At 42.1% G+C, this 143455-nt stretch overlaps 5 protein-coding genes and 1 non-coding gene across 10 annotated transcripts; 2 read left to right on the top strand and 4 right to left on the bottom strand.

The window, feature by feature from the left end:
- Positions 1–679: 679 nt before the first annotated feature.
- MKS1 (MKS transition zone complex subunit 1) lies at positions 680–18031 on the bottom strand. Of its 2 annotated transcripts, XM_058164578.1 has the most exons (18): positions 17859–18030; positions 13721–13839; positions 13110–13177; positions 11900–12055; positions 11203–11300; positions 10903–11031; positions 9866–9970; positions 9640–9748; positions 9492–9548; positions 8317–8359; positions 7793–7855; positions 6657–6727; positions 5239–5308; positions 4239–4346; positions 3091–3224; positions 2759–2841; positions 2352–2449; positions 680–1259 (listed from the first exon to the last, which is right to left on the bottom strand). In XM_058164578.1, the coding sequence occupies exons 1-18, from the start codon at positions 17936–17938 to the stop codon at positions 1132–1134; spliced, it is 1719 nt and encodes a 572-aa protein (XP_058020561.1). In that variant the 5' UTR covers positions 17939–18030; the 3' UTR covers positions 680–1131. The 2 variants fall into 2 exon arrangements, with proteins under 2 accessions (XP_058020561.1, XP_058020562.1); XM_058164579.1 differs by lacking the exon at positions 10903–11031 and having other exon boundaries at positions 17859–18031.
- Positions 18032–24064: 6033 nt separating this feature from the next.
- BCL7B (BAF chromatin remodeling complex subunit BCL7B) lies at positions 24065–41433 on the bottom strand. 2 transcript variants are annotated; one of them, XM_058164576.1, is made up of 6 exons: positions 41246–41430; positions 35401–35476; positions 34381–34480; positions 32761–32931; positions 32469–32548; positions 24065–25049 (listed from the first exon to the last, which is right to left on the bottom strand). In XM_058164576.1, the coding sequence occupies exons 1-6, from the start codon at positions 41335–41337 to the stop codon at positions 24957–24959; spliced, it is 612 nt and encodes a 203-aa protein (XP_058020559.1). In that variant the 5' UTR covers positions 41338–41430; the 3' UTR covers positions 24065–24956. The 2 variants fall into 2 exon arrangements, with proteins under 2 accessions (XP_058020559.1, XP_058020560.1); XM_058164577.1 differs by lacking the exon at positions 24065–25049 and adding an exon at positions 30186–30573 and having other exon boundaries at positions 41246–41433.
- Positions 41434–44194: 2761 nt separating this feature from the next.
- TBL2 (transducin beta like 2) lies at positions 44195–58504 on the bottom strand. Its single transcript, XM_058164569.1, has 7 exons — positions 58277–58504; positions 54501–54625; positions 53368–53552; positions 52797–52948; positions 52513–52639; positions 46805–46957; positions 44195–45789 (listed from the first exon to the last, which is right to left on the bottom strand). The coding sequence occupies exons 1-7, from the start codon at positions 58425–58427 to the stop codon at positions 45336–45338; spliced, it is 1347 nt and encodes a 448-aa protein (XP_058020552.1). The 5' UTR covers positions 58428–58504; the 3' UTR covers positions 44195–45335.
- A 127-nt stretch (positions 58505–58631) lies between these two features.
- BUD23 (BUD23 rRNA methyltransferase and ribosome maturation factor) lies at positions 58632–69216 on the top strand. 3 transcript variants are annotated; one of them, XM_058164571.1, is made up of 13 exons: positions 58632–58737; positions 58835–58940; positions 60259–60296; positions 61360–61455; positions 62292–62374; positions 62462–62558; positions 62649–62745; positions 63586–63636; positions 64455–64540; positions 65159–65204; positions 65862–65920; positions 67743–67832; positions 68862–69216. In XM_058164571.1, the coding sequence occupies exons 2-13, from the start codon at positions 58893–58895 to the stop codon at positions 68914–68916; spliced, it is 846 nt and encodes a 281-aa protein (XP_058020554.1). In that variant the 5' UTR covers positions 58632–58737; positions 58835–58892; the 3' UTR covers positions 68917–69216. The 3 variants fall into 3 exon arrangements, with proteins under 3 accessions (XP_058020554.1, XP_058020553.1, XP_058020555.1); XM_058164570.1 differs by having other exon boundaries at positions 58635–58940; XM_058164572.1 differs by lacking the exon at positions 60259–60296 and having other exon boundaries at positions 58635–58940.
- On the top strand, positions 66273–66411 carry LOC131189403 (small Cajal body-specific RNA 20). The gene has a single exon (XR_009153017.1). It is a non-coding gene; the product is annotated as a small Cajal body-specific RNA 20 (non-coding RNA).
- Positions 69217–70339: 1123 nt separating the features above from the next.
- On the bottom strand, positions 70340–143235 carry STX1A (syntaxin 1A). Its single transcript, XM_058164575.1, has 10 exons — positions 143152–143235; positions 109140–109217; positions 107479–107578; positions 89581–89655; positions 88756–88829; positions 87672–87780; positions 84338–84411; positions 81956–82093; positions 76363–76473; positions 70340–73385 (listed from the first exon to the last, which is right to left on the bottom strand). The coding sequence occupies exons 1-10, from the start codon at positions 143179–143181 to the stop codon at positions 73308–73310; spliced, it is 867 nt and encodes a 288-aa protein (XP_058020558.1). The 5' UTR covers positions 143182–143235; the 3' UTR covers positions 70340–73307.
- Positions 143236–143455: the final 220 nt, after the last annotated feature.

Here is a 143455-nt window from a genome sequence, read left to right as displayed (position 1 = left end):
TCTTGATTTGTGCAGTATACAGGTCCTCAATGGAAGGCAGGTTGGTAGCAATTATTTTTTCTGCAGTTCTAATTATCCTCTGAAGTCTGTGTTTTTCTTGTTGGGTTGCAGAACCGAACCAGACAGTTATAGAGGTGCAAATGACAGACTCAATAATTCCTCCGTAGAACTGAATCAGCAGCTCCTTGGGCAGTTTGAGCTTACTGAGTTGGTGCAGAAAGAACATTCTTTGTTGTCCTTTTTTGATGATGTTTTTGATGTTAGCTGTCCATTTTAGATCTTGCGATATGATAGAACCTAGAAATTTGAAGGTTTCTACTGTTGATACTGTGTTGTCTAGTATTGTGAGAGGTGGAAGTATGGAAGGGTTTCTCCTAAAGTCTACCACCATTTCTACGGTTTTGAGTGTGTTCAGTTCCAGATTATTTTGGTTGCACCACAAGGCTAGCCGTTCGACCTCTCGTCTATATGTGGATTCGTCATTGTCTCGAATGAGACCAATCATTGTTGTGTGATTCAATTCAAGGCAATTTTGGTTTTGCATAGAAGATAAAGGGTGGAGACAAAGATGCAATGTACCAGTAGCCTCCTTGTTCTCTAGCTTACTGGAAGAAAATAGTTGTGTGGGGCAATTTACTATGTACTTGCTTTTCTAAGAAATAAACCTTTTTACAAATAGTAATATTGAAATATCATTGTTTTAATTGTTCCTTGTTCTTTGTTATAAACAGAGTACAATATATATATGTGTGTGTGTATGGATATATATATCCCTATGTATATATAAATATACACACACTTAGATACAAAAACACATCCATTGTAGACAAAATAAAATACTGTACAACATGGTTGCCTTCCTAAGACACAGAATATTTTTGTACTCTCATGTTCCTGTGTGAAGAGAGGGAGAAATACTGAGGTGTCTGTCGCATCCTTTGAAGAAACAGCACTCCAAGCACTTTTGTCCAGCATTACATGGCCCACCTCCAGATTCAAACTGAGGTGCAGGACTCCCCCATAAGTTGCAAAAGCGGAGGTGAGAACCCAAGGCATAGAGCTGGCTGGGGAATTCTGAGAGGTGAAGTCCACGTGTCTTCAAGTGGCTGAGAAACACCGGTGGAGAACATCTTAGAAGACAGCAGGCTGCTTGATGATGCTTTCATCATTGAGAGCTTCAGAGGCTGAAGTGCGAATCAAATCTTGAGGAAGACTTTCTCGGGCTTCCTGCATCCGGTGACGAGCCCGTTGGAACGCCTCTGCAATGAAGAGAACAGACATGGTAATTAGGTGGAGGTTCAACCTGAGCAGTCAGCTAGTTCCCCTGCCTGACCACTCCTTCCTTCTAGACTTTTTAACCGAAATCCCATGCTGAAATATTCAAAGCATGCAATGAGTTGAATACATTACGCAGGCTAGAAAGTATGTCTAACTTTTAGTAGCTCTGTGGAAGAGAGAAAGAAAATGTATTGGGCAAAAGCAAAATAATGATTTTGAATTCCCCTTACTCCCTTATTCTGACACACCATCCAGAATAACAAATATTTTATTCTATATTTTTTTAAAGACCTGGGGGGTTACAAAGTTATTTTAACTTTAAAAAAATATTTAGAATAGTATTCCTCTGGTAAATCTGAGTGTTGCAAGTAAGAAACAGATGCCATATGTTTTTCATTAAATAGATAAAAAAATACTATCCTCTTTAAATGATTCTAATGTTCAAGATAATTTAAAACAATATTTAATTAGAAGATATGTTCATATTTAATAAAAATGAATAACCACCTATTAATTTGGACTTTTTAAAGAAACTACCATACATTGAATTAAATGATGAAACAATTTAGAATTAAAATGCCTTGCTAGATTGGATCCCTGGTCCAGTCTCTTATCACAGTGCCAACTGTGTTTCCCAGCAGATGGCCTTTAAAGCAATTACACTGTCATCAAGGCTAATAATCATTAACCCCTTGGATTAGTCCCATGAATTGATCCAACCTGTTTCTGAAGCCACCTTAATTGATAGCCAACAACATATATCACAGTAGCAAATTCCAAAATTTAATTATGCATTAATATTTCCTTTTGTCTATCCTGATTCTTCCAGGATTCGATTTAATTGGATGACGTAGAATTTTGGGAAGGGGGAAAATAGCTTCTTGTCCACTTTAACTGCGCCATGCATAGTTGTGTGACATTTCAGTCACGTCCCCCTTTCATCTACCTTCTTTTTAGACTAAAAAAGCTCAAATATTGCAATCTTTCCTGATAGAGAAATTGTAATAACCAAGATCCAAATAATTCTGCTTTGTGCAAAAAAATCCTATCTGTTTCTGTGTCAAAAGCCTTACCTAAAACATTATAAAGGGAACTTTGCTGACTGAAGTTTCCTAGTCGATCCAGAACACTCTGCATGCGTTTCTTCATGGAGCTGGATTCCAGAAAAGCTCTGCCAAGAAATAAGTTTTAAACTTATAACTTTTAAACTTTGAGGACCAGTCATAAGTACTAGTGTTTGGTGTTGCAATTTCAAGTAAGTGATCAGTAAGCAAGGACTGTGTATGTGGTTCCTTATGTTTGCATCTGTATCAATGAGAATATCAAAATTAGGCATTTGAATCCAAAGGCAGATAATCAAGCTGATAATGGAAGCCACTTTTTGCTGAAATCTCTTTAAATACAGAGGGAAAAAGATTCTCTTCCTTATGCATGTTCAGAATATCCAGAAATTATTTCTCTAGTGAAGAGAAAATCTTACTTGGACTGCTGCAGGCAGTTCAGTCGGAAAGTGACACTCCCTGTTGTTTCAGAACGAAAACCCAAACGGCTGAGACGATCACCCTGCACAGAAGATAAGTGTCAGTTTAGAGCAGGGGTCTCCAACCTTGGCAATTTTAAGATTTGTGGACTTCAACTCCCAGAATTCTGGGAGTTGAAGTCCACAAGTCTTAAAGTTGCCAAGGTTGGAGACCCCTGGTTTAGAGGAAGTTTCATCTGAGTCTTCATTCTTCTTTCTCAATAAATGTGCCAAGCTCTAGACCAAAATGCTTTGCAGAAAATATGGGTGGGCATGGGGAGGCAGGCACTCACTGTGAAAGTACTTGGTACTTTGGTGTAGGTTATATCCTCAAGCTCTGGAGATCCTCCAATGAAAAACCTCCGTAGTTCTGAAATGGTGCCCAACTCTACAGGACGCCATGTAGAAACAGACAAAGTATGAACCCCTGAATCGTCAGATTGAACAGGATTGATGCCAGAGATATGGGGGGGAAAATCAAAAGGTTACTCAGAACATGCATGTCTACTTCCAGTATGTTAGCCACTGAGATCACAATATAATAGTTCCAGTGAAATACAACACCTGGAAACTGTGTACTGCAAGCAAAGGAAAATGTAGAGATACTCTACAATAGAAGAGAGAACCTGGATTTTCATGGCTTGTAAAAGATGCCACAGTACTCCATTCACACATGAAGTTTTATTTATATATTTGCTGGCTTATGTAACATTTCAGGTGCAGAGTGATTGTGGGTGGCTTATGGACTATAAATCATAGTTCATATAACACAATGACTATGTTGGTATCATACTAAGACAAACCCAAACAATCACATTACAGCTTAGCACAATGTACAAACTCAGTGAATTTGTCCATCTTTTGGCAGTGACCATAGGAGATTTTCACATCATGTGGTGCATTAATCTTTTATCAAGGATATACTATCCCATTTGAATGGAAGGAAGGCAATCCTTTCCTAACCTTAAATCATCTACCTTTCCCCTCAAAAATTGTTGCATGTTAATCTCCTAATGTGTTAAACTGAACAACAGCAAAGGACAAATGCCCAAAACCACCCAGGAAATTTCACCCATCAGTAGCAATGTGAGTCTGCTAGGAGAATGACAGAAAGGCATGATAAAGAGAGGATCTATTATAAGCATGTCATCTTAAATGTTAAGAGCATGCCATCTTAACAGGAGTTTCCAGAATTCCAGCAGTTAAATAAAATAAGGAAGTTTGCTCAAATACAGTTATCAGAAGAGCATCTAGTACTAAAATGTATGATGAACATACACTACTAGAGGCAAGTAAAAAAATTAAAACTATTTTGATTTTTGTTTTATGTAAATCACTCAAGAGTTAAGTGGTTATATACAAATAAATAAATAAAAATCAATAAAAAAATTTGCTTCATGAGTTGCACCAATGCAAGTTCAGTTCTAAAGCTGTCTTTTACCTGGCGTTGCTGGCAGCACTACAAAACCATAGCCTTCAACACGGTACCTATGCCAGAAATCCAAGGAAAGAACCTCAAAGTATAGGACAGGCCACTCAGGGAGGGAGCCTATAAGAGGAAGGAAGATAGTGAATAAGACACCAGCCAGTCTCGCAGTAATGTCATGTTTTATTCCAGGGTAAACAGTAGGGCAATTCTGCTGATGAAGGGATGTTTTTTAACAGATTAACAGAGTTGGAAGGGACCTTGTAGGTCAGGAGTGTCAAACTGGCAGCCCGTGACCACACCGACCCCAGCTCTGCAAAGGGGGTAAACGTCATCAGATGCCACATGACGGCAATGTGACATGGCGAGTTTAACACCCGTGTTGTAAGTCATCTAGTCCAATAGTTTTACACTAGAATCAGAATACACCATTGCTCAGAGGCACAATCCTCTGACATAGTTGAAAGCGTTCATTGAAATGAATACAAGCTACAGAACACATCCTGTTCTTCTGCAGGCATTGCCCATTACTGTACAGGTTTTTTTTCCAAAGCAGAAGTTTTCAATTGGAGGCTTCAAGGCTGTCTATAGTCCCCTGAAACCATGGCTTCAGTTCTGAGAAATCTCCAACAGTTGTAACCAATTTGTAATTTTTAATATTGGGAAAGGTGAGTGAATATATAAGTGGAAAGTGATCATATTAATTACATTTCATTGTAATTAAATTTTAATATAAGTTCAATTTTTAAATAGAATTTTGTGTTTGTCTCTTAACAATCTTAAGGGAGGTAATGATAGTGGTATACCTCCCAAAGGCTAAATACCAACTTCAGTCTAGAAAAAAATGTGCATTCATAACCTAGAGAATGTTCCAGAGAATTAAATCCCATAAATTAAACCCCTCTGTCTCCAATGTGACAAGCCAATCAATTTCCCAAAATGGACAAAATACTCCAAGCCCATTAGAGCAGAACCGTTTCTGAACTTCTCTCTCACACACAATGGCATGACTCACCTTCCAAGTCATCCTCTTGGGTGAAGAACATCTCCAGGGTAAATGGGAAGGAAAAAAAAGCCATCCTATCCTGGGAATGAAAAATAGCAGTATCAGCTTTTACATGGGTTAGCGGGGAACGGAACAACCGTGTATGTATGTGTGTATGTTTGTGTGTGTGTAATGGGATAAGAAAACTAGCAAATATCCCCTCAAGAGGGATATGCCACAGTAGCAATAGCAATAGTACTTAGACTTATATACCACTTCACAGTGCTTTACAGCCTCTTTAAGCAGTTTAAAGAGTCAGCATATTGTCCTCAACATATGGCCGCCAACAATCTGGGTGCTCATTTTACCAACCTCAGAAGGATGGAAGGCTGAATCAACCTTGAGCCGGTGAAACTCGAACTGCCAAACTGCTAGTAGCCAGCACTCAGCAGAAGTAGCCTGTAGTACTGCATTTTAATCACTGCACCACCATGGCTCTTAAGCTTGATTTAGAGTTTCCTGCAACTGTGCCTAGGTGTTGCTGCATATATATGCTGTGAAAACATTGATGGGTTAAGCGTAGGATTCGCAGATGTATAAGCTATGCAACTGTCTCCAAATGACAGAGGCATAAATTCCCTGATGATGGAGAAGCCTAATCCAGGCTTTAGACCAATAGAATCAACTCTACTTGCTTTGTGCCAACACTAAAGAATTCATGTAGACCCTAAAGCAAGGGAGGGTTTTCCCCCCCATATATTTGTCTACATGCTGAAGATCTTCTCCAATCTCTTCTCCAGATTTAATTTTTATTTTTATCTTTATAAAAATTATATTATTTTGTATAGTTGCCCATTTTGCAGTTGTGATTCTGGTGGCCATCCCAGACTAAAAGTCTCATAATTCTTATTCCCTGGGCATTCCTGTTGAATCTGTGAGAATGTATAAGCCAACTGAGGTGCAATAAAGCTTAATGTAAATCATTAAGAAATCTCAATAATTTGGCAGTACAATACATTTAAGACTTAAAGGAGTAAGTTGAAGAAGGCTCTACTAGAACTTAGTTTTGAAATATTAGGAGCAGTGGTGAAATTCAGCCGGATCCATCCGGATCGTGCAACCCGGTAGTGCCGGTGGCAGGAGGCTCTGCCTGGACATCATCATGTCCCATTTTTGACCCTCTGCGCATGCGCAGAAGGCTTTGCGCATGTGCAGAGGTGCGCACACTCTCCCATTTGCCAACTGGTAGCGAAGGTAAGTGAATTTCACCCCTGATTAGGAGTATCAGAAAACTAAAATCCATAGCAAGAACTATATTCCAGTCATATAAGGCTGCTATCTCTCAAAGTACAAAAGAAAAATGTGCCTCAAACCCCCAAAACTGGCATTAAACACTGCAACTCTGCAAATAGTCCCCCTCCCTCACAAAGGAACCACCTTAAACATACTTTGCCATGTACTTTGCTAGTGCAAGTCTGTGTCATTCCAGAGAGTAGTTGAGATGGGGGACATGACCAGCCTAGAAAGAAAATAGAAGCTTTTAGCACTGCAGAGAAGACAGCAAGATTAATGAGCAGCTAAAGCACAAAACCTCTGCTCCAAAACCAGATACCCTTTCATTGTATACCAGGTAATTCCTGACGAATAACTATGATTGAGCCTGGAATTATGGTCTTATGTCGTAGGGATTGCTAAGCTGGTCAAAATTAGGACCAGGCCTAATTTTATGTGATGGTCATTAAGCAAATGCCACAGTTGTTGGATGTGGTAGTTGTTAAGTGAATGCAACAGTGATTAAATGAATCCACAAAAAGTTATCATCAGAATCTAGCAAAAATGCTAAAAATCATGGTCATAAATGTGAGCCAGTAGCCTAGCTCCCAAATGAAATCAGGTGAGTGTGTGTATGTGCGTTGCAGTTGGAACTCTCCAATCAGGTCGCAAGTACCTTTTCAGGGATCTGTTGTAACTTTGGTTGTTAAGCAATTGGTCATTATGCAAGGACTATCTGTATGTCTTTCCCCCCCCAAAAACCATTAAAATTTCTCTCAGATATACTAATATGGAACAATATGGAAAAATATTGTAGACGGCTTAAAATTATTTGACCCTTTTTCTTTTCTTCACCTTGAATCATGCAGATTTAAGATTAAAATGATTCCAGCATTATTCCAGCATGCTACCTTATGTTATTAGCCATACTTCTGTTATGCTTGTGATCTTGAAGTGTGAAGTGTGCGATGCAACAGGTAGGTAAGTGATGAGGTTGAGAAGGGAGAGACAAGGATTTTTTTCTGGCTCTCATCATGAGATTGGACCTGGTACTGATTGTCCATCAGTATCTTAAGACTGGATTTTAGAGAAAGGGAGTTTTGGGGAATATATAGCCTCAAATAACAAGAGTGTAGGTTCAAGGATGTGCTTGATTTACTGTGGGAAGACTTATGAATCCCTATATTGTTTCAATTATTTCTTTGCTAGAAGCAACTCTCCAGGAAGATACACATTTCTACAAAAACTGTATGTGGTAGATGCCGTATCGTATCTTGCTCCCAATCCTAAGGGTCCAATTTGTACTACTCACAGCTGGGCAGTTCCAAGAAGAAATGTATGTATAGATTGTTGTATTCGTAACCCTGGGCTGAAACTAGGAAAGAAAAGGAAACACGGTAATAAAGCCTTATTCTCTGGACTTTTTCTCTTATTCTTAACCAAGCCACAATCCTATGAAGGTGCACACACTTTGCTAAAGAGACTTTGAGTTTATAACAAAACCTGAATGAGTTGGCTAATCAAACTTGTAGGATATTTTAGTTACAATCACAGCTCTAGATCGCTTACAAACTGAAAATTTAGTCATTTTTCCTAGTAGCAAAAAGGTACCTAAATCAATATAAGGGAAACCACAAAATTAATTACAGAACGATAAGGGGTATAAATCAGTTAGCAGGATCACAATTTCCTCTGTGCAGTTTCATAGGGCAGGCACAGGCTTCCAGTTACAGTTTTTGACCCTTAATATTGATTTAGGTGCCTGGGAATCAATCTTGGGTTGAATATGGAAAGAGGAGAAACAAAAACTCATCCAAGAATAAAAGTCTATCTTACCTATTTCACCATTAACAAAGAGTCGGAAAACACCAGGAGCAGTCTGCAAGAGGAAAGAAAGAATGTTACCCAGCAGAAAAACTGCAGTTGAAAAGTCCTCAAGTACCCAAGAGCTTCTGGCTCATCAGACTTAATAAATCTAGACTGGAGGAATCAAAGGGTTGATCTGATATAAAGCAACTATATTTTTATATTAGAAGGCAAACATCAGGTGCAAAACCCCAAGTCAGAGATATTTATTTAATTATATCTCACCTTTATTATTTTTATAAACAAGGCGGTGAGCAAATCTAAAATACCTTCCTCCTCCTATTTTCCCCACAACAAGAACCCTGTTAGTTGATTGGTCCAAAGTCACCCAGCCGGCTTTCATGCCTAAGGTAGAACTAGAACTCAGGGTCATTTCTAGCTTGGTGCCTGTTAATATGCATCTTGATGACTTTATTGCACAAAGAGCAATTTACATGTAGCAGTTCACCATTTTGTGAAAGGAAGTTCTCATTTTTACCTCTTCTATTACTTGATTTTACGAACACACGGATGGAAGGGTAATTTGATGGTCTATGAAACAGGAGACATACCTAAGGTTATGTGATGAATACATGACAAGGTGGTGGGTCAGGACAAATTCAGGACTTGAGATTCTATTGTCAGTGTGATCCAGATTCAAAGATTAAAAATATCTTTGGTTGAGCTTGGCTCCTGATGGCTTATCTATGTAATTTTTAACAATGTTACAGAAGTGGTTTGCCTTTATATTCCAGAATATTTTTTTTCTCAGTTTCTCAATGGCTCTGGAATTTCTATGTGGTTCTCCATCCAAGGTCTAGCCAGCATCAACTGTGCTAGCTTCCTTATATCATCTAAGGCATGCATAAGCACAATTTAATTTTCAGTATGGGTTTCTAAATTAAATAACTAATATGAGAAATCTAAAAATTGCAGGAACTTTACCTATCTGCACAAATCATATAAAAGTTTGTTTCCAAGAAACTAACCATGAATGTTGTGGTAATGCATTATAAAGCAGAACTCCAAATTCCACCAACCTGTCACTCTCCACTAAAAATAGAACCAGGTTGTGAGGTCCTGAGGGTTGTCTTAAGCAAGTTCAGATTAGAGTTAACAGTTACAAAGTAAAGCAGACGTGCCTAGCACAAAAAGAAGTCACTTACCATCTCAAAGTCAGATCCAACCAGTCCACTGAGGTACTCTTTATGTCGGCTGTACAACTAAAGAATGAAACATACAGTCAGAAAATAAGACATAGACCCCTTTTACAAATTTAGACCCCACTTAGGAGCAAAAGATAAGAGTTCTTACATCCTTGAAGACACGCTGTTCCCGTGCTTCTTCTTTCTCTTCCACTGTGGCCGAGGCATTCTCCAGAGTGAATTTCCACATTTCCCGCTTCTCCCCTTCCAGCTCAATCCTTCAGGGAGCCAAACAACATAGCCCAACTCAGAGAAAAGATCTGTACAATGGATAGGCAAATGCCCCTTGACTTCAACTCATTTGCAGAGATCAAAGGGCTCTAAATGCTGCTCACCTGTAAGGCCCCTTTGTGCCTGTAAAATCTGGCTTGACTGTGATGATTCCATTGCCATCTACCTTGATCATGCAGAGAACATACTCATACTCCTTGCAACCAAGCCTATGGAAAGATCATTATAAAAACATGATCTGCTCCTCAGGGCTTAAATACCGGTAGTACAAGATACATTCAGGTGTTTCTGAACATATTATAGAACAATGTTATGCAAACACGAGATCCAGGACCAAAGGAAAACCCTAAGACATAGAAGATGGTCTTGAAATATTGGAGAGCTTCTATGCCATTCTAGCATTAGCTCTAGCACTTAGACTTATATACCGCTTCATAATGCTTTATAGCCCTCTCTCCAGTGGTGAGATTCAGCCAGTTCGCACCACTTCGGGAGAACCGGCTGTTAACTTTCTGAGCAGTTTGGCAAACTGGTTGTTGGAAGAAATCATTAGGGCAGAGAACCCGGTTGTTAAGTTACTTGAATCCCACCACTGCCTCTCTCTAAGCAATTTACAGAGTCAGTATATTGCCCCCAACAATCTGGGTCCTCATTTTACCGACCTCGGAAGAATGGAAGGCTGAGTCCACTTTGAACCTGGTGATATTCAATCTGTCAAACTGCAGGCAGCTGGCAGGCAGCAGAAGTAGCCTACAGTACTGCATTCTAACTACTGCATCTTCATGGCTCTTCTGGACTGCAATGAATTTGATCCATGCCTGAATTCCAGGCCAGAAAGGATTTAATTCACCTTATAGTTTGTCTCCTGGTCAATATATAGCAGGGATTTCTATATCTCTTCAGCACAGTCTTTGTTTTTGCTACTCTCAACACAAATTTATACTAACCTTCGAGAGACAAATTTCCCAGAGATGGTAACATGTGGGACACTGTTCTCATGCAGCTGTCACCTTCAGTTCTATACCAAGGAGTGCTAGGGACTTTTGTTCGACTTCAAACACTCCTTGGAATCTGGGGGGAGGGGGGGCTGATAAAAAACAATGGGACTGGAAAGCTTTGGTGCATAGACACACAAACTTACTTGCCTTGGGGTCCTAGGTCCCCCATAATATACATGGTCTGCACAGGAGTATTAAGGACATGGTTGTTCTTGATGAATTCTTCTGAGGGCTGCCAAGTGATAATTCGGGATTTCAGGATGTTTCCTTCTCTGCCAAGAAGGGCAAAGGAGATTGTTGACTATAGTGAAGCAAATTTCCTTCTGCTTTGGCAAAATATATAGAAGAGCCACGGAATGCCAGGGTGGATCAAAATCATCTCTCTTCCCCCCTCAAGCTCAAGACATTTGTACAGCAAAAGCACTGTCCAGGGCTGCACTTACACTGGTCTGCGTTCTTGTCTTCTCCTCCTCACATTAGCCATCATTTCTGCCAAATACGAAGGCACTTCCTTGTCAGAAGTGGTCATTTTCTGACAACGCTGGAATGTAAGAAGAGAGCTATACTCATTTAAAAAGGAAAAATGTGAGCTAAGAGGTTCCATTCAACCCAGGGAAATTTTTTTTAGCAGTACTTTTGGTACAAAGAAGACAGCAAAGGCTCCAGTGACAGCCTATGAAGGGAAAGCATTTCAAAGTTTCCAAGGTTGAGAAACACTGCTCCAGAATTGAACACCTGCTAATTACATGCTTTCTTGACAGTAATATGAAAGTGATTTGGTATTACAATCTTTCAATATATTTTTCAACTTCCAACTCTAAACGACTGCTCTGGACTTTCCTGGTGGTCTTCCATCCAAACATCACAACGATCTAAGCCTATCTAGTTTTGGAGGAATCTGCCAAGATTACCAAGATGCTATTATCTGTCTGAACTTTACTCCGTAAGTCAGGAATTCTATTTGTAATTAACAATATCATTAATCATTACTTGAGGATTATAAACATATTTTTACATTACTTCATATTTGCTAGTAGGAACAATTCCTCTCTTCCTATCATTCATGTTGACATAAAGAATGGACTCTGGGTAAGCCATCCTATTTCCAACCCATTGCCATTTCTGTTAAAAAGCTGGTACCTCTTCTAGGTTGGTGAAGCGATCATGGTCTGTGTAGGTGAAAATCCGCTTATTCTTTCGACCACCCGACTCTTCCAATTTCAGGATATCCTGGTGGTATTGTCGATCAAGTGGGCTCTGGCAGGCAGACTGATTCTGGTAAAGATCAACCTCAAACTAAATAGAGTGGGGGGAAAATCATTGTTGCTTGTATAACAAAGCCCTCCCTACAAAATCTTCAACCTATGGAACTGCAGTATCAGCAAAGCAGAGGTCCCAGCAAAAAACAGACAAATAGTTGGAGTTGTTAGATGAGCAAATCACAAAAATAAGCCACTAACTTCTGTAGGACTCATATCTAACTGAATTTCTCATATTTGAATAGATGCACTGAAGGTGAAGAATGGGGGAGAAGCAAAGGGACACAGTTTGGACAGAATGTTCCACCAAGGTTACAATTCAGCAAAATAGGCCAAAAATAGTCCGAAACATTTCTACTTATTAGACTGAGTCATTAGTCTCTAAAAACCTGAATGAGAAAATGTACAAAGAAAGCCTGTCTTCATTTAACATGAAAAGGCAAAAGCCCTTGTGAGCATGATGTACAGCACTGTTAAACTGACTTCCTATTCAAGGGAGGTCAACTAGGCAAGAAAAATACCCGTGATATTCAAAGTGATAACCAAAATGTTTTCTTTTGAATTATTTTCAGTGTGAAAGATGTACAAAATACCTTCTGAAAATGAAATAATTGTTTTAAAAGCAGAATAGGCTCTTTCAAATATTTTAGAAGCATCCCAAGCTCCCAAATGTTCACAATAAGGGTTTGGTGCTTAAGAAGACTTGAAACAAAACATCTTTATTTGAGTGACTGAGAAAAAAAATGTAGGCCTACTGTTGAAATCCAGATGATTTGTGGCTTCATATTTTTCAACCTAGAAGCCTTTTAGAATGAAATTTGTACTTTTACACATTCCATAAGATATCCATGTTAAATTTGCAGGAAAAGCACATGATAAATTTGCAAGAACAGCACATGATAAATTTGCAGGAACAGCACATGACCAGCCTGAACAAGAGGCTAGAACATTATACTTGGATGAAGGAGATCTAGATTTCAATCACTGCTCAGCCAGATATCTGGCTTACGTAAGAATAAATTGAATGAGCACTGCCAGAAGCACTGAATACTGCTAGAATCATTAGTGGGACAATCATCCCAGCTACTTACTTGACTGAAGAGTTTTTCTTGCCAGCCAATAACAGCTTCCTCTTTCTCTTCTTCAGGACAATGCCCACCTGAAACATAGACAAGCCTCCAAAGTGTGCTTGGCAAGAATAACGACTTAAGATGCTCCAACTCTCCCAGAATTTATTTTCTCTCTTGATTACTAATACACATAACATCTGGGCAGGTCTAATGATTATTTTATTGCTTTGAATGTCTTTATATTCAGAATCAAAGCCAAAGACAAGAAAAACTTAGGAGTTAGCCACACTAAATCATTGCACAAATAATGGGGCATTTGATTTGGCAACTTAACAAGAAAAGCAATGCAGGAAATGAGAAACTTGCAGTGGGGGAAGAGCAGACAATCTCATTGACCAAGGTCATTAGTTTTGTTAAGATAAATGGTACCTCCTGACAACCAAAATAAAAGTAAGTTTAAAAATGAAACAAAATTGTACAGAAACATTTCTTGATTCCATGGTCATATTCTACAAAGCAAATATTTCAATTATTTGGTTTTATACTGATCAGACTCTGCAGCTTTAATAGTCTTAAGACCTGACCAGACTTCCAGAAATCATTGTTCTTAATGTCCAGCCAAGAGCACTCACTTGCTGAGTTGTAAGGCTCAAAAGTAGACAAGCCGATGAACTGCTGGCCTGCTTGGCGGAAAGATTGCTGTAGCTGCTGTAGTAGAAGGCTAGTGGAAGTAACCCGCTGAATTTTAACCCTGCAAGAAAGAAATATATTGTTTTTAGACATCTGGAATGTCAAAACCAATTGCTTGAAAAAAAAAATGAAAGCAGAGGAAGATTACTCCAAATAACTGTTTTACGTAGACTCTTGTCCCTACTAATCATTATCAGTTGGGAAGTATCTGAATTTTTAAAAAATAATTTGTTTTCTTTTAAAAGATATTTAAGAATAGAATATGGATGTATAACAAGAGCAACACAAAAATGGATTTACAAACCATAAAAATGATAAAATGTTAAGAAAAACCTCTAATATTCCACTAGTAACATTAAATTAAGAGAATACATGGAGATACGGTAATCACAAAACAATCGATTTAAACTTATCAATAGGGTGAAGTTAGAAATTAACAATGGCAACTATAATAATAAAAATTTTTAGTCAAAATCTAGTTAATCTGAGATAATCTGCCCTTAACTTTATAACCACTTAAAAAAGAACTCAGCATTTTAAGATCTTAAGAGAAATTCAAACTTCAGTTGCGGCCGAGGTCTATGTGCAGAATTATAATTCATAAATGTTTTCCAAGCTGAAGTCAATAAATATATATTTTAAAAATATGAAATCAGTTTTGACATTGGATGCATACTGGTACTTCCAGAGTTGGGTCTGCCAGTCTTCTAAAGAAAGAACTGAGTGTAATTTCCAATGAAAAGTATAAAGTATGTCAGGAGCAGTTATATACAATGTTACTTATACTTTGTAAAAAGATAAAGTTAGTGGTGCTTAACAGTAAAAACAGTTGCAAGAAAAGAAAAATCAGAATCTAAAATCCATTTCATTCTATTATGAGGCATCTTCCAGAATAGTTGAGCTTGCCACCAGATATGAATTATTACATTTCCAGCAGTACTGAATTTATTATCTATTTCTATTATCTGAAACTTTATTGGTGACAATAAGTAAATGTATGGTTTCTGAATTTAGTTTATGTTTCAATTTTCCTCTTAAATTATTATTTTTCTAGGACTGGATACGCATACGTTTTTGTAATTCTTTATATAGGTGTGATAGTAATTTTAAGGGGTGAGTTCTCTTTTAACCATTTGAGCACTTATACTTTAAATATACTTTTCCTGATTTTCAGATTACTTTTCCTGATTTTCAGATTATTTTTTAATTATCTTTGATTTTACAGTAACATCAACACTGTTGATTGTACCTACCGATAGTAATTGTGACTAAAAAATAAGGTATTATGTACCTTACGTTACAGCACGGAGACGGCTTTGGTCGCGTTGGTGGATGATCTCTGGAGGGCCAGGGATAGGGGTTGTTCCTCTGCCCTGGTCCTATTAGACCTCTCAGCGGCTTTCGATACCATCGACCATGGTATCCTGCTGCGCCGGTTGGAGGGATTGGGAGTGGGAGGCACCGTTTATCGGTGGTTCTCCTCCTATCTCTCCGACCGTCGCAGCCGGTGTTGCCGGGGGGGCAGAGGTCGGCCCCGAGGCCCCCCACTTGTGGGGTGCCGCAGGGGTCGATCCTCTCGCCCCTACTGTTTAACATCTACATGAAGCCGCTGGGTGAGATCATCAGTGGTTTCGGTGTGAAGTACCAGCTGTATGCGGATGACACCCAGCTGTACTTTTCTACACCGACCACCCCAACGGTTATCAAGTGCTGTCCCGGTGTCTGGAGGCCGACGGGTCTGGATGGGGAGAAACAGGCTCAAGCTCAATCCCGCCAAGACAGAGTGGCTGTGGATGCCGCATCCCGGTACAGTCAGCTAACCGCGGCTGACCATCGGTGGCGAGTCAGTGGCCCCGATGGAGAGGGTTCGCAACTTAGGCGCCCTCCTGGATGAACGGCTGTCTCTAGAAGATCATTTGACGGCCGCTCCAGGAGAGCGTTTACCAGGTTCGCCTGGTACGCCAGTTGCGCCTTTCTGGACCGGGATGCCCTATGCACGGTCACCCACGCACTCGTGACGTCTCGCCTGGATTACTGCAATGCTCTCTACATGGGGCTCCCCTTGAAGGGCATCCGGAGGCTACAGTTAGTCCAGAATGCGGCTGCGCGGGTGATAGACGGAGCCCCTCGTGGCTCCCGCATGACACCCATCCTGCGCAGACTGCACTGGCTACCTGTGGCCTTCCGGGTGCGCTTCAAGGTTCTGGTGACTACCTTTAAAGCGCTCCATGGCATTGGGCCGGGTTATTTACGGGACCGCCTACTGCTACCGAATACCTCTCACCGACCCGTGCGCTCTCATAGAGAGGGTCTCCTCAGGGTGCCGTCAGCGAGGCAATGTCGTCTGGCGACGCCCAGGGGAAGGGCCTTCTCTGTGGGGGCTCCCACCCTTTGGAACGAACTACCCCCCGGACTTCGTCAGCTTTCGGACCTTCGGACCTTCTGCTGCGGGCTTAAAACATACCTATTTAATTGTGCAGGACTGAGCTAGATTTTAAATTTATGGGTTTTAATTGGGTTTTGTTTTTATATTTTAATAACGGGCTTTAGAATAAGTTTTTTAATTGTTTTATATTGTATTTATGTATTATGTATTTTTAAGTGCCTGTAAACCGCTCTGAGTCCTTCGGGAGATAGGGCGGTATATAAATATGATTAATAAATAAATAAATAAATAAATAAATAAATAAATTCTTTATACACAGAAGTACAGTAGAGCCAGACTTTTGTTACATAATTAATTTTAGTTAGAGCTATTAAATCAGAACTGTAAAAGTCTAAAAATACACGCTAGCTAAGGAATACCAGTCACTCTTAACATTTACTGTTTTCTGGCAGTTGTCTAGATTTTTGCAGCACATAGTAGACATATTCTAGTATTAATTTTGCTCTAATTTTATTTATATTTTGCATCCATTAAGTGTTAGGCTCCTTGATTATATTAATTAGAACTGCAGGATATATTTAAAATCAAATGATTTCCCTAAGAGAAACTGATTATAGATCTCTGAATAAGAGTAACTATAATTGAAAGGCATCTCATACTTGTATTCATATTTATTTTTATCACATTACTACGTACTATTTCTGTATCATTGCAGCTATGTTTGTAATTAGTTTGCAGCACGTGTGAAATTATTTCTTTTTGATATTTTATAATGGGAACACTAACCCTCAGTTATTTGTGCATCTTATCTTATGCATTAATTTTATTCTTATTCCTGTTAACTGTCAGTTGATGTTGTGGTTGTTGACTGCTTATTTGGCACATTGTTATCAAGCCCTCAGATCTCAGCTTGCATTTCAGTCTTTTAATTCAACTTTTAACATGCAAGCTACTGCCAATTTAATGTGTGGGGGGGACACTTTCTGCATTCCTGAGGTGGATTATAAATCCCACCGAGTAGGACGTTTATTATCTAGTAGAATTTTTTTTTTTTGGTTTACATTTATATCCCGCCCTTCTCCGAAGATTCAGGGCGGCTTACAGTGTATAAGGCAATAGTCTCATTCTATTTGTATATTTTTACACAGTCAACTTATTGCCCCCCCAACAATCTGGGTCCTCATTTTACCTACCTTATAAAGGATGGAAGGCTGAGTCAACCTTGGGCCGGGCTTGAACCTGCAGTAATTGCAGGCTACTGTGTTCTAATAACAGGCTCTAACAGCCTGAGCTATTCCGGCCCATCAATAATGTACAATAATGGGCTTTAAACTGTCACACTCCTTTCAATAATATAGAACATTAGATTTTTCTAATGCGATTTTTCTCCCGGGGAGGGCGGGCTTTATTAGAGGATTTGCCGCCTATGCGCGTTTACGGGGCATTTGAGGTGTCATTTTGCGAGGGAGAGTTCAGTTTCTTGAAAGAAAACCGAGTAAAATATATTGGTTCCCCTTTTGGAAATTAATATATTAATGCCACAGGATGTTTTCCAGACTGATTTGCTTCACCCGATAGGCGAGCTGCAAATAAAAAGGGCGACTGGAGTAATGGACCGGCGGCGGCAGCAGCAATTTTGAGCCGCGGGAAGAGTTCGGGGCCTTTCACGACAGAGAAAGGAAAGGAGCACCAACCTGAGGCGCAGGTTACGGATGGGGTCTCGGGATCGGTAGACCGCCCCGCCCGTGTCTTCGTTCCAAGCCGCCTCCGCCATAGCTCCCGGGGCGGGGAGAGGAAGGCAACGGCGTCTAGACTAGGCCGCTTTTTCCATGGAAACGACATGACGGCGTTGAACATAAATATAGAAAAAAGAAGAGGCCTCTAAAGCAGGGGTCTTCAACCTTGACAACTTTAAGACTTGTGGACTTCAACTCCCAGAATTCCCCAGCCAGCAAAGCTGGCTGAGGAATTCTGGGAGTTGAAGTCCACAAGTCTTAAAGTTGTCAAGGTTGAAGACCCCTGCTCTAAAGCTTCTAGTGGTATCGTTACCGGGTTCCATGAGGAAAGTCAGGGTTTGACGTTCTCCGCGGGAGAATTAAATGATGCGATTTTGCAAGACACGTTTGTCACACGTCTATATATGTTTTCAATCATCCAGGTCATGGTTATCCCAAGGTGTTTTCCCCCCAAAAAGCAACTACACTTTTTTGAGATTTTTTTCCCCCCTTTGAAATCACCCATCAGTCAGTTAGAACTGAAGAAGCTTTTTGGATGAGAAGTGAAACGTTTTCAAAGGGGAAAAAAGCAACCACCAAAAGTTCAAAAAGCGCTTTTGGGACATATTTATCATAGAATCATTTTTACAGACCCCCTAGGCTTAGAAGAGACCATTTTAAGTTTTTGTTTGTAGAATATACAATATGGAATCATAGGGCTGAAAGGGACTTTGGAGGTCTTCTAGTATCTAGTCCAATCCCCTGCTCAAGGTGGAAGACCATATACATTCACATCAAATGGTTCTCCAGTCTATTTTTGGCAACCTCCAATGATGGACCATCCACAACACTGGGAGGAAAGCTATTCCATTAATTGTTCTGTAAGAAACACACAAAATCATCTATTGCAATATCCTTCCTGTAAAAGACTACTTCAGCTTCAATCGCAATATTACAAGAGCAAGCTTAATGTCAACCGCTTCAAACTTGATTGCAGAAAATATGACTTCTGTAACAGAGTTGTTAATGCTTGGAACTCATTACCTGACTCCATAGTCTCTACTCAAAATCCCAAAATCTTCAACCAAAAACTGTCTACTATTGACCTCACCCCATTCCTAAGAGGACTATAAGGGGCGTGCATAAGAGCACAAAAGTGCCTACCATTCCTGTCCTATTGTTCCCTTCATTATATCAAATTAATATAGCTGATGCATATTTTTTACTTATATATATATATATAGGTCTTTGGTTGTTCGGGTTTTCTCCCGTGTAAAATTGGAAATGTCTTGGCGACGTTTCGACGAAGTCTCATTCGTCATCTTCAGGCTTCAGCTTCGTGCTTCTGGGAGCAATGTGTGATCGCAGCTGTTTCTTCCTTTTAACTGCTAGTGGGGGTTTGAACTGATTGGGTGGGAGCTTGGCTGTGCTCTGATTGGATGGGGGTTTTTCTGTGCTCTGGTTGGCTGGGGGTGTGTCATGTGTTGGTGGGGGCTTGGTTGTGCTCAGTCTAGTCTGTGCTGCAGGGGGATTTGAGCTGGTGAGCTGCATAGCTGTTGTTTGGCTTTGTGGTCGTGCTACATCTTCATAGTGGGTGTCAGTCTGCTGCATGAATGGATTGGAGGGGTTTGAAATGGCTAATGTTGCAGTTGCGGTCTGGCTTCTGGTCCTTGGTCGTGCTTCCTGATCAGTGTGGGTTTGGGTCTGCTTTCTGGGTGGATGTGCGGTGGTGACATCCTGTGTGGACCTTGTGAGTGTGGGTCTGGTGTCATTCCTCGTGTTAGGGACTCGTTTGTCAATAAGGGCGGGTTTCCAAATGGCTGGTAGGCGGGAGGTGTCATCTCGTTTGTTCATGCTGTGTGGGCGTTTTTCTATCTCAATGGCTTCTCTGATTATTCTGTTGTTAAAGTGTTCAGTTTTGGCAATAGTTCTGGTCTTTTTAAAGTCAATATCATGTCCTGTGACTTTAAAGTGTTGGACCAGGGAAGAAGTTGGTTCCTCTTTTGAATGAGTTCTTGTGTTCTTCAATGCACTTATTCTTCTGTTGGTTTGTCCAATGTATGTGGTGGGGCAGGCGGTGCATGGGATTTCATATACTCCTTGATTTTCTAACTCAATTTTGTCTTTGGGGTTTCTTAGGATGGTGGATATTTTTCTGTTTGTGCAGAATGCTGTCTTGATGTTGTGTTTGTGGAGGATCTTGCTGATTCTGTCTGTGGTGCCTTTTATATATGGGAGGAGGGCTGTGCCGTTTTCTTGTTCTCTGTCTTGGATTTTAGTGGGGGGTTCTTTTTGGATTAGTTTGGTAATCTTATTTCTTTGGAATCCATTGGATGTTAGTACATTAGTGAGAGTGTCTAGTTCGGTTTTTAGGTGTTGTTCGTCAGCTAAGCATTTTGTTCTGGAGATGAGTGTCTTGGCTACGGAGTTGATCTGTGCTGGGTGGTGGTGTGAGAGTGCGTGCAGATAGCGGTTTGTGTGTGTTTTCTTCTGGTAGATGGTGTGTCCTAGGGAGCCATTGGGTTTCCTGTAGACTAAGACATCCAGGAAGGGAAGTTGGTTATTAACTTCTGTTTCCATGGTGAACTGTATTTTGGGGTGTAGGCTATTGAGGTGTGTGAGGAAGTTGTCAAGTTTTTCTTTCCCGTGTGGCCAGATTATGAAGGTGTCTTCTACATATCTGAGCCAGAGTTTGGGTTTGTGATCAGATTTTTCTAGAGCTTGGGTTTCAAAGTGTTCCATGTAGAGATTGGCAATGACAGGTGAGAGGGGTGATCCCATGGGTGCTCCTTCTACTTGTTTGTATTTTTGTCCATTATAGATGAAGTATGTGTTGGATAGGCAGTGGTTGGTCAGATCTAGGATGTGCTTGGGGGGGTTATATTTGTTTTGGATAGCTGTCAAGGCTTCTTTGATTGGCACTTGGGTGAAGAGGGATATGACATCAAAGCTCACGAGTAGGTCGCTGGGCTGTAAGTTTTGTTTCTTTATGATCTCTATGAACTGGAATGAGTTTTTTACGTGTGAGGTGATGGATTCTGCATAGGGCTGTAGTTGTTTGGCGAGAAATTTGGCTAGGTTTTGTAGAGGTGAGCCTATGGAGCTGACTATGGGTCTGAGTGGGGTTCCTTCTTTGTGTATCTTGGGGAGGCCATAGAGCTTAGGGCATCTGGATGATTTCTCTCTGGGAATGATTCTTTGTTGGATTTCTTCGCTGATGGGGGAGGCTTTTATTTTGGATCTAGTGGTTTTTTCTAGGTAGGTGGTGGGGCTTGTATGCAGGGTCTTGGAGTAGGTTGGTTAATTTGGTTTGGTAGTCAGATGTGTTCATAACCACCGTGGCGTTGCCCTTGTCTGCTGGTAGGATTATTATGCTGGTATCTTTTTTCAGGTTCATTAGTGCTGTCTGTTCCTCTTTGGGTAAGTTGCTTTTGGGTGGCTTGCTGGTGCAGAGGATGTTGGAGATCTCGAGTCTGATTTTGTTAGCGTCATCGGGGTTGATTTTGGTCAGGCTAGTTTCAACTCCGCATATAATGGTTTCGGTGGGGATGTATTTGGGAGTGACTGCAAAGTTGAATCCTTTGGAAAGGACATCGGTTTCAGCTTTGGTGAGGATCCTATCTGAGATGTTATGCACTGTTTGTTTCATGTGTTGCTGTGAGGGTGGAGGGGTTTGTTTCTGGCGTTCTTGTAGTCTTCGGAGTTTGTTGGTGTGCGTGTCTGTCTTGAGGGTGGTCTGTGTTTCGGCTCCCAGAAGCACGAAGCTGAAGCCTGAAGATGACGAATGAGACTTCGTCGAAACGTCGCCAAGACATTTCCAATTTTACACGGGAGAAAACCCGAACAACCAAAGACCTATATACAAACACCTGTGAAAACCTCAGAACACAAATATATATATATATATATATAAATATATATATATATATATATATATATATATATATATATATATATATATATATATATATATATATATATATATATATATTCTTGATATGTTTTTTTTACTTATGACAATGTTTGTGTATACTGTTGTGACAAAATGAAATTTAAAAAAAATCTCCTTATCACTCTTTAACGAGGTTCCACTTCTTATCCTGCCATCTGGTGCTTTGGAGAATGTGTCATCTTCTCTTCTTCCTTGGTCTTCATCAAATGCAATGGAGGCAACTTGTGACAGCCATTTTCCATCATACATCGCAGCAGGGGTCAAATGCTTCTGGTTCAGACTGGATTGCCCGATCTGGTAGCGATGGTGGTGGGTGGTTCGGAGAACCAGTAGCAAAAATCCCTGCACCCCCACCCCCCATGCCCAGCTGAGACGCGTGATCATCAGAGGTTGTTTTTTTTACTTTTAAAAGCATTTTTTCTTCGGCTGAAAAAATGCTTTTAAAAGTAAAAAAAAAATGATGATCATGGGGCTCAGCTGGGATTGTCAGAACCCTTTAAAAGCATTTTAACATGCTTTTAAAAGGCTTCTCTGGCGATCCCAGCTGTGTTGCCTGATCGCCAGAACCCTTTAAAAGCATTTTTTACAGCCTCTTCAGCCGAAGAGGTTGTAGAAAAAATTCTTTTTAAAGTAAAACAAAAACAAAAACGTCCACCCAGTCACATTACCCCACCACCAAGCCATGCCCACAGAACCGGTAGTAACAAATTTTACTCCTGCAGTGCAGTAATACTTTTAAATCTCTAAAAAGAGATCCAGAGGCCAAGTCTGCCAGAATACCCTTAAATAGCATTATCTGCATCAGGAGAAGCATAAGGGCACTTATTTAGCAAGCTGGTCACAGGCTGTCAGCAGAAGCTATTTAGAAATATAGATGGGACAATCTAGCCAGGCTCTAAGCAAACCAAAAGTTACAAATTCCATTACTTGATAATGGCAGTATCCTAAAAAGCCAAGAGATGGCATTTCAGTTCCTCAGAATGCCATCCTTGAGCAAGATAAGGTTAGTTCAGTTCAGAAACCAACCTTTTGTACCTACTAATAGTCAGAAGAGGGCCTATTAATTGTCTCTAAGGTAAAGGTTCCCCGGCACATGCATGCTAGTCGTTTCTGGCTCTAGGAGCGGTGCTCATCTCCATTTCTAAGCCGAAGAGCCAGCACTGTCTGAAGATGTCTCCGTGGTCATGTGGCCGGCATGACTAAACCCCGAATGCACATAGAGGGCTGTCACCTTCCCACCGAAGTGGTCCCTGTTTTTCTATTTGCATTTTTTACGTGCTTTCCAACTGCTAGGTTGGTAGAAGCTGGGACAAGTAACGGGAGCTCACTCTGTTACGCAGTGCTAGGGATTCGAACCACAGAACTGCCAACCTTCTGATTGACAAGCTCAGCATCTTAGCCACTGAGCCACCGTGTCCCTTAATTGTCTCTAGTAACATAAATTGTGCCTTTTGTCCTTTAAAAGCAAAAACTGCTATATGATGGCTGGGCTTAGTATCTGAATATCAAATTAATCTGGTTAGTATTCCAGAGAGGAATTTCTTTGAAGACCCTGACCTTTCAATGCTGTAACTCTGTCCACATCCTCCGTCTCCCCGCAACTTAGTACTATTCAGTACTTTCAAACATATTAATTTAAATAGGACATTTTCTTGACTTAATTGGATTAAGGTCTGTAGGTTACATTTGCCTCACATTCTTCTAGCTTTAGATGTGGCAGTGGCAATCCCTGAAGTTATGGACTGACTTTGTGTTCTCCTACTCTTACCCAAGGAAAGTATTCCATGAAACCCCCCTAACAAAATTCTTCAAGCTTTCTTCAATGCTAGGTTGAAATACATGTATTTGGGAAATGGCAGAAAATTAGACCTACATGAAATGTATTGTTCCCCTTGTTAATCAACCCCAATCCTGTTCTTAGTACAGTATATTCTTCCCCATTCACTATAGTCCCATTATACAAGGTAATGGGTGAGAAAACCTAATCATTTATCACTTTTATGGTATAGGAACAATGGTGGGGGGGGGGAAATTTTGTGCCAGCGCAACTAAGCACCACTTAATCCTGTTTCATGAATGGAGTGGGATTTAGATGAAGGCAACATCATGGGAAATGCATAAAAAAGGCTGCTGCCAAGATAAGTTTCTGTCATGACTCCCATGCAAATGGGAAGTCCTGTTTCTTGTTGTGAATCCTTCCCCCTGCCCCCAAATACACTTTCTCACACATATACTATTTCAAATAGTTTAATTTTAAAAATATTCTCTTCAGTGCTAAAATATCTCTTTTCTTCCCTGCGTGGCCAGCACTTTTCATGGCAGCAGGGCCCTGATCATGAAGTCAGTTCCACATGCAGATTGTGATGGGGAGGACAGGTCCGCAGAGACTAGAGAGGGCTGGGCGATTGGTGCTAGCTGTGCTAGGTGGCTATTCCACCCCTGAGAAGGGCTGCTCAGAGACAATGCCCCTTTGGTACCTGGGAAGGTATTTTTCACTCCGAGGTCCACGTTTGCCAGACTGCAAAGAAGAGCCCTTTAGCCACCTAGATGCAGCCCAGCCTTCACTTCCTAGAACACCTTCTTAGCTGCAGCACCATTATCCTTCCCTGGAGGGGAAAGTTTTTGCTCCCTCCAGCACTAATGGCTTAACCCCACAACTATTGCACAACATCCCAGGCAGACTTCCACCAGGTCCTGACTCACTTCCAGAGAGAATCCTTCACTGTCTGGAGGAGAAAGGATAAGAAAGGATTTGTGAGCTACCTGTTAAGTGCAGAGAACTCCTCTTTCTTACAGGAACCTTCTTAGCTGCAGTCCCCAAAGCCCACAAAGAGGATAAATAAAAAGTATACAAGAGAGGTTGCAACCACCTCATTCCTTAAGCGTGCAAGTCAAGAGGATGTGGCTGAGAGGAGATTGCACAAAAGGGACAAATCTTAACACAGGATGAACAAAGTTTCATCTGGAGAGGTTATGGAAAGAGCAGGTTGATTCTTGGAGGACACTGCACAGGAGAGAAACACGGAGGTGGAGAAGAATACCAACTTTCAAACAGATTGGTATTTTGAGAGGGAGGGGCAGGTGGAGTTTTCAAAACAACTGCATCACAGGATGAAGCAGACTGACTAGCTCTCAGAAGTTGCATGACATATGGAGTTCTGATCTGCACAAAATCTCTTAAGTGGAGGTGCACCAGAATCTTCTTCCCCTCCGTTCACCTGAAAGAAAGAAAATACATACATACATATATATTTGTTTTCTGAGGTTTTCACGGGTGTTTGTATGTAGGTCTTTGGTTGTTCGGGTTTTCTCCCGTGTAAAATTAGAAGTGTCTTGGCGACGTTTCGACGAAGTCTCATTCGTCATCTTCAGGCTTCAGCTTGAAGATGACACTCATCACCCAAGACACTCATCTCTAGAACAAAACGCTTAGCTGACGAACAACACCTAAAAACCGAACTACACACTCTCACAAACGTACTAACATCCAATGGATTCCAGAGAAATAAGATTACCAAACTAAACCAAAAAGAACCCCCCACTAAAATCCAAGACAGAGAACAAGAAAACGGCACAGCCCTCCTCCCATATATAAAAGGCACCACAGACAGAATCAGCAAGATCCTCCACAAACATAACATCAAGACAGCATTCTGCACAAACCAAAAAATATCCACCATCCTAAGAAACCCCAAAGACAAAATTGAGTTAGAAAATCAAGGAGTATATGAAATCACATGCACCGCCTGCCCCACCACATACATCGGACAAACCAACAGAAGAATAAGTGCACGCATTGAAGAACACAAGAACTCAGTCAAAAAAGAGGAACCAACTTCTTCCCTGGTCCAACACCTTAAAGCCACAGGACACGATATTGACTTTAAAAAGACCAGAACTATCGCCAAAACTGAACACTTCAACAACAGAATAATCAGAGAAGCCATCGAGATAGAAAAACGCCCACACAGCATGAACAAACGAGATGATACCTCCCGCCTACCAGCTATTTGGAAACCCGCCCTTATTGACAAACGAGTCCCTAACACGAGGAATGACACCAGACCCACACTCACGAGGTCCACACAGGATGTCACCACCACACATCCACCCAGAAAGCAGACCCAAACCCACACTGATCAGGAAGCACGACCAAGGACCAGAAGTCAGACCGCAGCTGCAACATTAGCCATTTCAAACCCCTCCAATCCATACATACAGCAGACGGACACCCACTATGAAGATGTAGCACGACCACAAACACGAAGCCAAACAACAGCAATGCAGCTCACCAGCTCAAATCCCCCTGCAACTCAGACTAATTTGAGCACAACCAAACCCCCACCCAAACAGGACACACCCCCAGCCAATCAGAGCACAAAAAAAACCTCCATCCAATCAGAGCACAGCCAAGCTCCCACCCAATCAGTTCAAACCCTCACTAGCAGTTAAAAAGGAAGAAACAGCTGCAATCACACATTGCTCCCAGAAGCACGAAGCTGAAGCCTGAAGATGACGAATGAGACTTCGTCGAAACGTCGCCAAGACACTTCTAATTTTACACGGGAGAAAACTCGAACAACCAAAGACCTACATACATACATACATACATACATACATACATACATATATATGATTAACTGGGTTGTCAATACAGGTAGTCCTTGGTTATGACCATTTGTTCAGCGACTGTTCGAAGTTATAGTGGTGCTGAATGAGTGGTAGTTAAATGGTCCTTGAAATTTCAGCAATACCCCCAATGATCAAAATTTGAATGGTTGGCAGCCTGCGCACATTTATAACGTCAGGGACCACTTCAGCTCCCTGCACCTGTCTGCTTTCCCTCATCTCTGCCCTTTTGGCTGTCCTCCACTCTGCTGCCTCTACTTACCCATCACCCCAGATCCTTTGCCACCCTGTCAGCAACAGGAGGAGGATGACAAAGGTCATCTGGGAGCAGTAGGGACAGTGGGGGAGGGTTGGACAACCAAAAGGGCACAGATAGGAGATAGGTGGGCAGGGTGAATTGAAGCAGAGGTAAGTGCTGCAGGGCAGGAGAAACATGGGGTACTGACCTAGCAATGGTGAGTCTTGGCCTAATGACCAGAGCTACTTGGAAGTGCCATGGTTAAGTGATGTTTCGCCTAACGAATGCTTCACCTAACAATAAAAATTCTGTCCCAACAGGGATGTAACCTGACTATCTTATAGAACATGAACAAAACCTGTTTTACAACGCTGATATGAAAAATGTGGAAGTACTTCCAATGATGTGACCATATCCCTTTCCCAAATGAGATTCGTCCAGAAGTACATAATTAGATTTTCTGAACAGAATGTGGACATTATGAACATTATTCATGCGCTTTGAATAGCCTCTTCTAACTGACTAAACATGAACTTCGTACCTTGCATTCTTGCCAGTATTACAAAAGTTGTTGGCCACCATCTTCTTCTGGGATGTTTCAACTTCCTAGACTAACTTATATCCTGGAATTTCCTGATCCTCAACTATCCATTTAATTTTTCTGAGATCAGCCAAAGTTGGCACCTACTGTGTAAGCAGTTATTAAAACCATTATAATCAAGACTTCCGGTTTGGCACCGTAGGTGATGGCGGTGATCTTTACGATCACCAACCTCTGGATTATGTGGAATCGCTAGGACAGCTTAAATCTGCTGTCCAGCGGTTCGGAAAACCCCTTCTTCGGGAGAAGGAGAAGGTGGTGAGCTGAGGGCAGAGGTTGAATTTCCCTAAAGCCCCTGAGAAAAAAGGGGTTTGAAGGGTTAAGTTCCCTCCAGTAACCCGAAGTGCTCCAGATCCGAGGATTCTTCTGCTTTGGCGGAACCAATCACCACGACCAAACGCCGAGATTTATTTTGGACAATAAAGGATTATACCGGACAGAACGAAAGTGGGAGAACTTTATGCAAGTAGCCAAGCCGATTCCCCGATACTTTGTAACAAGCTTGAAAACAGTAAAAAAATGGAGGCGAATTGTTAACAAGTTAACGAGTGGAAAGCGAAAGCGATACTTTCAGCGTTTGCCGTCTGCAGTTGGTAATTTGCATGTTACTTGCTGCCTTTACTCTTTAACTCTTTGCTGCCTGCTGATAGAATCTAGGGGAGATTTTTAAATACTGCTTTAAAAGACTGTGTTTTTTAGAGGTTAAGAAGATTTAAAGTGAATATTAAGTTGGAAATAAATAAATATATAATTTTATAGAAGATGGCAGCCAAACAATTAAAGTCTACTGTAACAAAGAGCTCTGGAACTTTATCAGCTGGTGCCTCTCCAGCTCATACAGCAGAGACTAGAACATTGAATTTAGAGGCATTACAAGAGAACTTAAAAGGCTTTATAGAAGAAAAATTTAAAGTAATAACTGATGAGATGTCTGAAATGAAAGAGCAGATATCAGAAATTCAAGTGGGAAATAAAGAAGTTAAAGAAGGATTTGTAATGGCAGTACGAAGTTTGGCAACGAATGTGATTTTATTGGAGGAGGAGGTTGAAGAAATTAAGCAACATAATTTAAAATTAGAAAATAAAATGGATGAATTTCAAAGTAAAATGGAAAAAACAGAGGATGAAATAGTTTTGATACAATATAGAAATATGGAATTTGCTCTTAGAATTCGAGGTTTGAAAGAAAATAAGGAAGAGAATTTAAGGGAAATTTTTTCTGAAGTATTTGCTGAGATATTAGCAGCTCGTCCAGCAGATGTGGCTTATCAAATTGATAAAATATATCGTGTGAATTCTTGGATAGCAAGGCAAAAAAAAGTTGCCAAGGGATGTTGTTATTTATTTTACAAACAGAACAGTGAGAAATCAGATTTTGCAAGCTTCATATAAGGGGGAGAAGATTCAGATTGCTGGTCAAGATATTTTGATATTAAAGGAAATTCCACCAAAAATGTTAAGGGCTAGGAAGGAATTTGCCTTCCTGGTGAATGAACTTAAAAAACATCAGATTGAATATAGATGGGATATTCCAACTGGTATAATAGTATATTATGCAGGGAAAGTATATCGTTTCAATACGGTTGGAAAAGCAAGAGAATTTTATGTTGAGGTATTAAAGTTGGAAGTCTTCCCCATTGGAAGCTAGAGGAAGGAGGCTGAAGTGAAGGAAGAGTAGTGAAGCAGGTACAAGAACAGATTGTGATGGAAGAAGATTTATTACAAGTGTTGGAAATACCTACTACGGGTTTACATTCAAAAGAACAAAGGTTGACAAGAGCTGCTGCTAAACGCAAGGAACAAGAGATGAAGGCACAACAACAACTGGCAACTACTACAATGGAAACAGTGGGAGGAGCAAGGCCTAAAGTAAAATGTGATCTGCTGGTGTTCCAAAAGTTTCCTATCTTGGAATGTTAATGGCCTGAACTCACCGTAGAAGAGAAGGAAAGTATTTCATTATTTGAAACAATTTAAAAATGACATTACCTGTTTACAAGAAACACATATTAGATCTTGCTAAATGTTGGAGATGCGATTGTGAAGATGCTACTTATTACCATATATGGTGGACTTGTAAAAAAGTTAAAGCATTTTGGATTAAAGTATGGTGGATCATGCAGAATATTTTGAAAAAGAAGATTAAGTTTACTCGCAGTTCTTTCTACTAGGAATAATTATGGACTACACAGCTATAGAGACTAAATTGATTTTGAACTTAATAACAGACTTTTGATTGCTCAGTATTGGAAGAAAGAAGAATTACCTACAATCGAAGAATGGACACTCAAAGTATCAAATCTGGCAGAGATGACAAAAATCTCCGCTTACTTGAAAGACTATACACTAGAAAAATATATTCTAGAATGGAAAATGTGGATTGATTATATTTAAAATAAGTATCAGATAAAAAAAATATTGAATAGCATATGAGTAAATTTAGGAAATATTTTGTATTAGATATATTTTTGAAGGAGAGGGGAATTGAGAGTGTGACTAAGTGTGGTGTGACTAGAGATTATAATTTAGGAATTATTTTGGATTATGATTGTTAGTTTTGATACCCTGCATTTTGTTCTGGGAAGTCGGGATGGGGGGTGGGGGTAAGGGGAGGGAATTGGGGGTTTGGTAGAGATGGAGTGATGGTTAATGTACAGGGATTATTGAAGAAATATAATTAATGTAGGATCGGGTCTGCATAGTTACCATTTTAGAACGGTGAGGAGGGAGAAAAGAGAGAGTAGGAGGTAGGAAAGAGGAGAAGAGGAAGGAAGAGGGATAGTAGAGGGAGAAGGAAGGTGTAGGGTGGAGGGAAGAGCGGATGTAGATAAGAGAAGGAGAGGAAGGTTTGGAAAGTAAAAGAAGGTAGAAGAGGGAAGAGTGTTAAAAAGGGGGGTGGTGACTGGGCAAGCCCGACTAATTGTATATAACTGTACATTGGATGAATTATTTGATATGATTGTAAAAATAAAACTTTTTATGAAAAAAAAATAAATTAAAACCATTATAATCTAAGTAAGTTTATTTTTTTTCAGGGTAGTAAAAAGATACAAGTCCTCTGAGGTGTAAAATGATGAATTGTTTTTTGCATATTTGAGATTACTACGCATATTTTGGATTTGGGACTGTCTTGCATTATGACTGTCTGGCTGCAGTGCTGCAGATACTCCATCAGTTCCTTGTCCATCGCAGAAAGGATTGCGAAACATGGAAATCAATATTGGTCTTGCTTCAACTTCAGCATTTATGGTTTGTTGAGTGACAGGTTCCCTATCTATGCAGGAAACAAACATGGAGAAACACGAACCCCTGGAAGGTTCCATATTCAAATGGCCATTACTTATTTTATAATCTGACTGTCACTAAGAGTAGTATCACCAACCCAGGAATAGTGTGTGGTTTCATAGAGTTAGCGTTATGGAGCTGTGTAAGCTCTATATCCCTTTTGAATGGAAGCAAGTAAGTGTTTTCAACTGATATTTGAATAAGACTATCAAGAATACGTGTATGATTCTATTATTGTTTTTGTACCACAGGATCTGTCAGTCTCTTTGCTAAATGAGGTTTCTTTTCCATTTTTTTAGGCTACATGTTTATAGTAACCAAAGAATACAAAGTATAATATGTGTCCAAGATGTGACTGTCATCTAGTGCTTCGCTGCATGGTACCTGTCATAATGCAGAAATATTTGCTCTTCTGAAAATCTTATGTTTCCTTGCCTTTTGGACCTCCCAAACAGGAGATATTGTAGTTATTACAGATGAACAAAAGCAGGGTCTTCAAATCCTTCAGATTCTTGGTCAAAGGAATGCTCAGTTCAACAAAAAAAAATTTAAAAAAATCCTATCCAGTATATTATGAAGGCTTCAGCCTTAAAATATACTAGGATATTGATTTGCAAATACATTATTAGTTACCAATGTTGTTGTTTTTTTAATTTGTTGTTGTTGCTGCTGTATCAGAGGAAATCCATAGTGCAGCAGTCTCCAACCTTTCCGGTTTTGTGGACTGGCAAAGTGGGGGGAGAAGGGATGGTTCCATGCTCACCTGCCTGCTGTGCGTGCAAGTGGAGCTGTGTGCTTGCCTGCTGCCATGGCCCGGTTCTGAATGGGCCTCAGCCCGGTAGTGGGCCATGGCCTAGGGGTTGGGGACCCCTGCCATAGCAGTTTCAGTAGAAAAATAATTGCCTGCCAGATCTGCAAAGTCATGTTTAACGGACTTTTCTTTCTCCCCACTCCTTGCTTATGCAAAAAGCACAGGCTGCAGAAATGTGTATCAGCCACTCTTGATTAAGCTACATCTCAGAGGTGGAACATCTGAAGGACTGCATTTGACCTGGAGAGCTATTCAGGGCTGGACCTGCTTAGTACTTGGATGGAAGAACTTCAGGGAATACCTGGGAGACTAGGCTGTCCTGAGAAGTAGTGAAAACATCTTAGAAAAAGGCAATTACTAAGGGAGATGGCTGTATCCATCAAGATGCTAGAAATCAAGCTGGACGTGACAGAGATTTTGCTTTAGATTGTAACACATGGAAAATAAATGTAGCTAATCAATTTTCTGATTACCGTGTTTTTTGGAGTATAAGACACACTATACCTTTTTTGGTGAGGAAAACAAGAAAAAAAATCTGCCTCTGCCTCCCACCAATTTTGCCTCTTTGCAACAAACAGCCTGCTTTACTTTCATTTTCGTCTTCAGCATAGCTTGATTAGCACAAGAAAAAAAATCTGCTCTCAGCAATTTACCTCCTTGCAGCAAGCAGCAGAGGCCCGCACAGCAATAGGCAATGGCAATCCCTGCAGCCTGAAATAGCTGAGAGTCGGAGACAATCAACATGTGCTAATTAGGCTGTTCTGAAGCTGAAATGGGCTGTTTCTTCTTGCTGCTTGCTGCAAGGAGGTAAATTGCTGGGAGGCAGAGGCCAAAGGGTGGGGCTGGTGGGTGGGCACTGCTACATTCAGTGTATAAGACACACATCCAAATTTTCACCCCCTTTTAGGTGGGAAAAAGATGTGTCTTATACTCCGAAAAATACGGTAAATTCATGGCCTGGCTAGGAATTCTGAATGTCCAGACAGAAATGTCTGAATATTAATTCTACATGCTGCTAAAGATGTGGGTCTGAAGCTGCCTTAGAAAGCTGTTGCCTATTTCATAGGCCTTACCTGAGCCTTGAGTTTTACTGGCTCTTCTTTTGTGAGGGTTGGAGGCTCATCAGCTACTTCTGATGGAGGGAGAGCAGGTTCTAAAAGTTAACAAGAAAGAAGGGTCAATGACACTTCAAGATTTTTATTGAACTGGCTATTCAATATTTTGCAGAAGTCGAAAATAGCAAGGACAGTATGCCATTACTACTGAAGCCCCTTACCAGGAATGCTACATAATATGTCAGGCCTGTCTCAGCGGCCATGGGAATGGGTTTTTGTGGTGCCACAACTCCTTAGCCAAACGACTCACCTTCCAAGGGCTCCTGTCCCAGCGTGGGTGGCTGTGAATCATCAGTGCGGAAGTCAGAAGTTTGGCTAGGGCTCATGGATTCACTCTGTTGCAGACTGGGACTGGAAGCAGCACTACTGTCTGCCTTTAGCTGATAGGTGTCTGAAAGGGAGCTCTGATTGCTGTTCTCATCTGGAGAAACCAAACAGAAAAAAAAACACTTTTCAGTGAACTGAAACCAGAAGCAGCACTGCAGGTGTATCTGCAAGATAATAACTGGAACGAAACTCAGATTTTCAAATGGTTTGGAACTAGTCAGAGAAATACTCAGAGAGAGCCAGGACCAAGGGATGGTTTTAGGTCTACTACAGTTCTCTAACAGAGTAGAAAGACAATTGAACACAAAATCCCATTTCATGAGAATCTTTAGGTTTTGTGTTAAAATCAAATTCAAGTTTCTAAGATTTATGGACTGAAGGGATCTTCCCAAGTTTGCTGAAATACCAGAAACAAAGTGAACATTATTTCCAATAGCTGGAGGCAGAAATTCTGTTTTTCCTATAATCTATTGATGACAAACAAAGCCAGATTAAATTTCAAAACTTTTTACATTAAAATAGCAATTTTTGATCTTTGGTTATATAATTAATTTAAGTTGCACAAATCTCAAAAATGTTTTCTTGACATTATTTGCAAAAGTATGTGAGCATACAGAATTAAACGGCTGGAAGGGACCCTGGAGGTCTTCTAGGCTAACCCCCTGTCCAAGGCAGATCTTACTGTATTCTGGACAAATGGCTGTCCAATCTTTTCTTGAAAACCTCCAGCTACGAATTACTCCAATTCCGGAAAGCAAGCTGTTCCACTGATTCTTCTTACTATCAGGAAACTTCTGTTCCACGTTGGATCTTTCTTTGATAAGTTTCCACCCATTGCTTCTAGTCTTGATTTCAGGTGCTTCGGAAAACTAGTTGATGCTTTTCTCCTGGTGACTCCCCCTCAAGTATCACAAGACAGCTATTCCGTCACACCTAACGCTTCTCTTTTGTTAGGATAGACATAATTTGATCCCTTAATTGTTCATCATACAGCCTCCAGACCCTTTATCATCTTTGTTGCCCTTCTCTTTCTGCACTCCTTCTATGGTCTCAGCATTGTTTCTGTATCATGGTGACCAGAATTGGACAGAGTATTCCAAATGTGGCTTCACTAATGCCGTATAGAGCAGCACTATCATTTCTTGTGATCTTGATACTATCCCTTTGTTGATGCAGCCTAGGACTGCATTCGCTTTTTTGGCAGCTGCAAAACACTTATGTAATGGTCCATTAGGACACCAAAATCTCTTACACAGTTGAACCAGGTTACCACCTATTCTATACCTGTGCATTTGGTTTTTCTTGCCTAAGTGCAGGGATATTATATTATCGTAACATGGTTTGAAAGACGGGTACATCTAGCCCAGTATCAGCCACTTTGACTAGCAATGTCTTGCCATGATTTGAAACAGGGATGCTGCTTTCTTAATTCTGTTATGTAGTAATGATGCCTCAGGCTCTTACAAGACCTCTTTGCCAGTGCTTGCAGAGCCATGACTTTTCTGCTTTATCAATATGCAAGAAAGACCTGAAGTCTAATCACCTTGGAATTCCAGGAGAAGGGAAGAATTGGCTGTACTTTCAGCTGGATAGCCATTTGGTTCTGGGACAGCAGCAGTACCACTGGATTTGGACTTCTCTTTCTTGAAATGAGAAAGAAGGCAGTGAGTTTTGTAGCTAGTGTGCAAAAGAAATATCTCCAACCACATATATGCACCCTCTACAATTACCAATTGGAGCAGATTGGGCTTCAGAGGCCACCAGTAGACTCAAAGGATTCTCCATGAGGAAAGCAAGGCCCCCTTATCTGAAATGTGATATGCCTTTGAAGAATTAAGCATGAGAGCTACAGCTTTGCTATCATCTATTAAGAAGGCTTTAAATATTGCTCTCTCTTCCTCATCACAGATCCAAGTCGTCATTTATTTAAAAACTGTACTGCGTATGGCCACCCAATTCACTCTGGGTGATTCTACCAGTGACTTACAGACATAAATATCTCAAATACAAAACCCAATAAACCTCTGCCTCCCTACCAATACCAATCAAACAAACCACTATATCACCCTGGGGTCCCCAGGCCCATTGGCAAAAGCAGGTCTTCAGGACCCTTCAGAACAGTATCAATTTGGGGGCCAATCTTATCTTCACAGGGATGATGTTCCACAGGGAGGGAACCATAACAGAGGAGGCCCTTCTTCACAGTCCCACTAGATGAACCTCCTTAAGAAAGGGGACTCATAACATACCCTGCCTCCCCACTCTGATGGGTCAGATGGAGGTAGCTGGGAAAGGATGGTCCTTGCAAATATACCAAAGCAGACAGAATTTATTTCTGATTCATTTTTAATTTCCTTCAGAGAGGCAGGAAGTCTATTGAAAATGAACTGACATCTGTCATGCTACCATAAGGATTGCATTTTTGTTTGTAGGAAGGGAGAGTAAAAGTAGCATATTGCTCATTCTGTCAGGTGCGCCAGTTCTTGCTTCATGTTGGAGAATAGCCCAACCCCCCCCTCTCCCCCCCAAGCAGGCACTGTTCCTTGAAGCTCTCATCCCTCACCTCTTTGCTATCAGCCACAGGCACCCACTTGAATATCCGCAGAGATGTGTCTCCTACTGTTACCCATTTCTTCTCCCTGCATCAAAGCATGAATGAGATTAGATACAGTCAAGCAACCTCCTTCCCCAGCTACAATTTACAGGATTGGCTTAGGTAAACAGTGAAGTTATTTCAGTTTTATTGGGTTTTCTGCTTTTTTTCTTAAGCTCTACTGAGGCCAAGGCGAAATTGTACAACATAGTATGCCTTCTCCCCTTTGGGGTGGGGGGGAAGGTGAATTATAGTAATCTGTGTTCAGAACTATGAATGAAACAAATCACTTAGCTCAGGAATAAATAACATTTCGGAATCCAAACTCTATACTTAGCCTTTGAGTGGGGTTCAAGGGGCCATATAATAAAAAATAGGCAGGGTCATGTCAAAAATGAAGCAATTTAATTTAAGGTATGTTAAGTTACATATGGATAATAAAACAACTTCTCAGACTAACATTATTTGTTTTTTAATACATTAATAATTATAATGTAGTGGCAGCTTTTGGAAGGCCTGTTAGGGATGCACCCAAGCTTTCAGAGATTGCACAGGCCAGAGCTGTAAAACAGCATTAAAAAATACTGTAGAGAAAAAAATAATAGCTGAAAACAAAATTGTATCTTCAATCCATTTAATATAATCTGCTGGTCTGTACTAAAGGATTTACAATAAGCACAAGACTAATCTTTTTGCATGTTTCCTACAGCTATCACTCTTACTGTAGCTATTGTGGGGAACCACAAGAGTTCTCAAGTACACAGATAAGCTGAAGAAGTTATTTTCTCAGAATCTCAAGTTGTTTACAGCTTTAAATACCAACACCATTTGATAAGAAACTGAACTTCTACAATACTAACCTTTGATACTTGGCAATCCTGTTACTTCTCTACCATTCTTTCTTTGCCATTGTTCAATATCTTTCAACAGATGATGAACTTAACTTATGCATCAGTAATGTCTAAAGTTTTGTAACAGCAGCTAGAAATTGTATTCACATAACATAAAAAAACAATTCAGCCCATATAAATGCTTTCAAACTACTTCCCAAAGCAAAATATATCAACCATGTTATATCTTACTGTGATGACGTTCATACCATGTTAAGACATAATGGAATTTATTTAGTCCTGACACAGCCATTACTGATTTTAAAGCACGTTTTATGGTTTAGCATGTTGTGTGAAGCAATTTAAGCATTTTTTCAAAAAAAGGCTGGTTCTGACAGGCTTGGCTCCTTTTTCTTTTGCTGCTAACTTAGAAGAGAAAATATTTTTTACTACTTTGGTGCTATTTTACCAATTTTCACTTGTTTATAGCATGTTCCATTCTTTTTTCTTGTCTTTTAACCCAACATCCAAGATCATGGTGTATGTAGACGCTGGGGTTTTGAGCTCCTGGTGTTATAGTGGACTGAGTGGGCAAAAACTTGTCTATACCCATGGGGAATTACTAAAGATTTGGATTTTTCTGGTCAACTAGATATTACCAGCGACTTCCAGTGGTCTCATAATATACCGAGTGATATCGTAAGACTGCCACACTCTACACGGATCATTGGTGGGCCTGGGAGGTGGCATCGACAGCGAAGAGAGAGGAAGCAGAAATGGGGATGCAGAACTGGTTTGCTAGCTCAGTTACGGAAGCAGCCTCACAGACCAGCATTACCAAGTATTTTTCTAACCAATGTTAGATCCTTTTCAACAAAACTGATAAACTAGAGCTATGGATGGTGGCGAATAAGCTCATTCGCGACTGCTGTGTGAGGATTATCAGAGACCTGGCTTCATCCACTTGTACCGGACGTGTCAGTGGAGCTAACTAACCGCACCACACACCTCCTCAACAGAAACGGCAACTCTTGTAAAAGCAAAAGTGGAGGACTTTGTATTTACACACATAATGACTGGTGTACTAACAGTAGAGTTGCTTATACACACTGTTCTCCAGATGTGGAATACTTAACTGTCAATTGTCGGCCATTTTATTTATCTAGAGAGATTTCTGTTATAGTTATCACCGCTGTCTATATTCCACCTGATGCAAATGTTAGCACGGTGCTCTCCAAGTTACATGATGCCATTGAGAGGCAGTAGCAAACTTACCCTGAGGGCGCTTTTGTCATGGCTGGGGATTTTAATCAAGCCTGTCTACAGTCTGTTCTTCCTAAGTTTGTGCAGTATGTGCAGTGTACCACCAAAGGTAAGAACACTTTAGATCAGATGTATTCAAACTTAAGACAGGCATATAGAGCAATCCCACTCTCCCATCTGGATACGTCTGACCAAATCTCTCTGCTATTGTGCCCAAAGTATATCCCACTTAGGAAAAGGATATGGCCAGTCAGGAAAACTGTTAAAATCTGGCTGGAGGGAGCACTCTGCCAGTTGCAGGACTGCTTTGAGACTACTGAGTGGAGTATATTTGAACATTTGGAGCTGCAAGAATTCACTGATGCTGTACTCTCTTACATTATAAAACATGCACAGAAAATGAACAGTGAATGAACAGTGAATAAGTGCATTACAGTTTACAGTAATCGTAAACCCTGGATACCAGCAGAGGTACAATCACTTCTGAGAGCCCAAAACTCCATCTTCAAGGCAGGAAACAAAGACAAATACAATGAGGCCAGGGCAAACTTGAGGAGAGGCATTAAAGTGGCTAAACAGGAATACAAAGAAAAAGTAAAGAAGCATCTGGCAGATAATAACCCAAGACAGGTGTGGCAGGGGTTGCAACATCTATTGCAATTATAAGGGAAATACAATGAAAACAGCCAACGCTGATGGCCTGCTGGTAGAGGAGCTGAATAACTTCTTTGCCCACTTTAAGGTTAAAAGACCTATCTCTGTGGCTCTAGCTCAAAGGGCCTCTAATCTCCAGTCACTCACCCTGCATGAACATCAAGTGAGAGCTGTGCTGAAGGCCGTAAATCCCAATAAAGCTGCAGGTCCAGACAGAGTGCTGGGGAAAGTGGTAAAAACCTGTGCTGACCAATTAACAGGGGTCCTGACAAGGATTTTTAACATCTCCCTGCAATTGGCTAGAGTTCCATCTTGCTTGAGAGCAGCCACAATCATTCTAGTTCCGAAGAAAGCAGCCATAAACAGCCTAAATGACTGTCGACATATTGCACTGATGTCTATAGTGATGAAGTGCTTTAAGAGACTGGTTCTACAACACCTCAGGTCCTGTCTTCCACTAACTTTTGATCAACACCAGTTTGCTTATAGAAGCAACAGGTCAACAGAAGACGCCGTCGCCACTGCTTTACATACTGCATTGAGACACCTCAAGAAATCTGGGAACTATGTCAGAATGCTTTTTATAGACTATAGCTCGGCCTTTAATACCATCTTACCAGGCATTCTCATTGAAAAGCTGACTGACCTGAATTTCCCTCCCCTCATTTGTGACTCATTTGTGACTTCCTGATGGACCATCCACAAACAGTAAGGAATGGGTCTCTGATATCTTTCATCCTGAAGCTCAGCACAGGTTCCCCACAGGGCTGCGTGCTCAGCCCCTTCCTGTACTCGCTGTATACATATGACTGCATATCCTCGAATCCATCTAACATCATAATAAAGTTTGCAGATGAGACAACGGTGTTGAGGCTTATAACTGGAGGGGATGAATCAACAAACAGGGAAGAAGTCCAGAAGGTATCCATATAGTGTTCAAAAAACAACTTACATCTAAATACTAGCAAAACAAAGGAGATGGTGCTAGATTTCCAGAAGCATAGAGAGGAACCTGTCCCACTATATATCGAGGGGGGCTGCGTGGTGAGGGTTTCCTCTTTTAAATTCTTTGGAGTGCTCATTAGTCAAGATTTCACCAGGAAAAACAACATTTCCCTTGTGGTTAGTAAGGCTCAACAGAGACTTCATTTCCTTAGAGTCCTGCGGAAAAATCAGGTGAAACAACAGCTGATGACTTCTTTCTATCGTTCTACAATAGAAAGTGTCCTCGCATACTGTTATAACAGTATGGTATGCTGGTTTATCAGCTGCGGACAGGAAGGCACTACAGAGAGTGATCAATTCAGCACAAGAAACCATTGGTTGCCCTCTAACACCATTAGATGACATCGCCAGATCTCCCTGTTTCAGCAGGGTAAGGAAGATCCTTAGGGATGATTCACACCCTGGCCAGTGTCTCTTTTCGCTTCCACCATTGGACAGAAGACATCAAAGCATTGCCAGCCTGGCACAGGTTTAAAAACAGCTTCTACCCATGGGCTGTCAGACTCTTAAATACAATCACAATCACTCCACGCACATATGTAAATGTATGACTAGTCTTTCCCCCCCAATTACTAGTATAGGGATTATTCTACTTATATAGGGATTATTCTCTATACTATTTATGTTGTTTTGTATTTTCTGTTATGGATTGCACCAGGGAGGCTAAACCAATTTTGTTATATATATTATGTACAATGACAATAGAGGCTATGCTATACTATCTTAGGAATTCTATCGCGAAAGCATAATATTCATTAAACTGATCAATGAACTGCTCAATTCCAGCCACTTTTTTTTGTAGCCAAAACATGTGATGCCAGACCACAGGAATCTGAATTTATTCCCATTCCTACCCCCACCCCAAATTTATCCATTCATTGTTTTCAAGCAGTAACCAAGTTAGAAATCAATTTCTCTATCCCACTCCGGTAAAATTGTATCTGTATGACCCAACTTTTAAAAAAATGTATCTGCATCTAGGTTACCAGTGAAATGAATCAGACAAAGTTCATTTAAAGTGCTCCGTTATATAATCTGAGCCATGGGAATACCCTCTTGTTTTTAATAGCAGCCAGCCAAAACAATAACAGCCACCACTTTTAAGGAGTATATCAATAGCCAATCCTCAGTTGTTTATCTTTAGATCCTGAGGTTCAGATGCAACTTGCTACATCAGACCAAATACTATGCAACTGTAGAAGCAACATAAACCAGACCCTGAACAATCCCATCTCTGCAACCCAGGAAGAACATGGCTCTCATATACTGCCCCAAAAACATACCAGCTGCATTGCTTGTTTCTCCTTATCAGAATTCTGAGCTCCAACAAGGAAAATAATGTGTTGGCCAAAATAATCATTGATTGGCTGGAAGACTTGTGTGTAGATATGGATCATACATAACACATGTCCTAATACAAATTAGTCAGACATCCCCATCTGCCAAAACAGGGCAGGAAGACATTCCATCTGAGGTGTTATCAAATCTCATATTCTGTGGTAGACCGTCTCTAAAAGATGGAGGCTCTGTTTCTCACCTCTGAAATATGGAGAGGCTACTACTGGCCTACCTTTCAAGGTTATTGCACAGATTGCTAACGTCACACAATTACAGGTTTTTAAAAATCGAGATGGGCTGAAATCCTCTTCCCCGTCTTGTTTATGCATACAAAACTTGTGCGGCAAACAAGCAGAAATCTCCTTCCTGCCCGCACCCACCTCCAAGCAGCTAGATGAGGCAGGCAGCTGCAGGTAGGCCCGCCAATCCCTATAGCAACCCGGCTCCCTACTTTTTTAGCTCCCCTGGGATTCGACTGGTGTAGCGTCACGTCAATCTAAACTATGTGACAGGTCCCACTGCCTGCACTACAAATCGCACAGCTCCCCGCACCCGGCCACTTCAGTTGTTACAACGTGATTGGCCGTTTCGCAAAAGCCCCACCCACCAAAATAAACGCCTGCCACCAGTTGGCTGCTTAGCTGTCACCAAGGCCGCATTCGGCGGGGATTGGTTGACCCCTTATCAGACCCCTCCCCCCACGACCCCTCCCTTCTGTCCCTCACCATTTGCGAACGCGCTCGATCGCCGCCATGACTTTTTTGATGTCATCCTTGGCGCGGCTGCGGGTCTCTGCCCGCACTGAGCGGCCCGACATGGCGCCTGTGGCCCCAGCAGCCCCAGATCCCGCAGCAGCCGGTGTGCCCACACGCGCATGCGCGTGCCGCCCCTCTACCTCCGTGCGTAACGCGTCAGCGCCCCGCCTGAGGAAGAGTAGGGGCTCCTTCAGCGCATGCGCGAGGCGGTTTCATGTGCCCCGTGTGTAGGGGAGGTGCGAAGCGAGTTCTGGATTCTCCTTTGTAACGGGGCAGGAGTTCTGTATGGCTTCAGAAGAACTTGTTTTGCTATGCTATTGATTTATTTTAGATATAATCAGGGGAAAATACAGTTATACAGTTTCATAAAGCGATTGCATGCCATTTATATAAGGGAAAGTAACAGAAACAGCTGTAATAGAGGGTCTACTTTGGATTCTTAAGTCCTGACTTCAAATCGTAGGTACAAATGCAGAAAGTCTTTCTTTTAGGGCAGATAAATGTTTCCTTTGAGCCTTCGCTGTGATATCTTGTGGATTTGGTAGCTTTTTAAATTTTTCCCAAACTAGCCTAGTTCTGGGATTTCCTGAGGGTCTCCCATCCAAGTGTTCATCAGGATAAATCCAGATTAACTTTTCAAAGATAAAACTGCTTTTTAGATTTCTATTGCTGTTTGTGTTGCATTTTGGCATCAGATGCTAAAGGGACAGTTGGGTTGTCACATTGAATCATGTATTACGGGAACTATTTAGCCTGGTCAGTAGTATTTGAGGATTCACTTCTTGTATCCAGAAAGTTGGGCTATGTGGACCAGTGCTATGACTTGGTAGAAGGTTCTATGTTTCTAAATTATGAAGGTGACTTGGCTTACATAATTCACATATCATAGAACTTTTTAGAGACTGCTACATAAGGGGAAAACATAATTTGAAGACATATAGGTTTATTTAACTATTTGCTTAATAGTAAGTCTTAAATATTAAAAGTAAGGTTCATGAAATAAACTATAGTGCTCTGGTTCACATATAACATTAAGCCAAAACATTAAACCAAAAACAAATATACTATGTAATGTTTGTATCCAACCATAATGGTAGCTGATTTAGTTCTAATTACTGGAGCACTATGAGGTCCATACACCATGTTTATTGAACCTGACAAGCTTGTTGTACAGCCCCCTCCATCTAAAGCACTCTAGATATATGGTGGCTATACCCACTAATATAAAAATGTGGGAATTGTAATCCTAATACATCTAAATACAGCACTTTAGGGATGGTTTGAGATACAGCAAATATCTGCAAACTAGAAGTCAACAATTAAGGCAGCTTTAGAACCAATAGACTGAATATGCATTACACAGTATCTTATTTCTGTTGTGGCATATTCTGGGTTTGTAGTTATCCTTTAGAGTTGTGATGGCGAACCTGTGGCGCGCAGAGTCCTCTCTGCGGACATGCCAGCCGTTGCCCCAGCCCAGCCCAGCTCCACTGCACATGTACATGGGCCTTCCGCTGGTCAGCTGGTCTTCAGGTCTCTGCCGCGCATGCACAGGCGGGGCACATGCACAGGAGGGTGCTTGCATTGCATTTTGGGGATCTGGCACATGTGTGCATTTGTGCTTGTGTGCGCTTTGGGCACTCGGCACCAAAAAGGTTAACCACCACTGCCTTAGAGCAAGGATGTCAAACTGGTGGCCCGTGGCCTGGATCCGTCACATGCAGGCCACGCCCACCCCAGCTCCGCAAAGGGGAAAAACATCGCAATACATCACGTGATGCCACGAGTTTGACACCCGTGCCTGAGTCACTATGAGGAAACAATATGCACATTGTACCTTGGTTATCTTTAGGTCCTTAACCTAATAATATGATATGGTCCACAGAGATTCTTAGCTATAAAGCTGCCAGAGGGGATGGGAATCTAATCTAGGAAGATATTTCTTATATTGTAGCCAACAGAGGAACGTAGTAATCTAATTAAGTAAGCAAATCTGAGCTTAGTGAAGGTAATATTAGCTTTCCAGTAATCCCATATTTGAAAGATAGAGGTACAGACATCTTCCAAGTTGAGCTTCATTCTTGGTGACTTTATTATAGTTTTCATTGGGAATAGCATGGAAATGACTTGCCATTGCTTTTTCATGAGATACTTTTTTTCAATTTCTCTGTCTGACCTCCTGTACTTTTCTTTCTTGAAGATACCACTTAAGTCCAACACTATGTAGCTTTTTGAAATCAGTGAAGGTCAGCTCAGTGCTGTCTACATCTACTCACAAATAAAAGCCTCTGAGTTACCTGGAAGTTAACCCTATCTACACATCCCCAATAAGTGAAATATTTTGAATTATTTGATAATTGAGATGATTGAATAATTTTAATAATTTTGAATTCTTGACATACTACGATTTATGATTTGTATCTATTCTTTTTCCCCACAAAATTCTTCAAATTAAAATTCCAGAAAGGTCTTTAGTTAGTTTAGAATGCATTCCTTGATAACATAACATAATAACAGAGTTGGAAGGGACCTCGGAGGTCTTCTAGTCCAACCCCCTGCCTAGGCAGGGGGTTGGACTTCACTTTACTTTGGACATGGTTTTAACAGTGAATGATTTTATCAGTTGTTTCAACTCTGTATGATCAAGTATAAGACAATAAAAACAAGGAGAAATAGGCTGAAAAACAGCTTCTATCCTGGAGCAGTAACTATGTTGAATTCTACTGTATAGTGCAATATTAATGCAGTATCAGGGGTTTTCAAGTCAATTGTGTAGAATGTGTGTTTTATTTTTATATAGTTTTATGTATGATGTACACTGAAGATGGCATTTAATTTCGTTGTACAAGGTGCAATGACAATAAAATAAACTTAACTTACAGAATGTGAATAATTTTTAATTCTTTGTGCTATATATTATTGAATTTCATTGTGTAGATAGAATTATTATTAATAATTGGGGTTGGATTTCCAATAGTAAATTGTTATCATAATAATTTGGGGCAACCATGTGACTCGATCCTATTTTACAACATCTGTTTATGGTAGTTGTTAAGATAACACTGCAAGTCAGTCATAAGTGTAAACCCATTGATTGAAATAGGCAGTTTTTGCCAAAACTGGCAAAAATAAGTCATGAATCACACTCGCATGATCATAGAATGCTGTAATTAGTTGTAAAGGAGAGCAGTTGCCAAGTACCTGGAAGGCAGTCATATGGTTGTGAAGGGGAGCACGTTTTACAACAGCCAGAAGTGCTTTATGGGTGAGAAATAACCCGTTCTGGGCCCATCATAATTTTGAAGAGTTGTTAAGTGACTGGTCATAAGTTGAGGACAACCTGTATTTCTGTATTTTATGTTCATTCTTGTTTGTAATCTAAAGATGAGGAAGCTATAAATATACCACTAACCAAACCCATCCTTTACAGGAAAGTATGAATCAGAGAATTCACAACTCTCAAAACTGAACTGAGTGAAGAACCAACAAGCAGCTAATGCAGATAACATTTAGCTAGGGGGTTTTTTTCTATTATGTTTCTACAAAATTCTAATTAAAAGGGATAATGGCATAGATAAGGTAGTGGTATGCAAAACATCTGGATTCAATGTGTTTCAGTATAAAACAGTCTGAGCTTAAACACCTGTTTTGAACTCAAAGCAGTGTGTTTCAAATTCAGGATGGTCTCAGCTGCAATATTTTGCACCTACCTAGTAAGAGGAGTTAGGCATTACCAGACTTCCAAAATGTCAGAATTCACTATGTATTTTCAAATTTTTGGTGAAGACACCTTTTCAACTTCTTTTGCCCTCTGAAATAATAACACTAAGGTCTTCTCAGAATGTCCAAGATGCATGGGTGATGAAAGCCACTATGTGACTGAGCCCTAAGCACTAATTGACAATTAGAGCAGCAGGACAAACGTCTTGTTAGCTCTAATAGTCTTTAGGAAATCCCAGGAAGCAATAGCTGTGCAAAAATTGTTTTATTAGTTCTCATTCTGCATATTAAAAAAAAACTAGCCCCAAATCTGCACAGAAAACATGTTTTTTGGAGCAATTCACTTCTTGCCATAGATACTATCCAACGCATTCTGGGCGTCTGTTATTTGTTGCTGCAGTCTCTGCTTAGTAGACTCATTAGAAGCCTTTTTCAGCAGCGTCTTCATTTCTTCCACCACAGCCCTATAACCAGTTGTGTTGTGGAAGACACGGATGGCTCGGTCCCCACAGGAAACCAGGAAGCGACTGTTCACGTCAAAGGCTAAGTCTGTTATGTGCTCTCCATGAGCACCTTCAAAGTATTCTTCTTCCTCTCCTCGTTGAGTGTTATAAACAAAGATGCTGGTGCTGCTGGAAATGGCCACTGCCCGTGCATCGGGAGCCAGAGCAATGCGGCAGGGCTCTGTTACCTTGCAACTGCCTGTCAGCAATAGGTAAGGATCCTGTTGCTTTTTATACTCAACATCTGTGTCCCAGAACTTCCAAGTGCCATCCTTTGAAACTGTTGCCATCCTGTTAGGGTGAGAGAATGGCATGTATTATTTAGCAATTTCAAGTTACTACTGTAGTTAGATGAATGTATTGACTTCGGTCTATAGTAGGATCTATCAGCTTCTTGTTGCTTATGCTTCCTTTCTTCAGTTCTAATGTCCAGAACTAACCACAGAGCTCCCCGTGATCATATAATTCATATCATAAATTTGGAAAATGATTATGCATATAGGCATACTCAGTATGTATGATATAGATGCCTTCAAGAGATCTGATAAAACTCAAATATCCCTCAGGAATATTTTAAGACTTCAGCTGGCTTGTTGGTGCCAGAATATATCTCTTTTTAGTTTCCTGAGGATTGACTTAAATATCTCATATGTGACTCTGAGCCATTACCAAGTTAAAAACAAAACAATATAACAAAATAACCCTAAACGTATAATAAAGTCTATAAAAAGATTAAAAACTGTAAAAACAAACAAACAAACCCTGCAGGAGAGCATACTCAATTGCCCTAGCATTTAGGAAAGGCTAGGCTATAAATCCTACTGAATAAACCAACAGAGAAACTATTAACAAAGGAAATTGCTGAAGAATGGGCCATTTATTAAATGCATGTACTTAACACCATTAAGTCATAATTTAATATATTTTCTGATATATTTTTCTGAGTCTACAGAATACATAAAATTGTGAATCAAATGGCTTGGATTGAAACAGCATAAGCCCCCCCCCAAAAAAAAACAAACAAAAAACAAAACCTCTAGCCCCAAATTAATCAAACTTAGCAAGTTGTCTGAATTGATTTGATAAGTTCTAATTTGAGCTGGCTAAATATATTGTGGGAACATAGTCACTTAATCTTCAGAAGAAATCACTCCATTGGTTTATAAAGAGGAAGGAAGCAACTCCAAAGGGCCTTCTCTTCCTCACACCAAGGGTATCAGGAAAACTAGACAGAAGACTCAAGGGGAAGATGTGAACAAGTTATTTTAAAAATGTTATGCCATAGAAATGAACAATAGTTTCTCACCGCCGAGAGTCATTGGAAAAAGCGAAGGAATACACGCCAGCCTTATGCCCCTTCAGTTCAAAGGCTCTGATCACTTCCCGGAACTCTCCACTCTTGCTGAAACACACTTCCCACACCTTTACATCAGGAGTGAATCCACATGAACCAACAAACCTATAGGAAAGGAAAGTGTTGTGACCCAGGTTCCTGGACCCAGACTCCTGGACTCGGATGATTCAGAAAATGAGGGAGAAGACCTGGCAAGCCCTGTTTCTCTTGAGCCCTCTCCCTCCCTGGCACCCACTCAAAGGGAGGGGCCGGCACGGCCTGATTCTCCCGGGCCTTCTTCTGATTTGGCAACGCCCCAAGAACAGTTTTGGAGGGACGCAAGATTACGAAGGCTTGATCGACGTGCGCAGCAGCGGAAGAGTTGGGACAAAGCCAAGTCATAATTGTCATGCAGTGACATCTGCAGAGACTATAAATAGGAGGCGGGACTTCCTGGTTTTTTGTCTCGGACAAAGCAATGAATTTGGCGCGAGCTAACTATTTCATGGAGGGAAGAATATATTCGTGAGTAATTCTGGCCTTATCTATAATTTCCTCGTTATCTCCAGAAACTTGGCAGGCCCGTGGGTAGACGTGGCCAGGACATGTATCTATGTAAATAAAAGGAAAAAGGAAGGCCTCTGACGGACTCTTTGCTGGGAGTATTGGGGAAGGAAACAGAACATTTTGTCGAAGACCTGACTAAAACATCTTCCACCAAAGATGGATCAGCAGCAGGTACAGCAGCAGTTAGAGCAGCTACACGCGGCTAATCAACAGCTCCAGCAGCAAGTGGCTCACTTGGCAGGCCAACTTGCTGCCAGGAATGTGCCTGCAGCCCCCCCCCATCCTCCCACTCCTCCTCGCCGCAGTGCCCGATAACCGTGCGGATAAGTTTTCTGGGCAGCCTGAGATGTTCCCGACCTTCTTGGGACAGTGCCAGCTCTACATGGCTATGAGGCCAGAGGATTTCCCAGACGACCGGGCTAAGGTGGCCTTCGTGATTAACCTTCTTCCGGCTCGGCTGCTCGATGGGCCACGCCTCTTGCTCCAGGACAGCCCCTGCTGGCGGACCACCAGCGTTTTTGGCAGCACCTACGCACCATGTATGAGGACCCCGTTCGAATGCTGACGGCAACCAGGCGCCTTAAGGAACTCCGTCAAGGGAAACGCCCCCTGCAGGAGTACATCGCGAATTTCGTCTTTTGTGCCAGGACTCTGACTGGAATGATGCAGCGCTGGTGGACGCGTTCAGGAGGGACTCTCAGAGGAATTGCAAGACGAGCTGGCCCGCGTGGAGGCGCCGCGGACCTCGACAACTTGGTGCCCTTTGTCTCCGCCTCGATGCCCGTCTGCAACGGGCGACCGTCCCGTCGCACCCCGGGACCCTCCGTCGACATCTGCACCCCACTTCCTGCACCACCAGCACCCAGGGTCGCCCCACGTTTTGTAACCGCTGCGGAAGAGCCCATGGAGTTGGGAGCGCCAGACCTCGCCTAACAGCCCAGGAGCGGAACCGAGGCGCCAAGGGGATTGTGCCTGTACTGTGGGGAGCCCGCCACTTCGCCGCTTCTTGCCCCAGAAAGCGAAGTGGGGCACGACGCCGTCCCGAATCACAGCGTGACCAATCGAATGGAGCAGGCCCGACCGGGAAACCCTAGGTCGGGCACGCACTAAGCCCCACTGGACGCTATGGAAGTAGACTCTGGGCCCCTCGGCATCTGATTCTGGACACACGGATATGGTTGGGGAACCAGTCGGACGGGCTCCAGGCGCATGCGCTGGTGGACTCAGGGCCACAACAAACTTTATGGACCAGGCCTTTGTGACCCAGTTTGCGGTCCCGTGGTTCCGTGGACCCTCCGATGCGGGTAGAGACAATTGATGGGCGAGAACTGGTGTCCGGCCCCATTAAATTCGCCACCCAGCCTTTGCGCCTGGCTATTGGGGACCATGAGGAGGCGATCCAGTTTTATGTCACGGCGGACCTTCATTTTCCCTTGGTCCTTGGTTGGCCTGGCTTCGGACCCACGATCCTCAGGTGGCCTGGTCGCGAACGCCATCTCTTTCCCGAGTCTGCAGTGCGTCGATCACATCCGCCACACCTGTGCCGGCCAGAACGTCCCACCGCTGCCATCACCTTGCCTCCTGAGCTGACGGACTTCGCCGACGTGTTCAGCGAGAAGGAGGCGGACCGACTACCCGCATCGGCCCCACGATTGCCCGTGGACCTTCTGCCCAACGCACCACTGCCTGTGGGACGCCTGTATTCCATGTCGGAGCCCGAGTTGGCCGCCTCAGGGACTTCCTGGACAAAAACCTGGCCCGAGGGTTCATCCGGCCTTCAAAGTCCCTCTCGGCCCCGGTCCTCTTTGTGAAGAAGAAGACAGGGACTTGCGCCTATGCTGTGATTACCGCCGGCTAAACGCCATTACGGTGCGGAATCGCTACCCCTGCCGCTCATCCCGGAGCTACTGGAAAGGTTGCGGAGGCCACGATCTTCACCAAGCTCGATCTCCGGGGCCTACAACCTGGTGCGGATACGAAGGAGACGAATGGAAGACGGCATTCGCACCCGATACGGACACTACGAATACACTGTCATGCCATTTGGGTTGACCAATGCTCCCGCCGTTTTCAGCACTTCATGAACGACGTGTTCGAGACATGTTGGATCGGTTCGTGGTTATCTACCTCGACGACATCCTGATTTACTCCGGTCCAGGAAAGCCACCTTCGACACGCCAGTCTGGTTCTGCAACGCTATGGAGCAACAACTCAATGCGAAGCTGGAGAAATGCGTCTTCTTCCGGACTTCCATAGAATTCCTCGGCATATCATCTCGCCCGAGGGCATAGCCATGGACCCATGTAAAGTAGAAGCTTTGTGTAGCTGGGAAGCCCTCGTCGGGTGAAGGATGTTCAGCGCCTACTGGGCTTCGCCAACTACTACCGGACCTTCATCCCGGCTTCGCCACACTGACAGCTCCACTTACCCAGCTCCTCAGGAAGAAGGTTGCATTCGGTGGGGTCCCCGCAGCAAGAAGCATTCACAGCCCTCAAGAAAGCCTTCGTCACGGAACCCGTCCTGAGGCATCCCGACCCGCTCCGGCCTTTTGTGGTGGAAACGGACGCGTCAATGTGGCTCTGGGAGCGGTGCTGCTACAGGCTCCGGCGAATGGTGGCACACTTTTTCCTGCGCTTACTACTCCGGAAACTCAACCTTCCGAGCGCAACTACACTATCTGGGAAAAAGAGTTGCTGGCTATCAAGGCTGCATTCGAGGCTTGGCGACACCATCTGGAGGGGGCCCGACATCAGGTGGAGGTCCGAACGGACCATCGGAATCTCGAGCACCTCACCACAGCTCGGAAGTTAAACCAGCGGCAGATCCGGTGGTCGTTGTTTTTTGCCCGGTTCAACTTCCGCGTGACCTACATTCCCAGCGGTCACAACCGGAGGGCGGATGCCCTGTCCCGCAAGCCAGAGTACCCCTGCGCCAAGGCCCCCCTTCCTCCCGGGACAGTGCTGCCGGCAGAAGCCTTGGCCGCAGCACGGGAGCCAGTGGACTTGCGGGCCCAGGTGCGAGAGGCGCAGCGCCAGGACGCCTGGTCGCAGCAAAGGAGAGCGGAGGTGGGCCCCACGTCTCCTTGGACCTTGGAGGAGGACTTACTCAAGTTTCGGGGGCGATTATATGTACCCACAGGACCACTCCGAGCCTCGTCATGACCCAGTGCCACGACAACCCTGCAGCAGGACATTTTGGGTTCTTCAAGACCCTCCACCTGGTGACACGGACCTTTGGTGGCCCGAGTGCGGCATGATATACATGCCTACGTGACATCCTGCGTACCGTGCCGGCAAGCCAAGACCGCCACGGGGCCCCTCCCGGCTCCTCCAACCCTTGCCGACACCCGACAGACCCTGGGGCGATCTCTATGGATTTCCTGACAGACCTGCCGCCGTCCTCTGGGTTCACCACGGTGCTGGTGGTGGTGGACATGCTCACCAAGATGGCACACTTCATCCCATGCCGCTGACTGCCCACAGCCGCAAAACGCCCGCCTCTTTCTGCAGCACATCTTCCGCCTCCATGGTCTACCGGACAGGGTGGTTTCGGACCGCTGGAGTTCAGTTCACAGCCCGCTTCTGGAAGAGCCTGATGGCCGCGTTGGAGGTGCAGGTATGTCTGTCGTCATCGCACCATCCGGAGACCGACGGGGGTACAGAGAAGGTCATCGGTATACTGGAACAGTATCTCCGTTGCTTCATCAACCAGCAACAGGACAACTGGGCCGACTACCTGTCTCTGGCGGAGTTTGCTTTTAACAACTCTCAGCACACCTCTACTCAGATGACCCCGTTCTTTGCCAATGTGGGGTACCATCCGCGCTCTTCCTCTGGCACCACGGACTCTCCTGTTCCCGAACGCAGACCTTCCTGACGGAATTGCATGCGGTCCAACAGTTGGTACGTCAGCAGCTGAATCGGGCAAGGAGGACTACAACGGTCCGCCGACCGCTCCCGACGGGCAACGCCCCGCTGGCAGTTGGAGACCGGTGTGGCTCTCCACCAAACACCTCCCGTCCGACCGCCGGTAAAGTTGGACCACCGATTCATCGGCCCGTTCCCTGTCGAGGCAGTCATCAACCCGGTAGCCTACCGACTGACCCTGCCACGATCCATGCGGATCCACCCGTTTTCACGGTCCCTTCTGGTTCCTGAGGCCACACCGAGTCCCCTTCGGTGCCCAACAGCACCCGTCACTGTCGCCGAGGACGGGTCGGAGGAATACGAAGTCCACAGCGTAAGAGACTCTCGCTGGCTAAAGGGTCGTTTCCAATATTTGATCGCGTGGAAGGGATACGGGACTGATTTCTCCTGGGTAGATGCCTCCGACGTTCATGCCCCTGACCTGGTGCAGGCCTTCCATGAGCAGAACCCAGCCCGACCGCATCCCGATCGTCAGCCCCGGGGGAAGGGCCCTGCGGTGAGGGATAGTGTTGTGACCCAGGTTCCTGGACCCAGACTCCTGGACTCGGATGATTCAGAAAATGAGGAGAAGACCTGGCAAGCCCTGCTTCTCTTGAGCCCTCTCCTCCCTGGCACCCACTCAAAGGGAGGGGCCGGCACGGCCTGATTCTCCCGGGCCTTCTTCTGATTTGGCAACGCCCCAAGAACAGTTTTGGAGGGACGCAAGATTACGAAGGCTTGATCGACGTGCGCAGCAGCGGAAGAGTTGGGACAAAGCCAAGTCATAATTGTCATGCAGTGACATCTGCAGAGACTATAAATAGGAGGCGGGACTTCCTGGTTTTTTGTCTCGGACAAAGCAATGAATTTGGCGCGAGCTAACTATTTCATGGAGGGAAGAATATATTCGTGAGTAATTCTGGCCTTATCTATAATTTCCTCGTTATCTCCAGAAACTTGGCAGGCCCGTGGGTAGACGTGGCCAGGACATGTATCTATGTAAATAAAAGGGAAAAAAAAGGAAGGCCTCTGACGGACTCTTTGCTGGGAGTATTGGGGGAAGGGAAACAGAACAGAAATGTCAAAATGAATTGAACCACTATGTGAGCTGACACTTTTCTATTCTTCAATATTATTTAGAGCACAAAGCAGACATCTTCATTCTGACATAATAGAAGGAAATATAAACAAGTGACTGCCCTTCCTTACCTCCCACATGGTGACACAGTTGCAAAGGTGTTGTTCATCTGGTTGGTGTTGATGCTCGCCAGAATTTCCCCCTTCATGTCCCAGATCAGGATGGTGGTATCACTGGAAGCACTCATGATATACTTCCCTGGGGAATAAAGGGCACAGATAAGGCTACAATTCTGACAGGCTGATGCAGCTATATATATTATTCAGTAAACCAAGCAAATTAATTTGCCTTTAAGGAAATAAAGCTGAACCGTTCTCTGTAGTTGTAAGTTAGGCTGTTCAAAAGATCAGCATACCTGTATCAGCAACTCCAATATTGATGATAGGAGCCTTGTGCTGCTTTGGAAATTCTTCTGGGATTGCTGTGTATGTAAAAGTGCCATCCTCTTTCTTTGTCATTTTAAAAACTCTGAGGGTGTCTCCATATGCCAACCAAACAATGAAAGCTCTGAGTGAAGAAAAGACAGGCATATAAGCAACAGAATGATCAAAAGGAAGAAGCTGCTCTGCTTGATAGTCATATAACATAAGCCCACCATGGTTTGCAAAATGCGTGAAAATGTTTCCATGTTTGCAACTTCAGACTAGCTTCATTTTTTACTGCTGCTCTGGCTGCTTTTCTGCCAAAAGGAATTACAGTGACAAAATCTTCACTCTTTCACTACATTATGTGACGGAAACAACTCCTCAGCCCCTCCTTTTTGCAATGCTCTTCCTACAAAGTTTCCTACAAAACCTTTTTCAGTTTAGTTTTTATTATATTCTTCTTTGTTTTTATTGTAATGCACTGGCCATTTTCCTTCAGGATTAGGGCAGGTTACAGGTAAGCAAGTAATGCAAAGGATATTATCCAAACTTCCATCCTACCTGGAGTCTGGGAAGAAGCGGACCAGGGTAGCATGGTCCAGTTCCACATTAACCCGCATGCAGCGATGCTCTCTCTCCAAAATGTCTTTGGTACTCCAGATACGCACCGTACGGTCATCAGAACAGGATGCCAAATACTTCCCATTATTGCTGAAGTCCAGGCAGGTGACATTTCCACTGTGGCCCTGCAGAATAAAAAGAAAATGATCCTTTGGCCTATTAATAAATCCAGGTGTCTTGTATACTGGATATCTGTTATCTAAGGAGCGAAAAGCTGTTAAAAATTCTAAAAAAAGGGATTTATTTGAAAATTGTGGATGTAAGAAAGAAGAGTATAACTACCCAGTCAAGGAAATCTCATGACCTTTACACACCTTTTCCAATTTTACCACAAACATTCCAACCTCAGAACAGGCTAATTCAACTGTGAAATAGTGGTCAAATTACTTGTTTTGGAGTCAGGTATACTTAGTGAAATTGGCAAAAGAAAACTTAGCGTGTTTTAATCTCAAAATTATTTGTTTTCTTCTGCTATTTTTTAATAAAACTAGGCGAATTGCTACCATCCAGTAAACAGCAGGATTCCCACTTATCTCCTTGGACAAATAGATATAATCAAGTAAAGCAAAATGGTTGTAAGTTCATTAGTGAACAGGAAGAAATAATGGTAAATCTGGGGCAGGATGGACCTGCTTTTTCATATCACAAAGTTGTTTATTTCTGCGCAGTAGTTCAGGATTTCAAAATGAAAACCAGATAAAGTAATTACATTCAAAGCACACCCCACAATGTGGCGCATGGAGGAGGCAAGTCCCAGAAAATGAAAGCTATACAATATGAATCCAATCCTTTTTGAAAGCAACCTGATTTTTTCCAGAAATTTTTACTGTTACCACTGAATAGTACAGTTACAAATTCTGACTTCCCAAGATTTCGGAAATAATTATAAGATGGGCAGAGGTGTTCAGTTATTTTTCTAATCTCACCTTTAAACTTCCAATTATTACTGCATCTTTAGTCATCTCTACTACAGAGAATAAAAGTAGGCCAGTTGGCAGACACATGTATGATCAGCTCAAGAAAAAAAAGGTGAAATAACTGCATGTAAGAATATGTTACCCACCAGAGCTCACCTTGAGGGCTGAAGCCAGAAGTGGGTGTGTGAAAGTATGCTGTTGGGGCTTCTCTTTTCGAATTCGCTGTTGTTTCGGCTTTTTCAGGCCTGTTTTGCTGGCTGCATCACCATTCACATTTTGATCTGAGGAATACAGTTGAAGAAAAAAATGTAACAAATCAAGGGCCAATTGGTTTTAACTGTTATTTGAATCACCAATAGCATTTTTTTTTCAATTATCAGATCAGCACAATAAAAAATAAGTATAAGTAGCCTGCAGCAGAATGCCTTTTAATCTAAAAGCCAAGGTTTTAAAATAGTTATTTCTGTATCAATTAGTGTTCATGTGTCCTTAGTTTAAGACATAAAAATACCCATTACATAAAGATTCACAAGTCTTTGGAGCATAAAGATTAAGAAAGGATGAGAGAAATGTGATATGAAGATCTCTAAATAATCACCTTTAGTAAAAAAATTATGTTAGCCTTTTGTATAGTCTTATAGTACTTTATAATACTTTTTAATATACAAAACATATATTTATTTATTTATTTTTATTTATTAGATTTTTATACCGCCCTTCTCCCAAAGGACTCAGGGCGGTGTACAGCCAGAATAAGAACAAAATATATACAATTTAAAACAACATTTAAAAAGAGCAAATTTTAAAGGCTGATTATTAAAATTTAGATTTAAAATTTAAAAAATATTAAGAATACCCAATTAAAATTCATCAATAATTATGCCAGTCCCGCTTTAATGAATAAATATGTTTTGAGCTCACGACGGAAGGTCCGAAGATCAGGCACTTGACGCAGGCCAGGGGGAAGTTCGTTCCAGAGCGTCACTGCCCCCACAGAGAAGGCCCTACTCCTGGGGGCCGCCAGCCGACACTGTTTGGCGGACGGCACCCTGAGGAGACCCTCTCTGTGAGAGCGTACGGGTCGGTGGGAGGCAAAGTGTAACAGCAGGCGGTCTCGTAAGTACCCGGGTCCATATAAACTTTCAGGGATCATTCTTTGCTTCATTATTCTTACGATGCCCATAAATACTCTTGTAGTTGCAGTTGTCAGACATATGGAGTTAGTTCTGAGTAGCTTCTTTATTGTTGTTTGCCTATACATAGAATCTTGCCAGACACAACTAAAGAAATATAGGCAGTCCTCAACTTACAACTACAATTAAGCCCAAAATTTATGTTGCTAAGTGAGACATTTGTTAAGTGCATTTTGCCCTATTTTGTAACCTTTCTTGCCAGTTGTTAAGTGAATCATTGCAGTTGTTAGTAAGTGGGTTGTTAAATGAATGTGACTTCCTCATTGACTTTCCTTGTCACAAGGTCACAAAAGCTCTTCATATGACCCAGAGTAATGCAACTATCATAAATATGAATCAGTTGCCAAGCATCTGAATTTTGATCAAATGACCTTGGGGATGCTGCAATAGTCGTATGTGTGAAAAACAGTGAGAAGTCTCTTTTTTCAGTGCTATTGTATCTTTGAATGGTCACTAAATGAACTGTTAGGTTGAGGATTACCCGTACTCTGTGAACTGCTGGGAAGGGGCCATCTTAGCCCTCTTCCTGCCTACCAAACATTCCCTCCTCCCCTCCTCTTGACTCTCTGGGAGGCAGCCCCTCCCTCCTGTGACTCCTGATTACACTTCACTACAGCAGTGCATGTAAGAGTAGTATTTTTTATTACGATTTTTTTTCTAGCTATCTTCTAATAAGCTCAAAATGGCACAGAGTGTTCATTCTTCTCCCATTTTATTATCAAAACTCAATGACTGCATTTCCATTATCTCTTAATCTGGTGACTAAATTACCCACCAATTCACACAACACACTGAACCGTAAATTAATAAAGAAAGCTGGATTTACACAACATATTAAGCCATAAAAGAAAGGAAAAACACATTTATTGCTAGCTTAGTATATTGAGAAAAGCAACTGCAAGATCTCCCTAGTTAAGCACTTGTTACAAAGGCTACTGAGGCTAGAATTCCAGTCATCTTAAAATTGACAAGGTTGAGAAATAGAGGTAGTTCTCCACTTACAATCACAATTGGGCCCAAAATTTCTGTTGCTAAGTGAAACATTTAACTGAGTTTTGCCCCATTTTACAACCATTATTGCCACAGTTATTAAGTGAATCACTGCAGTTATTAGGTTGTTAATGGAACCTGGCTTCCCCATTGTCCTTGCTTGTCAGAAGGTCGCAAAAGGTGATCACATGACCCCCGGGATATTGCACCCGTCATAAATCTCAATTGCCAAGTGTCTGAATTTTGATCATGTGATCTTGGTGATGCTATAACTCTCGTGTGAACAATAGTCATGTCACTTTTTTCAGTGCCATTGTAATTGGTCACTAAACAAACTGTTGTAAGTCAAGGACTACCTGTACTGAGACTGTAGCTTTTTGCTGAACATATTTTTTCTATTAACGACATTCCAGATTTAAATACCAACCTATAGGTCTAGAAAAAAAACTACTGGGAAGTCCAGAAAGCCCATACCAACTTGTTTGACCCCATGATGAAGCTTCCGTGTCCATGACCTAAGCAATCTGAAATTTCCTCAATGTGATGCTACAGGCACAGCGACATGAAGCAAGCTGCACCCGTATACATTTCAATCCTGACATCTAAGGCAATACTTCAGGGTATGTTTTTTCGACGGAGACCAATTCCTGCTTTCTTTCGGGCAAAAATGATGGCTCCAAAGCTGCTGCTGAACGTATCTCTGATTTTAAGATTTGAAACCAATTTTCCTATTCACAGACAAATACTTTCAAGTATTAGACTGATCCAATGATGTCTTTGCTAATCAGTCAGAAACGCATCTGTGATCTAGGCACAAGGCCAGTCATCCAGGTCACAGTTGTCCCAAAGGTGCTTTTTCAGGAGGCGACTGGACTTTGTTTTTTCTTTTGAAGTTGTTTCACTTCTCATCCAAGAAGCTTCTTCAGCTCTGACAGGATAGTGGGGAATGGAAGGATTTATATTCCTTTTCGACAGCTGGTAATCTGCATCCTTTTAGAGCAGAGGTCTTCAAACTTGGCAGCTTTAAGACTTGTGGACTTCAACTCCCAGAATTCTCCAGCCAGCTATGCTGGCTGGGAGTTGAAGTCCACAAGTTGCCACGTTTGGGGACCCCTGTTTTAGAGGGTCGTTGAAGCACTTGGAGGTGTATCAGTGTCCTCAGGGTCACCTGAGTAGTGCTCCTGGTTCCTGTAGTCTGCAATTTTTCCTCTGGCAATCCAGAGTGGGAACAGGAATGGATATCCAGAGAAAAATTGCAGACTACAGGAACCAGGAGCACTACTCAGGTGACCCTGAGGACACAGATAAACCTCCAAGTGCTTCAACAACCCCCTAAAACAGGGGTCTCAACAACAGCAACTTTAAGCCTGGCGGACTTCAACTCCCAGAATGTCCGCCAGGCTTAAAGTTGCCAAGGTTGGAGACCCCTGGTCTAAAAGGATGCAAATGACCAGCTATCTGCAAGGAATATAAATTCTTCCATTCCCCACTATCCTGTCAGAGCTGAAGAAGCTTCTTGGATGAGGAGCAAAACGTCTTCAAAAGAAAAAAAAACAAAGTCCAGTCGCCTCCTGAAAAAGCACCTTTGGGACAAAGATAACGGGAAAAAAGAACGCGCAGCGCTTTACAAAGCAATTTTTAAATCGGGAGCTGCCACGGCTCATTTCTTGCGCAAGATGGAAACGTGGCTTCAAACCCCGCCCCGCAGAAAGCTGGCGGCCCGGCTAAAAGCGCTTCGTCCTCGCCTACCCTCAGGCGTCCCGTTCAGTTTTGCCACGTCCTCCTTGCTCGGCGCGGCCTTCGTCCACCGCGTAAGAAAGAACAGCAGCCCCCACAAAACGACGGCGCCGAGGACCAGCGAGAGGCCCACCAGCGTCGCGGACACGACCGCCTCCCCCATCCTCCGGCAGCGGCGGTCACCTCCTCCTCCTCCAGCTCCCCTCAGCCACCTCAGCGGAGGCGGAGCCCAGCCCAACCGGAGCGCGCACGCCGCAAGCAGCAGCGGGTATATTGGTGTCTCTCCCATTGCGTGCGCGCCCCCGTCTGAGCCTGGTCCCACCTCCGCGAGTCACTGAAGACGCATGCGCGTCGCTTTGCCAGGTAGATCTGTGTTAAGGAAGGCCCTATGAATAGAGGAGTGAAAGCGTGAACTTTCAACTCTATCTTATTCGTTAGTTTTAGAATGACTCCACCTGACTCTGAGAACGGCGGTAATTATATCTTGAGGACTAGAAACGCTGCTAGTCATTCGTGTTAAATTACAACTCGGGTGTCTCCAACTAAGAGTGTGGGGTTTAATTTTCCTAGCTCTGTGGCTGTAACGGTGTCGGTGTCGCGTAAGAGTGACGTACGAAAGATAGGCAGCATGGCAGCCTGCGGAAAGAGACCTGAGCATCGCGGGCCCCCTGAGCTGGTGAGCAAAGAGATAAGCCTTGTTGCAGACTGACGCGCTGGGAAGAGGTGGAAATTCTCGTGTACGTCAGTCTTTGGTGCTAACCGGTGGCACCTCCATGCTCAAAGGCAGTCTATTCTGTGTTGCATTTCCCCTTCTCTTTCGAAGCCTGCTGATTTACTCACTGCCTGTTCCTTGGGGGTCTTCGATAAACAAAATATCGTAGTTAGGGATGCATTAAAACTGAAATGCTACCTTGATGCCAGAACAAATGTAAGAGGAATAGGAGAATAACTATTAAGAATGGCAATTCTTTCAAAGTTATACTCTGGAAGGGTTTGGAATAGCCCACTCCTAATCCATAAGCTCCATTTCTGAATGAGATTCCCCAGTTATACATCTTTGGAAAGTAATGTAATCATACATGTTACATGCGTTGTGCTGCTCTTGTTGATAAAAGCAGCCTGGATAAAAGCAGTACTTTCTTAGTCCACCAAACAAGTAAATGTAATGCATTAAATCCCTGAACACTGAAATGGATTATTTCATTGTGTCCCAGTGTTTGAATTCTGACATTCAATGTGATCCTGTAGGATGGTTCTTATGATTAATCATGTAGTAATGTAGAATGGAGTCTGTATATTCAATCCACTTTGTAGTTCCAGGTTGATGAAGAACGAGGGGAAAAGAACTTCTTTGGCTTCTGGTTGGTCACCATGGAAAGGAGGATGGTGAAATAAAATGGATCCAGTCAAGTTCTTAATACTGTTACAGTATTCCTTATTTCCATCTTGCTTTGACTCAGGTTACAGGTCCAGCCTTTCATCTAAACTGTGAAATACACTGCCATTTTTGGGGATAAAAATATGTTGAAGGAGCAACATATCTGAAATAGCTGAATAGATTTTCCATTTTTGGAAGCACACTGTTTTTGCAGTTTCTGCTTCTAGGAACAAATAGGGCTGTTGGTGTTCTGCTCTTATGAGGCTCAAGGAAGCATCTGTAATCTACTAGGAAATCACTACCGTAGGGGGAGGAACACTAGCACAGAGTCTGTTTATGATCTCTTGGTAATTTACAGTGAAATCACAGTTGTTCTATAAGAGCAGTAATTTGTCCATGTCAAAATGTATTATTGACAGTAAAAAAAATTGGGATGTGGAGGATAATCTGGATTGAAAGGGAAATCTCTGTTATATACAAGACAAAATCTAACAAATGAATTCCTTTCATCTCTTTCTGATGACCTTTCCAGAGGAAGGATGAAAGGCTTTTGAATGAATCCAGCAAAACTTTTTGTGATTTTCTTTTTTTCATTTCTCTTTTCTTTCCCCCCCAGTTCTATGATGAAGCTGAAGCTCGGAAATACACACATAAGTAAGGCAATCTTGGGCTGTGAGAAGCTGCTTATTTCCAAATAGCTAATTTAAAATAAAATCCATTGGATTTTCACAGTTTGTCATATTTAATGCATATAATGTATAAGCTATGCTGTATATTAAGCAATATGTGGATATATCTTCATTTTATTTAAGCCATTAGGTTATTAGTTACAAAATGCATTTAGAGTTTTTGAAATATAGTACATTGTCAGGTTTCTCAGAGATCTGTGTCTCAGATTTAGATACATTGTACTTAAAACATAAGAGTACTCTTTAATTATTATTTTTTATCTTTTTTACTGAAATATAGATCAAAATAGATTAAAACAATTTCAGAAGATTACAAAGAAGGTAGTCAGGTAGAGCTTCCCTTATCACAGTTAAATTGCAGTTACAATGTTGGTGTGAATGTGTCAAGGGAAATTGGGCTTTTTTGCAGAATGGAAATAGAAGTGCCAACATGAAAGGTTCTTGAATGTGTTGCTGAAGAAGGAATGATTCCTTAAAAGGTGTGATGCTAAGTATATTGTGGGTGTTGGAAAAACACTTGTCCATCTGGAACATTCATTGGGAGTTATCATATGTGGCTGTCAGCAGCCTCCATTTGTCCCTATTCTGTAAGGAGGAAAACTGAAAGGGAGAAGAAAAAAACCACCTTAAAGAATCCTTATAGTGGATTGACCCATTTTGTCTTTCTTAATGTTGCAATAGCAATAGCACTTAGACTTATACACTGCTTCATAATGCTTTTACAACCCTCTCTAAGTGATTTACAGAGTCAGCATATTGCCCCCAACAATCTGGGTCCTCATTTTACTGTCCTTGGAAGGATGGAAGGCTGAGTCAAACCTTTATGAATTGAACTGCTGGTAGAAGGCAGAGTTAGCCTGCAATACTGCATTCTGACCACTCTGCTACCATGTACCGTTTCTTCTCCTGAGTTCCTGGAATAGACTGCTTATTGATCTTACATTTTCCCATGAGTATTTAAGAGAATATGGTGCGGTATGCATGTTCGTTTCTTGATGGCACTCATGTATTCAATTTCCATCCTCTAGCTCTCGAATGATTGAGATTCAGTCTCAGATGTCAGAACGGGCAGTGGAATTGCTGGGTCTCCCAGAGGATCGTCCATGCTTTTTGCTGGATGTTGGGTAAATTCGTTTTGTTGTTCTTAAGGGATTGATCTACCAGAATAGAAATGGGTTTTAAGTTTATTTCCCTAGGAAGTGATACCATGTTTGCATTGCCCTCCCCCACAATCAATATAAGCTCCTTTAGTATCTAAATTTTAAAAGTCTCCTTGAAGCATGACTGGTTATATATCAAAAGCCCTTCTTTAGGAGCGCAGCAATTACCTTTAAATGCTAGGTGTTGAATCATGGCCTATTAAGTCCATTGTTACATTCCACTGAAAGCAGCTCTGCCAGGTTGAAGGTAGAATGATGGCTTTCATGTGACCACCATTCTGAGATTTTCTTCCTATTTAAAAGTGGAAATGTAGACTGTTGGGTTGCCTCCCTCCCAAGCAAACTCTGTGCAGTGCCATTTAGCTGCAGCTCATCGTCCAATAAATGTTGTCTGATGTCCCTCCAGATGGAAACAAATATGCAAATTGTGTATTAGAATATCACTGTGGTATCAAGAATCAAATCAAAGTTTCTGCCTTGGCTATATTGACATATATGTCCTGAAATTGGCAATTTTGGGGACAAGGAATCAGTGAAATAGGTTGTTATTACCCCATCCAACAGTGTGATCAAGTGGGAGGGGGGCATGTTTGTAAATTTAAGCCACCTTTCAAACAGTTGTAAATTCCTGAAGTATTAAAACAGTTCTTTCCCTCTTCCATTAACCACATCTTCATTTTAAAATAGATGAGTTTTGCATTTAGGGGTAGGTTTGCTTTGATCCATAAATCTTACCAAGATCTTGTTTAGTGAAAAGGGGAGCAGGTATTTATTTGCCCTAATTGTACTTTTCCTATCAGCTGTGGCTCTGGTTTAAGTGGTGATTATATCTCTGAAGAAGGGCACTGTTGGGTTGGTATGGACATCAGTCCAGCCATGCTTGGTGAGTAGATCTCTTGTTTTACTCTCTCCGTAGCTAAACTTTCATGCTTGGGAAATGGCAGCGTCCTGCTTTCTTTATTCTAATTAGATGTAGCCATGGAGAGAGAAGTGGAGGGAGATCTGATGCTAGCAGATATGGGCCAGGGGATTCCCTTCCGACCTGGAACATTTGATGGCTGTATCAGGTAAGAATTTTGTAACAACCATCACCCATAACCAGTTACTACAAGATAGGGAAAATATCATATTCACTGCCCTGAATTATTTTCTTGCAGTATTTCTGCAGTCCAGTGGCTCTGTAATGCTGATAAGAAAACTCATAGCCCTCCAAAGCGACTGTATCGGTTCTTCTCAACTCTATATACTGCTCTGGTAAAGCTTTGTTTTTCTGTTATTTAAACCTTCCCCCACTTAGGGTTTCTAATTAAGGAGGGTAAGAGATCCTACCTGTATTTTACAGCTTGACAATTAGCTGTTATATATAAAGTACAAGTAAGGTGACAGGAGGAAAGTAAGAGAGGGAGAGGTGGATCAATATGATTTATGTGTAGGAACTTGAAATGTGATGAAGTAGGCAGGTTCTGTTTTCCCCCTTTCCCTTTTGCTATTCTGAGAAAACTTGGAGAAGAGTTCAGTCTTCATTCCGTGTTCAGATCAATAAGAAGATTGATTTTGAATTCAAATGGAAATTGCAGCTGTCCTAATGGTTAGGCTTCCCTAGCAAAGAAGGTTCAGAGACTAAAGCAATGTTTCTCAACTTCAGCAACTTTAAAATGTGGGGACTCCCAATTCAGCGAATACTCCAGTCAGCAATGCTGGCTGGGGAAACCTGGGAGTTGAAGTCCACTCATGATAAAGGTGCCAAGGTTGAAAAACATTAGGTTAAAGCTTCTGCAGTATGTAGGGAAGTAATGCTCCTCCACCACCGCTGGTTAGATACAGCTGAATGAAAAAGAGTTTTAAGGATGAGAGTGGGGAAACATTCTGCCATAGCTTAGTGTGGAGCAAACTTGGCATGAAGAAGATATTAGAATGTTCAGGAAACTATGATCTTGGATAGTAGAGCTGGTTCCACTGCCATTCAAAGCAGATAATATCGGGCTGGATTAACCATTAATCTTTGACAAAAGGTGCTTTAATATTTATTTCTCATAAATAAAATCATGGTCAGATTGCAAGATCTCATATATAACTTGACATTTTGTTTTCTAGGCCCGAGGAGCCCGTGCTGTTCTACAGTTATACCCAGAAAACTCTCAGCAGGTTTGTGCCTTGGGGCTGGAGGGAAAAACCTACTGAAGTAGGAAGGGATGTAGAGGAAGGTATTGTGCCTATGAAGATTCTCAGTCATCCAGGTCAAGGTTATCCCAAAGGTGCTTTTTCAAGAGGCAACTGGACTTTCTGATTTTTTCTTCGAAGATATTTCGCTTCTCATCCAAGAAGAAGCGAAATATCTTCAAAGAAAAACCAGAAAGTCCAGTTGCCTCTTGAAAAAGCACCTTTGGGATGTTCCTATTGTGTTTAGCTTTAAAATGGTTTGCATTTAGTTTTTAAAGTGGGCATTTCTTCATACGGGCTATCTGTAGTTCTAACTGAGCTTGCAATCCAGAAGCTGGCAAACTACAATCTGTTATCTTTTTTTCACGCAGTTTGTGAAGTGAGTAGATGCATGGATAGGTGGGCAGAAAGCAGATTTCCAAGCCAAAATTGAGCTCCCAGGGCAAGGTGCAGGGCTAGGAGTGGAGTGTCTTGAGCAGCAGCATCTATCAGCAGCCTCCTTGCTGGTAGACTGTGGCTTTCAATAGCTGCCGCACTTCTTGGTTTGCAGCTCTGCCAGCCATACCAGGGGCCTGTATGAAAGTGCAGGAGGGTAGGATCTCACCTTTTACAGAAAAGTTTGCCAATTCCTGTGCTGATGCCCAGTAGAAGTGCAGAAGCAAATTTTAAAAAAGGGCAAGTTCCTTTGTAAGGATAGAGGAGGGTGTGGAATGTTTAGAAAGGTCTATTGGACGAGGGAGCCTGGCCCTTCCCATCCTCAAGAGGGAGGTCTGTAGATTCACTGAAGTTCTTTCTCTTGGCAGCTGGAGCTCATCACCACCCAAGCCATGAAGGCAGGTTTCACAGGTGGCATGGTGGTAGACTACCCCAATAGTACCAAAGCCAAAAAGTAAGTCTTTTGCTATCTGGGGGAAGGTTGGTAGTTCAGGTTCTGGGGAGATGAGGATGTTCCACAAGGCTCACTGTGTGACGTTTTTGGATCAAAAGCGATACGAAGCTCTCTGATCAGTTCAGTGCATGCGTAGCTTCAAGTTTTGGGTAATTGATTACTATTTGTGAAGATTCAATTGTACCAAACAATATTATGGTTTATATGTTGTGTACAATTAGGTAAGGACCCCTTCTTGAAACACTTTTCATGAGAGATCCTTCAATCTAACATGGCAGACATGTTCAGATCTCAGCTCTTGTGGGAAATTTAAGGACATAGAACATTCCAAGTTATCTCATGCAGTTCTACAGGGCTGTTCAATTCATTGAAATAAATCCCATGTTTCTCTTTTCCAAGCACTTCATTTTGATGAGGAGGGACCACTATTCAGTACTGGATCCTTTTTAGATAGCAGAAAAAGCCTTCTCTTCTGGAGATCTTTGATTGCTTCTAAGAGTCAGTACTAGATGGCCCCAACTTATCATCTTTCAGTAGAGTAGCTCCTTTGACAAGTTATTTAGTAAGTTCCTTTCCGTGTGTATATTTGATATTCGACTTATCTTTTTCTTTTTACAGATTCTTTCTCTGTCTCTTTTCTGGCATATCTGATGTATTACCAAAGGTAATAAAACTGATGGGAAAATTGAACTGCTTTAATCTAGAATGCTTCTACAATGAAGGACAAAGGAAGATTCTTGACAGATGAGATGGCCTTTAATTCCTCTGGCACCTATCTCACTTCCAAATGCTTGTCTTTCAAAAGGCATATTTTCAATTCTTGTCAAATTAAAGAGTATTTTGTTTACTAAGCAGCATGTTTTTTTTTGCTCCAGAATGACAGGTTGGAACATTTAAGCAAAATCTGATCTCTGCTAAGCATTGAGCCTCTCAATTAAGATGGTCTGTGGCTTTTAAGTTCACTGCCTGGATCACTTAATTGTACCTCCCTATGTAATAGTCTGTAATAATGACCTTGAGGCCAGACAACAATCAGGCAAAAGGGCAGCTGAGTCCAGAGAAAGAATGTGGTATGGCGAATAACTCAGAAAGAATCCTCTTTAGTCTCTTGGATTGTAAAGATGAGGTGGGAGAGAAATACTTTCAGACTTGAAAGATTCTGATAATGTAGCCTTTCGGGTAAAGTTAGAGCTAGCATTTTTGGGTGTGCTTCTTGTCTGAACTACCTTGTAAGGCTGACACGCCTTGATTTTGTTTTCGTGGTTGGTGTTTCTCTTTCATTTAAATTCATATGGATTGTTTTATTTTGTGGTTTTGGCAGGGTCTTGGTACAGATTGCACTGAAGAAGAGACCACACAGGCCAAGTTCACCAATGAAAGGTACCAAGGCCAGAAGTGGAATCAGGAGGCCATTGGGTTTAGGGTGGTTCAGACTGAATTGACCTCTTGACCTCAGAGCCCAAACTGCAAAATAAGAGCAAGAGTGGTTTGCCTTCTGGGGGTCCTGAGAAAAGCAAGAGCCTATAAGCAAGTTGTCTAAAGCAAGTGTTGTTTGCAGTTGAATATCTTCTATGGCAGAGGTCTTCAAACTTGGCAGCTTTAAGACTTGTGGACTTCAACTCCCAGAATTCTCCAGCCAGTATAGCTGGGAGTTGAAGTCCACAAGTCTTAAAGCTGCCAAGTTTGAAGACCTCTGTTCTATGGTGTGTGGGCTTGATCGGCAAATCAGCAATGTCTCCTCCTTCCTAAAGCTGTGAAAGGCTACATTTCCCCTCTTCATGGCTTGGGGGAGAGACAAACAGCAATAGCCAGAGGTTCATTGTCATGGTAATCAACAGCCTAACTGCCATGTTTTCCTGCCTCTGACACGCTGCTAATGGAAATGCTCTGATTTGGTCAATAAATATGAATTAGTGGATGTGTAGGCCAATCTTATCTAATCAATGTAGTTCTCTCCCAATATTGGCTGGGAGTTAGAAAAACGAAATCCAACATCCTTCCCGAGTAAGGGTGGGATAGTTTCTACCATTTGTTGCACTGGTCTTTTAAACTCTAGTAATATACTATACAATAATGCTGTTACTTCATTTCCACCCTCAAAGTTTTTTGTTTTTTTTTAAATTTAGTCATTTCAGGGAAATCACATCTTTCTATATGGACTATCTTGAGGCTTTATTCTGATTTCTCCCTTAGCAGGCTAGATGAGCCTCTTTTTAAAAGCGGGAGCTTCTCAGTGACAGCCCCAGTTGACAATTGACAAAGACTTTGAGCAATTTGTACAGTTTTCTACTTGTTGGTAGACCTTTTAAAGCAGGGGTCTCCAACCTTGGCAACTTTAAGACTTGTCGACTTCAACTCCCAGAATTCCTCAGCCAGCTCTGGGAGTTGAAGTCCACAAGTCTTAAAGTTGCCAAGGTTGGAGACCTCTGTTTTAAAGGACCTTTTAAAGTCCATTGAAGGACCTTTGAAAAAGTAATACTTTTTGTGTTGCTTCTTTGCTCTATTTTTCTTCTTTTTTAAAGAAGTTTTTTATTAAATAAACATTAAAAACCTTGGACACAGTGTGACCATCCTGGTTTTATCATTTCCATACATATTTTTAACATAACAACAAATACAGTTTCTATTTATCATACATTACTACTTTGATCTTATAAACATATCCCTTGTCCTCATTTGTATATTTGTCTAAATATTGTCCATTTTCAGTTCTACAAACTCTAAATCTTTTTTGCTCTGACTTCTTTTCCTCCTTTCCGACCATTGGTACAGTTTGTTCCAGATTTCATAGTATTCTGTAAATGGACAGGCTGACACTTGAACTCAAAAACAAGGGCCTCTGGTGGCTCAGCTAAGTCTGTCTGTTATTAACACAGCTGCTTGCAATTACTGCAAGTTCAAGTCCCACCAGGCCCAAGGTTGACTCAGCCTTCCATCCTTTATAAGGTAGGTAAAATGAGGACCCAGATTGTTGGGGCCAATAAAAGTTGACTTTGTATATAATATACAAATGGATGAAGACTATTGCTTAACACCATGTAAGCTCCCCTGAGTCTTCGGAGAAGGGCGGGATATAAATTCAAATAAATAAAAAAAAGGGCGAGACAGAATGCTCTATTTCTATGTTTTGCTGTTTTCTGAGGCTACTTGGCATTGAACTAAAGTAACAACTGATAATATTTGTGATTTTTTTTTTCTCAAGGATCCGGTTTAGAAATGCCAAAGAGAAGTCCGTGAAGAAGAGTAGAGACTGGGTGTTGGAGAAGAAAGAACGGCGACGACGACAGGGCAGGTAAGTCTGAACTCTGCATCTTCCTTCAGATCAAGATTCCTTTATGTCCCATAGAATGGGCCCAGGCTGTAACCTATGGCCTTAGAGTTACATCTGGCTTCTCTTTTGGGGAGGCTTAGCAGATCCCACCAACTAAAATAGCTGAGAATTGTTGGTATAGTTTCCTATCATTTTTAGGCAGGAAACAGATACGAAAGCTGTGTTTGCGTGACATGGCTGACCTTGCAATCTCTTTTGCAGCCAAATGTGCTGGCAACATCTAATAGCAGATGGCTTTGTCAGACTTTCTGTGGCTGTTTTACCCAGTTTACTGGAAAAAGCAGCTGCTCCTGCAAAGGAGGTTAGCATTTCCCTTTCCTCTCCCAGGTATCATTTGTGCCACATCAAAATGTAAAATACAATTTAAATTTGATGCACCACACTTAATTTTCAAGTGCAGTATTACATTGCTTCTTTTCATTTATTGATCATTATTTTAAAACAGTAAATAAATAAATAAAAGTTCTGCACATGATCTTAGCCAAAAGGCTGAGAATCTATTGGAGCATGATCAGGATCAAAGCCAGGATTGGTGACAGTCTCAGCTACCCTCATGAAAATCAGAATGGGCCAGAGACAAAACGCCATAGGCCTTGTTTTTACAACACCTGTGACATTGTCTTCATCATGGGACAGAAGAGAGGCAATTAAATCCTCAGTAAGTCATTCATACGGTGCACCAATCCACGCCTCTTACATCATAAGGATAGAATAGGGCATACCATTCTACTAAATTAGATTTAAGCTACTTAAATCTCCAGGTGGGAAAAACTGGCTTCCTTCTGTGTGTGATATAGCCCCAACCACTTTCCATGCCCATTGTGCCTCTTGCCTTTCCAAAAAAAATGTTGATAATTGTCAGTTACCAAAGTTGTTAACGTGATTCTCCCCCCTCCCCCTCCCCACATTTGAAGTTTTGCAAAAAATCCTCCTATGTCTCCTTGCATTTTGCCCAGTCTTACTTTGTTTTCTTTTACGGTTCATCTGCAGGAATGTGAGAGCAGACACAAAATACACAGGTCGAAAGCGAAAACCTCACTTCTGACTTCCTGCTAATTGGATTGAAGTAGTTCTTTGGAGGTTCTTTTGGAGCTGGGCTGTTTCGTTGTGGGGTGGAAAAGGAAGAAGCAAATTGAACAGAAGCTGCTGAAGACTTCCAGGCTGGCCACAGTCCCTTCTTTGCTCCTACCCCTTTAAAAAAAGCATCTCACAGAGAATATGGGACCCAGACAATTCACTATGTTTCTTTGCTACCTGATTCTCCTTTGGTTCCTGATAGTTTCAGATTAGGTTGTGTTTGGTTTTACTACTCCAACTCTCAATTAAATGAGGTCTTGGAAACAGATTCTGTGTCATTGCTACTTGGTTTAAGCTGCTGCAACTGGGGGTGGGGGAGCATCAACAGCCCCTGATGTATTTTGAGATTTCTATGCCTGCTTTAAAAGCTGGAAGAAATTGACACTGCCCTGTAGCTATTCTGGACCACAACCAACAACACAGGGAAAAATCTGGGCTTAGGACATCAAGCAAAATATCAAAATTAGCAAAAATCTGGGCTTAGGTGATCATCAAGCATCTTACTTTGTGTGCCTTAAAAAGGGTGCTGGTGGACCCCATCTCAGTCTGAGCTTTGTTCTGAGCAGAAGCAAATCAGTGAAGAAACAAAACACTATTTAAAATTTTCTAGTTAGCGACATTTGAAAAAGGTACCGTATTTTTTGGAGTAAAACCTTAGTTTTTGGGGAGGAAAATGGGAAAAAAATCTGCCTACCAGGTATTCATCTGGCTATTCCTTAGTCTGGTTAGCTTCAGCACATTAGTTCGCTGTTTTTGAGCGCTGGGGATAAAAGCACAGCTGATCTTAGGGGAGAGAATCAGTGAGAAAAGCAGGCAAAGCTGGAAGTTCGCTAACGCCTTGTTAGGGCTGAAAAACAGTTGCTAAAGCAGAGCTGATCTTCGGCGAGAGAAGCAATGAGAAAAGCAGGTGAAGCACGGAAGATCAGTTCGTTAGCACCTCAGGGCTGAAAAAACACTTTGTAAAAGCTATATTCAAAGTATAAGACGCACCCAAAATTTCAGCCTCTTTTTTTGGGGGGGAGTGCATCTTATACTCTGAAAAATATGGTATGTGTACCATATCAGAAATAAGAAAATATCTTGATAAGTTAATTACTTGGCATGGGGTTCTGCTTTAAACTCATTTCAATATTCATAAACTGAATATTTATCTGCTGTAATAAATACGGTAATTCAAGAGGTGTACACTTTTAAAATTAAATTCCATATAACCATATATATTCCATATCTCAGAAGCTGTGTAAGTACAGCTTATCCCCCCTCTATGTTCCAGTTCACAGAAGGCTCAAAAGGATGACATATTTGATATAAATATTCTTTATTCTACATAAAAGTTCATTCATAAAAGAAAGCTGTTTCCCTCCTGAAGTTTGGAGGTGATGAGGGAAAGATATTTGGGACAAATTGAGCCAAAAAAAAAAAAAAAAGGCTGGAATGTAGAAAGGAGGCAATAGAGCAGATGTCTTCAAACTTGGCAGCTTTAAAACTGTGGACTTCAACTCCCAGAATTCTCCATCCAAGTACGCTGGAGTTGAAGTCCACAAGTCTTAAAGCTGCCAAATTTGAAGACCTCTGCAATAGAGGATTAGTTCCAGATTCCCCAAGCTGGAAAGTGAGACTGGAGGGTCACAAGAGACAAGGGCACTTAATTCACATTGTACAGCAACATTACAACTCCTGGGGAGGCCTCTATGACAGCATAGGTGAAATGTCTTCCCCTGCAAGAAGGCTGAATACTGCAACAGGAGACTACAGTGGCACTTCAGAGGGTTTTTTTTAAAGATTAAAGATGATTGACACGTTTTCTCTCAGTATCTGGAGAGATTCCTGAAGCAGGGACGTCTTAGTAACAGCTCTATTTTTGACATGCAACAAAAGGAAGGTGTGAATAGAGGGAGGAGCAGTAGCTGCCCTAATGCTGCAGCAGAGCTTTTGCTCCGTGCTGATTGTAGAAAAGCTAATTAAGGTCACCCAAACCGGGGAAAATGAAGTGGCTTAACAGGTTTCAGAAGGTGGGGGAACTGCCAAGAGCAAAATTGAAACTTGATTATAACTATTCAACAGAGAGGTTATTTTCAATATTTACTACTATGGAAGAAAAAAACAACAACCACCTATTGGCAGGGAGGAGCCAATATCTGCAACCAGTCTTTCAAGTGTGAACTTTGCCTAACCATGTTTTAGTTCTGGAATTGCAAGGTTTGAACAAATGAGTTTTTGAAGCTTATCTGTGCTACGTCACTCCGTCTTGACCGATTCCTGCAATGAGGATTATGTAAGCTCTCTATCCTTGAACAGACTCTATTGAGAGTTTTTTGTTTCCCAATAAGCCATTTCTGACTAAGGCAAATTGATAAGAAGCAAACATCCCTTAGGGCCAAGGATAGGGAAAGCAGGTCAGAATTTTACTGTATTATTGTATGAGAAATACTGCTGGTATTGTGAAGCAGCTGGAAGAGCTACGTTAAGACTAGAGAGAGAGGTTTGGCAATTTCTGGGTAGCTTGGAATAATCATAGGAGGCAGCTTGTGACATACAAGAGGAGAAGATGGCCGACCCCACCGGTTTTTTCATCAAAAGCAGGTCCAGCAGCTCCTCTAAGAGGAAATGCAGTCTGCATTTCTCAAGAACCACCTGGTGAAATCCTCAGTTAGCCCACAGGAAAAAAGAATGTGGAACTTGATTAATAACGAGCCTTTTGCTGTTGGACAACGTAGTAGACAGGTAGAGTCAGATACTCAGGTACTGACAGTGCCATTTTACAGTGGCAGAAACTGGACTAGCCCAGTTGTTCATAAGCACAAAGAGGCTAATTCAAGGCCAAGGAGGTTTCAGTCTCTGGCATAGCTCAAGCACCCAACACGTGTATTGCAGGCATGATGAAAGTTTATGGAACGAGGCACGGAGTTGATACAATTCCAACCTTCATTGAAGGCAGGGTCCTCGGCTGCTTTATTCCAGTGGGCGTAACTGAATTTTCCACATGCCACAAGTGCCCTTGTCCCAATCATAAAATACCCATTTACCAGAGGGCAAAATGAGTGAGAATTCCATTTCCTTTCTAACTCAAAAAGTTTACTACCAGCCTGATTAGCCTTCATCTTTTTTGCAGCCACCATTTTATTTCCAAACATATAAGGATTAAAAAGCCAACTCTGAAATAAAACATTTTTTAAAAACAAAAATTGGGACAGAAGGTCTGGTGAGGGCCAAGGAATGCCCTGGACAGATTAGCCCACAAACATTTTAATAGGCCCTCCACATAAGGCTGCTTCTCATAATATTTTAAACTCAGATTTGTTGTGTTGTATGACGGAGGCGCTGCGATTTGTCTGGAACACATTTCCAAAAAACACATTTGTAAATTCCCATTTTATCATCCGCCAGCCCTTTGGTTAATATCCAGAAGACCTAATTGGATGTGGTGAAGCTTACCATTGACTCCTCCAATTTAACTGGTTGTTTAGAAGTAATCATTAGTGGTTTTGTCCTAATTTTATGTTGCAGGTCACCTTTCTGCTTTTTTTGTTAAGAAAACAAATCTTGAATGACGTTTTAAAGAAATACATTACATTTTGCTTACAGGAAGGCAAGAGGGGGGGAAAAAAGCTCAGTGATGGTTCTTCAGAAATTGAAAAAGGGGCTTGTGAAGTTTCCGCTGAACAGAAATGGCATTCAGGGCAGAACTGTGGAAGACACAGATTTGGGCCTGGTGGGCCATACCCACCTCTTACCCCTGGCTGGGCAGCTGCAGAATTAAAAACAAACACAGAATACTCTAGATGAACAGGCCTGCAACACTACAAAGAGGTCCTTGCCCATGGCTAAAAAAAGAGGAAGACTGGCCTGGTTGGAGCTAACAGCTATTGCCAAAGAGGCTCCCCTACCTCTTAACAAGCAGCCGGGCAGAGGACACAGTTCTGGTGACAGGTGATAATGACCAGACCGTGTCCTTGCCAAGGCAGGGATTGGATTAACTGTGCATAGCTGTCCTAGCAAATTCTTATTTTGGGGAGAAGAAAGAGGACTTCACTGGAAGGGAAAGGGATTCGGTTTGAGGAGATCTGACCATCAAGAAGAGGTCAAAAGGTGGTGGAAATGCTTGAGCATGTCATGCACACATTGCCTTCCCACCATCCCACCCTCAGCACCATCCCACCCCCAACACGTACACTGTACTTAACACATAGTGTTAACACAAATAATCATGCATTAGAGACGAGAGCGCTGTTCCGCCAGTTTTCTCCAACGGCGGCTATAGGGTTTGGATGGGCCAAGTGGGTGGTGGGCTGGGTGGCTCCGGTGCTCCTATTCATCTCCTTACTCCCATAAGCAATATTCTTGGATGGTTGCAACGTTTTAGCCAAAAATCCCGCCAATAGTAGAAGCAATGACAATTCCCAGAACGACGCAGCAGATGATAATCATAATCTTCTTCTGCAAGAGAAAGGAAGAAACAACAATTGGTTTCAGTAAGGGCCGTAATAGCTCAGGCTGTTAGAAGCCTGTTATTAGAACACAGCAGCCTGCAATTACTGCAGGTTCAAGCCCGGCCCGAGGTTGACTCAGCCTTCCATCCTTTATAAGGTAGGTAAAATGAGGACCCAGATTGTTGGGGGGGCAATAAGTTGACTTTGTAAAATATACAAATAGAATGAGACTATTGCCTTATACACTGTAAGCCGCCCCGAGTCTTCGGAGAAGGGCGGGATATAAATGTAAATAAATAAAAAAAAAAAACTTGGTATGTCTGGTTTAATGAAAAGAAAGACTAGGGGAGACATGATAGCAGTCTTCCAATATCTCAGGGGCTTCCAGAAAGAAGAGGGAGTCAAACTATTCTCCAAAGCCCCTGAGGATAGGACAAGAAGCAATGGGTGGAAACTAATCAAGGAGAGAAGCAACTTAGAACTAAGGAGAAATTTCCTGACAGAACAATTAATCAGTGGAATAACTTGCCTCCAGAAATTGTGAATGCTCCAACACTGGAAGTTTTTAAGAAGATATTGGATAGCCATTTGTCTGAAGTGGTGAAGGGTTTCCTGCCTAAACAGGGGGTTGGACTAGAAGATCTCAAAGATCCCTTCCAACTCTGTTATTCTATTCTATTCTATTCTATTCTATTCTATTCTATTCTATTCTATTCTATTCTATTCTATTCTATTCTATTCTATTCTATTCTATTCCACAGATTTGAGAGATGATCCTGAGCTTGCATAGGTTACAGCAAAGGGAGAAGAGAAGCAAGGGCTGTTCCACTGAACTGCCCTACTTCCTGGTGTGATTTGATTCCAGATAGCTCACCTATGGCATGCCTTCATCACTGTTCCTTTTCTGTTATGTTTTTTCAGAATTTAGGTAGGTGGGTGAAGGATTGGTATTTTGTTTTTATTTGATTTATTTAGCTTAAAGAAATGGAATCTGCGAGTGTCTTTTTCTTTCTCCGCCATCTCTTTTTCCTTTCATATCATATATTTTGATCGTTAAATGTACAGGCAGTGACTTAATTCTTATTTTAGGCTGAGGAATATGGTAACAATGTTAAAGATGTCTTTAAAATTTATTGTAAGGATCCTTTAAGATGATTTAGGTTAAGGGACCTGACGTGAAAGGCAGTTTGGAAGCTATTACTGGTCCAAAATTCAGCCCCCTGCCTGCTGGATGATGAATGATGACACAGCAAAATAATAGAAATCTTACAGGACCTAGACTGTAGCAGTTAACCTCTGGGTCCAGTTCAAGGTAATGACTATTGCCTGTTTAGAGCACTTAGCACTTAGATGTGTAAACCGCTTCATAGTGCTTTACATCCCTCTCTAAGCGGTTTACAGAGTCAGCCTATTGCCCCCAACCATCTGGGTCCTCATTTTACTGACCTCGGCAGAATGGAAGACTGAGTCAACCATGAGCTGGTCAGAATCAAACTCCTGGCTGTGGGCAGAGTTAGCCTGCAAATACTGTATTCTAACCACTGCGCCACCACAGCTCCTTTCTCATGGTTTATGGTTCAGTTCCTTGTTACCTTTAGGCTTGTCTGAGACAGAAATAAATCTATCCATCCCTTCATGCATTTCATGGTCAGGCTAGAGTTCCTCCTGAGAGAGGTCCATGGAAAGAGGTCAGGGAGCAAGACTCTTTAGTGGCAGTCCCCAAGGTGAAGATGGCCCTTTCCAGCTGTCCTTTCAGAATGCAGCCATGATTATGCTATTCCAATAGGCCTTTGGGCCTGGTAAAGAGTGGAAGTATTATTTAGCTTTAAGAGCTAAAACAGGGGTGGGGAACAATGGCCCTTTTATACTTGTGGACTTCAAATCCCAGAATTCCTGAACTAACCATGCTGGTTGTTGAAATCCACAAGTCATAAAAGAGCCATTGTACCCCATTTCTGAGCTAAAGGATGGGGTTTTATTTGATTGATTTTAATTGTTCTGACTGTTGTGATTTTGATCTTATTGTGAGCCACCCAGAATCCTTGGAGGGGGCAGCCTGTACACTGTGATAAAATAAACAAATAAACTGCCTGTGTTGAAAATGTGCATTTTCAAGGGCTGATGCAGAGTTGCAGTGTTTGAAAAGCAACACCAGGAGGACCACTTCCAACAGCAATCCATTGTGTTGACCTAGAACAATGCTCATCAAATGGGAAGGGAAGGGTCGACACAGTTTTTAAGACCAGTTATATAAAATAGAAAACACACAAGAGAGAAATGGGAAGATTAACAGATGAGCTCGTGCTAAAGGCTTGTTGATTAGCAGGTGAACATCACAATCTATGTGTATATATTTCAAGGCAAATCAGGGTTGTTGAACAATATCAGGAGTGTCAAACTCAAGGCCTGGGGGTCAGATCTGGCCTGCCGGGTGCTTAGATCTGGCTCACAGGGTTGCCCTGGAAACAGTGAAGGACCGGCCCACAGTGCTTCTGCCAGCGGAAACATCTTGGGAGGACCGAATGCGGCATCCCTGAGCTCCTTTCTGCTGGCAAAGAGTTGCAGGAGGCCATTGCAACCGGAAACAGAGCTCACAAGGGTGACGTGTGGCCCTCCCAAACTCCGTTTTTGCTGGCAGGGGGCCATCACAGCCAAAAACGGAGCTCGGAAGCCCATTTTTGGTGGCAGAATACTCAGGCCACCACAGCCCCCCCACCCCGATAGGAGTGATGTCGAACTGGCCACTTCCCACCTCCCGCCAAGGTCAAACACCACCCTGATGCAACCCTCAATGAAATCGAGTTTGACACCCCTGAACAATATGGAGAAAAGAAATTCTTGCTTCTGTGCAAGTCTTAATTTAGTCACTGCCATACTTTCCCACACCAGCCATTGCATCTCTGGGACACCACAGGATGGCTTAATACCACCATCACCACCACTCCCCCGCCCTCCTTCTGCACAGCCCACCGACCAGTGCTTACCCTCCGGGCTTTGCTCTGGTACTTTACAGCTTTTTTGGTATCTGACACGGCCCTCTCCACATAGTCCACGGAGTGTTCCACATTATATTCAATGCGATCGATCATCTCGCCCTGCACAATGGGGGATGCACAGAGATTTCAAAAAAAAACGTGGCTTGAGGGACGCTGAGGTTCTCCCTGTTACCTCTTTTCTCACATCCACGTGGAGTGGGAATGGCACTTTCAGCCTCCTTCACCCGGGTTTTTGCTGCCAGACCTGTCATCAGAAGGAACAAAAGAGAGCAGAATGACAAGGTTGACACTTGGGGGTTTAGAGTTGGATGTGGGGCAGGGAGGATCCCGAGGCCTCACTGGGATACTTGATGTCACATGCCCCCTTATACAGGTAGTCCTCGACTTACATCAGTTCATTCAGTGACCGTTCGAAGATATGATGGCACTGACAAAAGTGACTTAGGACCGTTTTTCACCGTTACGACCTTTAAAGCATCCCCATGATCATGTGATCAAATTTCAGATGTTTGCCAACTGGTTCATACTTATAACCGTTGCAGCACCCTGGGGTCATACAATCGCCTTTTGCAACCTTCTGACAAGCAAAGTCAATGCGGGAGCCAGATTCACTTAACAACCAGTTTAGTAACTTATCAACAGCCGTGGTTCACTGAACAACTTGGGCAAGAAATGTTGTAAAATGGGGCAAAACTCACTTAAAAACGTCTCACTTAACAACAGAAATTTTGGGCTCAATGGAAGTTGTAAGTCGAGGACTGCCTGTCCATATTTCCTCAACAACTTTTATCCTCAAAAGTTAGAGCAAAATGAGTTGGCATCAGAGCGATTCCATCAACACAGCCAAAAAACATGCTCCATCAAATTATTCTACTTATACCCAAGCCTGCTACTGCATCAGAAGTGATTCTTAAGCTGGTGCTTTCCCTTTTCTGCTTTCATCCCTGTTAGCTTTTACTGTTATGTATTTCAGGACTTCAAATGGGGGGGTTAATAATGATCTAATTTTAAAATTTTATTTATTTTTAACCCACCTTTTGTAGAATAACTCATAGTGCCATACAAAGTACACCCTCGTTCTATTTTTTTCCTCTATCAGAAAGTTTGGGCTAAGAGTGATCAGCCCAAAATCCTCTAGATAACTTCTGTACTTGAGGAGAGGCTCAAATTCACATCTCTGTGCTCCTGTTCCAACAGCTTCAACACCATACTACATTGGCGGCTCTAGAACAGGGGTCTCCAACCTTGGCAACTTTAAGATTGTGGACAACTTTAAGATTGTGGACAACTTTAAGATTGTGGACTAAGATTGTGGACTTCAACTCCCAGAGTTCCTGGGACTAAAGTCCACAAGTCTTAAAGTTGGAGACCCCCGCTCTAGAAAATAGAAGTGTTTGGATCAACAGTAGAGGAAAAATCTTTAGCAATAATTAATTTTAAAAAACTGTTTTAATATTCATTATTGCTTGGTCCACTTCAGGCTTTATTGTTCTACAATTCTTTTATTGTTTTATCGTATGTAGCTTGAAGAGGCCGCAATGGCAGAAGTACAGATTTGAATTTGAGACTCTCCAACTCTTTATTTATTCAGGGTTTATATAGTTTCAACGTGAATCCCAAATGCTTTCCCAAGGCTAGGAAGGCGAAGGTCTCCCTTTTCCCGTGTTTTCATCTGCACATGATTATAGGGTAGAGGTGCCTAGACAAAGATTCTAGAGTCTTACTGGATTGCCTAATAAAACATACATACACACACACACACAAAGAAAGGAAAACACTACTCCATAAAAAGCACTCAGCATCACAAAGACACAGCTGCTGTGGCAGCGTACCAAGAGGGAGGAAGAAAAGAACCACAAGTGCATGCAGAGAATGTCTCCCCACAGTTATCACAAAGCAGCACTCTCATTAAAACATACAAGACATCCTTGTAAAAGTAATGTTTACAAGTAGTTCTCAACTTAAAATCAGTCGTTTAGCAACTGTTCAAAGTTAAGAACGTCCTCCTCAGAAAGGGTGTTTTATGGCCCATAAAGAAGTTGTGGTCATTGTAAAATGTCCCCCACCCCCATGGTCATGTGATTGCGAGCTGGGTGTTTGGCAACCTTTCGACTGGCTGCCAAGTGCTTTGCAGTCGTTCGATTGCCATTTGCCATCTTCTCTACCAATTTCCCCAGAAAGTCAAAGGGGAAGCTGGTAGGGAAGGTTGTGAGCTGCTGCCAACTGTCAAGATGATTCCCTCTCATCTCTGGGAGCTGGATGAATGAGCTGCCTGCCAAGGGGAGCTGAACATCTTTGGTGGGATGCTGTTGTGTCCCTCACCTCAGTCCAGGAGGTACGCGAACTGACTCAATTAGCCAGCAATTTAGTCCACAGCAACTATCAGCTCTGGCAGCAAACCAGCGTTCGTCTGCCAAGGTTTTCTTATCTCCTTGATGCTGGCGTCGCAGAGCTCGTTACCTGAGCAACCAGGAAGTCAGGAGCAAACAGCAATTCAGGCCAAATGCTCAGTCAGATAGTTCAGCTCAAGTGTTCTCCAGTCAGTTGATTTGTTCGTCACGAAGTAGTATAGCAGCCCCTCCTGCTTTTATACCCTGCGGGGTGTGGCTCCGTGACTAAGCACTTTCTAGGCCTGCCCCACCCCTGCTTCTGTTGTTCCCACCTCTCTTGTCTACAAAACCTGGGATCTAACCAGGGCTGATTGTCCACAGCTGGGTCTGGAAGAATTTCCTGGGCGGGGGGAGATACAGAAGACAGAGGCCTCATCACCTCCTCCACCTGGCCTGCCTCTGGCTCCTGGAGCTGAGCCAGAGAGGCCGGCCCTGCAGAAGGGAGTCCTGGCGGTCCTTCCCTCTCACTCTCACTTTCTGGTAGGGGGCCAGGTCCGGGGGGGGTGGTGGGGGGCTGGAGCCACAACAGATGCAGAAATGGGGCTAAGAAGATGAATGTTGTGAGCTCCATTTATTTCTACATTTTATGGAAGGAGTTTCCTTCTGCACATGGAGGAGAGATGCGATCCTTTCACAGGGAGCAGAAACGAAGATCAGATTCTGATGATTTGAGCTCCATTTCTGCATTCTGCAAAAACCAATCCTTTCCGCACATGGAGCAGAGATGGCGTCCTTTGGCAGGCAGCTCTTTCAGCCAGAGGGAGCTGAAATCCAAGGAGAGATGGAGAGGCAGTGCAATAAACTTGGCAGCACAGAGTGCCTCAGGAAGGCCTGGCACAGGCTGTGTGGAATGTGTCCCCCCAAAAGCTGAAAATCCTGATTGGATTTTGACAAGGAGATTTTTCAGCTCCTGAGCAGAGCCAAACACACACACACACCAGCATTTCCCCTGCCAGGCACCCTGTTCTCCATATCTGGGACTCCATATGCTTAATGACCCACACAATCGTTTAATAATCATATCTAGGAGTGTTGAGTCACTGGTAAATCATGAATACTCATGTGATGTCTCACGTAATGACCACTTGGCTCAATAGCTGAGATTCCATGCTCAATTGTGATCATAAGTCAAGGGACTATATCTGGAACTTTATGTTGTTTAGAAATGGGGGGGGAGGCCCTCTGCTTTCTGTTTTTTCAGGATTTTGGCTTAGCTGACTTGAGATCCCTTTCAATCTGCCTTGATAACCTTTGAGGTTGAATAAGATACTAGAACCGCAGCTTCCCCCATATCCACTCCTGATGCGTGGACCAATTCTCAAAATTTTTAGCAATGGCCATGTGGGTGACTATTCTGGAAGATGAGGATTATGCAACTTGGTGAGGCCTTAATCACCTTAACTAGCCTAGCAATTATTTTTTTTTTGACTATCAAGAGAAATCCAATTAAGACTGAGTACCAGAGGGAGATCACCATGCAAGGAAAGATTGGGTCATGGAACCTGGTGTTGTCTTCAGCTGAAAACAATTACCTTGGATCCAGCCCACCTCTCTTAGATTCCTGGGATCAAATCTTGAGGTTTTTTTAGATGAAGCACATATACTGTAACCCCAACCTATTCTTTCTTCCACCAGCATCTGCTCTAGGCAAGCTAGCCCCTTGGCCATCGCCCTTCCACTTCCCAACAACACTGCAGGGGCATGCAGAATCATGAAGCAGCCATGCAGCATAGACATGCAATTGTCCCAACTCTGGGAAAATGGGGCATTACCTGTCAATACCTGAAAAACTTTATCCGAGTATGCATGGTAGCGTGGGAGATAGAAAGAGCGGGTCAGGAGTGGTACAAAGAAAGGCAGGGCCAGACAATCAGGAACCAAATGTATTTACCCCTTAAGAGGGCAAGGATGGTACCTTCACTTTCCTCTCTGCCTAGTTCTGTAAACGTAGCCCACCACCCCATGCTTGAAGTTCCCCTCTTTGCTTCACTTTCTAGGGGTTGCACAGACAGGGATATGGAAATCGACCATGTCACATCATTTCTATTACTTGAAGTTTCCCAGGAAGTCACGTTTAAAACAAAAACAGACAGACAGGCATTTGCAATGCAATCCAATCTTTTAGAAAGCATTTCCTGTGACAACACCCCAATTATGGACCTCCTTCCTCAATAAAGAAAGGTCTTTCCCATGTCGCTGTCCTTCTGACATCAGATAAAAGCACATCAATCCACCCAGGTATTTGGAGAACAACTCTGCCAGGAACAGACTCTCTTGCCTTTTTTTAAATGAACTTTATATAGCCTTGTTTTAATTTAATTTTTTTAAAGAATTGCTACTTTATTACCTAAAATTGGCTTTAAGTTCTTCTCTAAACCTTCAGAAGGCTGAATGGTTCAGAAAATGAAATAATAATACTGTAACAACACATTAATTGGGGTAGGAGACCCTATCAGATATTCCCTCTTGCTAATATTTTCACAGAAATATGCAGATGAGTTTAGCTCTTCCAGAAAAAAGTTATTAGTGACAATAATATACAAAGCATGATCACACAGTGTAGGGCTTTGTACAATAATGGAAGAAAAACTTCAGGATCAAAGGATCCCTTTGCTTCGTCTTTTCCCCCCCTTGGTCAAGATTCTTTCTTGTCCTCTTATGGAGAATCTTTAAGTTCAAACTGCAGCAAATTTTGAATAAATCAGATGTGGTAGGCTTTTCACTGGACCATCATAATTTGAACAATATGCTAACCAAGTCCTATAAGAGCTAAATAATTGCATTTGGCATAACATTGAAAAGATGTTTAGCTCTAACTTTGATTGGGGGGGGGGCATTCAGTTATGTTAGTCTATGTTTTAATACACCACATGAAAACAAAAATGAGTTAACACAAATGAGTTCACACAAAAATGAGTTAACACAAGCAAGTCATGAAATGAATCCTTAAAATGTTCAAAGCAAGGTGGTACAGGGAAGTTTGTATCAATAAAAATCTTATTTGTGTGATCCAGGCCACAGAACTAACGGTCATTTATCCCAACCCTCTATTTAATGTAGGGTTAGGGTTAGGATTTGGATTACAGTCCACTGCAGTATCTCTACCAGAGGACAATGTAGAGACAGGATTAAATGTTGCTACCTGCTACGCCAATAAGTAAAGAAGTCCATCTTTCTGCAGCAGCTCTCACCTGGCTTTCCACCAACATGGCCATGTCCATAAACATATCATGAAGCTCACGGATGCTGTTTTCTAGCTTGATGATCTCACTGTGCCGTGTCTCAATCTCATTCAGTGCCTGCTTTGTAATGTTGGAGTCCATGATGATCTAACAAAAAAAGGCAGCATTGGAACACTAATGGCACATGGTCCAGGTAGACTTTCCATCCTGGGTAGATATTTCTGGAGACCACATTCTGATTTTCCGTGGCTGGCTAGAACAAGTTTATAAGTTGGTAAAAACTGACTTCCTAAAAAAAATATGGCTTTCTTTGGAAAAAGCCTAGAGCTTCTAGCACACATGGATTCATATGTTGGTGGGCAATGAGAGCATACATCTAAAGAATCAAAGAGATACTGAATATCATTGCTGTTCTTAGCCTCTGATGAAGAAAAATCCCAGAAGAGAAAAAAAAAATCCTGCAGAATTATCTATACCATTAACAGCAATAAATTGTCCATGCATTACTTAGAATAACCAAACAAGTTAAATAACATACAACAGCAAGTCATATTATGAATGTTTTTCATATGTTCATACTTAATGATTCTTCATATTTATATAACCAGCCACTTCACAATCAATGACTTTGGGCAATATACATATACTTTCACAATCCACCTAAAGTCACTGAAAAAATTACAAATAAAATAGAGGAGAGGGTGTTAGCATCTATAACTTTTTCCCACAAAGTGTGGTTTTTTAAAAATCCTGGCTTAGGACTGCATGCTAATTCATCCAACATATATATTTATTAGAAAGTATAGGCATAAGAATGCATACTATATCTACAGACCATAAATGACTAAATGGTTACTGTACATAATCTGGAAAAATATATCAGGAGATTGTCATAGATGCCCAAATGTTATGCTGAGTTCCATAGAAAAAAGGTGGAATAAACATGAAATATTGCTAAGCATAGGCGGTAGAAGAATAATATCCCAGAAGTCTTTGACCATACCCATTGTTGATTTTGTGGAATAGAAGAACCTATATTGCAAAATCAAGAGTCAAAGTAAAGGATCATGGTTATTTATTATCGTTCCCAGGCCAGTAGATAGAGAACTTCTACTTTTATTGTTGATCCTACTTCACTTTCAACAAGCTGACACTCATTTCTTGCAACATGGCTCAGCCTTGGTCAGTGGTTAGAATGCAGTACTGCAGGCTAACTCTGCCCACAATCTGGAGTTCGATTTTGACAGGGTTGACGCAGCCTTCCTTCTGAGGTCGGTAAAATGAGGGCCCAGATTGCCTGGGGAAATATGCAGACATTGTAAACTGAACAGAGAGTGCTATAAAGCAGGGGTTGCCAACTCCTGGTCTGCGGCTCAGTCCCAGGTCACAGCCCGTTAAGTTTTTAGTTTAGTTTTAGTTTTATTAGATTTTTATACCGCCCTTCTCCCGAAGGACTCAGGGCGGTGTACAGCCGAAATAAAATACAGAGTATATACAATTAAAAGAAATTAAAAGAAACTATTAATAAATGGCCGATAATTTAAAAATTAAAAAATTTACAAATGTTTAAAATCTCTAAAACCCCAATTTAAAATCACTATTTATGCCAGTCCTGCTTGAATAAATAAGTATGTTTTTAGCTCACGACGGAAGGAATGGCTCACGGAAGTGGTGGGCATAAAGCTGCATTTGTGAAAGTGGCGAGCACATCCAAAACCATCCCCTCTCCACTGGTCCACTGAGCTGGAAAGGTTGGGGACCACTGCTATAAAGCATTATGGGGTGGTATATAAGTCTAAATGCTATTGCAACTGTAAGGACTCAAAGATGGCACTGCTAAATTCTATTCTCAGAATGAGTCTATGGAGAGTCTCAGTCATCCAGGTCATGGTTGTCCCACAGGTACTTTTTCAAAAGGCAACTGGACTTTGTTTTCAGATGATGAAGTTGATGCTGCTGACAATTGGTCTGAGTGGAGTTCTCTCTTTGTGGATTTTGGGGAGTCCATATATGCATGGAGTAGCTTTCCTAGGGTAAAGGCAGTAGTATTGTGGCTTGTCAATAGCATTGTAGTTGTTGCAGGAAATCAATGACCTTTTTCTTATAACTGCTGGTAAGATCTCTCTTCAGAGTCTCATATGTAGCAGTGTCCTTCAAAAGAGTGTCCATGTTAGCATTTAGTCATCTGTGTTCAGGATAATTATGGACCTTCCTTTATCAGCCAACAAGATGGTGATGTTTGGGTCTCTCCCTAGGGATGTCACTGCTCTTCTTTCTTGAATCGTGAGGTTGTCCAGTTGCCTTTTGAAATGGCACCTTTGGGTCTACTCTCAGAAGTGTGGACAAAGAAAAGACTGGGCAAATCCCAAGGCAAAGGGAGAATCTGCTTACCCCAGAGGAGAATATAGCTGGATTCCCACTCTCCAGCATGTCCTCCAGTTCCTCACTGGTGGTGGTCCTGCCAGCTGCAAATGATATTAACAAGTTAAGGGTTGAACAATAGAATCTATCTCTCCTCCCCAACATCTAATAGTCCAAACCAGTGGTGAAATGTAAAATTTGTTACTACCGGTTCTGTGGGCGTGGCTTGGTGGTGGGGGTAATGTGACTGGGTAGGCGTGGCCAACTTTTTTTTTTTACTTTTAAAAGCATTTTTTCTACAACCTCTTCGGCTAAAGAAGAGGTTGTAAAAAATGTTTTTAAAAAGCTCTGACGATCCCAGCTGAGTTGCCTGATCGTCAGAGGCTTTTCCTTTAAAAGCATTTTTTTTTTGCCTTTAAAAGAAAACAAAAGCCTCTGACAATCAGGCAACTCAGCTGGGATTACCAGAGCCTTTTAAAAGCATTTTTTTACAACCTCTTCAGCCGAAGAGATTGTAGAAAAAATGCTTTTAAAAGGCTCTCACGATCCCAGCTGAGCCGTGCAATCATTAGAGGCTTTTTTTTTACTTTTAAAAGCATTTTTTTTGCAGAAGAAAAAATGCTTTTAAAAGTAAAAAAAAACAACCTCTGATGATCGCACGGCTCAGCTGGGCATGGCGGGGGCAGGGATTTTTGCTACCAGTTCTCCGAACCACCCGCTGCCATTGCTACCGCATCGGGCGATCCTGTCCGAACTGGAAGCATTTCATTCCTGGTCCAAACCTTGTTCATATTTCTTCCTTGGATCCTTTCAGATGATACACATAACCTCCCTTTCTGACTTCGCCAACATCTCAGCACCGTACTCAGAACTAAGTCCAACAGCCCACACAAACGTAGCAATATGGACCTTAGCCCACTTAACACAACCTGCTCACCCTCAGCAGAAAGTGATAGTATATATAGAATCAAAATTTCAAACTTCATTTTTTAAAAGAAAAGCAAGGCCCTAATGTGACCTATTGATGCAAATTTCCTTGTTCCCCATCCTTCCTTGGCATGATGAAAGCATGGTCATTACACAGTCTTCCCTTCCTACTCATGATGTCTGCAAGCAGCTTTTTCCTAATTCCTAACCTCTGCCACTCAAGATTTCTATTTTTTCCAATACACGCTGCTGCCCCTTCTGCTTTTTGATAGTTATCTACTCTCTCCTCCTTTTATGTTGAAAAAGCCACCTGGATAGAGCAGACCTCAAGGCACCACATGTTCTTCTGCAGTTTGGTACATTTTGCCAGTTACAGTCTACAGACAGAAGAGGCAGGGGGCCACTTCATAGCCTCTTTTCCAGCTCTCATCTCTCACAATAGGGCGTCTGGCTTGTTTGTGGCAAATAGTCTGCAATTGGGCCAAGTACCCCAAGGATCCGTAGTGGAAACTGAGAAAGGGCGAGGAGTACTTGTGTACTTGGTCTAAATCAGGCTTCCAATTTAGCCTGCTGGTTGAAGAATTCTGGGAATTGAAATCCACACATCTTAAAATTGCACAGGTTGAAAAACACTTATCTAAATTGGTATTTCTCAATCACACTCAGTATTTTATTTATTACGTCATATGTTGCCCAATTTTCCCAGATTCCTGGAAACAAACATATTACAAGGAAATTGAACTGCCCAGAGTAATAACTTCAAACAACAATAATTCCACAAAAATGTAATAGCAATATATATATATACATATCAATCAATTAACACAAAGGCTGATGACATTCATTTCCAAAGCAGTCTTATGTAGGGGAATGGTGATACACATTGAAACCAGACCTGGATTTTCTCACTACAAGTAATGTCACCAGTTTATCTAAGCAAGGGCCTCTTGACCATGCCCTCCAACTGTGCAACTAGCAATAGCTGTGACTCCAAGAGGACCCTAAAGTACTCTTAGGAACAGCATCATTCATTGGAGAGACAAAAGTTAAGCTGACAAAAAAAACTTCGTTAAGCAAAGAGCAATTCCAGTTTGGTTAAGTTCAACTTTAATTTGCTTTATTCCATTCAGAACCAGTGGTGAAATCTGTACCAGTTTACTACCGGTTCGCTGGCTGCGCATGTGTAGTGCACATCACGCACCAAATGCAGGGTGCGCGCGCGCAGTGCACACCAAAAGGAGGCATGGAGTAAGTAGAACAGTGCACGGGGGTGTGTGTAATCAGCTGTGGTGCGCAATCTTTTTTTTTACTTTTTAAAGCATTTTTTTACAACCTCTTCAGCTGAAGAGGTTGTAAAAAATGCTTTCAAAAGTAAAAGAAAGGCTCTGATGATCAGGCAACTCAGCTGGGATCGTCAGAGCCTTTTTTTAACCTTTTAAAAGCATTTTTCTACAACCTCTTCAGCTGAAGAGGTTGTAAAAATGCTTTTAAAAGTAAAAAAAAGGCTCTGACAATCGCGCAGCTCAGATGGGATTGTCAGAGCCTTTTTTTTATCTTTTAAAAGCATTTTTTTTACAACCTCTTCAGCCGAAGAGGTTCTAGAAAAAATACTTTTTAAAGTAAAAAAAAAAGGCTCTGACGATCAGGCAACTCAGCTGGAATTGTCAGAGCTTTTTTTTAACCTTTTAAAAACCTATTCGGCCGAAAAGGTTGTAAAAATGCTTTTAAAAGTAAAACAAAGGCTCTGACAATTGCGTGGCTCAGCTTGCCATGTGTGGAGGAGGCAGGGATTTTTGCAGAACTACCCACCACCATCGCTACCAGATTGGCCAATCCGGTCCGAACCGGGAGCATTTCACCCCTGCTCAGAACCCAGGACAAGACTTCAATAATATCTCCCTTCGGGCCAATGGTTATAGAGAAAAACTGAATATCATTAGCATAGCTCAAAATCCACTACAACGTCCTATCTGAGTATGAACTGCATCGTAGTTAAATTAGACTATTCTGATTCTCTGGCTACGGGAATCGGTATCTTTAATTATTACTTATGGATCTTTCTTTTATAACAAAATAGGCTTTTTTATTGCAAAAGAAATATTAAGAAGAAATTAGGAATATGAACTTTGCCTTAAAGAACAGAAATGGATTTCATTAATCTGCCTTCACAGAACATTTGGTGGAAAATGGGAGAATATAAACTGAATAATGTTCTTTCTCAACTTGAACAGGAAGCGTTTAACTGTATGTACAGCAGTTCCGAATGCTTCAACAGCAACCTGGCCACAAGAAAAATGCTGGTATTACAATAAAAATGAATTGTGAAAATAGGCAAATGAGAAAAATAGAGGACTGCACCATTACGATCCTCTGTAAGAAATGGATGAACTAACACATGGTAATCTCAGTGAAAGGGGCTAATAAGAAAGACACTCACTGATTTCCAGCTGTCTTTGGATTCTTCCTTTACAGCGCTCCCGGTAATCAGTCTGGGTTGTATTATATTCTGACATCACCTCCACAAACTTCCGTGATAAGGTAGAATGCTGGGGGAAGCAGTGGGGGGAAGCAAATTACCACAGAATATTTCTGAAAAATATGTGTGCTGCTGGCTTATACATCCAGAAACTTCTGTAAAAATCCCATTTTCTTCAATTTATAAATTTACAAAGAAAATACTCTTTGATACTCCATTGAAGCCATGGAATTTATGGAAGAAGAGATCATGGCTAATGGCTTGAAAAGAGGATGCCACAAATCTGTGAGAAACGAGATGCTTACCAATCACTGCTAGCTGAGAATGCTAGATGGACCCTTCATGTATACCTTATATTAAATAAATATATCTTATCAAATAAACAGCTTTGTTGCCCATCTAGGGGTTTCTTGAAGCCACATGGCTAGACAAATAAATAAAACGTTAATCTATATGAAAACCCACTTGATCTAATTTTTATATTCTTGGAATAGATGGAAGAGAGAGAAAAAAGCTAAATCCCTAAAAACATTCAATAGCCCATATTTCACTGGCTCAACAACACTGTATTTGGGGTATTCATAGGATTATGGAACAGGCAATAGTGTCCCTGTAATTTCCTTATCTACTTTCCACAGAGCATCATCAATCTGCTTGGTTTGAGAAAGGTCAAATGATGATGTAAATCAGGCTTGGACAATCTCTGGAGGATTGGATTTGTTCCTTGCAAAGCCCGTTTAGAAGAGGTAGAGAGGAGAATGTCAAGCACACTGTCTTTCCTAGCGACTCTAAGTTTTGGGCATCAGTACAGACAATGTGTCATGGGAGACATTCTAGCCAACATGAAGATCATACAATGGCATACAGCACCCCTCCCCCAAATAATTGCTAATCACTGCTGTAGATATTGAGAAACAGGTGGAACATTTTTCAAAAGCTGTAAGATTGTTAAATGTAATCTACCATTTGATTGCCCTGGTTATTCTATGCATGAAAACCTCTGAATTGATAGGCAACATGGCGTTTTAGAAATGGATCCACCCACCTGAGTTTTCCTTATTCTCAAGTCTGCTGATGATCTGTTCAGCCCTTCCTCTTGTTCAATACTCTGTTCAATACCTAAGAAAAAGCAGAAAAGTAGAACCTATTTTCAGAGAGGGAAGAAAAAACACATTACAGGGTAAACAGATGGTCCCAGTCTCTGTCTCTCCTTCTTTGCCTGCTGAACATCCATTTCAGACTGGACTAAAAATAACTCTCCAGAAGAGAAGGAACCAACTATAAATGACCCATTTTTAAAACTTGCACCTGGCAAGTTATTACCTGTAGGCTTCATTGGAGAGTTGCAGTGATTTGTTTGTTTGTATTTTTTAAAAAAATCAAAATCTGGGCCAGCAAAGGTGAACCCTAATATTCACATACATAACTGGTTCTTGTATGTATGTATGTATGTATGTATGTATGTATTTATTTTCCCAGCTTCGCTAGCCAGGGAAGGGAGCTTCCTTGCAATGGGCTCAATTCAAAGATTTCCCCCAAGCACAATGGAAAGTGCTTTAAAAAGTTTCATGAAAAGATTAGAAGCTTCAGAGTGAAAAAAAAGTGAGATTTTTTTCCCGTATGGGACCCTTTAGCATCCTTTATCATTACTCATGGATCACTTGTACAAACACATACAAAAATGCACGTGGCGATGATACAAGCAGAGAAAGTATGCTTAGAGATTTCAATTCTGTAACAACTTTGTCAAGCTCTCAGATACTGTAGATTGACTATGCAAAGAACAAGGAATTCACAATCATTTAGTGAGCTCCTAAACTCATACAAGGAGCAGCCTGCTCTCTCCTTACACCTACAACAGATACTCAACTCTTTAGCTTGGAGCGCACTTTGTTGGCTGTTTTCTTGATATCCGACATCAATTCCTCCAGCTCCTCCTTGGTTTCTAGAAGGGAAATACTGAAATTGGTGACTTGGACAGAAATGCACACACACATCCATATGCATACATTTTTGCTTTTTCTATTACACTGGGCTTGTGTAATAAGAATGAACGTATTTGTAACTGGCTAATATAATAAATGTCACCAAGCTGCTCCACCCTTATGGTCCAAAACATTGTTCAAGAGAGACGGAATAGAGAAGAAAGGCATTGCATATTCCCATGAGTACCCTTCCTCTCACTCTGGATGCCCCCACAAGTGAGACTGGCGCCTATCCTTTTGTCTTTCAGGAACTGGTGAATACAATCATCGACTGTAGAGCAAGCAGACAAGATTTCATTTAGATCAGCAACTGACTCTGTTATAATGGTCTATTATTTTTATGGCTGTTTTAAGCTCTGTACGTTGTAAGATTCCTTTATATAAGAATAGAATAGAATAGAATAGAATAGAATAGAATAGAATAGAATAGAATAGAATTTTATTGGCCAAGTGTGATTGGACACACAAGGAATTTGTCTTGGTGCATATGCTCTCAGTGTACATAAAAGAAAAGATACGTTCATCAAGGTACAAGTAAGCATCATATACATATGGGTAATCAGTCAATAAATAGAATTGTCCCTGGCACCAATGAAACAAACAAAATGTTAAAATGTTATGGTATTTATGTAGTTACTTACCAAGCACATCTAAGTTATATTAAAGTAACCAAAATATCTTTACAATCCCCAAGGCATGTCATGACTTTTGAGCACCGCTAATGTTTGGAAATTGAAAGTTGAAAAATTTGACACGCCCTACGACAGTAACTCAGATACTGTGTTAAATAATGTTATTATTCTAATATTACCAAAGTTCATACCATTTACATAGCAGGGGTGAAATGCTCCCGGTTCGGACCGGATCGCGTGATCCGGTAGCGATGGGGGCAGGTAGTTCGGAGAACCGGTAGCAAAAATCTCTGCCCCCCTCCCCCACTGCCCACGCCTCGCTGTTCCTCTTCTCTATCCCTGAAGCTCTCGGTGGTGATATAGCTGCAAACGGCCTTAAATGACTGCCACGGCACTTTAAAGGGCCGCCTTACAGCTGATCAGTGCTGTAGGCAGCGAGTAGACCAGTGCCTCTATTTTTAAAGAAGGTAGACCGGTGCCTCTCAATAAAAGGCAATTGGTAGACCAGGGCCTCTATTTTTAAAGAAGGTAGATCAGTGCCTCTCAAGTTTTGTATACTTTAGTATTTTTATTATTTATTATTATTGACCATGCCCATTCAATCACCTGACCACCAAACCACACCCACCAATTAAGCCCGCCCACAGAACCAGTAGGGAAAATTTTTAGATTTCACCTCTGTTAACATAGCAACATAAGCAAGGAAAAGGCAAATGCCCAAAGAGCTTACAATCAAAATGTAAATACTGAGAGTCTAATGAAAACATTTGCCTCACCATTGTTTGCTGCACAGTTTATGAAGCGCTCAGAAAAAACCCCTGCAGAAACTGAATTCAGACATTTTGACCAAAGACTTTCTTATTTCCTCTCCATTTGAAGTCTTTTTTGGCTATTATAGACAAAGAGACACTACATCCATTTTCTCTTTTAAACACTTCTCCAAAATTGATCCTGGTTTTCCTTTCTAAAGGAAATATTAACTTACAAAACAGGTGGCTTAAAACAAAGCAAGATTTAGTATATTTACTTCCCCCTTGTAAGTTACCTAAATTCTTCAATTCGCAAAATGACTAAAATGTTCCCAACCACCCCCCTTCAAATGTCACTACATCGACCTAAATCCACATGGAGATTCATTCACATTCTTTATTTTTTTTAAAAAGAAGTATTGTCTAGCCACATAAATGTAACATACCTGTCATCTAGTGTCAGTGGCCATCATATCTTGCAGTATAAGTTCTATAAATTATGCATTTTTATCCATCATAACATCTCCAACTAAGTGGGGGGGGGTCACTTTTTCTACATAAGACTCATCACAGGATTTTTTATAGGTTTATATAAGCCTCCACTGTCATTCATCTTTTCTCCTTTAAGGTGGCTCACATAACATATTAGATTAAACCAAACCATCAGTGTGACAGTTTATGAATCAGAATGTTTGTGACCTTACTAAATACATACAGTTTATGAATCAGAATGTTTGTGACCTTACCAAAGTTAAGCATGTTTATGAAAGTGACCTAGATCAGGGGTCTCCAACCTTGGTCCCTTTTTTTTTGTTTTGTTTACATTTATACCCCGTCCTTCTCCGAAGACTCAGGGCGGCTTACAGTGTATAAGGCAATAGTCTCATTCTATTTGTATATTTTTACAAAGTCAACTTATTGCCCCCCCAACAATCTGGGTCCTCAGCAAAGCTGGCTGAGGAACTCTGGGAGTTGAAGACCACAAGTCTTAAAGGGACCAAGGTTGGAGACCCCTGACCTAGATAATTTCTTTCCTAAATTCTATGATCTTGGAAGGCAGAGGTGTCAAACTCAAGAGCCGGGGGCCAGAGGATGCTTAGATCTGGCCCGCATGGCCACCCTGGAAACAGTGAAGGATTGGCCCGGAGTGCTTCTGCCGGTGAAAACGGATGCATTTGGCCCTCCCAAGCTCTGTTTTCTCTGGCAGAGGGTTGCAGGAGGCCGTTGCAACTGAAAATGGAGCTCAGGAGCCCGTTTTCGCTGGCAGAGCGCTCAGGCCACCACAGGTGCCCCCAACACAAGTGACATCAAGCTGGACATGCACACCCCAACCCCCCCAAGGTCAAACATAACGCTGATGCGGCCCTCAATGAAATTGAGTTTGACACCCCTGTTCTAAGGCCTCCTTGCAGGAGAGAGACAGTCCTTTTAATGCTCCTTCTCTGCAATCTTCCAGCTGATTCTCCCTACCTTCATGTTGATCACAACTAACGCGGCTTGGCACAGAACATGGCAGGTGCAATTGTGTTTCCCTCCTCACCGCCCATGAGATAATTTTTGTCACCTGGAGCTCCAAATGCTACCAGTGTAACCAAGCAACACTGGCAAGAGCAGCAGAGATTGGCCTCAAGGATGCAAGGAGAACACAGCTCAGCCTAGCGTCTCTCAGAAGCACACCGCCAGGCTTCAGCTCTTCTCCGGACAAGCTCAAATCATGTACTGCATCATTGCTCAGGACAGACAAGCATTCCATTTTCTGGATTAGGTGGGACAACCGAATAACCACCTAATTTTTAGTTAATACTTTCCCAATCTATGGCATAGATCAGGGCTGTCCAAACTTGGTCCCTTGAAGAGTGGTGGACTTCAACTCCCAGAATTCCCCAGCCAGCATGAGCTATAAATATGAGCAAGTTGCTGGCTGGGGAATTCTGGGAGTTGAAGTCCTCCACTCTTCAAAGTGCCAAGTTTGGACATCCCTGGCATAGATGCATCATCATCAGCATATGAAGGACTCAAGTGAAACATCTGAGATGGGCTTAAGCCCGCAAGCCTGAAGTGCTTTTTAAACTTCTTTATCAACAGAGATTTTGTAGCTTGTCCAGAACCTTCTGCCTTGCAACTTTCTAAAGAGGCAATGTATTTGCTAAGCTTATTCAATGACTTTACTTGCAATGACAGAAAAGTTGGTAAATTATGAACCTTGTAGAAAAGCTGTAGTCTATGAGGCAAAAACCGGGAGACTGACAGCACCTTTTCCAGTAACAAATTTTACTAAAAAGGCGTGCGTTTTCATGATTTGCAAAATCTTATGCATTTTAATAAAGAGTTTTAGTTGGAAAAGATGCTTCCAGACTACTGATCTAAGACAATGTGTGAGTTTCTAATAAAATGCAGTGCCTAGCTTGGAATTTCTACTTCTTATATTTATTTCTATTGGGAGTCCTTGGTGCTCTCTGAGCTTGGTTGGTTGTTGTTTTTTTTGCAATTGAATAACAAAATGTCTGCAAGAAAACATCAAAGCTCAGAGAGCATCAAAGATTCTACAGTTCAATCTTGAGCTATAAATATTCTCTTTTATTGGTATCTATGTCTACAGTCCAGGAAGTTATTCTGTACCTGATCCTTAATTTTTGAGTTTCCTGAAGCTCTTCCTCCTATGAATGATGTTGTTGAAATTCAACAGCAAATTACTAAACACTGACAGAACAGTTCACTAATTTTCAACAAGAAACAAAAGCAAAATATTCATTAAAATCCATTTGGACTACCATACTTAAAATTGCAAAAATAGAAAGAAGCCCTCACACCAAATCTTTTTTTTTAAGCTCTCTTCCCAAATCACGCCTATCTGTTTAATGGACATCAAATATCATTACTCCCACAGTGTACTGTGGTTCACAGTACACAAAATGTTTTATTAATGTAGCAAATATTAATAGAATGCTGATATTATTTAATAATGGAAGGCTGGGTACCAAAACTGCCTTCTCCTGCTTAAAGAGAAAATAGCTAAATATATTTATTTTTTGCCAAGACAATAACTAAAAATAAAATGAACAATTCACGAGGTTATTTATTATGAAGTGATATAATTATTACGGCAAAATGAAGAAAATGACGCAAAAACAGCTGTTCAGCGTAATGCAAACTGAAGGTAGGCCATGCAAACCTAGTAGCAACATAGAGGGACAAGGAAAAAAGAAACTAAAAACCTTATTTGTCAGTTGCATCCTCATTCTGTCATTCACTTTCAGAAAAATTGTAAGCAATTTAGGATGATTCTGAACTGATTGTTTCAATGCAGGGAATATGGATTCATAAGTTCATACAAGCACGCAATACCCACAATACTGGATTGGTTTCAAGTCTGGGCAGAGCACAAAATCAAACTAGGAAGCCACAAACAAATCATGCTTCTTCGTTAATCTGTTATACTAGGGTAACAAGCCAATAACAAACCACAGCTTCAATTGTGGCGTACAGCAAGGTTTAATTGACTCTTTTTGCACAGATTCATATCAAGCCAAAACTAAATACAGCTAGTTCTTAACTTACAAGCACAATTGAGCCCAAATATATTTCGCTAAGCAAGACAGTTGTTAAATGAGTTTTGTCCCGTTTTACAATCTTTCCATAGTTGTTAAATTAGTAACTTGGTTGTTAAGTGAATCTGGCTTCCCCATTGACTTTGTTTGTCAGGTCGCAAAAGTTGATCACATGACCCCAGGACACTGCAACTGTCATAAATAATGCCAGTTGCTGAATTTTGATTGCATGACCACAGGGATATTGCAACAGTTGTAAATGTGAAAAAGGGTCAAAAGTCATGTTTTTCAGTATCAATGTAACTTTGAATGGTTACTAAATGAATGGTTGTAAGTCAAGAACTACCTGTTAGCTATTTTAAGGGTTTATTTGATATGTTAATCCACCATTAGGTACAAACAGAAAAAGCTGTGCTACCTACATATAGAATAGAATAGAATAGAATAGAATAGAATAGAATAGAATAGAATAGAATAGAATAGAATAGAATAGAATAGAATAGAATAGAATAGAATAGAATAGAATAGAATTTATTGGCCAAGTGTGGTTGGACACACAAGGAATTTGTCTTGGTGCATATGCTCTCAGTGTACATAAAAGAAAAGATACCTTCATTTAACATTTACAACACAAATGATGGTCATAGGGTATAATTTAACACTTAATGATAAGCAACAAAAGTTACAGTCATACAGTCATAAGTGGAAAGAGATTGGTGATGGGAATGATGAGAAGATTAATAGTAGTGTAAATTTAGTAAATAGTTTGACAGTGTTGAGGGAATTATTTGTTTAGTAGAGTGATGGTCTTCGGGAAAAAACTGTTCTTGTGTCTAATTGTTCTGGTGTGCACTGCTCTATAGCGTTGTTTTGAGGGAAGGAGTTGAAACAGTTTATGTCCAGGATGCGAGGGATCTTTAAATATTTTCACAGCCCTCTTCTTGATTAGTGCAGTATACAGATCCTCAATGGAAGGCAGGTTGGTAGCAATTATTTTTTCTGCAGTTCTAATTATCCTCTGAAGTCTATGTCTTTCTTGTTGGGTTGCAGAATATGAATTATATCTATATCTATATCTATATCTATATCTATATCTATATCTATATCTATATCTATATCTATATCTATATCTATATCTATATCTATATCTATATAGGTCTTTGGTTATTCGGGTTTTCTCCCGCGTAAAATTGGAAGTGTCTTGGCGACCTTTCGACGAAGTCTCATTTGTCATCTTCAGGCTTCAGCTTTGTGCTTCTGGGAGCAATGTGTGATTGCAGCTGTTTCTTCCTTTTTAACTGCTAGTGGGGATTTGAACTGATTGGGTGGAGCTTGGCTGTGCTCTGATTGGATGGGGGGTTTTTTTGTGCTCTGATTGGCTGGGGGTGTGACCTTGCATTCCTACGAAACTGCCGAGATCAAAATTTAATCCCCACATGCTTCCAACTGAAATTCCACTCCAACTCTGCAGCCACCAAACGCATCCTAAAAAGAACAGAATTGGCCCTAATCAGAAATGAACTTCACACAAAAAGATTCCTCCTAGATCAAATCAACAAAGATCTCCTCACACTTCACCTCAAACTCAGCAACAAGATCCACCCTGCACTTTAGGACAAATCCAAACAACTCGCCATCTGGAGAGCCAAAACACAGACCATCCTCAAGACAGACACACACACCAACAAACTCCGAAGACTACAAGAACGCCAGAAACAAACCCCTCCCCCCTCACAACCACACATGAAACAAACAGTGCATAACATCTCAGATAGGATCCTCACCAAAGCTGAAACCGATGTCCTTTCCAAAGGATTCAACTTTGCAGTCACTCCCAAATACATCCCCACTGAAACCATTATATGCGGAGTTGAAACCAGCCTGACCAAAATCAACCCCGATGACGCTAACAAAATCAGACTCGAAATCACCAACATCCTCTGCAGCAGCAAGCCACCCAAAAGCAACTTACCCAAAGAGGAACAGACAGCACTACTTAACCTGAAAAAAGACACCAGCATAATAATCCTACCAGCAGACAAGGGCAACGCCACGGTGGTTATGAACACATCTGACTACCAAACCAAATTAACCAACCTACTCCAAGACCCTGCATACAAGCCCCTAAAAACAGACCCCACCACCTACCTAGAAAAACCACTAGATCCAAAATAAAAGCCTCCCCCATCAGCGAAGAAATCCAACAAAGAATCATTCCCAGAGAGAAATCATCCAGATGCCCTAAGCTCTATGGCCTCCCCAAGATACACAAAGAAGGAATCCCACTCAGACCCATAGTCAACTCCATAGGCTCACCTCTACAAAACCTAGCCAAATTTCTCGCCAAACAACTACAGCCCTATGCAGAATCCATCGCCTCACACGTAAAAAACTCATTCCAGTTCATAGAGATCATAAAGAAACAAAACTTACAGCCCAGCGACCTACTCGTGAGCTTTGATGTCATATCCCTCTTCACCCAAGTGCCAATCAAAGAAGCCTTGACAGCTATCCAAAACAAATATAACCCCCCCAAGCACATCCTAGATCTGACCAACCACTGCCTATCCAACACATACTTCATCTATAATGGACAAAAATACAAACAAATAGAAGGAGCACCCATGGGATCACCCCTCTCACCTGTCATTGCCAACCTCTACATGGAACACTTTGAAACCCAAGCACTAGAAAAATCTGATCACAAACCCAAACTCTGGCTCAGATACGTAGATGACACCTTCATAATCTGGCCACACGGGAAAGAAAAACTTGACAACTTCCTCACACACCTCAATAGCCTACACCCCAAAATACAGTTCACCATGGAAACAGAAGTTAACAACCAACTTCCCTTCCTAGATGTCTTAGTCTACAACCCAATGGCTCCCTAGGACACACCATCTACCAGAAGAAAACACACACAAACCGCTATCTGCACGCAATCTCACACCACCACCCAGCACAGATCAACTCCGTAGCCAAGACACTCATCTCTAGAACAAAACGCTTAGCTGATGAACAACACCTAAAAACCGAACTACACACTCTCACAAACGTACTAACATCCAATGGATTCCAGAGAAATAAGATTACCAAACTAATCCAAAAAGAACCCCCCACTAAAATCCAAGACAGAGAACAAGAAAACGGCACAGCCCTCCTCCCATATATAAAAGGCACCACAGACAGAATCAGCAAGATCCTCCACAAACGTAACATCAAGACAGCATTCTGCACAAACCAAAAAATATCCACCATCCTAAGAAACCCCAAAGACAAAATTGAGTTAGAAAATCAAGGAGTATATGAAATCCCATGCACCGCCTGCCCCACCACATACATCGGACAAACCAACAGAAGAATAAGTGCACGCATTGAAGAACACAAGAACTCAGTCAAAAAAGAGGAACCAACTTCTTCCCTGGTCCAACACCTTAAAGCCACAGGACATGATATTGACTTTAAAAAAACCAAAACTATCGCCAAAACTGAACACTTTAACAACAGAATAATCAGAGAAGCCATCGAGATAGAAAAACACACAGCATGAACAAATGAGATGATACCTCCTGCCTACTAGCCATTTGGAAACCCAGCCTTATTGACAAACGAGTCCCTAACACGAGGAATGATACCAGACCCACACTCATGAGGTCCACACAGGAGGTCATCACCACACATCCACCCAGAAAGCAGACCCAAACCCACACTGATCATGAAGCACGACCAAGGACCAGAAGCCAGACCGCAGCTGCAACATTAGCCATTTCAAACCCCTCCAATCCATACATGCAGCAGACTGACACCCACTATGAAGATGTAGCACGACCACAAACACGAAGTCAAACAACAGCAATGCAGCTCACCAGCTCAAATCCCACTGCAACTCAGACTAATCTCAGCACAACCAAGCCCCCACCCAAACAGGACACACCCCTAGCCAATCAGAGCACAACCCCCCCCATCCAATCAGAGCACAGCCAAGCTCCCACCCAATCAGTTCAAACTCCCACTAGCAGTTAAAAAGGAAGAAACAGCAGCAGTCACACATTGCTCCCAGAAGCACGAAGCTGAAGCCTGAAGATGACAAATGAGACTTCGTCGAAAGGTCGCCAAGATACTTCCAATTTTACGTGGGAGAAAACCCGAATAACCAAAGACCTACATATATATAACCAAAGACATACATACATACATACATACATACATACATACATACACATACATACATACATACATACATACATACATACATATATATATATATATATATATATATATATATATATATATATATATAGTGCAGATATTAAAACAGGATTGGCTGAATTAGCTTTTTTAATCGCAAATTAATCATTGGACTTACACTATACATTATGCAATACAGAACAGATATATAAATAAATGGGGGGACAGTGCAGAAAAATATTGGAATATAGGAAGCTGATGCCATCTAAATTCTGTGTAAAAAACTGGAGAACAAAAGGCGACAATTAATAAGGATCTTGTATGGATTTTTCCTTCTTACACTGCCTTTGTTACATTTCCTTTTAAAATATAGTACATTCTTCTTTGTTACGATTTATCTCGTTTTCCAGTCAAATAATCAGTACAATATATTATGAAATGTCTATATTTTGGGAGGAGTAAAGAGGAAGCTGTATAAGAAATGCAATATTTTACCCCTGCAGAAGCAGCAGATCTTTGCTACTTGTAAAATTAAACACTATGCTTTCTTTTACAATCCCCTTCCCCCGTATCTTCTGCTATTCCACTTTTGAAGGTACTGTTTCTCATCTAATAAAAATCTTCTGGATTTTCAAAGGCAAACACATCCCCAGGGAGCAATTTCTGTCTTGCACAGTGTAGGTGTTTACAATGGCTAATAAGCCACACCAACTCAGTCAGAGAAATCAATGTTTCCATCCTTTATATGTGACCCAAAGCTCATTAGCGACATCTTGGAGCCACAGAGAAGCCGGCTATCATTTGAGGAAGTGGATGGCATAGCAACATGAAGATGAAGGCTGCCTACATGTTCCAAGCACTGATCCAGCTCCAGCTGTGCAAATACGGATGGCCTATGAAACAAGTGCATAGAGAGAAATCTTTGGTGGGGGGGGTGGAAGAGAGAAAAGGAGATATGGTTCTTTCTAGCCATTATTAGTAAAATTCTGTAGGGATAGATTTTAAAAGTAGGAGTTTGTTTAAAAGCTGGGCAATTAGATCATGTCCCACCACTAAGAGGGTGGAATGGTGGCTCAGCGATTAAGATGCTGGGCTTGTCACCTGGAAAACCAGCACCCCAGGTTCAACACCTGAGAGCCAAGTGATGGGGTGAGCTCCCATCCTCGACCCACTCCTGCCAACCTAGCAGTTCGAAAGCACACAAATGTGAGTAGGTATGGTAAGAGTGCTCTGTGATGTCATGCTGGCCACATGACCGCAGATATGTCTTTGGACAGCTCTGGCTCAATGGCCTTGAAACGGAAATGAGCACCACTTCCTAGAGCAGGGGTGTCAAACTCGATTTCATTGAGGGTTGTGTTTGACCTCGGGGGGGGCCGTGGTCAGCTGAACATGGTCAGCTCGATGTCACTCATGTCGGGGGCGCTTGTGAAGACCTGAGTGCTCTGCCAGCGAAAATGGAGTTAGCGAGGATCCTGCGTGGCCCTCCCAAGCTCCATTTTTGCAGACAAAGGGTTGTAAGAGGCCGCCGCATCCGAAAGCGGAGCTCCATTTTCGCTGGCAGAGGCACCACGGGCCAGTCCTTCACTGTTTCCAGGGTGGCTCTGCGGGCCAGATCTAAGCACCCCGCAGGCTGGATCTGACCCGCAGGCCTTGAGTTTGACACCCCTCCCCTAGAGTCAGGAACAACTAGCAGAGTAAAATCTGCAGGGACTCCTTTACCGGTTTTTTTTTAACACCACAACTAAGAACTGAAAGTACTGTGTATGTTTAGGAGAAGCAAAAATGATGAGAACTCAGAGCTAATAAGCATTAGGTGGAGCCCAGTTATTTTGAAAAAGGAGTTGCAGAGAATTAGATTTCAGTTAAACTGTCAACAGAAAATTTTCTTACAGTAAGAACTGTTGCCCAAAGACTGTCTTCAGGCAGTGGGTTCTAATTCAATAAGCAACCTGAAAAAGAGGTTGGACTGTAGAGATGCTGCCACTGTATCCTGCAAGCAGATAGTGTAATGAGTTCGTTAAGCCAGTCCCTCATAATCTGGCACATCTTGATTCTTTTCATTTCAGAACTCTGCAGCCACTGATCATACTACCTAAAAATTGTGAAAGCTTTCACATCAGCAGTGGGTGAGATCAACGGAAAGCTGGGATAAATAATTTCCAAATGTTCCTTAAATGTTATGATTGTATGAGAGTGGAGAATCCTGAACTACACTGAAACAGTCCCTGGATTCCACTATGATATAAAAGCAACAAAGAATCAGAGGATCCCCAACGATGCTTTTTCAAAAGTCAACTGGACTTTCTTTTTCCTTGAAGACATTTTGTTTCTTATCCAAGAAGCTTCTTTAGTTCTGACTGAAGTCATAACTGAGTCAGTGAGACTGAGTCACAACTGAGTAAGTTTCTTGAATGAGAAGCGAAACCTTTTCAAGGAAAAACAAAGAAAGTCCAGTTGCCTTTTGAAAAATCACCTTTGGGACAACCATGACCTGGATGACTCGAGACTCTCCATAGACAATCAAAGGAAACTCTTTCCATTATTTTCCCTAGTTTTAAAAACCCTGATCGAATTCAACATTACACCAGCAGGGTATTGTTAAGAACAATCTAGATTTTCCTGTGGTGGTCCCTTTTGGCTGACTAAGTCAAGGATTGGATGACACCAAAACCTGTTGCTAAAAGAATGGCCTTCCGCTGAACTGGGATGATTGGCCTTCTAGACATTTTTATTTTTGTTTATTTTTGTTTATTTTTATTTTATTTATTTATTTATTTTGTCAAGCATGTAGAAGATAACAGATATAAGTATAAACATGATTATGAATACAGGAGATGGATACAGATAAATGGGGACAGTAACATAGGGACGATAGGCACGTTGGTGCGCTTATGCACGCCCCTTACAAACCTCTTAGGAATGGGGTGAGGTCAACAGCAGACAGTCTAAGGTTAAAGTCGTGAGGATTTGGGGATGAAACCACAGAGTCAGGTAGTGTATTCCAGGCATTGACCACTCTGTTGCTGAAGTCGTATTTTCTGCAATCAAGTTTGGAGTGGTTTACCTTGAGTTTGTATCTATTATTAGCTCGTGTATTGTTGTGGTTGAAGCTGAAGTAGTCATTGACTGGTAGGACATTGTAGTGGATAATTTTGTGTACTAAGCTTAGGTCAGACCGAAGGCGGCATAGAAAACATTCCAGTGTTTATTCACACAATCCCAAGTAAATTTATCCAAAAATAAATTCCATCAAAGATGACTTACTTCCAAGTCAACTTGCACTGCAAAACACACCACATGCAAAATTCACACACTTGCTACAAAATAGCTTTGCGAGATTTTATACTCAATCTCAGGGATGTCATTCTACAGTAAGGACTGTTCATTTTTTTCCCCCAACTGTCATTTCTGAATAAAGCCACAGGATTTTTGGAGAGATACAATTTAGCATATTCCTTTTTGATGAGAACAATCCAAGCCTCTTATGCCTTCAGATGCATGCACAAATTGTGCTTGGGTTGTTTGTCAGCAGAGTAGTATAGCAATCGGATGAACTTCAGGCTTGTGACTACAGTAAAGTGGGGAGAACCAGGCAAATCTAATTTAAACAACTGAGCAGCCGAAAATTGGGCTTATACTGAGGGCACAGGGCAACAAAAGGCTTGACTGAAACTCCAGGGGAGCATAAAAGGAAGAAGGGGAAGCAAAGCATCCAGCTCCCAAATGGGCAGCCGCATCTGCCTAGGGAATGCAAGAGGAACATAGGTGGGAGGAAATGAAGGCTATGCCCGGAAGAAATTATCTAAATCCAGCTATCCTTTCTGGAAATTCAAGCATTTGCCCGCTGAATCCCAAGAGCCCATCCCACACAAGCCCTAATTACAGAATGCCTACAGCAGACACAAGAAGAGAAAAGAATTGTCAGAGGAAGCAAGAAAACAAGGAATTGAATGAACAAGGAATGGCACAAATTGGTGAGCTATGACAGACAATATGAATACCACCTTTCAAGGAAAGGAAGAAAGATATGCTGGTCTGGTCAACCAGCTACAAACTTTCCAGTTTGCTCTTGTACTTTTCATATCAGCGTGACTTGAAAAATCAGCAGGGCTTGCAACATTTGCTAGGAAAGTGTAACGAGCATTATTACAGACGCAGCCACTGCTAAGGATAACAAACTATTGTTTTTAGCATTTGTGCAGTGTGTGTGTATGTGTGTGCGTGCGCGCGTGCACACACACACACACATATTGCAATATATATATATTTCCCCAGAAATTTGTCCAGCTGGCTGACCTTAGCTGACCTTAACAACCTTAGCTGGATTGGACCTGTTTCCTACATGGATAGGATAGGACAGGACAGAATAGAATAACAGAGTTGGAAGGGATCTTGGAGGTCTTCTAATCCAACCTCCTGTTTAGGGTAGATAGAAGATGCCAAGGGAAGACCAGGGTTGTAGGCTAAACCAGGAAGTTGGAAAGAAAAATTTGTGAAAGCAAGCAGTGGTAAACTTCTATTTTATTGTAAAGGTAATCATGGATGTGTCCACAAAGGATGGATGGCTGAGTCAACCTTGAGCCAGTCAGGATCGAACTCCTGGCAGTAACCACTGTGCCACCATAATCCTATGAAGTATGTTGGTTCAGATAGAATGATTGACCTAAAGCCACACAGAGCTTTTGTGGGTTGGAGATGGACTTGATGGCTGGGAAATTCTGAGAGTTGAAGTCCACATATCTTAAAATGGTCAAGGTTGAGAAATAATAGTATAGAAGCATGAAGCCACCATTCAGTGCCTCTTGCCCAAACTATCCACTGGATTTGCCTGGAATGCCCATTTTCTGCAATGGAGACAAGGCATTCTAAAGCGGGTGCTTCCACTTTACTCATTCTGAAAGTGGAGCTTAGAAGACACTGCCCAGGGGTCAAATGCTCCCGGTTCAGACTGGATTGCCCGATCCGGTAGCAATGGCGGCAGGTGGTTCGGAGAACTGGTAGCAAAAATCCCTGCCCCCCCCCCACATGCCCAGCTGAGCCACGCAATCATCAGAGGTGCTGTTTTTTTTAAAGCATTTTTTCTCTGGCTGAAAAAATGTTTTTAAAAGTAAAAAAAAAAGCCTCTGATGATCACGCGGCTCAGCTGGGCTCATCAGAGGCTTTTAAAAGCATTTTTTCTACAACCTCTTCGGCCGAAGAGATTGTAGAAAAAGTGCTTTTAAAAGTTTTTTTAAAAAAGTTGGCCACACCCACCCACTTACATTACCGCCCACCAAGCCACGGCCACAGAACCGGTAGTAACAAATTTTACATTTCACCACTGGGATAGCCCCATTCCCTTTCTCCAGTGTCAAATTGAAAAGCCAGAAGGGAACTTAATCGAAGAAGACTTGAGAAAACATGGAACGAAGGGCCCACTATTCTACAGGAAGCAGTGTCTCAACAGTTCTAAGCCCTCCCTCTGGAAGGAGTGGTGGAAAGATAACCATCACTATATATAGACTATAACCAGCGGTGGGTTTCCCATATTCTTACCACTGGTTCGCCACCCGCCCGTGTGCTCACTTCACACACACACACACACGCCTTCTGTGCATGCGCCTGGCCTTCCGCACATGTGCCTTGCTCATGCACGCACCTTCCGAGCATGTGGCTGGCCTCGAAAATGTGGCTAAATAGGACGGCATTACCCCAGGGGGGGGAGGTGGGGGGATGGGCCCACCCGCAGTTGCGGCTATCGATTCGCCTGGCCCAGTCCGAACTGGCTGAATACCATTTCTGAATATAATTCCCTTGCCTGATTCTTGCCTATAACTCCGTTATCCTAGCTCCACTATAGGAAAACAGCAACTATCTTTTCTTATAATACTGTATTTTTTGGAGTATAAGATGCACCATTTTTCCCCAAAAAAGAGGGTGAAAATCTGGGTGCGTCTTATACTCCAAATGTAGCCCTACCCAGCTTCTCAAACGAACGTTTCAGAAGCTGAAAGAAGCTTCAGAAAAGAAGCCTCCAAACAGAGCTTCAGAAAAGAAGCTCCCAAACAGAGCTTCAGAGGGTTTTTTTTTCTGAAGTTCTGTTTTGGTGGCTTTCAGAGGCAGAAAAAAGTTTTTCTGAAAAGGAGTTTAAGAGGCTGAAAAAAAAGCAAGGCGCAGAGCTCACAACCAAAGAACCTGTTGCTAAAATTCACCTCTGGGAACAGCTGATTGGGGGTATTCCGGGAGTCCAATCCACCTGCCAATCAATTTTTTTTTTATTTTCCTCCCCAAAAACTAAGGTGCGTCTTATACTCCAGTGCATCTTATACTCCGAAAAATACGGTAATTGGATATGATCAGGCAGAGTGATTGTGCCCTGGCCCCCATTAATTAAACAGTGTCATCTTACAGGAGCCCAGCCTGGACCTGTCTTCTGGAATGATATCCCCCAGAGATTCATGTGGCTCCACTCTTATAACATTTAGGACATTGTTAGGGACTTGGTAGTTCTCCTAGGCTTTAGGACAGTGGTAGTCAACCTGGTCCCTACTGCCCACTAGTGGGTGTTCCAGCTTTCATGGTGGGCGGTAGGGGTTTTGTCCAATACTGGAGCACTTTCCTTTTTTTTAATTTAATTGACTTTTTAAAAAAATTTCCTAGCATTAATTAAAACCATTTTTATTAGGTTTTCATAAAATTCCCCGTGACAATTTAAATTCCTGAAAATATACTATTTGTATCGCCCGCGCATGTTTTGTTCATGTTACGTAAGTGAAACTAAATGGCGCTATAGTGCGACTGAAAAAAAGAGCCTTGTCCCAGAATAGCTCACACATCTCCCCCCCACAACACCCAGCTGTAACAGACAAGCAGAGCTGGTAGCTGGTGCCCCCCCAACCCAATCCACGACACGCGACAGGCATGCGCAGACGACGATACACGGCGCATTACTGTGGAACTGGTGGGCGGTTAGAAAATTTTATTACTAACAGAGATACAAAAGTGGGTGGTAGGTATAAAAAGGTTGACTACCCCTGCTTTAGGACAAAGTGATAGTGTAATGGTATGTGGGAATGATGTGATTCCTATCTGGACTACCCCAAAAGACTATCAAGCCACCTTTAGTTATCATTGGTTTATAGCTGGCGAACTGTTCTTCCAATTGGCCATGACTTTTTTTAACATGTATTGTTTTCCTTTTGTTTGTAAGCTGTCTAGAGTCGATCAAGACAATCCAAAGTTGTCAAGAAGTCAATTAGCTTTGAAATTTGATTAAAAATAAAGTTATTTGGCTTGGTCTCCACGAGACAATTTCATTTTATTTATTTAATAATGTTTGTTCTGCATTCTGCATAGACTAGGATTGGAACCCAGTATTTTCCAGCCTTGTGACAGATTCTGAGAGGGAGCTCTTAAACTACATATGATTTCACTGTTGTCCCCTGATCGTATCATTCTCCCCTGAAATGTTTCGATCACATGAGTAGCTGGGTCAGCCATGAAGTGATCTATTGGGCTTCATGCAATCTTTTTTTTTTTTTTTTGCACCCGGGCCACCCACTTCTGGTCATGCCAAGAGCTTTCTACTAGGAGATGGACAGACGAGTGCTAGGTTCTGCTGTCTAAATTAAGGCATAGCTAATTACAGTGCGCTTTGTTCTAATGTGCTCACACGAATCAGGCAAGGGAGTTAATTAATATTTACGCAGCACACACTTGCCACGGGAGAGTACGTTCAATTGTTTGGAACAGAGCAGGGAAAATATGAAGCTAGCCACAATAGGGGTTGCATAGTAGCAGAGATCCATGTGGGGGGCAGCCCTCCAAACAACAACAACAACAAAAAAAGAATTTCCAGCTGGCTAATCTAAAAAGCAAAGCTGCTTCTACGTGGCTAACACCTAACACTACCAACTGAAAGGCATCCTGCAGCCTTTCTAACTTTCCCTCCACGGTAGATTTGTTTGTTGTACAAAACAGACAGATAGAAGTAGCAGAGAGGCATTAAAAAACGTTAAAAGTGTCTGGTAACATAATCTGGATCTCCCTGTCAAATTCCATGAACGAGGCAGGGAAGCTGCATAATGAAAAATAAAATCTGGAAGCATTTCAAGACAAAGTCTTTGACAAGTATGTACACCGATGAGAAATCCAGATGGCTGAACAGCCTGATAATAGCTTCAGGTCCCTTCTTGTTGAACTTCCATGGAATCCCGTGGTCATGTTCCATCTTTGCAATAAATTTCCAATTTCTATCTGGTTTACATGGGACAATGCAGTGAAGCAGTGGTGGGATCCTTCCAGTTTAACAACCGGTTTGGTGATCTTTCGCATGCATGCATGCGCAGTTCAACAAAAAATCCCCTGCTGCGTTAGTGCTAGGGAATTAAAACAGCTGAGCTGCAGCAATCCTCTCTGCTGTGCTAATCAGCTGTGAAGATAAAGGTAAGTAAAGCGCAGGGGCAGGCGAACCCAGCTGATTGTCACAGCAAACCGGTTTGCTCCCATCTGATTGTCAGAGCTACCGGTTCGACTGAACCGGTCCGAACCAGTAGAATCCCACCCCTGCAGTGAAGGTGTTTATTCTAACTACAACCATGATACAAATCTCTGTCCCTAGCAAAATCCTTCTGGTTTTCTTGATCAGTCGTGAAAGAAATACAAGGCACAACCTTACTCACTCTCGTCAGGGTTTGGGGAAGCGAGGATGGCACTGTGCTTTCTCTTCACCTCTTCCACATTTTCTGAGATCTTCTCTATGAACCCACGAATTTCTTCTACCTGAGGTAAAAAAAAAACCTGGTAAGATTGCAGAATTAAAACTCTGGATCTCTAGTTGTTTTGGTGTGCAGTGCTCTATAGCGTCCTTTTGAGGGTAGGAGTTGAAACAATTTATGTATATACTGTTTCATAGTGATTTACAACCTTCTCTAAGCAGTTTATAGAGTCGGCATATTGCCCCCCAACAATCTGGGTACTCATTTTACTGTCCTTGGAAGGATGGAAGGCTGAGTCAAACCTTTATGAATCGAACTGCTGGTAGAAGGCAGAGTTAGCCTGCAATACTGCATTCTGACCACTGTGCTACCATGTACCGTTTCTTCTCCTGAGTTCCTGAAATAGATTGCTTATTGAGCTTACATTTTCCCATTTTACAAATGCTATCAACCAACGGCCTATTACTTGATCATAATCCCATTGTTAAATTTACCCTATTGTTCTTCCCCTCAGCCGAGATAAACTATATAGTCTTGTACATCTCTGCTCTATTGTTTTTCATCCTATTGAAAATATATTCAAAATATTTTTCACAATAAGCATTATCTATTTATAGATTACTAAAACTCTCATTTCTGTAACCTTTAATTGGGTGAAATGATGCACTAGATGGCAAAACTATTTCAACCAAAATACTGTATCTCAAATGAGCTGGCTTACAGAATGCATCCAAAATCTGGGAGCCATGACTCTCATAGAATTGAAATTTGTAAATCTTAAACAACATTTTTTGAAGCAATTTATGACATAATGCAAAATGTCCTAATACATTCCCTGTGGTCAACTCTTGATGTTTCATTGAACTACAAAGTTCAAACTGGGCTGTTTTTAAACTGGGCTGTTTTGAATTTTTAAAAACTTTTGAAAAACATTAGAAGCTCTGCCACCATCTTTCTAAAGCACTGAGGAATCTGATGAGAAAATATTTCTGAAACAATGACTCATCAGGTCATAGGTTGTTAAGTCTTTTGAATAAAAGTGCTTAAAAATTGTTTGGTTAATTGGATGTTTTTTAACTGTTGAGAGTCCAGTCTCATGCACCTCCATCTGAGGAATTTCCTTGTATCTATTTATCTTTATACTTGTTTATATAAGAAATAAGGTCACGTTATGGCTGGCTGTAAATTGAGAGCATATACCGGTCCAATATCTGATTTTTTTTCACATAAACTTTCACATAGAAGAGCCGTGGTGGTGCACTGGTTAGAATGCAGTATCTGCAGGCTGACTCTGACCACAGCTAGGAGTTCGAACTTGACGGGCTCAAGCTTGACTTAACCTTCCATCCTTCTGAGGTTGGTAAAATGAGGATTCATATTGTTGTGAGCAATTTGCTCAGAGAGAGCTGTAAAACTCTATGGAGCGGTATATAAGTCTAGGTGCTACTGCTAAACAATACTGCGCTTCAAGGGCTAGCTGGCTTAGACAATGGTATCTGAATATAGATCTTTTAAACATTCATATTTTACTGTGTTTTAATCTAGGTGAAATGTTAATATATATTGCAAGTCTATGTATGATATGCCATACCTTAAATAATAAATAGGAAATAAGGATTTATCACCTGCTCAAAAAACTCATCCATAAAACGATCCCGATCCACGCCAACAGCAACCTCATCGTCATCATCACTGTCCTTGGCCTGCAAGGTAAGAAACATAATTTCAATATCTAGAATCTCAAAGGGCTGCCTCAAATGCTGCAAAGACCTAAATTCTGCATCATAAGGTCGGAGCAGACATCAGCTGGATAGTACTTTTGATTTCCCCCAAGGACAAAGTCAGCTGTGCATTGGTTCCTATTCTTCCAAATCATTCATTTCTTCTAGTCCCCTGTCCTATATTTTCTGAACCCTGAAATAAACGCTTGGCCTTATTGCCCTGAGCTCAAAAGCCCGATTGGGCTTATTATCAGGAGACGTCTTATTTTGGGGGAAACAGAGTAATAAATCATCCTTTTTTCGAAGTGAGCTGAAAGCAGAAATATTATTACATTTCTGCACTATATGAAGTTACCATCTACTATGTTCTTTCTATATCTGTGCCTTGGGCTGTGTTTACTCTCCCCTAAGGCAATAACCATGAAGAGAAGAGGTGAAACATGGGAAGAAAAAAAATATATATTAGGGAAAAATTTCCTTAACTTTGATCAAAATTGTACCAAACCTAATTCAGCCAGGAGCAAGAAGTAATACAGTAGACTCCTGTCATCATACTAGCCAACAGTTCTGTCCAACCCCCATTTGGTTCAAGCAACTCTGATCTTGTGTTAGCAAGAAACTCCTTTAAGGAAGGGGTCTCCAACCTTGGCAACTTTAAGCCTGGAGAACTTCACCTTCAAGAATTCCCCAGCCAGCAGAGCTAGCTGGGGAATTCTGGGAGTTGAAGTCCTCCAGGCTTAAAGTTGCCAAGGTTGGAGACCCCTTCCTTAAAGGAATAAATGACAGTCACAGTAAGGGTGTCATACTGGATCTGGAATATCTTTGCCCACTCAGAATCTGACTCCCACATACCTCTAGGGCACACTCAAAATTGGTGCCTCTCACTGAAACACAGAATGCATTCCCCCCCCCTACAAAATTCTGTACATAATCCTTCTTTTGAAGAACTAGAAACTATAAAAGGTCTGCTGCTACCTTTTCCCACTAATGCATTTCATCAAAAGGCATAAGCTTCTATTAGCTGCCCCTTATTTCATTGCAAACATGGAATGGCTAAACGGATGTAGGTTTAAACTGGGATGAAGCGGGAGAGGGAAAGGAGGGGAAAATAAGACAGGGTGATTGTGTGGATGCAAGTTACGAGTGAAACAGATTATAACTGGCTTATTAATTAACATTTGTAATATGTTTAAAAAAAATTGTTTGTTGAAACCTTCTGAAATAGCTTGAAACTTTTTGTGATGCATGGGAATTCAGCAGTAGCCCAATTCATTGTGATATTGCTGTAAAGTTTCTTTGTTCCAAAATACTACTCCAAGATCTGTAATAAAAAATCCTGGGAGACCAAAATGTTACGATATTTATTCCTTGAGTCCTGATGATAATCATGTATTTATTAATTTCTTTTTGCAAAATATGGGTAATCCTTGATTTACAACCACAATGGAGTCTAGAATTTTGTTTATAAGCCGTTGCAGTCATAAATTGAGGCACCACATGACTGGACTTGATTTTATGATCATTTTTGTCATACTGGAAAAACATTACAAATTGTGGCCATGCAACCAGGGGACACTGCATTTGAGCATAAATCTAAATGTGAACATAAATTGCAAGCTGGTTTCCAATGCTTGAAATGTGACCAGGTGACCGGGGGAGGGGCAACAGTTGTATCTTTAAGGACAGGTTGTAAGTAGCTTTTTTAAAGTCACTTCAAGGTTTACCTGTAAACAACAGACTTCATGATCAGCTAAGAAAATATATTGCAGCTATGGGACAAAGGAACCTTTCTGTACTGCTGTTCCTATAGTAATTAACTCTGTGCCCCCACATTTAACATCCTTGCTGAATAGCCAAGCACGTTTTCTGGTCCAACTGCCTCAAAATTCAAATTGCAAAACTTGTGCTTTGTGTTGCTGAAGCTCCTTGGAATTTGGAGGCAAGCTGGTTTCTCAGATTTAAGACCTCCTGCCAATTTCCATCACTCAATTCTTAGGCTCCAGGGCCACCTCACATCTGACCAGCTGCCTTAAAGCTTCAGTGGGGCCTCTGGTGGCTCAGACTGCTAAGACAGTCTGTTATTAACACAGCTGCTTGCAATTACTGCAGGTTCAAGTCCCACCAGGCCCAAGGTTGACTCAGCCTTCCATCCTTTATAAGGTAGGTAAAATGAGGACCCAATAAGTTGATTTTGTATATAATATACAAATGGATGAAGACTATTGCTTAACACTATGTAAGCCACCCTGAATCTTCGGAGAAGGGCGGGATATAAATGCAAATTTAAAAAAAAAGTGCCCTCATGAGTGGGCTGCAGGGTCAGCTGACAACTTTTTATTTTTTGCCTCACAGTCAACAACCGTGATAAAAGCAAAGGCAGCGACAGCGATGGAGACTGGGGTGGGTGAAGAAGTCAACAAGGAGCCTTTTTTGGTACTTCCTAATTGGCCAACCGGAGGGAGTAGTGGTCAGCACTGACGAGTACTCACGATCTGTATTTGGATCCAGAAAGAGGTAAAGATGCTTTGGAAGCAACATGGGAACCCTTACTTTGGCGCCATATGGACCACTGACATCTTGGGATATGAAAAACAGCCCCCACCTCTGTTCACAATAGCTGTGAGGGAAAGAGGTGTGGGCTGTTGTAAGACTGAACCTGAGGGCTGGAGAGTGAAAATGGTCTTGGCAGAGAAATGCTCTGATTTCCAGACATATTCTCCTCCTCTGTTTAAAATGGGTAATAGTCAAGAATAGCAATTTGCCCAGGACTAAAACAGTTCCTCCTCAAAATGTGAGATTCGGGAAGCACGATTATAAACAAAGGTTTCTTCGAGGAGTCAAGGACGACGTGGTGTAGGCTGCTTCTCTTCCTGGTGCGAAGATGCTGCCATGTGCCTAAGACTCCTACAGCCCTGTGTGGCAGCACAGGAACTCAGCTGGGGCGTTTGAACTTACATCTCAAGCAATCACATTCCTTGCAGGGAAATGGCAAACCATGCGTGGGCGCATTGCCTCAAATCTCTAGAGTCGTCCTCCTCTGCAGCCCTCCCTCTCTTGCTTCACGAAGAGGGAGCATTCCAGGTCGGGGCCACATCCCATTCTGGTGGCCCCAAATCATAGCTGACAGTCGTCATGGCAACTTTGCCCTCAGAAGGAGTGGGTGCAGCTGGGAGCAGAGGGTGCCCTTCCTTGCTCAGGAACAATGCTCCAGGGTCACTACAGCATCAGTGAAAAGAAGACTGGAATTTGGCACAGGGAAGAACACACTGTCCAGTTGATTATAGAGCCGTGTTGCTATTAAAGAAGAATGATCTTCTGCAGTCAAAGTAATGATTCACATCCTTATTAAGGGTTATTTAGTTTGCATTTTACACTGTTGCTTCAGTTCTTTATTAAGGATAGGAACCCAAGCATTGGTCACTGATCATAGTAAACTGGGGTTGATTGCACAGATGCCAGGTGATTTTTACCACCGATTCTAGAACAAAAAGTCTGCAATTTGTATTAGGGTGGGAAATCTTTTTGTTTCTGTCCTTGCATTCCTAGACTATCAAGTCCCACTCAGCTGCTCTTCTGGGTCAGTGTTTTTCAACCTCATCAACTTTAAAATGCATGGACTTTTTAATTTCCAGAATTCCCACCCAGCTTTCTTGCTGAGGGAGTTGAAATCCATGCATCTTAAAGTTGATGAGGTTGAGGAAACACTGAGCTTGGTAGGATCTGATGAGCACAAAAGGAATGTTTACAAAAGAAGATGCAAATGATGACTTCAGCAGTCCAGGAAAGTCTTCTCAAGCATTCTAAAGTCTAAGCAAAGCAGGAAAAAGTTGGGCACATAATCAAGGATGGGCTTTTCCACATAAGCTATCTGCTCTCCCAATCCCCAACCAAATAAATTATCCAAAGGAATGTCTATGGTGCTCTCAGAAAGCTTGGAACCAGTGGTCTCTTTCCTTTTCTATTAACTGTGTTTTCTGCAAATTTGGCCACTTGGCCTTCTCCACCAAGCCTTTCATGGTGCACCAAGTTCTGATATCTTTGTGATTGAGGAACATTCCCTCCTCCAAATGACTTGGTGGGCGCCTCCATTTGCTCAATGATCCAGACTTACGGGCTTTCTATGCTTGAAGGTTTCTACAATGAAAGGCAGGGTACATAAATAAATCTGACACAGTGCCACCTAGATTCTGGAGAGCTTCCAAACACAAAAGGAGCAACAGCTAAGCAATCTGGCTTGGCATTAGGTATATTAGAGAGGTTTGTGGGCTTTTGTCTGTGCATCAACCAAGACTTTTTCACCACCAGAGTTGAAAACGCACCTGTGCTCAGCTCTTCTCTTCTCCAACTCCTGCCCCCTCAGTTCCACCTCCTCCATTGTGCCATTTTTACCCACCATTGTTTCAGCCCCCTGGCCCTTTTTGCAAGCAGCAGCTGACAGGTCCCTCCCATCAGAACCCAGGAAACAAAGGGTAGGAAAGTCTTGTTGCCAAGAGGTAGCAGCCAGGTGTCATGTCATTTCATTTTGATTCCCCGTTAAAATATGTCTCTATTGGCACCGAAGCCCCTTTTAATTGTTTTGCTTCAGGCAATCACAAGCTCATTCTTAGAAGCCACAAGTTCTTATTAATGCTTATTTGGAAACTGGAGCAAAGCAGTTCAACAGAAACTGCAGACCTAGTAAAAAAGTGTAAGAAAGGAACCGTTTCGCTAATATTAAATTCAAAATCAAATTCACCCTGAAGATGGTGTTTTGACAATAAGACAGTAATTATTTGGGCAAGATTCAAGTTTAACAGGGTTGCTTCTCTTTCATTCCAAAACACTACTCTGGCACCTGGCCAGTTGATAACCAAAAGCCAGCCAATAGGGGCTGGAAGAAGATTGTGCTTGTTTAGTCCAGTGAGTCTTCCAATTATCCTCTGTGGCAAGCTGCAAAGAGCCCAAAGGCCTTGCTAGCATCTCTGCGCACAGGAGTCTACTGAGATCAAGGCTGTTGATGGTTTTGAAGGTACCCAAGAGCTGCTGTTGCAACATGATAATGACCGTATCACTGTCTGTCTCAAAAATAAATCACCCATCGGTGAGCATGATGTGCATCAGAAATGCTTGCTGTACAAATTACCTCCTACCTTGAAGTAGAAAACAAAGCTAATCTGTGTATCAGAATGACTGCTAATCTGGTTTACTGTCTGAATTAACATATGTCAGGTCAAATGCATAGTCCAAGCAGGAATGTTAATGTCTACCAAAAGAGGAGAATATTTGTAGTTCAGGGTTGAAATGAGAGGTTCTTGGTGCTCTCTAAGCTTGGTTGCATACTTACATATTTCATTATCCAAACTAGGTAATATGTGCTGAGGCTAATTAAGTATTAAGTATCTGGGGGTGCAGATAACTAACAATCTGAACTGGTCTCTTCACACATCATCCTTAGTGAAGTGTGCAAACCAGTGTCTGCATTTCCTGCGTCGGATGAGGAGAGCACATCTTTCTCCTTCTGTCCTGGCCGCTTTTTACAGAGGCACGATTAAGAGCAAACTGCATCACTATTTGGTTTGCTGGCACCACTGCCTCAGATAGAAAGTCCATACAGAGAGTGGTAAGGACAGCCGAGAAGATTACAGCAACCTTGCTTCCTGATATTCAGGATACTGCTTATATGTGCTATGTGCTTAGAGCTCAAAGCATTGTCAGAGACCCCACACACCCACTTTACGATCTGTTTCTGGGAGAAGGTTTCAAAGTATTTCTAGCAGGATCACCAGATTCTGTAACAGCTTTGATCCCTATGCCATCCATCTGGTAAACTTGCAAGATTCTTTTTTTTTTTTTGTCCATGTACATGTATGCATCCGAATTAGACTGTGTTGTTTCTCTTTGTCATATAATATGTGGGTATAGGCATAATTTTGTTTTTATTTATTTATTTACTTATTTTGTCATGTTTGTGTAGTGTATATTGGAGGTGGTGACCCTTTGAGAGCGGTATGCAACAAAATTGCATGTTAATGTATACCGATTAGTGTACAATCAAAGTTGCAATAAAGTTATTCTAAGTCTAATGTCCTACCAGAAGTAATTGCATTAAAATACCTCTTTGATCAGGAAGGTTAGGGTTACGGTTAGGGTTTTCCTTACATTGTTTTATAGTTTCATCCTATTTTTCCATTAAGCTACTCAGGTCTGCAAAGATGAATTTCTCCTGTTCTATAGACAATACAGGAAGCTGCTCAAGCACAGAAGCTGCTGAGCAGTATTTCCTCAATTCTCAAGTCTTGTTTCTGTTGCAAACTCTCTGGATTACCTTGCCCAAACTCTCTTATCCTGAAACCCCAATTTGCAGAGCCATGGTGGCGCAGTGGTTAGATTGCAACATTGCACACTAATTCATTGCTAACTGCCCTGAGTTTGATTCTGACTGGGTCAAGGTTGACTCAAACTTCCATCCTTTCAAGGTCAGTAAAATAAGGACCCAGATTATTGGGGGCAATATGCTGACTCTGTAAACTGCTTTGAGAGGACTGTAAAGCACCATAAAGTTGTATACAAGTCTAAGTGTTATTGTTATTGCAGTCTTTTGGTTAGCAATTATTTCATTCATTCATTCATTCATTCATTCATTCATTGATGCATGTCATTTTGGTACAATCTAAGAATCAGGCGATCATGAGTTCTAGTCTTGCATTAGGCACAAAACCAGTTGGCATACTTCGGAACAGTCATTTTCTCTCAGCCCTAGGAAGGCAGCAATGGAAAAACCCCTCTGAAAATGCTGCTTCCCAAAACTGCAAAGACTAGTCTACATAGTCACCAAGACGTAAACTGATCAAGGAGAGATTCAATTAGGAAATAAGGAGACATTTTCTGACCTTGAGAACAATCAACCAATGGAACAGCTTGCCTTCAGAAGTTGTGGGAGCTTCATCGCTGGAAGCTTTCAAGAAGAAACTGGACAGCCATCTGTCAGAAATGGTGTAAGGTTTCCTGCTTGGGCAGGGGATTGGATTTAGATGACCTACAAGGTCCCTTCCACCTCTGTTATTCTGTTAAGAGTCAACACTGACTTAAAAGAGCAACGAACAACTAAAATTGTAAAATTTCTACCTAACTTTCCCATCATTAAAAGCAATCCCTAAAGAGGGTACAATTAATTTAAAACAACCAGATAGAAATGGGGTTGAAACTGTTTGAAAGCCTCTAACACTATGTTTAAAAAGTTAATTTAAAAAACAAACTCTCAGCTGAAAACACTAAAGATCAGGCCAAAAATGCATAGCAGTAACAGTTTGACCAAACACCAGAGTAAGTAAGCACATTTTCAACTTCAGTGCCAAAAAGTTTAAAAGACTGAGTGCCAGTTTTAATAGGGAAGGAATCCCATTGCCAGGACACCAGTATCAAGAATACTTTCTCTTTGGTTGTCACATATAGTAGAGAATGAGGAATAATATTTATAGCCTCACCAGATTGGTGTGCAGATTGCAGCAAGACAATTAAAGCACAGCACTTTGAACTCAGTCACTATGCAAATAGCAGTGATTTGTTATTATTATACACTATTATAATGATCATCAATCACTCATTCCTGCAATCTGAACACTTATTTTTTTAAAATTCTTGTTCCTGAACTAGCAAAATATTAGTCTGCCAATATAGGCTCCTCAGCTTACAGATATTTCCTTTCAGTCTGCTGATCTTGGACTTGGAATGGAAGCAATTAGCATTCAATACTTCTTGCCTGCACTGAAGGCAACCTCTCCCTCAAAGCCACGATTCAGCAATAATGCCCTGCTTTTATTAAGGACTGGGGATACTTAAAGAGTATCTATAGGTGCTTAGATCTGGCCCAAGGGGCTGCTCTGGAAACAGCGAAGGACTGGCCCACAGTGCCTGTGCCAGCAAAAACAGAGCTCCATTTTCACTGGCAGAGGGTTGCAGGAGGCCATTGCAGCCGAAAACGGAGATCAGGAGCCCATTTTCGCTGGCAGAGCACTTGGGTCACCACAGGCGCCCCCGACCTGAGTGACATCAACCTGACCACATACCCGCTGCCCCCCGGAAGATCAAATACAACCCTGATGCGGCCCTCTATGAAATCGAGTTTGACACCCGTTATACAGGAAGGAGATTGGCTACCCTGAAAAAAAGATAAGGGCTTGCATCATACCTTATTTGCTAAATATTCAGGATGCTAGAAGCCCATAAATGCAGGTAGTCCTCAACATACAACCACAATTGAATCCAAAATTTCTGTTGCTAAGTGAGACAGTTAAATGAATTTTGTCCAATTTTACCACTTTTCTTTCCATACTTGTTAAGTGAATCAATGCAGTTGTTAAGTTAGTAACACAGTTGTTAAGTGAATCTGGCTTCCTCATTGACTTTGCTTGTCAGTGTTGTGGTCCGCCAGCAGCCTGCAGAACTAGCAACGGAGTCGGACAGCGAGGCTGAGAAAGAGCGTGGGCCAGTCCTGGAGGCTGGGGAAGGCCTGGATGAGAGGTCTGCGTCGGAGGCTGAGGTGGGGCCAGGGCCATCAGGGAGTGAGGTGTGGACTCCAGAGCCTTCAGTGACTGACAGTAGTGAGGCAGAGGAATAGAAGGAGCCTGTTCCTAATGCACGCATGAGAAGAGTTGCCAGAAGGCAAGAGGAGCTCAAGCAAAGAGGACGACTTGGAATTAGGGGCAAGAGATGATTGGCCCCTCCCATCAGGTTTAAAAGACCAGCAACGGCGTTTGGGCTTTGCCGGAAAACAACGTTGATAGCTTCGTCTTCTTGCATTTATTTTGTATCAGTGTCCTCTAAACTTTTGCCAAAAAAGGCCTTTGGCAGTTTGCCTAATTGGATCAAGGTTGGTGGAGGTTGGTGGAGGAATTTGTGTTGGGAGGAATTTGCTTTAATTTAGTTGAACTATGCTGGGAATGAAGTAATTCTCAGCTGTTCAAATAAAGTTTTGTTTGTTTTCACACTGACTGAGTTTCCTACTACCTACTGGGGCCTGGGTCACAACAGTCAGAAGGTTGCCAAAGGTATTCTCATGACCCCAGGACACTGCAGCCTCCATAAATATGAGTTGCCAAGTATCTAAATTCTGATCCAGTGACCATGGGAATGCTGCAATGGTCATAAGTATGGGAAATGATTTTAAGTCACTTTTTCCGGTGCAGTTGTTAACTTCAAACGGTCACTAATAAACTATTGTAAGTCAAGGACTACCTATAAAAACACAGCAATCTATTTCCTTAAAAAGCCTCTCTGGCTCAGCCAAACAGTCTGTAACACAGAGAAATTAACAGTTCCATTAAGGAGTCATTCCTTGATTATGATGGTATGCAAAGGGGGGGGGGTTGTCCTTGGTGCTCTCTGAGTTTGCTTGTTTTCTTGCAGACGTTTCATTACCCAGATTTAACATGATGATATGCAATCATGTTAAATATGTTTTTCTTCCTTGCCGTCAAGCAGAGATTTCCCCAAATGATTTAAAGCTTAATGCAGTCTGGCTGCTGGGATATAAAGCAACTCGTGATAGCACACTTTGATGTATTTGTTGGGTTAAATATGACAGAATAATTGCTTGTTATCTGCCAAAATGTGTATACTGTACTGCGGTTAATGCAGTGAAATCAATCAAGTTTCCCAAGGAACTACCTGAACAAGTTCTACCGTATAAAAGCTTGAAGACACAGACAAGGCTAAGCTCAACTGACCATCTATAGTGTTGTCCTCTTCTGAGATATTACTTCTAATGCATGCAGCTCTTTGAACTTACAGTACACATTTATATATTGACAGTCCATAAATCTACTCTACTGTGTTAATTATGAACTTGTTAGAAGTTTATAAAGGGGAAACTTACATCAACATATGTCAGGCAGAAACCCATCATTTGTGGGAAACGGTTTCTTGAATTTTTAGGTGGACATTGTAGGAGGTGGAATTATGTCAATGTGCTATTTATTGTAAAGCACTGGGAAAATCAGGAGATTCAGGCAGTTAATATGAGTATAAAGATTTATTGCAAGCTTAAGCTCTGTACAAAAATCTGAGATACTAATGGTCAAGAGAAATGAGTGGGAATTAAGAAGGCATTCAAGGTGGGCTGGACTTAAATCTCTTGCAGGAGTGCAAGGACTCATGACTTATGATGCGTTTGACCCCATCTTTGAGCTCAACCTGGACATCACCTACAACTATGCCTGATAACTGGATCTGCCACACATACGCCCTCCCCACCCCCGCATGCATGGCAGACACCCAAAGACCAGCTAGCTGGCAGGAGGCGTTCATGCATGCACAGCAGAGCTGAACTGGGGTGATAGATTGCGTACCCACAGAGAGGGCGCTGTGTGCCACCTCTGGCATACGTGCCATAGATTCGCCATCACGGTACTAGATCAATGCTTCCCAAAAAATTTTCTTCATTATCCAAAATTGCTTATCAGAAAGTCTTATCAAACAAGTCCCTTCTTTCAGTACCCTCAAATGGTCACTGAACAGATGGTCATTAGTCAAGGACTACCTGTATTACAAAAACAGTAGCATTGACTGACTTTATGTCATTTCAGCAAATTACCTTTGGTAATTTCATTGATTTTTGTCTTAACAGGAACAATTTGAGAGATTTTAGAATATGTTTTAGTGCACACGGCAATCTTTAAGTCAATTTAAATGTCCCCACTGTAATGGGTAATGTTGTTTGTGTGCTGTTAGCCAAAGAAAAAACACTTTTACCCTATTTTGGGTAATTCACTCAATTTGGGAAGCACTTCATTAAACCATTTATGGAAGATGACATGCAGCCTCTGTCTGAAGTTCTCTAGTGAAGAAGAATTCACCATGTCACAAGGCTGCCTGTTTCACTGATTGAGAGTCTATATCAGGGATGTCAAACTCGATTTCATTGTGGGCTGCATTAGAGTTGTATTTGATCTTCGGGGAGCAAGGGAAGGCGTGGCCGGGAGGGGCATGGCCAGCTTGACATCACTTGTGTCGGGGGCGCCTGTGGTGACCTGAGTGCTCTGCCAGCAAAAATGGGCTCCCAATTTCCCGTTTTCAGCTGCGACAGCCTCCTGCCACCCTCTGCCAGTGAAAACACAGCTCGGGAGGACCGAGCTCCATTTTCAATGGCAGACGCACCTCGGGCTGGTCCTTCGCTGTTTCCAGGGCAGCCCTGTAGGCCAGATCTAAGCACCCCGTTGGCTGGAGCTCGCACATGTGTAAGCTCGCACATGTGCCAACATTCATAATGCAATGTGGGGGCTCTGCGCATGCGCGCACAACCCCCCACATTCCGCCTGCCCCTCCCGCGCATGCACATGTGACCCCATGCCCCACACCCTGCACATGCACACGCGACTTCCCATCCCCATTTTGGGCCTAGTAGACCTCCCTGAAGCCTCCTAGGCCCAAAAATGTGCCGGGGGGGCGTACCTCCCATGCCCTGTTTTGGGTCTAGTAGCCTCCCTGCAGCCTCCTGGGCCCAAAACTGGGCCATTTGGGGGGCTGCGCTGCACCCCCCACATGCCGTTTTGGGCCTTGCTACAGCCTCCTGGGCCTAAAAATGGTCTGTGGGGAGTGCGCTGCCCCCCCCGTTTCCCCCCTGCCCCCAGGCATGCACATGTGTCTCCCGCACGTCCCCCCCCCCGTGCATCCCAAAAATTAACTAGCTGGTAGGAGGCACACATGCATGCGCGATGGAGCTGAGTTAGGCAACGGCTCGTATGCCCACAGAAAGGGCTCTGCGTGCCAGCTGTGGCACACATGCCATAGATTCACCATCACAGTCCTAGGATGTTTTTTCTATGGAGATTCTCAGTCATCCAAGTCATGATTGTAGCAAAGGTGCTTTTTTGAAAGGCAACTGGTCTTTCTTTTTCCTTGAAGACATTTTGCTTCCCATCAAGAAGAACTGAAAAAGCTTCCTGGATGAGAAGTGAAAAATCTTCAAGGAAAAACAAAGTCCAGTTGCTTTTTGAAAAAGCACCTTTGGGACTAGGATATTAATCCTAGTGTAGAAACCTGATTTCACTGAAGTTAAATTCTTACTTTCCCACCATCTCACCATCCAACCATTGCCACTTTCTTCTATGTTCCCTTTGCTTTCTTTTTATTTCTGCATATACCCAAGAAACTGATTTTTATTATTTTGGTTTCTTTCACAAGCCTCAGTTCATTCTGATCTTTAGTTTTTCTGACGAAGTTTCCATAGTGTTTGGAAAATATTTTGTAGGCTTTTTTGTTTATGTTTTCCTTCCACCTATTTCTTACACATGTCCTTTTTTTCCCTCCTCAGTATTTTAGATCATTTCACAAACTTCTGTTCAGACGTCCTTAAGTTTTCCTCATGTTTGGATGTTGGATTGCTTGTGATTATGCTTTTCATACTGTAGGATTTCTTATTTTTCCTAGACACTTTTCTCATTAAGGATTTGTCACAGCCGGATAAGACATAGAAATAAGGAGAAATTTCCTGATAGTTAGAACAATTAATCAGCGGAATGGAGTTGTGGGTGCTCCATCACTCAAGGTTTTTAAGAAGAGACTGGATGGCCATTTGTCTGAAATGCTATAGGGTCTCCTGCTTGAGCAGTGGGTTGGACTGGGGGCCCACGGCCTGGATGCATCACGTGCAGGCCACGCCCACCCCAGCTCCGCAAAGGCCAAAAAAAAAACAAAACCCATCATGATATATCACAATACATCATGTGATGTGATCGAGTTTGACATCCATGGACCAGAAGATTTCCAAGATCCTTTCCAATTCTGTTATTTCCCTATTTTCCCTAAGTCGCTAGTGGTGGAAAAGGAAACTGACAGTGAGGTAAGTAAAAGACCTATAAATCTATCCCTCTCTCCCCATGTGATCAACATAAATTAATAATTTGAGTAAGACTTGGCAACAGAAAACTTAAAGAGATAGGATTCTAAATAATAATATTTTAGCAGATTGGCTGATGATTGTGAGGTTTATGGATGTGATAATTAGGAAGAGGCAATATGCCATGAAGCAGGGGTGAAATGCTCCTGGTTCAGACTGGATCAGCTGATCCGGTAGCAATGGCCGCAGGTGGTTTGGAGAACCTGTAACAAAAATCCCTCCCCCCCCAGCCCATGCCCAACTGAGCCACGTGATCGTCAGAGTCTTTTTTTTTTTTTACTATTAAAAGCATTTTTTTTACAATCTATTCAGCCGAATAGGCTGTAAAAAAATGCTTTTAAAAGTTAAAAAAAAAAGGCTCTGACGATCACAGCTGAGCTACACGATCATCATAGCCTTATTTTTTTACTTTTAAAAACATTTTTTCTACAACCAGCTGATCACTCCCCCACGCTGTTCTACTTACCGCATGCCTCCTTTTGTCGTGCACTGCATGCACACCTCACACTTGGTGCATGGTGTGCACACTGCGCATGCGCGCACGGCACACATGCGCAGCCAGCAAACCGGTAGTAAACCAGTTCAGATTTCACCACTGCCATGAAGTCAATGTAATTATATAATATTATATTAAATTATATAAGCACTGAAATAAAAATTAAGTAAAAATACTGGAGAACAATTAAAAATTAGGAGTGCAACCATATGCCAATGTTGCAGTCCAGATGTTCTGTAAAAAGTAAATGAGCAGACTGGCATTTTGAGAATAAAACAACTAGTGCCGGCTTGGAATCACATTTTAATAAATAGAAAGTAACCTCACACTTTTTAACAAGTCAAGAAGCAGTCATATTTTTTTCTGGAATGATCAGCAACCAACCTGAACTGGTGTGAAAAAAGGGTTGCTACAGGAGTGCCTAATTTATCTCACTTTACATCAATTTGCATTTCAGGTTCTTCAGCTGCATTGATTTGGGACAAGAACTGATGGGGGGGATGTAATACCTTGTGCTTGCAGCTAAGAAGGTACTCTTTAGGCAGCAACTGTGGACTCAGCCAGGCTAAGAATAGTGCACCAAAGGGAAGGCAGACCTGGCTAATTAGCTCAGTTAGCCAGCTTTTAAACAAGCCACCCTGGTCCCATTAAATATGGAACAAAGGTTAAGCATCTGTTTTTCAAGAGATGGTTAGCACATCACATAGCGTACTGTGACAGGTCATATGATGCCATTGTTTTGAATGGGATTTTCAAAACTAACTTTTACAAATAAAGCACTTTACTATTTCCAACTGCACCATTGTATTAATTTCATTGTATTTTCCAAACTCCAACTCCTGCTAAATCCAAACACACAGGAGTAAACGTCCTCACGAGCTCAGGACAGAGTTGAAAGTGGGAGGTCTACAAAGGGGGCGTCTCTTAAGTTTGAACCCTGTCCATAGAGCCAGAAGACAGAGTGATACCCATGCCTACGCCTGGAGTCACGAGTTCTCATACAGGAAAAAGGTCAGTTTACATTCCAATTCCAAAGAAAGGCAATGCCAAAGAATGTTCAAACTATCGCACCATTGCACTCATTTCACATGCTAGTAAGGTTATGCTTAAAATCCTACAAGTTAGGCTCCAGCAGTATGTGGATGGAGAACTACCAGAAGTACAGGCAGGATTTCGTAGAGGCAGAGGAACTAGAGATCAAATTGCCAACATACGCTGGATCATGGAGAAAGCTAGGGAGTTCCAGAAAAACATCTACTTCTGCTTCATTGACTATGCTAAAGCCTTTGATTGTGTGGATCACAACAAATTGTGGCAAGTTCTTAAAGAGATGGGAGTACCAGACCATCTTATTTGTCTCTTGAGAAACCTGTATGCAGGTCAAGAAGCCACAGTGAGAACTGGACACGGAACCACTGATTGGTTCAAAACTGGGAAAGGAGTCCGGCAAGGCTGTATACTATCACCCTGCCTATTTAACTTACATGCAGAACACATCATGAGAAAGGCGGGGCTAGATGAATCAAAAATTGGAATTAAGATTGCTGGAAGAAATATCAACAACCTCAGATATGCAGATGATACCATTCTAATGGCAGAAAGCGAAGAGGAACTAAAGAGTCTTTTGATGCGGGTGAAGGAGGAGAGTATAAAAGTCGGCTTGAAACTCAACATTAAGAAAACTAAAATCATGGCATCTGGCCCTCTCAATTCCTGGCAGATAGATGGTGAAGAAATGGAGGTAGTGACAGATTTTATTTTCCTGGGCTCCAAGATCACCGCAGATGGGGACTGCAGCCAAGAAATTAAAAGACGCTTGCTCCTGGGGAGGAAAGCTATGGCAAATCTAGACAGCGTACTAAAAAGCAGAGACATCACCCTGCCAACAAAAGTGCGTATAGTCAAAGCTTTGGTTTTCCCAGTTGCAATGTATGGCTGTGAAGGTTGGACCATAAGAAAGGCTGAGCGCCAAAGAATTGAGGCCTTTGAACTCTGGTGCTGGAGAAGACTCCTGTGAGTCCCTTGGACTGCAAGGCGAACAAACAAGTCAGTTCTAGAGGAGATCAACCCTGACTGCTCTTTAGAAGGCCAGATCCTGAAGATGAAACTGAAATACTTTGGCCATCTAATGAGAAAGAAGGACTCACCGGAGAAGAGCCTAATGCTGGGAAAGATTGAGGGCAAAAGAAGAATGGGACAACAGAGAATGAGGTGGCTCGATGGAGTCACTGAAGCAGTAGGCATGAGTTTAAATGGACTCCAGAGGATGGTAGAGGACAGGAAGGCCTGGAGGAATGTTGTCCATGGGGTCGCGATGGGTCGGACACAACTTCGCAACTAATAACAAAAAAAGGGTAGCAGCCGTTATATCAAAAGTTTATATGTAGCAGTCATGATATCAGACAATAGAGTTTTGTTGTATAATGCAGTATCCCATGTGTGTTAAGGATAGAAGATAAGAGAATTGCTTTTGCAGGTAGTCCTTGACTTACAACTGTTCATTTAACGGTCTGTAGAGATTCTCGGTCATCCAGGTCATTGTTGTATCAAAGGTGCTTTTTCAGGAGGCAACTGGACTTCCTTGTTGTTTTTTTTCTTTTTCTTTCTTTTGTTTTTGAAGAAACGTTTTGAAAAAAACAGGGAAGTCCAATTGCCTCCTGAAAAAGCACCTTTGGGACAGTCATTTAATGATAATTCAAAGTTAAAATGGCACTGAAAAAAGTGTTTTATGACCACTTCTCACACTTATGATCACTGCAGCATTCCCCCCCCACAGTCACATGATTAAAATTAGGGCGCTTGGCAACCAGCATGTATTTACAATGGTTGCATCATCCCAGGGTCTTGGGATTCTCATTTGCAACCTTCCTAGGGAGCAAAGATTGCAAGCAAATTAAATGGGGGAAGCCAAATTCGCTTAACTGCAAGATTCATTTAACAACTGCAGTGATTTGCTTAACAAGCAGGGTAAAAAGAGGTCATAAAATGGGGTGTGGCTCATTCTACTGCCTTCCTTAGCAATAGAAATTTCCGATGTGGTCATAAATTGAGGACTGTCTCAGAGGTGGGTTTCAGCAGGTTCTGACCAGTTCTGGAGAACTGGTAGCGGAAATTTTGAGTAATTCGGAAAACCGGTAGTAAAAATTCTGACTGGCCCCGCCCCCATCTATTCTCTGCCTCCCGAGTCCCAGCTGATTGGGAGGAAATGGGGATTTTGCAGTAACCTTCCCCTGGAGTGGGGTGAGAATAGAGATTTTACAGTATCCTTCCCCTGCCCACCAAGCTATGCCACGCCCACCAAGCCACACCCACAGAACTGGTAATAAAAAAAATTGAAACCCATCACTGGACCATCTGTATATTGTTTACTGTATACTGTATATTGTTTGGTGAACTTTCTGGAGCCAATAGGCTAGCTGCTGATGTCATTATCATAGAAAAACGTAGCAGTTGGGTCAAACAAAATGCATTAAGCTCATGTGAATATCTTTACCATGACCAACCAAATAAATGTCTCCAAGAAGTTGGAAACAGATAGGACTGAATGCTTTTCTCTTTTGGGTTCCCATCAGCATTGTGTTTGAACATGGAGAGTTCATTCTACCATTGTGCTTAACAACTATGGATAGCTCTGACTACTCTTTTAAAAAGAATGGAGTTTGAAGAGTCAAATGTAACTCTTCAGGTAGCCCCACTTTTTTCAGGCTTGCAGAAAAATATGCAAAAAAGGATTGCCTGCATGACTATCACTGATGCTATGCTCATGCAACATCTGGAATATATTTTCTGTATCATTTTCAAAGCACATAGAGCCCAATATGCAAAGGTTCCTGAAATCTATTGTAGTTCTTTTGTTTGGCTAGTCTGCCATCAATTTTTTTCCTGAATTACCTAAGTTTAGTATCGCTAAAGGCAATGCATGAATGACACTGAATAGCCCGACGACCATTGTGCAAGAGAAAGCAAACTTCTTTCTATTTTTTGTAAGCCATGGATAATTTTATCAACCTCTTTTTCCCCAATTATCTTTTTTTTCCTAAAGCATGAAAACATAAATGATTTGGCATTTTTAAGCAAAGAGATTGAGAAGTGAAATAACATAGATTGACTCTATTTGAAGAGTCAGAACTCTAGGAGTGGAGAGAAATCTCTATCTATCTATCTATCTATCTATCTATCTATCTATCTATCTATCTATCTATCCATCCTTCTCTCCACCCCTAGAATTCAGACAGCTGAATGCACAGACTGATATTGATTACAGCCCACCCTTTTCAGCATTCCATTATGCTCATATGCAGCACAAAGAGTGCCCAGAAGACCTAAGAGATGAACCAAAATTGTCCTATCATCCTGACTTCAGGTAATAGACCAGAGGAGATGGTGGAAAGCTTTTATCTAACAAAGAGGCTCTTAGAGTCCTGAAAAATAAATCCAAACCTTCTGTTTATTAGGAACAGAAGTACTGACAGCTCTTTTATATTCTACAGTCTTAAAGATTGGAGTCTCAAGGGATTGGATGTCAATAATATGCTTTTTAGCTACCGTTGATGCAATTTAAATGTACTCATGCAACATGCTAAAACCCAAAGTTAAAAAGCATCTTTGCTCTGTGCACTTCCTACCAACTATACCTTGATCACAAAACCAAGCAAGCAAATGCTATAGCTATGCAAAGAAATGAAAATAAATCTTTGGGCCTTTCCAAAGCATTGAGTTAAAATGTCAGGCCTGGAAGCCATATTACCTTGGCACCTTCAGGATCCAGGCCTGCCACAATCCTACCGTGGCAAGTTGGGAGGGGGGATTGCATGAATGAAGTAGAATTAGTCATAACAAAACTTCGCAGAGAAGTTCAAAGCCATAGTGTCTGATAGCTGTGCAGAGAAGAATGTGGAGGTTGTCTTCTGTACGTGAAGGAACTGATTGGAGCAGTGGTGGACACGTGGAAGAAGTGGGCAAGGTCTTGAACTTTCTTTTGGGTGAGGAAAACCCGGAAGATCTCAGATTCGGGTTTTCCACAGATGTGCCAATATGACATCTCTGGTAAAAGTTAGCTTTGGGGAACTGCAAGCCTCGGAGTTTGATTTCGTTGGGGGTGTTACTTGGAACCCAAACATAAAATGCTATTCACCATCATTGACTCAGTGGAATACTATATTGGTAAATAGCCTGTTACTCCACTCACTTAATGGCCTGCTTCTTTTAAATACTTTCCAAGTCACTAGCTAATAATGTTGTTCTGACTATTCATAAGAACCATGTGATAGGCAACATGATTAGTTAAGACCTCTACTCTTACTGTGTATTGGGGGGGGAGGTGAAAAACCTGCCAATCACAATACTGCCGCATAAAAGGAGTAGAGGGTGTAAAGCAAAAGTTCCAGACAAGAATGAGATCAGTTCTTGGTGATCAGTAACCTTGGGACACTGCAACCGTCACAAATTTCAAGCATCTGAATTTTGATCACATGAGCATGGGGACGTTGCAAAGTTTGTAAGTGTGAAAAATGGTCATAAGTCACATTTTTCAGTGTCATTGTAACTTTGGTCACTAAATGATCTGTTGTAAATCGAGGATTACTTGTATTCTTTATCTCACTGGGCCACTCCCCCCATCTTTCAGTGTTTTTATCTTCCACATATTAATCCCAAAGCAAGCTGTTCCAAATTATGCCTGAGTAAAGAATACATTTCATTCTTTTGTGCAAATCCAATAGAATGTTGATACATTAAAACATAAGAAAAGGGAAAGCGGGAACAAATAAAATTTAGAGAAAAGGTGCACTGATTATGTGTCATAAAGTTGTTTTTGATTCTTTGTGTCTACACTAGGAAAAAACCCCAGTGTTGTGAACATTTGCTGCCAAAGGAATATGGAGACAACTTTCACAAGGCCTTGCCCTTATTTATACTTCTTTCTCTGCAAATTTCAATTACAAATTGAAGAATTTTGTGATTTCAAAACAGAATTGGGGAATAAATTACAATAACAATTATCCACAGTGAAGAGAAAATGACTACAGGGCCATTTTCATCAAAGCTGGGTCACTCAATGAAGTTGCAGGTCTGAGATGAAGACAACACAATGCAAAATGACAATGCAGGATCTGCCATGGCAAGACAGGTGCCAACTCAGTGCCTAAATAATGATTGCCAGCTCTTAAGTAGCCATTTCTACAATTGAAATAATAAATAAATAATAACTACTAGGCTCAAATCAGAAGATATCCAATATATCAATTTGTGGAATAGCTAGTTAATATAAGAAAGGGGGAAATGAGAGGAGAGAATCCCAATCTGTTAAAGTTTATTTGTAAAGTTACAGTCCTCTGAACACACTGGGAGACTGAGAGATTTAATTTCTTAAAAGTAGAATATTAATTAAGAGTAAGATTCCTCCTCCTTTGAGGATGAAATGACAACAGGCCGTCTTCCCTGAGTTTTAAAGATACCATTCCCCATTTCTCTGCTAGGCACTGGAAGGGTTTGTTTGTTAATGAGGCCACCATGATGAGGCCTCTCTCTTTGAGAGGGAAAACTGACCTTACTTTAAGCAGAGGAACTTCCTTCCAAGCTGCAATGTTTTCTATATTTCTTTTTCCTTTCAAAACTTCATTATCCATTTTATTTAGGATCCTGTTTCCAAAAGTGGACAACCATAAGTTTCCAGATCAGTTATGATAAGATCTCCTATGTCTTTTTAACCAATACAATCTATTAGTCAGAGAGTCAGACGCTTCCTACACCCTCTGCAGCTACAAATGACAAAAGATCTGCATACTCTCTTTATTAAAGTCATTTTGTCTTATGATGGGTGTATTTAAAAAATAGACCCTTTGTCATATGTAGCCATCTTCTCCTAAAATCAGAGCCTTATTCCATCTATAGTAGTTGAGTACTGGCCTTTATATCTTGCTCAAGGTGGCTGTTTCCCAGGAGGATGGTTTGATTTGAAACATTTGAATAACCACTAGCTTTGTCATGATATTGATAGTTGGTTTTGACTTAGCACAGGATCGGCAATGTTGACCTTCTAGGTTAATGGTTCTCAATCTGTGGGCCGCAGATTCAGGTGGCCAGACTGAAGTGGCCTCAATCTGTGGTCCACCTGGGGTGGCCACAATGACACAGGAGGTCCCTCAAAGTCCTGAAGAAATGTTATGATTTCAATCTTGAATTAAGTCTTGGGGGTCCATAGCCATGATCCATAACCACAAAATGTATTTAAAGGGGTTCCATAGTGAGGAAAAGATTGAGAACCACTGTTTTAGGTCTCTGGGGAGGATTTAAAGAAAGGAATGGAAGCAGGCGGCTTCCCAGAGGCAACCATTCTAGTCCCACTAGTAAAGCAATGTGAAAACTGGAAAAAAAGACCCCCCAAAAAGATCTATCAGAATGATATAGACAGTCACCTTCCCTTAAGTTCTCTTGAGAAGAGAGATTCAGATATAACATTATGGCATACACAGGATTTGTATGACTGCAGAGAAATTCTCTAGCTCATAGAGAGAGATTCTCTGTTTTTATACAGTATTAAATGTTAAGGAAATGATAATTTGTGATGGGCTATAGGTTGTGTACAATTGACTTGGGGTGCCCGAACTCAATCACTGGGATTTGTAAAGCACAGTTTATGGGAGATCATTGCGGGCTTTGGATGGCATCCAGTCTCTTAAATGTTCATATATATAGGTCTTTGGTTGTTCGGGTTTTCTCCCGTGTAAGATTGGAAGTGTCTTGGCGACGTTTCGACGAAGTCTCATTCGTCATCTTCAGGCTTCAGCTTCGTGCTTCTGGGAGCAATGTGTGATCGCAGCTGTTTCTTCCTTTTAACTGCTGGAGGGGGTTTGAACTGATTGGGTGGGAGCTTGGCTGTGCTCTGATTGGATGGGGGTTTTTCTGTGCTCTGATTGGCTGGGGGTGTGTCCTGTGTTGGTGGGGGCTTGGTTGTGCTCAGTCTAGTCTGTGCTGCAGGGGGATTAGATACAAACCCCCTCCAGCAGTTAAAAGGAAGAAACAGCTGCGATCACACATTGCTCCCAGAAGCACGAAGCTGAAGCCTGAAGATGACGAATGAGACTTCGTCGAAACGTCGCCAAGACACTTCCAATTTTACACGGGAGAAAACCCGAACAACCAAAGACCTATATATATATATATATATATATATATATATATATATATATATGTATGTATGTATGTATGTATGTATGTATGTATGTATGTATGTATGTATATGTATATATGTATTTGTTTTCTGAGGTTTTCGCGGGTGTTTGTATGTAGGTCTTTGGTTATTCGGGTTTTCTCCCGCGTAAAATTGGAAGTGTCTTGGCGAAGTGTCTTGACGTCGCCAAGACACTTCCAATTTTATGCGGGAGAAAACCCGAATAACCAAAGACCTGTATATATGTATATATGTATATATGTATATATGTATATATGTATATATGTATATATGTATATATGTATATATATATGTATGTATGTATGTATGTATGTATGTATGTATGTATGTATGTATGTATGTATATAGGAGAAGGAAGAAGTATTGTGTGTATTCTCTGCCTAGAGTTATTTGAAAAAAAATAATAAAGGCAGGAATATATCCTTTATTTTTTTTTCATATAACTCTAGGCAAAGAATATACACAATACTCCTTCCTTCTCCTATTTTCCCACAACAACCCTATGTGGTAAACATCACCCAGTTGGCTTACATGGCTAAGGAGGGACTGAAACGGGGGTGAAATTCAGCCGGTTCTGAAGAACCAGTAGAGGAAATTTTGAGTAGTTTGAAGAACCAGCAAATACCACCTCTGGCTGGCCCCAGAGTGGGGTGGGAATGGAGATTTTGCAATATCCTTCTCACAGGAGGGAATGGGGATTTGCAGTATCCTTCCCCTGGAGTGGGGCGGGAATGGAGATTTTGCAGTATCCTTTCCCTGCCACGCCCACCAAGCCACACCATGCCCACCAAGCCACGCCCACAGAACCAGTAGTAAAAAAAATTGAATTTCACCACTGAAACTCACAGTCTCCTCTTTCTAGCCTTTGGGCTTTATGCTTTGCTGTTATGTTTTTAACAGCTTTAATTTCATAGTTTGTAGAGTGAGTGCCGTACTAAATAATCCAGACCAAGATTCATTGATCAAATCATAATTAAATCAAAATTATCACATTGTATGAACCCAGGCAGAGTTTCCTCTAACTGGCAGGCTATTTGATAATTAATTCATGGTTTTTAATTGCAGGTGACATGGATTAAATTTGGGGTCATCTATATGTAAATTAAATCTGCTGTCTGTAAATTCTGGGCCTTTCATGAGAAAGCTACCATCAATACACTGCACTGGGGACCGTCCCATTAAAGACACAAAGGAAAACACCTTCTATTTTTTCTCTATAAACTTCATAAATTGGTGAACTTCCCAACCATATTCCTCCCCAGTCATCTTCTTTTCATAAACTGAAATTCACTAATACTTTAATCTTCCCTCACAGAGACAGGCAAATGAAAGTTACCATCCTTCAGCCCTGAATAATTTATAATTTAAAGTGTAGAAAAAGCAAGACTATTTAATATCTCACAAGCAGGCATCACATTCATGTTAAAAGCAGGTTTTTTCCCCACCAATGTAGCATAGTGGTTAAGGTATTAGGCTTATACTAGGAGACCTGATTTTAAATTCCTATTTCACTACAGTGATTTGGAGACCATCACTGAATTAGTTTTCTAGATGTTTCTATGATTCAATTTTTAATCAAGATCCTATGCCAGGGGTGTCAAACTCACATCCTCACATTGTCATCACATGACGCATCCGCCAACAAATGGATTGAAGCAGTAACCCTGTTTAGTGTATTGGGGAAAATCAGCTGCTCGCTCTCTCTCTGTCCAACTTATTTCACAGGGTTTTTGTTGGGAAATAAATGGAAAGTGTTAAGTTCGGGAAGTAACGAGGCTGGAGGCCAGGGTAGTGACAACAGCTCTTTAATATAGGGTGAACCCAGCAACAGGCTAGGGGAAAAACCTCTCCTTTTATACAGTTCTGCAGGAGGCTTCGTCCAATCAGCAACGTGCTGATTTCCCGCTCAAATATTTAAAGGTACAACTGTTAATACATAACACTCCTCCCCTCCCAGAAAACACTTTGTCTCTATTTACATATTTATTTACATGTTATTTTTAAATGTCACATAAATAACCTGGGCGTCTCCTAGTTCTTTCTGACCTCGCGGTTCAGTTCTGGGTGGTGTTTTGAGCTGGTCGGAGGGCTGTTTTCTCCTCCCAGCTCTTTCTCTGGGCCATCGGGCTCTGGATTATTGGCCGACTCTTTTCTTGGCCATCCGGCCTTGGATTAATTTTGGAATTTTCCTGCTGTTTCCCTCGGGACCTGATGGCGTCGCTGGAACTCTGGGACCTCAGCTAAGTCTTGCGCCTCCCGGGTCATTGTCAGCTGTGGATTCAAAGTGGTATTGGTCATTACCTGTCTCTGTTGGTTTGGTTTGGTCAGTTATTCGTTTCCTTAACTGATCTATGTGGCGCCGCCACACTCGGTTGTCTGGTAGCTCTACCACGTCGATTTTGGGCCTGTTATCTTTGTTACTTGTCCTGCGACCCAACTAGGGCCGTCCCCATAGTTTCGGGCCCACACCGTCGCCTATGCTCATTTCCTTGTCTTTTCTAGTTCCCCTTGTAACCCTCGGGTGTGTAATGGGGTTCAAGCAGTCAAGTGGGCACCGGAGTTTCCGTCCCATTAGCAATTCGGCTGGGCTTTTCCAGTGGCTGTGCTTGGGGTTCTGTGCTGGACGGCTAGGAAAAAGTCTATTTTGTTTGCCAGTCACCTGGCTTGAGCCTGGACAATGCCTCCTTAGCGCTCCGGACGGAGCGCTCTGCAAGGCCATTCGGCGCAGGGTGGAAAGGCGCAGAGAGGGCATGTCGGATGCCTTCCTCTGCCAGGTACTCTTCAAACTGGGCTGCCGTGGTGGGGCCCATTGTCGGACACCAGAGTGTCCGGCAACCCGTGAGTTGCGAATAGGTGGCGCAGTGTTGCGATTACTGCTTCGGCCGTGGTGGACTTCATGAGTATGATCTCCAACCATTTGGAAAATGCATCACCACCACTAGGAACGTTTGGCCGTGAAAGGGCCAGCAAAGTCAATGTGGATTCTTGACCAGGCCCTTGGGGCTTTTCCCATTCTCTGACTGGGGCTGTTGGGGGTAGCGGTCTGGACTCTTGGCAAGCTTGGCATTTCCCTACCCTCTCAGCAATCTCTGCATCCATGAGTGGCCACCATACATAGCTTCTAGCTAACCCCTTCATCCTTACGATGCCTGGGTGACCCTCGTGGAGGAGGTCCAATACCTTGCCCCTTAACTTACAGGAATTATTACACGATCACCCCATAACAGGCACCCCTTGAGCCGAGAGCTCATCACGTTTCTTAACAAATTCTTTGAACCGTTCACGCGCAGCGGCCACCCTCTGTACCCAACCGGTACAGTCCTTAACACAATGTCGGTATGATGCCGAGCCACTTCCTTTGATGTGACTGGGCCAGAGTCAACAGTCAATAAGGAGGATGGGTGTCCCGGAGTGGGGTCTTGATCGCCCCTGGCAGTGGGCATCGGCTCAACGCGTCTGCATGCCCCACTTCTTTCCCGGTCGATGCTGCAGCTTATGCGAATAAGCGGCTAAAATATAGTCCATCGGGTCAAGCGTGGCGAAAGTGCCACAGGCGTTGGCGATCGCCAGCCAGTAATCCTAGTAGCGGTCTGTGGTCAGTCACGATTTCAAAATTCCGCCCAAAGACATACTCATGGAATTTTTTGACCCCTGATACAATGGCTAGTGCTTCTTTGTCTAATTGGCTGTAGTTCCTCTCTGGGAGGACATCGTTCTAGAGTAGAACGCTATAGGGCTTCTGTGCGTTTGAAGTCTATGGCTGAGTACAGCCCCACCCATAAGGGGATGCGCGCATGAAACCAGCACTAGGGGTAGTGAGTCGTGATATTGGATGAGCAGGCTATCACTTGAGAGCAGGTTCTTTACTGCTTCAAAAGCCCTATTTTCTGACTTTCCCCAAGACCAAACAGTATTTTTCCCTAAGAGCCTATGCAGCGGTTCCGCAACGGTTGCTTTGTTCTTTAAAAAGACCGTGTTAAAATTAACCAATCCCAGGAATGCCTGCAGCTCTGCTTTGTTTTTGGGCGCTGGAGCCTTCCTAATTGCCTTAACCTTGCTCTCAGTAGGGTGAATTCCTTTCTTGTCTATCCGGTAGCCCAAGAAATCGACGGATTCGACCCCTATCTGGCATTTATTTGTCTTGACTTTTAATCCGGCTGTCCGGAAAATGCTCAAGACCTTTCTTAACCGCTCCCCCAATTCCTCCATGTTTTCCCCTGAAATTAGGACATCATCGAAGTAGGGAACTACCCCTGGGAGCCCTTGCAGTAGTCGTTCCATCAGATTTTGGAACAGCCCTGGTGCCACACTAACCCCAAATTGCAATCGGGTGCACTTGAAGGCCCCCTGTGCGTCACAATCGTTTGGGCTTCAGCTGTCGCGGGTCTACTGGCAGTTGTTGGTAGGCTTGGGCCAAGTCTAACTTTGCAAAGACTTGCCCTTGCCCCAAAGAGTGCAATGTTGCACCACGGAACCTGGTACGCTTTTCTGTAAGGCTTTGTTAAGCGTCGCCTTGTAGTCAGCGCAAATTCTAATTGACCCGTCCGGTTTGATGGGGGTGACGATTGGCGTCTCCCACTTTGCGTGATCGACTGGCACCAAAATCCCCTGATTTATGAGCTTGTCCAGCTCCTTATCGATTTTTGGTTTTAGGGCAAAAGGGACTCTCCTCGCCTTAAGCCTAATGGGGGCTACCTGGGGGTCTAAGGTGAAGGAAATAGGGGTCCCTTGTACTTGCCCAGGCAGTCCTTGAAGACATCTTCGAACTCGTTAAAGAGAATGTCTTTCAAATTGCAGTCACTTCTGTAGATGCCAGTCACTCCCATGCCCAGGGCACGAAACCAGTCTAGTCCCAACAGACTGGGCAGAGTTCCTTCGGCGATCGTGATGGGCAGGGTCTTCTTGTGAGGCCGTGCACTCGGACGGAGGTGGTCCCTGGAACAGGGATGCGATTCCCCTGGTAGTCGTGGACACGTAGTCGTTGTGCTTGCAGGTGGCGCTTCGCGACGGACGGCAGCGACTTCGCCAAAGTGTCCCAGGACATGATGGTGATCGCTGATCCCGTGTCTACTTCAAGCCGGCACCGACTCCCTCTATTTTTGGCTGGTGAAGATCTTCTTCTCCACTTTGGTCGAGGCGCGGCCTATGACCACCGTTGTTTGGTTGGAATCCGCGCCTTTTTTGTTTGAGCCAATCGCGGGTCGCTTTGCCGATTCCGCGCTCTGATTGGCCGATTTGAATTTTCGGCGGGAAGGTTGGGCGCTCGACAAACTTGAGCTAGGTGCCCTTTCTTCCCACACCGACATGTCGCATCTTTAAATTTGCAGCGTTGGCGCTGGTGTTGACCCGCAGCTTCCGCATTCATCTCGGTCCCCTTTGTCGTTTCGGTGCGGCAGACCCTTCCTCGTCTTCACCGTCGGATTCGGTCTGAACCTCCTCCTGGTGTACTGGCGTTGCCTTGGCGCTTCGCCTTTTGGGGGAAGAGGCTTCTGTAGCGTCTCTGCGCTTGGGATGACATCTCATGTGCTCTGGCCGTCCAGGCGTTGGCAGTGTAGGTTGCTCTTTGCTAGCAGCCGTCGCCAAGCGATGTCTTTTGACCCCTCGGATGAGTTGCTCGAGAGCACCTCGTCTAGATCACGGTATCCGCAGTCCTTGACGCTCTTCTCCAGGGCGGCCATGTAATCACCGATAGACTCGCCTCCATCTGTCTTCGCTCCCGAATTCAAACCGCCGCACATATTTAGACGGTGTTGGGGCAAAGTGGTTCCTTAGCAAAGTCTGTAAGGTTGGCCACGACACCGACTGCAACGGTGTTGGCTCTGCCAGGCTTCGCGATGTCAATGACCTCCGGACCGCAGTGGCTTAAGAAATAAGCCCTTTTTCGGTTGTCGGGAACTCCGTGCAGTTCGTTGGCTTCTGAAACTTTCGAAACGGGTCATATCGTCCCCATTTCTCCTTAGCCGGGTCGACGGTGCAGGTGGAGTGTAACTGGCCATCTCGCCTTTTCTGCCCTGGATTTGCTGGGTTGGTCTATCGTGCTTCAGCTCGGTTCTGGTTCTCCTCAGCCTCGAGATCCCACCTTCGCCAATGTTAAGTTCGAAATACGAGGCTGGAGGCCAGGGTAGTGACAACAGCTCTTTAATATAGGGTGAACCCAGCAACAGGCTAGGGGAAAAACCTCTCCTTTTATACAGTTCTGCAGGAGGCTTCGTCCAATCAGCAACGTGCTGATTTCCCGCTCAAATATTTAAAGGTACAACTGTTAATACATAACAGAAAGGGACTCTCCACCCATGTAAGCCATCTTACAAGAATGGTGGGTTGGTAATAAAAATGTGCAGAATGGCTCTACAGGTAGTCCTTGACTTACAACAGTTCATTTGAAGTTGTACAGACCATTCAAAGTTACAATGGTACTGAACAAAATGACATATGAACTTTTTTCACACTTATGACCATTGCAGCTTCTCCATGGTCACGTGATCAAAATTCAGACGCTTGGCAACTGACTCATATTTATGATGGTTGCAGTATCCCAGGGTCATGTGATCACCTTTTGCAACCATCTCACATGCAAAGTCAATGGGGAAGCCAGATTCACTAAGCAACTGTGTCACTAACTTAACAATTGCAGTGATTCAACTGTGGCAAGAAAAGAGATAAAATGAGGCAAAACTCACTTAACTGTCTCACTTAGCAACTTTTGGGCTCAAATGTGGTCGTAAGTCAAGGACTGCCTGTATTAGCTCATCTACCTCAATGATGATTATAGCAAATCTACACTTTCTGCAAGGATCTTCACTGGTCCCCTTTGCAGATGCCAAATAGCGGTAAAGGAACTTCTAATGCAAAGCAACTACTACTTCCATTTTCTAACATGTCAACATCAAAACCTCACATGATAACGTCTGAAAGGTGTTTTTTTCAAAAGGCAACTTGACTGTTTTTTTCCTTTGAGGAAGAAAAAGACAATTCACTTCTCATCCAAGAAGCTTGATCAGTTGAAACTTCTTGGATGAGAAGAAAAATGTTTTGTTCTTCCTCCTCAAAGAAAAAAACAGTCCAGTTGTCTTTTGAAACAGCACCTTTCAGACAACTATGACCTGGATGACTGAGAATCTCCACAGACATTCACATGATAATGCCTACATTTACCAAACAAAGGTAAAGTTGCCCAGGCCACAGAACTTGTGGAAAAATATCAAAAGGGCTCTGGATGTTCAATGTACACATTATATGTGAACTGCAAGGCGGGTGGCATATAAGATAGATAGATAGATAGATAGATAGATAGATAGATAGATAGATAGATAGATAGATAGATAGATAGATAGACAGACAGACACAGACAGACAGACAGACAGACATGATGGATGGATGGATGGATGGATGGATGGATGGATGGATGGATAGATAGATATAGATAGATAGGATAGGATAGGATAGGATAGGATAGGATAGGATAGGATAGGATAGGATAGGATAGGATAGGATAGGATAGGACAGGATGGATGCTTGGTTTTATTGGCTTGTGTAACAGATGGGATGCAGGGAGGGGAAGCCAGACCCTCCCTATTCAGCTGCTTCCTTTCAAAAGTCAGAGTTTCTCACTGAAAACAAGCAACTTGGTCACAGAATTAAATCTGAGGAATAATGCTACATTATTTACAACTGCCAGTTGCAGTCATATGTTGTGCTAATTCCTAATCTCTTTTATAGGGCAACGTAGCCATGGGTTATGGAGTAGTTTGTGGCTTGAGGAGAAAGCAATCCATGGCTCTCCAAATGTTGATGAATTCAGCATTGCTCAGTATTTGCTCCACCAACTTGGTTATCATATTTCAGCACGATCTGGAGGACTGCAGATTGCAGCAGCATATCATGCACACCCAGCAACCACTCTGCTTCGACTTCATTTACAACAAAGACAGAAAAGGTCAGTTGATCTTGGATTAACACCTGGAGGGAGCTATTGGACACTCATCCTGGAAGAAGGCAATACCAAAATATTTGTATAACACTGCAAACTACTTAGAAAACTACATGTCTTAACCACACTAAGTGGAACCATCCCTATTTGTAAAATCACAGCCTCCTCTTTGCTACCTTCATAAAAATTTTAGAAGCCTCTTGATAAACAAGCCAAGTCAAAAGCATTATCTGAGTAATAGTTCTCCAAATATATTAAGTTGGGGGGCACATTTACAAAAATAGCTGCTAAAGGGGCTAATTCACAAAATAGTTGCCAGCATGCCCAGAAATATCTGTGTGGTTACTAAAAGTTGACCTTGGTTTTATGGCACATAAACATCATTATCCTCCTCTTTAATATTTTCATCGTCAACTATAAGGCTAAGTTTCCATGAATATGCTTTTCTTATGTAGGAGACTATAACTGCATAATGAAATTATGCCGGGATAGCTCAGGCAATAGAGAAGCCTGTTATTAGAACACAAAGCCTGCAATTACTGCAGGTTCGAGCCCGGCCCAAGGTTGACTCAGCCTTCCACCCTTTATAAGGTAGGTAAAATGAGGACCCAGATTGTTGGGGGGGCAATAAGTTGACTTTGTAAAAAATATACAAATAGAATGAGACTATTGTAAACAAAATGTAAACAAAAAAATAATAATTGTTTGATCAGGCCAGAAGCCTCATTAATTTTGTGTCACCTAGTGGACAACCATAGATGTTCATGTAAGCATGGACAGTAGGATAATCATCTTCCACTCTGCTCCTTAATAAATGATTCTAGAGCACTATTTCTCAACCTTGGCAAGTTTAAGATGGGTGGATCTATGCTGTTTGAAGAATTCTAGGAATATAACTCTGTCCATCTTAAACAACTCAAGGTTGAGAAACTCTGCTCTAGAGGAAGTAAGCAGCCATTAACACTCGTTGATTAATCACAAATCTACTCTTTTAAAACTGCCAAAATTGGACAGTGAAACCCACAGCTTAACGGTACATTTGGTAAATAAATTTTTCTTTTAATCGGTACTCAATCTCCAGAATCTTGTCCTAATGGTTTCAATGAGTACTAACATTGTGATGGAAGGAGAAAAACTCTGTCTCTTATTTTTCACACTATCCATTAGTTTTTTTATAACCTGTCATGCCCTCTTGTGGGTATGTGTATGAGCTTTAAAGTTAGCATTGACTCCTGGTGACTGCCTAGACAAATCCATGCAGTGTTCTGGCAAGACTTTTTGGAAGTTGGTTTCCCATTGTCTCCTTCCTAGTACTAAGAGAGAACGACTGGCCCAAAGTCACCCAGTTCACATTGTACCTAAGGCAGGATTAGAACTCACGGTCTTCCGGTTTCTAGCCTGAGGCCTTAATTACACAAACTAGTGCTTATCTCTTTATTTTCCAGTCAACCCGTAACAATTTTTTTCTATGTTGCTTATTTTTCAAGTCAGCAATTTCATATTTGCATTCTGAAGCACAGAATTATTTTTAATTTGCCAATTTATATATAATCTCATCTGTTGTTGCCTCTGTTGAACCGCCATACCGGCATCTCTTGTACATTCAGCAGCAAAACCAGAAGTGAATGATTCATTAATTTTTTTCTGCAATTTTCACTTTAAAGCTTCAGGTTAGTCAGATTCTTTCTTCAAATATAATTAAATGGGTTTTTAAAAATTGTCTTAACTATCGTTTGTATATGGCTCTCAGTATATTATCTTGTACCTTTACTGACTGTTTATATTGCTTTTGCCAAAATTTATAGGGGGTTTGTACTAATCTGGGAAAATTTCCATTATTTGAAGGAAGATTTCTTCTTTTTAACAGCTTCTTGGATTTTATATGGCACCTTTCCAGATCCAGAGTGCATATTCCAGAGCTCAGAAGCATTCTGGATTTAATTCCAAATATGCACTTTAGTATCTGAAATGAAATTAGTCTGTAACTCTTTAAAAGAACCACATTTTTCCCCTGCATCAGTGGCTGCTCTCTAAAGCTACTACATGGTCCTAGGAAATGATTTGCTTTGGATGGTCATTAAAGAGAGATCCAAGCTAGAACTACGCAGAAAGTAGTTCTGACAGTGAGAACAGTTAACCGGCTTACCTCCTGAAGTTGTGGATGCTCCATCACTGGAGGTTTTCAAAAAGAGACTGGACAGCCATTTCTCCGGAAAGATATTAATTCTCATGTCTGAGCAGGGGGTTGAACTAGAAGACCTCCAAGGTCCTCTGACCCTATTATTCTATGTTTAAAGAGTTGTGGACATGCCACAATATATACTATACTTCTGACATTTCATATCGTATCTATATACGATATGAAATGTCAGAAGTATAGCATATATGTATAGGTATAGGTAGACTATTACTATTGTATAGATCTTACTAGGAAGATTTTCCTTATATTTAAACAAAGTAGCTGCTCCTTACACCTGTTACTTCTGATCCTAGTTCCTATAGCCATAACAAACAGTTCTTGACATTTCTTCCTGTTACTTCCCTTCTTGTTCCTGAATCCAATTATCATATCTGCCTTCATTTCTTTTTTTCCATATTGAACATTCCGAATCTCATTCCACAATTGTGTTTGCTCATTTAGATAGAAGCACCTTCTATGTTCAAATAGGCTTTGTTACATAACCAAACATCAAGAGGCATCAACTTCAGACACTCAGGTAGCAAACAGAATTGTAGCAATTACAGAATAGAATAGAATAGAATAGAATAGAATATAATAGAATAGAATAGAATAGAATAGAATAGAATAGAATTTTTAATTGGCCAAGTGTGATTGGACACACAAGGAATTTGTCTTGGTGCATATGCTCTCAGTGTACATAAAAGAAAAGATACGTTCATCAAGGTACAACATTTACAACACAATTTATCTTTATTATTATCCAATCAAAACGTAACATTCCAATATGAATTCCCCCTTCATTCCAGAAGTTACATAATTTTTAAAAATCAACCCATTCGATTTATGAATAAATCAATCCCCTGGATTGTCTGCTAATGAAGTAATTTCATGGTTTAAACCACTCTTGGTTGGTCTAACCAGCAATGAAATTAATAATCTATTCCTAGTTATCTGCATAAACGTACAATAGTAATATTCCATATATGTCCAGGTCTTCCAATCCTCTATTAAGCCATACCAGTATTTTCAAGAGAACAGAGTCTGAACAAAATAAAGATAATAAAACAGATTTTTTTTTGGGGGGGGGAAGACAATGCCTTTTGTGAATTTTGATAAAACACAGTGGTGCTATCCCATCATGGTCTGCTGGGAATTGCAGTTGTTAAGTGAATCACGCAATTGTTAAACAAATTTGGCTTCCCTTACTGACTTTACTTGTTGAAAGCCAGATGGGAAAGTCCCAAATGGTGACCCCTCAGGATGCATGCCGGTTTCCAAGCATACAAATTTTGATTACATGACCAAGGGAGTCGTAAGTACAAGGCAGTAAATCACATTTTTCAATGCCGTCACAACAACAGCAGACTATTGTAACTTTGAAACAGTTACTAAAACGAATGATTGTTAAGTCAAGGACTTCTTGTAAAAGCAAATTGTCTTTTGAGCAAACTCCCTTCATCCTTACAACCTTTTGAGTTTTCCAACCCTCAATTTAGTGTATCCTCTCCCTTGCTTCATTCCACTTCTCTCTCTTTATAACTGTGTTCATAGGATAGCCATCATTAATTAAGTGAATCTTGTTTCTGCTGGGTTCTTGTCCCACATAGCCCCCAAATCAGCTACACTGGCTAGGTTAATATATTATGGCAGGCTATTTTACAGTTTTTAAGGCTAGGTGAATCCAGGCCAGGGATCACATCCCCGCCACCAATTTATCCACCAAAACCCCACACTTTCAGTTCCAGGTCTTCCTTCGCTCGATCCATCCCTTCGTGATCTAGATCCATCTTCCTCTTTGCAACTCACCACCACCACCATCCGCACGTCTGCCAAAGGCTTTCCCGCCCCCGCCTCCCACGCACGCAGACAACGCACTCGCTGAAAAGATACCCAAGTGGAAGGAAGCCCACCAGCCTTTTGAGCCCAAATCTCTGCCCCTCACGTCAATAGGGGAAAGAAGAGCATCCCTCCTCTCGGCGCGCCTCCCTCCCCAGGCAGATGATACAGGCGCACCCAGCTTCGGAAAAAAGGAGATGGTAGCCACTGCAGGCAGCCTCCCCCGCCCGTCCTCTTCCTAGCGCTTGCTCGCTTTTCCCATTGACGGGGCGTCCCTCCGGATACCGAAGCAAAGCAGCTGTCTCAGGCGGAGAACCGCCTGTTGCCGCGCCAGGGCCGCCGTCTGGCCGCCTCCTTCCCCCTTCCCTCCTCCCTCCAGCCTCAGTCGTTCGGTCCGAATTACTCACCGTGCGCAGCTCCTGCGTCCGGTCCTTCATCGTGCTCGCTTCTCCTCCTGGGCTGCGCTGCTCGGCTCTCCGGCACCGGGCGGACGATCAGGGGAGGAGCGGAGAGGTGGCGGGAGGCGGCACATGCGCCGGTGGTGGCGCGTCGGAGGCGGCGGCCCCTCCTTCCCCGCCCACTCGACGGGGCTGCAAGCGGCTACGATGTTCCTGCGTGGGGTGGGGGGGTGTTCCTATTCCACGTGTTCGCGACGGACTCCAACGTGTACAGTCGTTGCAGACGCTCGACGATGGGGTAGTTCCCACCTGA

This window comes from Ahaetulla prasina, chromosome 1 (genome assembly GCF_028640845.1).
Source record: "Ahaetulla prasina isolate Xishuangbanna chromosome 1, ASM2864084v1, whole genome shotgun sequence".
NCBI lineage: Eukaryota > Metazoa > Chordata > Lepidosauria > Squamata > Colubridae > Ahaetulla > Ahaetulla prasina.
The sequence above is the reverse complement of the archived record's forward strand: the minus strand, read 5'-3'. Positions and strand labels throughout refer to the sequence as shown.

What these genes read in the sequence shown, in the direction of transcription:
- MKS1 (XM_058164578.1), bottom strand. Translation starts at nt 17,938, where the DNA reads ATGGCGGAGGCGGCTTGGAACGAAGACACGGGCGGGGCGGTCTACCGA. An exon ending in AAGAAAAACTCTTCAGTCAA is followed by an intron (nt 12,056 to 13,109) that starts GTAAGTAGCTGG and finishes CACTCTATTTAG; the next exon opens with TTTGAGGTTGATCTTTACCA. An exon ending in GCTTCACCAACCTAGAAGAG is followed by an intron (nt 11,301 to 11,899) that starts GTACCAGCTTTT and finishes CTTACATTCCAG; the next exon opens with CGTTGTCAGAAAATGACCAC.
- BCL7B (XM_058164576.1), bottom strand. Translation starts at nt 41,337, where the DNA reads ATGTCGGGCCGCTCAGTGCGGGCAGAGACCCGCAGCCGCGCCAAGGAT. An exon ending in ATCGAGCGCGTTCGCAAATG is followed by an intron (nt 35,477 to 41,245) that starts GTGAGGGACAGA and finishes GCTTTGATGCAG; the next exon opens with GGAGAAGAAATGGGTAACAG. An exon ending in CCTTCTCCTGGAATTCCAAG is followed by an intron (nt 32,932 to 34,380) that starts GTGATTAGACTT and finishes TGGTTTCTCCAG; the next exon opens with ATGAGAACAGCAATCAGAGC.
- TBL2 (XM_058164569.1), bottom strand. Translation starts at nt 58,427, where the DNA reads ATGGGGGAGGCGGTCGTGTCCGCGACGCTGGTGGGCCTCTCGCTGGTC. An exon ending in TTCTGGCTTCAGCCCTCAAG is followed by an intron (nt 53,553 to 54,500) that starts GTGAGCTCTGGT and finishes TTTATTCTGCAG; the next exon opens with GGCCACAGTGGAAATGTCAC. An exon ending in TTTTCCAATGACTCTCGGCG is followed by an intron (nt 45,790 to 46,804) that starts GTGAGAAACTAT and finishes TCACCCTAACAG; the next exon opens with GATGGCAACAGTTTCAAAGG.
- BUD23 (XM_058164571.1), top strand. Translation starts at nt 58,893, where the DNA reads ATGGCAGCCTGCGGAAAGAGACCTGAGCATCGCGGGCCCCCTGAGCTG. An exon ending in CATCAGTCCAGCCATGCTTG is followed by an intron (nt 62,375 to 62,461) that starts GTGAGTAGATCT and finishes TATTCTAATTAG; the next exon opens with ATGTAGCCATGGAGAGAGAA. An exon ending in CGGCGACGACGACAGGGCAG is followed by an intron (nt 67,833 to 68,861) that starts GTAAGTCTGAAC and finishes GTTCATCTGCAG; the next exon opens with GAATGTGAGAGCAGACACAA.
- STX1A (XM_058164575.1), bottom strand. Translation starts at nt 143,181, where the DNA reads ATGAAGGACCGGACGCAGGAGCTGCGCACG. An exon ending in CCAAAGACAGCTGGAAATCA is followed by an intron (nt 84,412 to 87,671) that starts GTGAGTGTCTTT and finishes TATCATTTGCAG; the next exon opens with CTGGCAGGACCACCACCAGT. An exon ending in CCATGTTGGTGGAAAGCCAG is followed by an intron (nt 76,474 to 81,955) that starts GTGAGAGCTGCT and finishes CCCATTGTGCAG; the next exon opens with GGCGAGATGATCGATCGCAT.